The sequence below is a fragment of the Diadema setosum genome, chromosome 22 (genome assembly GCF_964275005.1).
Source record: "Diadema setosum chromosome 22, eeDiaSeto1, whole genome shotgun sequence".
Classification (NCBI taxonomy): Eukaryota; Metazoa; Echinodermata; class Echinoidea; order Diadematoida; family Diadematidae; genus Diadema; species Diadema setosum.
In genome coordinates, this window is record NC_092706.1 from 22,690,056 (window position 1) to 22,804,832 (window position 114,777).

General features: G+C 37.8%; 2 protein-coding genes, 1 non-coding gene and 1 pseudogene across 3 annotated transcripts; 3 read left to right on the forward strand and 1 right to left on the reverse strand.

The window, feature by feature from the left end:
• Positions 1-578: 578 nt before the first annotated feature.
• LOC140245636 (carboxy-terminal domain RNA polymerase II polypeptide A small phosphatase 1-like) lies at positions 579-55,561 on the reverse strand. Its single transcript, XM_072325198.1, has 9 exons — positions 55,413-55,561; positions 33,478-33,599; positions 31,367-31,408; positions 20,880-20,981; positions 14,877-14,933; positions 6,715-6,807; positions 3,382-3,480; positions 2,125-2,211; positions 579-1,309 (listed from the first exon to the last, which is right to left on the reverse strand). The coding sequence occupies exons 1-9, from the start codon at positions 55,486-55,488 to the stop codon at positions 1,172-1,174; spliced, it is 816 nt and encodes a 271-aa protein (XP_072181299.1). The 5' UTR covers positions 55,489-55,561; the 3' UTR covers positions 579-1,171.
• Trnat-ggu (transfer RNA threonine (anticodon GGU)) lies at positions 36,157-36,229 on the forward strand. The gene has a single exon. It is a non-coding gene; the product is annotated as a tRNA-Thr (tRNA).
• Positions 55,562-83,791: 28,230 nt separating the features above from the next.
• LOC140245212 (uncharacterized) lies at positions 83,792-85,874 on the forward strand (annotated as a pseudogene).
• A 2,096-nt stretch (positions 85,875-87,970) lies between these two features.
• Positions 87,971-114,055, forward strand: LOC140245028 (solute carrier family 15 member 1-like). The gene is given in 23 exon segments (XM_072324618.1): positions 87,971-88,194; positions 89,488-89,552; positions 92,697-92,790; positions 94,852-94,993; positions 95,787-95,879; positions 96,393-96,492; positions 96,951-97,119; positions 98,482-98,564; positions 100,603-100,686; positions 101,411-101,545; positions 102,765-102,797; positions 103,505-103,675; positions 104,176-104,292; positions 106,250-106,411; positions 107,459-107,505; positions 108,302-108,433; positions 110,205-110,337; positions 111,494-111,520; positions 111,522-111,600; positions 111,603-111,625; positions 112,520-112,568; positions 112,571-112,626; positions 113,598-114,055. Coding segments are annotated over 23 exon segments (2,292 nt in total). The 5' UTR covers positions 87,971-88,100; the 3' UTR covers positions 113,802-114,055.
• Positions 114,056-114,777: the final 722 nt, after the last annotated feature.

The following is a 114,777-nucleotide window of genomic DNA, read 5'->3' on the forward strand; positions in this document are numbered from 1 at the left end:
TTATGTGCTCTTATAGGTTTAGCTCAAACACACAAACCTGTCACAGCTGTCGACACTCGGGTTTGTCACTTTCATACATTTAGCATGGGTTTTCAAGACAAAAGGTGACCACTGTTCTTGCTGCTAACAGCTCAAAAGGGGCAAACGTGTTATACATCAAAGGCAGGAGACAAATTGCTCACTAATTCTTGCTGAAAAAGATTTGATTTTGAAAAAAAAAAAGACCAAACAAAGAAACTTGATACACACTGGCAGTGATAACACATGTCCAAATGATGAAATTTACTGTCTGCTGCCAATCTGTGAACCCCATAACACATGGCGGTTCTGCTTGTTCACAACATATTGCTCTTAAAAGCAAAGGAGTTTGCGTCATAAGTTTTGTGAGTACCATAGATTAGGTACATGCTGTGCACCCCTTGAAGGTTACTTACTCATCAATTGTGTTGAGTTCCTTGTACCAACACAAATTTGGCAGTTGACTCATTAATCATCTACCTATAACTTCAGAGATTCTCCTCTTGCACTTGAGAGATCTGTGTGGGCAGGAGGCAAATATCAAACATCTTTTTTTTTTTTTTTTTTGTTAAATCAGTTAAATTTGCCAGCTGGATTTAAGGCTTTCTATCTTGAATAAATATATATGAAGAAAGGGAGAGTGAGAGAGAGTTCTCTTCTTCTGATCCTTCGGGAATTTCAAAGAAAAACTTGCTCTGGCCATTTTGTTGTCATGCCGACGAGATGAGGTTGGCGGTCTAGTTCTTCTATTGTTGAAGAGCCTGAACAAAGGGGGCAGGAGGTTGAATGTCTGGTAGAATTCTGGGTCTGGTATATGCGGCTCTGCGGATCAACGGTAAACATATTGTACAACATATCCATAGAAGCACAAAAATATATCTGCATTATATATTTCCCTCTGTGTTTTGTCAATGTATGTATCTGTTCTTTTGCTTCCTATATCTTTTGTCATTCTGCTGTTTTTCACATATTTTTTAAAATCTTTTGGCAGTTCAGTTATTTCTTGGAGAGAAATCGGGTGTCGGTGGCGACGACCTCCGTCTCTGAGAAACTGAAGATTCCGATTGGGCGGATGGATTCCGAAATGAGAGAGCGCCAAGGAAGGAAGGAAGGATGACTTGAGGGGTGAAGCGGCTTCCCCCTTCCCTCTCTCCTAGCGCTTTATGTGATTGTGGTTCTCCTTCTTGAGGATCTTGTAGACGTCTTCCTCCTGGGAGATGCGTTCCAGGAGGGGGAGTACATCCAGGAGCTCGGTGTCGGACATGTCGTCGAACCACGAACTGACTGGGATCTGGGGGATGAGGGGGAAAGGGGTTAATCATTACACACTTTGTGTACACTCTTTGTGTTCATAATTGTTCAATTCATTACATTCCATTTCATTTGTAAGGGTTTTTACCCAAAAATTGGAATTTTGACATACATCTAAACATCAAACAATTGTTTACAGAAATGTGAAAATCTTATGCATACAGAATGAACCTTACATGATAATCAAAGTTCCAGGATACACTTTAAGTCTAAAGAGTATGTCATTTTCCTATAGAAACTGAAATAGTGTGTTGGTGAACCAACAGGAAAGCAGATGCTATGAGGATAGGTCCCAGAAAAGAAGTTGTCACACATACAAATGTACAATGTATATCTAGATGCACACACACATGCACATACACTTCATGCAGTGATACCTTTACCAGCTTCATATAGTACAGAATTTGACTACTACATATCTGCAAACCCTAAAATTCAGTATAAAGAGGACTATTCAAAACTGGGGAAGAAGAATGCAAAAACTACAAGAATCGCCCATTCATTACTATCACCATGCCTTGACAAAAATGAGAACACAAGGTTAAAAAAAAAACCCAAACTTCTTCTTTCTGAGGAAGTAGAAATGTTCCTATTAAAATGGGAACACTTGGCAGGTATGCTACTGCCACCATTTTCTTGAAGCCCGCAACTGACATAAGAGAGGCTCAATTTGATTGCTTGGATTCAACATTCATCAAACTCCCAGATTCACAGAAACAATTCCTCATCTTTCTTTCTTTCTGTTTTTCCACTTGCAAGCTTCTGGATATAAGTGCAGTTAGATGGCACACTCACTGCGTTATCTTGGTGGAAGATGTAAGAAGCGGGAGAATTGTCCACAATGACGATTCGTTCTAGTTTGCGCCCAAGCCGACTGAGATCCTGGGGGAAAAAAAGAGAAGGGAAGTTGAATCATGAAAATTATATGTAAATAAAAACAAACTACCAAACAAATAAGCAAAACCCAAACACATGGAAATAATAAAAAATACCAATCCCCCTTAACTAAAGTGTATCGGTGGTAATTCAAAACTATATTAAAGGCAACGTTAAATAGAGAAAAATCAAACAGTCATAATGGTCAAGTTTTGTAAAAACTGAACTTGACCTACAAGTTTTCCATGTTTCCACAAGATAGTGACATCGGTCACTGAAAACTGTGTGTGCCAAACAATGGAGGCAATGCTGTCAGCCATCTCAAAACTCTTCCATAGACTATTACCCCAGTAATCAACATTTATTTAGAGAAATGAATATTAGTTTTGAAATGGCTGAGATATCCAAAACAAAGAGGTCTTAATAAAAGGTGGGACCCCAACTTTTATTAGGACCACTTTGTTTTACTTTTTTTTTTGAGGGGATATCTCAGCCATTTCAAAAGCACTTTTCATCAAATAGATTCTTAATCACTCTTAGAATAATTGTATGCTCTTTCATAATTCCTATATTTCTCATTATCTTACAAAAATTATCAATCCCCTATCTCAACCAAAACTATACCATTCCATTGATGGGAGATCATCTTACTCTGAGGTTATTACAAATTATATCACTCTTTTGGGGAAAAATGTGAACCTTCTAAAAAATAAAAAAAATAAAAAAAAACTGTTTTAATGTAGGTCCAATTATGTAAAATTTATTGGTTGTTTAACCCACAAAATGGACAAGAAAACAAAATACTTTCAAACATGAACACAATCATACATTTCACCTGATCATGAACATAACCTGCAGGTATTGGATATATCACCGCAATCATCGCTCTTCAGAAAAGTGTGTCCAACCTTCAAACAAGATGTACGCATATTTTGAAAACAGACTCGCCCTTATCTACAACAGCTCATCAGATCTCCCTAACATCAGTATGGCCTGTTTTCTATGAAAGCTTTTCCCAATTTTCCCACAAAATCTTTGGTGCTGCATAGTAATGTGGACAAGGGTGGTCCATTCTCTTCACAGGTGTAAACAACAATAGTACTGCTTCTCATCTTTCAATTGTAAAGTCCATCTGATTGCTCAGGAAGTACAGCTAGGTGGCAGCGTATAGAGTACCTTGATGTAGTTGCCTCTGTGGAACACGCAGGATTCCCGAAAAAGCCGACACCTGAAGACACCCCACTTGTCCAAGAGGTCAGCGACTGGGTCTGCATACTGCATTACAACATATCAAATGGAAAGAAATCAATTACATCACATGGAAGGGGTAGGCCTAAGGGGCTTTGTAAAGAGTCTCAATGCATTGATTTAATACCACTTTGGAAACCTTGAGGTTTTTGGAATTGTCGTTTTCTACTAGTGCGGGGAAGGGGTGGGGGAGCAATGAATTCAGACTTTCACATCGGTCAACACAAATTGATGACCGCTATAGCAGGAAACCTTTCTAGGAAGACTAATTTCTGGATGATATGAAGCAGACCAAGAAACATTAACCCTAAACCTAGCACTTTAAAGCCAACATAAAAATTAGGCTAAAATTTATTTCCACTTTTCTAAAGAGTTTTAAAAAGACTATATTCTGAGCTTTAAAATGATAAATAACTTGTTAAAACTGGACCATCTTAAACCACATTCAAAAAGTGACCGAAATAAGGGAGTTAGAAGGTGCAGTAGCATATTTAGGATTTAAAGATTAGGGTCACTCGGGCCTACTAGGCTAGTTGGCATATGTGTATCTTTCAGTGAAAGCAGCACTTTGCTGCAAACACACAGTTCAGAAGAAGTGCAAAGATCTTGATTTCATTTTGTTTTCAAGCCGCCAAATTTTGACAGTACATGTATGTAGAGAAAAGAATATGCTCTAGATCATGACAAACTTTAAAAATTTGAGTCGGTCAACCGAAATGACTATTCTGATCCATTTCAGAGAATTCTAATCTGTAACATTTTGTGGGTTTTGAGCTGGCCGGTCACAGTTTTGCTGACACGCGATTATCTTCTTCTCCAGCAGGCCTGCACTAATTTTTTTTAATTTGATTTTTGTAATGTACCCAGGTGGGCAACAAATGAAGATAGATGTTGAACCAACCTCCTCTGCCCATGCTAAGGGAGGTTTTTAAAATAAAAAGCTGCCACAACGAAACGCTACAACCCTGCTTCCCTGCTTGCCATGGGGAACATAACGCTAATTGCTGGGCAAGTGATATGAATGTGTACTTGCCTGTCAAATGTATAGACTGCTTTTCCTAGTTGCCCATTCTGGCAGGGAAATAAAGCCCTGTAATAGAGGTACTTGGTAGCTTTCCTTCCAAAATACTATTAAATAGAGTATTAACTGGAGGTATTTATAGTATTTTGCACTTGTCCTGAAAATTGAAGGCTCTAGAAGAGCTGTTTCAATGAGGCCTCATCTTATGGCTGCACTGAAATACTTTGGTAGTGATAGCTACAGTACGACTTCCAGTAGAGGTGCTTCCCGGCTTTCGCTTGTGTGTTATCTTTGCATGGGACTGTTTATATTATCCTCTTCTAGCTAAACATCATAAAAAAGTGAAGGCAGAAATATATAGTACAAGTTGTACTTCAAGGCACAGATCAGCAAAACACTGTTAACAAAAGGGCGATGTCACACAAACCTAGTAATGAACAAACATTTTCACGATTTGTTTACTGTTAATAAAACATGGTGTATTATAGTGGAAAAATCAAATGCAATCACAACATTTAGACCCACATATCTATATCTGTGTTGGTGAGTTTTGTACATGTGATCTTTCGCAAGTCGTCATGATTTTTTTTTTATCCATAAGCTTGTGGCTTAAAAGAATCTGTGTGACCAATCATACTTTTTGTGAATTCCCAAACAACATTCCTATCTAAAATGCAGGACAGTAATATAACTATTATTATTATCATTATTATTATTATCATTTTTTTTTTTTTTTTTTGGTGTGTACTTGTTCTAACAAAGTTGTATAAAATCAGCAAGGTAACTTTCTTGACATCCATAGGTATAAATAACAGGATCATCCTGCTGTGGTTTCCCATCCTGATACCTTGTTTTGTTTATTTACCCAAAGCACAAGTGGGTCTCAACTCCAAAGGGGAATAAAATAGTTCCTACATACACCATAGGTGTGGTACGATGTTCTGTATGTACAACACATAAACACACACATAAAATGTAATATATCTATCCTAGATGGGCTACATACATGGATGTCTGCTCAACAACAGATTTATAACTTCACACTCAACCTTAGAATCATGTTTACTTTTTTTTCGATGGGCACTTTTCTGGGTGTCAAATGATCATGCTGTATGTCAATGCGTGGCATACCTCCTTGTCGCCTCTGAAACACAGCTGTTCAACTGAGTTGCTGACGATTGTCTTATCTCATAATGTACATTACATTGCATCAAATAAAGTGCTTGTTTTCTACTTCGTATATGTTGGACAGTATATCACTGTCTTTAAAACAAAACAGAAACAACACGTGTTACAGTACACCATTTAAAAAAGAATTATGTGGTAACGCATGTCTGTTCATAAAACAGAACTGAATATATCGCACCTTCAGGCATGAAATATTCTTGAAACTAGCCCAAAGAACATTTCCCCACATCAGTATACAGTAATCACAAACTAAAAATGAATGATGACTTTAACACTGTATCATAGAAACTATATGACAAGTGAATGTGTGATCTGATATTTGCATATATATACAGGGTATATTGCATTTATAATTGTGTCATGTATATTTGTGTCTGTGTGTGTGTGTGTGTGTGTGCGGGGGGGGGGGAGGGTGCTTACCTCATAAGTTATGTTCACAATGTTTGTCATCTTTGAAGTTTTATACTTTATGAGTAGCTTGTAGTTTTGAATTACTGTGTATGTCCACACAACATCTAATCATAACAATTTAATTTTCAAGCGTGATTCCCACTTGATTATATTGCAGAACTAGAAGAAATACATGTCACACGTAAAGCTATTTAAATGAAAAATGTGTAAGGATACATAGTAGTGTACAACATGTGTTGGAGGTCGTCCCAGAAACTGAGGGGGAATAGGGTTTACAGATGGGTCATGCTAACTTTTGAGTTTGTTGATTATCGTGTCGAAATGATGCTAAAACATGAGTGGGGACCCCCACAGCTTGTAGATAGATTGTAAACCCTATTCATTAATTACAGATGTCTTATGGTTCTAATCAAAGACTAATCTTTAAGATTGCTAACTTTACACTGCATCTACACAGGGCAGAATTACAACCTAATCATCTAAGATTGTGACTTCAAGCTAATCCGTAAGTTTAGGAATGTTATATTAATGAACAGAACTATAGATATCATGTAGGGCCTATGTTTGTGTGTGGCGGCAGGGAGGTTGCCCGCTCATAAATATCACATAATATTTGTGTTTGTGTGTTGGGGGGAACTCACCTTTGCGAGGCTGGCTGTAAATAACACACACTCGTAGAGCTGTCCAACTCTCTGCAAGAATTCATCCACGTGCGGCCTCTTTAATACATACACCTGGGGAACAAAAACAAAAGACAATGCACAGAACATACACACTTGTAATATCATCCTTATAAATGAAATGTGCGCCCAAAACATGCATTCACTAATGACCCAAATTCTGGGGAAATTCCCAGTCCCTAGCATTTCAACACAGAAATTGAAGCCTCTGATGAAAAGGGCTAATCTACAAATACATGTATACATATACCGTTAATACAATACTCTTCACCACAAAATCTGATTCCATATGTTTGAAATACATGTACATACAAAAACTCTCTACATAGTCTACAAGTCTGGCGTCATCGTACTACTAAATCGTTTCTTCTTCCCCCTCCCAATTTTCTTTTTTTCCCCCTTATTATATTTATAATTAACTATATCCATGTGAACACCTATCTTTTCTTTTCTTTTTTCTTTACCATTACTTTCCAAGAAAAGGGGGGGGGGGGGATACTGAATCATGCTTACCACGACTTTAGGTTTGACCCGATGTCTTTTTAAAATCTAAACGTAGCCTTTGTGCAAGACTCTGTGGCTCATGTTTTACTTTGCTAAGACTTTGCCTAAACATGGGACTCCCTCTTTCCCAAGATCTGTTATTGGAGATGGCTTACAGTATCAGCATAAGTATGATCTATGATCTATTTGCATCACACTGATGCACAGTGCACAGGGCAGTGTGCACAGGGCAGTGCATTAGCTCAGTTGGCGGGCGCATCTGCCTCAAGATCCAAAGGACTATGGTTCAATTCGCGGGTACCACTATAAAGCAAAGAGCAGGGTGTTTAAAACGGTTTAAGTGGTCCTGCCTTACATCCAACTGGACCCCATGGGCTATCCAGCCGTCTTCTCAGATGAAAATAAACAAACAAGCACAAGAAGACTCTACTCCCCCTCATCTACACTTTTCTTCTCAATCTCCCCATCTCTTCTCTCTACAGTCCTTTACAGGACTTCCCACATGGTGTACCACAAACCTCTCCCTATGTTCAAGTATCAGAATAGTCATGGTTAAATTTTATTTGTTTTTGTTTGTGTTTTTTTTTTAGCAAGCAACCTGGGAGTAAAACATTTGTTTTCTCCCATTTTCCTCCCTATGATCTCCTTTTCTTGATATCATGCTAATTTCTCTTTGACCTATGAAAGACCTGGACAGAAAGGCCACCCACTATTAAAGATGACAGCATTACTTCATGGGTGACTGCGACCTTTTTATCTTGAAAAAGTGAAATATCTAAATGCCATAAGGATTTGTACCCAGCATTCAGATTCACTTTCAATGAACATTGCATATTCTCTTGGTTGGATTTTTTACTCAAAAATATTCGAGCGAGCTCGGGCATGGAGAGCCGTTTCCCTGTGCAGCACACCCGAGGCAAAGTTTCCCTCGACAGGCATCTAAACCTCTGTCGCTGAAGATGAGTGCTTCTTCATATTGAGAGGAACTATCACTCTGAACCAAGATGCACAATTGGAGATCCAAAGTAAATCATTCAAAGACCAGGGGCTAGAAATGAGTGAAACTCACTTCCTCATTGTTATAACATTGCTGGATCATAACTGTACGTTGAGTACCCGGTACATGGGTTCAAGATTGAGGGCATGTACAGTGTTTCATACAATGTAATGTAACGTTATCGAATGTAAATAAGAGGAAACGACAAATGCAAAGGAATTTCCTGCCAGTAACATGGCAAGTCAGAGGTCGAAATGAACACTATCCCCGTTGAGTTGACTCACAGCACGGATAGCATTGGGGGGGGGGGGGATGACCACCGACTCATTACTATTCTGACTGTCTAGATTGAAGCGCTCGCATTCTCGGTGAAAGATGAAGGAAGTTACAATGTAGGTGTGACCCCTACTAATGAACCTAACGACAGACTGATCCCTACAGGTGCATTTTTAAGTAGGCTTTAGCATTATGATTCAAATTCCTTGGACATTTTATAGCCCATGAAAACCAACAAGCCACTTCAGGCCTACAGTTACGGGATCTGGCTGTGAGGGAAATGCACATTAAAAGTGCTGCAATCAAAGGCTAAAGGGAAAAATTGGGAACAGCGCCATATCAATATGGGGTATGGGGGATGAGACTAGGGGAGCGCCCGGTGACTAAATGCTACATGTCGCATGATGCATCACAGAGCACTTATCAATTGGCACATCAGCTGCTGGGTCTTCATGATCAGCTGAAAAGCAGGACCTGAGGTTTAAAGGGGAATATCATCTGTTTCAAGCTCGACAACAGCCCCCTCCCCTTCAAACTTCATATCAATCAGTTTAATACACAACAAGAAAACTACGCTGCACACAATTTTAACCCAGAAATTGCTCCTATACACAAAACTTAGAATATTGGTAACACTAAATGCTTACACAAATAATCTAAAATCAATTATACATGTATTTTGCAAAACAAAGCAATATAAGCACTAGCAAATTATAGTTCATAACCAACAACAAGAAAAAAAAAATTTACAGGCAATATCAATTCATGTCATTATGGTTTGTTTCTCATACTCATACTCTATTCTATGGGCAAGTCCAAGCTATTTGATCACACAAGACTGAAAATTCAAAATGAGTCAATCTACATAAACTTGGTATCATTTTAAAGCTAAGAAGTTAAAATACATGAATTTCAAAAAGAAAAAGTAAAAATCCTTCCGCATAACCAGCAATAAATTAATTAATCTGCATAAATTGAAATTTAGAGTAACGCGTGGGACATTCAAAAAATCAGCATTTTAAAATATATCTTTCAATTTTTACAAGTTTTTATGAAAATAAGTATGGTGACCTTAAGTCTGACTTTACCAGAACAAGTTATCATGACTGTGATTTTCAGTTTCTCAACTGATTAAATATGCAAATGAGGGATGGGCAAAAATTAGCATGTCCCACGCGTTACTTTTTTAGGTCATTATTTCTCATTTGCATAAAAGTTAATGATTTAATTGACTTGAAACTTTCAAAAGACCAAATTCACAATGGACCTAATCATATCCAAGAGATAAAAAGTTAGTCTGATAAATCTCATACTTGTAATTTTCAATTAAATTTAGTAACGCGTGGGACATTTTAGTAACGCGTGGGACGATTTGTGTACAAGTCAATGGAAGTGTACTAAATCTTAGTCTTCTATGGGAAATGTGTACATTATTGAGGGATTTTTGTAATTTTCTGAATTCTGACTTGAAATTTGGTGAAAAGTTCCACTTTGGACAAGTAATTCACAAAAGATTATTACTTGCTATTTTCAAGGTCACATTCAAAGTCAAATGTCAAAAAATAAAGGATAACACAGGCATTTCATATTTTTTATTATATCTATTGTTCTGGTGGGTCTAAATCATTCAAATTTGCAAGAATTTATCAGAAATACATCTATTCAGATAATTAGTACCCCATATTAAAGTTTCTCTGAGCAAATGTGCAATTCACATCACAATATTCATAGTGACAAAATGTCCCACTCGTTACTTGTCCCACGCGTTACTATACCTATCTTTCTATACTTGACCTTGAGAGAAAACAGTTTCATGATTTTCTCTGAAAAGTTTTGTTTCAGGTACAGTTATTGTTGTAGAAAAAGATGTTTGTAATGATTTTATAGTATACCAAGTATTTTCACAATAATTGAGATATAAGTAAAAGAAGAAAAAAAGGACAATTTTTGTGGTCCCACGCGTTACTGGAGAATAAATTTGCATAAATTAAATACTGGACGCGTGATTCTCATTATTTCTATTGTTTTGAACGAAGATACCTACTAGCTATCAAAAGCAACCCAAAATATGAAGTTTCAATCTTAACAGTGCAGTATAGGGCTAAATCTTTTTGTGATGTCCCACGCGTTACTGGTGCAAAATAGCTTGGACTTGCCCCTATCTGTTATACCATATTATTTTCAATACACTCTTTTTTGCTGTAAATTTTACAAGAATACATGTTTATGAGCCCCCTTTTTCTGTTAGACTTAAACACATATCCAGAGAAAAGACATTTTGTTGGCTGCACAAGAGGAGCCAAAACATACCAGCACTCATGTTGTGTTGTCTCTAATATTAAACTACTATTCATATCACTGTGCATAGTTTTCTCTATGTGAAGAGCAGTCTTCAGAATATTATCTTACAATGTTTTTTTTGCACAAGTGGACAGCCTATCAATCTATTACTTTCACTTTCTACGACTTCACATAACATTCACACTGACGTGAATCAGCAAAGAACAAAATCACAAGATTTGCTTCGTGATAGATATCATGAAGATTCTTGCCAGTGTTAACATAGAAATCTCACTAAATAGCGTGATCAAACATCACACTCTAAATCTCGAGAAATCTTGCAACTGTTTCCAGCATTATTATGACAATTTGCACTGTGGCGATTGTGTGAACCGTAGAGCTAATAATCTTGGCATTTTTTAGGATATATCTGAAACCCCCTAAAAACAAATTGTGCACAGCTTCATCAGTGACATTTATGTAGATACACACAAAGCCAAAGAATTTTGGCCGGAGCCGATCATTACTGATGAGCGCAGGATTCTACGCACACATCCGCTGACAAGCAGTTACATTCTTACAGGCCTCCACATATGGTTTTCGAATGTACCCCAGTGGGCAGCAAATGAAGATAGAGTTGATCAAGGCAACCTCTTCTCCCCTTGCAACCAAGTCTTTGAGATACCTGAACATGATCAGTAGTGTCCAAGCAGTCACCACAGTTCCAAACCATTGTGGTGCATGGCTATCAATGGCTGATTTCAGAGGAAATACAATGTATGGAACATGTGAATTGCAGTCTATGCTTTTCTAAGAGTGTGGACCTTTCTTTGATACATAGCATTGGGCAAACAAATGGAAAAAAAAATAACACTATGAACAAAACGCCGAAGGGCAAGCATATGAGATGCAAGTCACTGCATCAATGCCAAAAGCCACTGGAGCTCCAAATACTGTATACGCTGTTATTTTCGCATACAGATATTTTTTGCAAATGAGGAGGTCATGGACATTTTCGCGAGATGAATTGACACAGAGGCCTTCATAAGTGCACTATTACCTTTTGAATAGCGTATGGTGACATTTTTGGGTGTTGTTAAATTCACAGTCCAACTGTGATTCGCGGAATTCGCAAAAATTAAACCCTTGCGAAAATATCAGCTTTCTACAGCATTTGAAAAGTGCCATCACTGCTGCAACTTGGCAATGCTGGCACAGACCATTCAATTCAGCAGAAACCAAGACAGCATGCGAACGACAGCTAATGTTCCATGTTCTATCAAGAGCCAGCTTGCACCTTTAAAATGTCACAAATTCCCCCCCCCCCCCCCCCCCATCTAGTTGTTGAGGTGATAAGATACCAATATCAGCAAGGGTATTTTTAGTCAAAATGTGAAGCGTCCATCTTGTGTCCCTTCTCAAGACCTCCACACACTTTCAAATCACCCCTCAGCAGAAAGGTTGTCATTCTGCCAAATCCAGCCTACGGCTGACAAATGGTCATACCAGCTGAATCCTTTTCTCACAGGCACACTCTACATATAGTTACATTCAGACGACAAGCCTTAACCTCGAGGTTAGGAAACCTCGAGGTTAAGCTTGTAGTTAGGGACCGTGTAGACGCACTCGTAGTTAGCTAACCTCGAGGTTAGCTCGATGTTAAGAGCTACGAGATATCTTAGGGTTAGCACTCTAACCACGAGCTGGGGGGGGGGGGGGAAGGGTCCCCACTCGTAGTTAAGCACCGTGTGGACACAAAAATCAACGAACTCAAATGGGCAGGAGTTTAAGCTTCGTCGTGTGGACGCACGTCGAAGTTAGGGGGCAAGAGCCTAAACTCGAGGTTTCCTAACCTCGAGGTTACGGCTTGTCGTCTGAACATAACTATTGTATAAAAGCCCTCTCAAGCCAGAATGGTATCTAACAATTTCCTTTTCAGTGACCATATCAATAAAGATCAGCACCTCCAGAGCCCCAAGATAGTTTCAAGAAAAAGAAAAAAAAACACTTAAATTTATAAAGGATTTTTTTTTCTTCAAAAAAGTGTTAATAAACTTTGCTTTTCTTCAATGCTCACATTAATGAAGGTTTACATCATATGATATAGTAAGAAGGCAAAGGCAATGTAATAATATAATAAATTTGCTGGCTGTTTTTTATTCTTTCAATACTTGACATATTCTCCTTTTGTCATTGTGTTTTTTCCTTTTTTACAAAAGCAACATAACAAACTATATCAGAAGTCTACATCAATTTCACTGAAGGAATATACCTCATTTTTTGAATATCTAGAGCAAAAACTTCTGAGCCTATACATGTAAGAGTTAAGAAAGGCATCAACATCATCACTTCAATGCACATATATGATAATTACACACAAACTCATTTAAGTTAAGAGTATCAGTTTTTATCCCTCATGTTATGAGACATCATGTATTTTGTTATTTGCCATTATATGTTGATTGTTTTGTCTTTGTCTTGTCCTGTTCTTATGTTTTACTTGCTTCGAACACATTGGTAACAGAAATTTAATGAATATTTTTAGGTCAGCCGAAAATAAGGGACGTTTCCTTTCTGGCTGCTGCCTACCACAGCATTTCTTTTTACACTGTTTAACTGATATGTTTGTAAAAGTATTTTGTATTCTAATGTTGATGTATGTGTTTGTTGTTGTTTTTTTTTTCTTCAATATCTTCTTTGCTTTGGTGAAATAAAGAAACTTGAAGATATCACTGTTCATAAGCAGAGTACAAATTTAGATTGCCATTACTCCCCCCCTCCCCCCAATGTCACTGCTCAATTTGCGTGTACTGTCACAGACCAGTTTACAGATTGTAATAGTTCAAACTAGAAATGTCGCTACAGCGACTGGTTATACCCCCGCCAAACAACATTTCATAAGCTTTGGTCAAAAAACTGAGGAAGTAGTTAAATCCGCAAGATCTTTCCTTGATCTTCTGCCATTAATATGCCGTTACCATGGCAACGTACTTTCGGGTACTGTCGAAAAATGCGTCTTGCACATCTACAACCAAAGGCACACATCTGTACCAAGTTTCACGGAAATTGGGCAAAAACTGAGGAAGTAGTTTGCAACACAAAATTTTCCATCATTTTGGCTCATAATATGTGAGCTGTTACCATGGCAACATACTTTTTGTCACTGTCAAAAAATGTGTCATGCTGACCTATATCCTAAGACAAACATTCAATATGAATTCCATGAGAATTAGAAGAACACTGATGAAGCAGTTCTGCCATGAAGCATTTTGCCCTATATTTTACCAATAACATGCCGTTACCATGGCAACGCACTTTTTGCCACTGCGGAAATATGTGTCTTGCACATTAACATATTCAGAACATCTGTACCTAATTTCATAAAAATTGATCAAAAACTGTGGGAGGAGTTCGCGACGCAAGATTTGTACCCATTTTTGCCCATAATATGCCGTTACCATGGCAACGTACTTTTGGGTAAGTACTGTCAAAAAATACGTCTTGCACATCTACAACCCAAGGCAAACATCTGTGCCAAGTTATATGGGAATCGGTTGAAAACTGAGGAAGTAGTTCGCGACGCAAGATTTGCAATGGACCGACCGCCCGACCGACCGCCCGCCCGACCGACCGCCCGACCGTCCGCTGATTCCTATACCCCCTTCAAACTTCGTTTGGCGGGGGTATAATGACCCTTAATTTGAGACCACCATAACAAAGCAGTTGTAAAGCTAGATTTAAATGGATATCACCCACTTTATACGTAATCTAACTTGCTTTGAATATAAAAGAGCTCCCTTGAATGATAATGTTCTATGACTTACAAAATAAAGAAAACATTTAAACACTGTCCGTAACATTGCTTGTTACAGGCCTGTGTCTGGATTTTTTTTTTATCTATTTATTTTTTTTTAACATGACCTTCACCTACTCATGCACAAAATATAAAAGTTCAGTATTACTTGTGTTTCAATTCATCTTAAGTGTATATATATATATATATATATTTTTTCTTTTCTTTTCTTTTTTTTTGGACAACAGGTATATATGATGTTGGGAAACTTACCTCATGAACTGTACCGTCAATTTCTACAGGAACAACAAAATCTGCATTTGAAATTGGCTGCAAAGAGAAGAAAAGATAGAAATGTATGAGACACTATGTACAACATGACTTTGGGTTTCAATGGAATCAATTGTCTACTCCCCCTTGCTAGATCTACCAGTATACAATACAGATCTAAACATTCTGTGGATATTTGGCAGTACGTTTCTTGTTTGCATCCTCACTCAGGCCCATTGTCAACAATCCTTAACATTTTTGTATTTTTGGAAGTAAATTTCAAATGTTCACCTCAAGGGCACTCATACTCAGCAGCATCTGTATGCTTAACATAAACAGCCACTGACATGTCTATTTTTAGGTATGGGTTGCAATGTGATCGTATTCTGGACTGCTTGCTAAATCCTCCACATGAACAAATACACCGTGTATGAGGAGTGTCCACGTATAGCTACTCGTTGAGTATTGATCTTCAAGGTCCAGATCAAACAAGCGCCAGTCATCTTCTTTTGACGACATCTTACGCGGATATTTACTCAATGGCTTGTAGCAAACGTTGCTTCTTTTGCTGGCAAACCGTTGTGGCTTATAAATGGCATGAGCGACAAATATTTACATTGGAAAAGGGTCCCGGTATGTGGCTGTGTGTCTGTTTCAGCATATTACACTGCACTCAAAGGGGACAGCACAAATGCAGAAAACATGTTATTTCCAGCATGACCTCTGAGTGTACACTATTAGATGGATTCACATCAGAATTACTGTATTTAAATACAACAGTACAATGTAATTTGTTGCTATACACCGTTCTCATCGGCGAAATGCCATGATAATAAATCACACATGTCGCTGTTTGCAACCATTCTCATTCACAAACTATTGTGGTATTTTTGGCCCGTAAGTACACCTCTATGAGGTAAGCACTGTGCATGCACATTCTCCTATGGGAAGAAGACATGAAGTATGCCAGGTTATATGAGAAATACACCACTATAAATGGTGGGCGGTATTTTGTGACAAGATTCACACTGAAATCATGTATACGTACAACGCATGAAATTCGAATTATCAACCTAAATACCATGGCGTTTAGCAATGAAGCTGTTACTTTACAGAGTAGTTCACAGTGTATTTACGTTCATATTACAAAATACTGCGTAAAGTTAAGCGGTATTTCACCATCAGTGTGAATGAGCCTATTGAGCATGCCTGCTGTCAACGCTAAAAGTTAAAGTCCACAGCAGTTGACCCTGATAATTAGAGTGGGATCAAATGATTGTAACAGTAGAAGTTTCCTCTAAGAATTGACAGTTGCAGATTTTTTAAGGTTCACCTGCCTGTACTCACAAACTCATGAGACTGGTCTCACTCACATTATGCAAATGAGGTGATGATGTCATCACCTTTATGAGTCTCATAATTATCTGCACACAAATCTTCTCTGAAAATTTCTTTCCCTTTTCTTTTCTTTTAAATGAATTCAATGTAGAATTGTTACAAACTAGTTTTCATGAAGTCTCTGAAAAAGGTGGCAGTTTGAATTTGCCGACCAAACAACCAAAATATGATCGAGACCATATTTCTGTATAAACCAGTGGCAGATTTGTGAGGTGATAGCATGTTGCCCGACCTAATTTGCATACAAAAGACCAACATTTATACTGTGCCATTATAAATAAAACAAAAACAAAAACATACTGATACATTTTATGGTACACTGTACCATTTAAAGTCTTCGTTTTTTGCAAGATCTTGATTAGACCTACTAGGTATACCATTCTGTGAGCTTGTTTTATTTGATTCAGAAAGGCAGTACTCAGCAATGTTTTCAGTTGGAAAAAAATGTGTGAGTGATGTGGTCCTACATGCTATCAATATATCTTGATATTGTACCAAATATTATAAAACTTAGAAAAATATGTGGTTGAATATGACAGTGCAAAACTTTAAAAAGTGAAAAATCTGTGACTTAATCTCCATAAAAAAAAGACATCATTGTTGGAATGAAACAATTATTTCAGAAATATACAGTGACATAATGGGATATGTTCATAGATGATTTAAAGATCTTCTTCACTATTCAGGATAGCCTCTTCAGTGTTGCCACTGTTCTACCAGAGAGCCCTGCCATTATCATTACCCTAGCATTGACGGGTACCCATTTATCCACCTGGGTCAAGAGGGAAGTGGTAGGTAAAGCCATCTTGTCCTTGGATGCAGGCACTCGACGGGGTTTGAATTCGGGACCTCCAATGCCAAGTCTTATCCACTATGCCACAACGCATCATATTTTGAAAGTACAAGCACAATTTTTAAAACGCTGTATGTGTTTGCTTATTAAGAAGTGTTGAAAATTATATCTGATCTGTCAGCACAGTTGGACATGTCTTCAAGACTGGGCTACCTTAATAGCAAAACAGTATCTTTAAACTGGGCACTTTGTGCCGAAGAAATTCAGCCTAGAAACAGGGCATGGCAGCAATTTTGTTTGATGACTGCCTCAAAGTTGCTTTCCCAGCATATTCTACATATCTGACATTTAGAAACCTTTCATGTTTCTCTTTACTGTATGTTTGGGTTTTTTTTTATGCCGAAAGAATGTATGCGTGGAGGAAAAATGATACATTCCTGTTATCTGGTCGGCATGGTAACAAAATACTCTGAAAGGCAGGAGCTGACTGCCAAATGAGGACAGTTTCAGTTTTCTAGTAGAGTTGGGGAAGGAAACACGAAAAACAGAAGTTGATCTGCCCTGAACAGTGCTCCCCACTTTGCTGTGACAGCATCAGCATTTCACGGCTTATAAACTGGTTTACAAAAGGAAAAGGGGGGCGACACTGTTCTTGAAGCAACTGACTGCTGCCTGTCAAACTAAATAAGCAAAACTTAAATAGCGGATCATCTGAAATCTGCATAAAAAGCTTCTGTGCTGTATGAAGGTGAAGCTCCACTGACTGCTTAATTTAACCCAGTTTTAAAACTCTGATTTGAAATATTGTTTCAAAGATTTTTGCAATAGTCTTCTACAGATGTATTTGGTTTTACAAAAAAAAAAAAGGAAGATGACTTCCATCGCAAAAAAAAAAAAAAAAAAAAAAATATATATATACATATATAGTGTGTTTTATCAATATGAAGGCATTCTTGGATCTCAAAACCAAACTAAATGTGTCATAGATTTGCACTATTTAAACATTACCTGAAATAATCACCAACTATTCTTTTTGGTACTCACATTCATACCAAGATACAAGAATAACAACCTGATTTCATTACATTAAACCGATAAAGGACATAATAGAGAAATGACATTATTTGATTCTGTAATTGATGCAGGTTCACTTCTCTATTAATAAACATGAATTAAGTACACAACAATACACACAGACATACAGACGTACAACCTTACACACATTACGTACATTGTACATTCACAGTATGTGTAACTATGCAAACATATGTATATAATTTACTTATAATGACGACGCCCAGGGTCCATGCCTCAACTCGCTATTTGCCTAATTGGATTTGCCTATTCATGCATTTATCAAAGGCTACTGAGATAATTAACCTGCTAGGGGTATACAACATCGTCTGTGATCGATAATTTGAAATGGCTAACAGACGCCGCAAACCACCTGGGACTAGCAATGAAAGAGCCCCAACTGACTGATGTGGAATACACAGTCGGTACCGCTTAACCAGGAGTAAAAATTTCCTGATTTATAGACCGATTCTGTGACGCGCTATGTGTATTTTTGGCATGGGCAGCACCATTACTGTGGTGTATCATCCGACCCCCCCCCCTCCTCTCTCCCCCACCCCTCTAACGCGCACGGAATGAAAAACTAATGCATGGTTGTTTTAGCCAATGGGCGTCTCGTACTGAGCGCGAATGCTTGCTTATTGCGCGAACCTTTGTTGCAAGTGCGCGATAAACATGTTGCCCGTGGGGTGGGGGAGAGGAGGGGGGGTCTGCTATTACACCTCAAAATGAGCTCATGGCTGCGCCCAGTGCCACAAATTGTCTGCTGCCCTCAACAAACCCGAATCGGTCTATATTACAGTGACTGTTTCAATTACAAGATGTCAGAAATTGAGCATTATCTGAATGATACTCAAAGTTCAAGTTGTGAGACTTGTATGCTGTAACAATCACCAAATTACATGTATCACATACTCATGCACACTGTGCTTCGCATACAATCGTAGGGCTTGGCAGGGCTCAGCATGCTGGCTAGACTATGAAACGTGGTGTACAGGGGCTGCAAAACATTTCTGAGGGTGGAGGGGCTGTGAGCCATTCTAAACTATGGGAGAATATCAGAATGTCAGTTCTCTGTGACTAGTTGAAAACTGTGTCCATTGTACGGTACCTTTCATGGTACTTATATTTTCACAAATTTTGCAAGTCGAGTAACATTCATGAATATTCAATAGCAACTCACAAAAATAATGTCTTCCATAAAACATATGCGCTGCATATAATCTCCTCTGTTGGGAAAAACATGGATAATACTTATTTTTCATCCTATCAATAAGGTTCTTGAACACAAATCCAACCACTAACAAAATTATCTTAAAAGTCTGAATTCCTGATAAACATGCCATGTACAGTAGCAGATCTAAATATTCTGGCAGAAATGCAATGCACACAATCCAGTCATTGCCAGGTTTAAATTTTGTTTGTTTTTTTGTTTTGTATTGTTTTGTTCACTGGTGCTCTTATCTAATTACTTCCCGTATAACAGACATGACATTACAGAATGTAAATTGCCGCAACTGATGATGTCATGATTTTTTTCCTGTTCAGACTGAATAATGAGGTCTTCGCACTTTCAGCAGTAGTACTCGTATACAATATACACATTTTCAGCTCGTTCAACAAGGGGGCTGCGTTTCAAACACCTGCATGATATTAGGAGTGCTGTGGCCGTGAATAGATAAATATGATAAAGTCAGGGCAAAAGAGACTTTTTGGAAGCTAACAAATAAGGCGAGGTATGGAATAGTGAGTTACTAGTATTGCAGCTGCCTGCAATCTCTTATCCACCACAATTCAATGTGAATTATCAAGCATGAGCCAAACACACTGAAAATAAAAAATAGGAAAACACATCTAAATTTCAGGAGTATTTTCTACCACATATTTAGATTCTCAGAAACTTTACATTGAATACCAACTATAGTGAAAATCAAAGTGCTGTATCACTCCATCCTTACGTTGTGTAGGCTTTTAAGTTTCCAACTTGTCAAATCTCATAAAATCTATTCACTTTATTTTCATTTTTCATTTCTAATGAGATTAACATACTTGAAATGCACTATTATAAAATGTAAGTTAACTGCACTAAATTCAAGATACAATGACAGATAGACAGTGAGACAACTAAGTGTACTGTACGACAGAAGCCAGCTCTAAAATTTTGACTTGCAGCTGGTTACATGCAATCTAATTGGAAAACTCAACATCTAACCCATCTCAAGTCCTCGGCAAATTTGCTGCACAATTCATCATCTTGTCAGCATTTAATTGACACTTTGCTCTTTTATAAATATTATATGCAGCAAGCTGAATTGATGAAATCTGCATACAGACAAAAAAAAAAATAATACTAATGCTAATTTGAGAAAGATATACTGGTACATTAATTCCTTGTTACTTTAACCTGCTCATTCCTGTCACCAATTTTATGATCTTTTGGTGTATCACACATTTGTATTTAGCGATTTACAAGCCCATGATAATCCTGCACAGATTAAGAAAAGCTATGACAAAATGAGGGCTCAAATAAAAGAAGAATGTTGTATTTTACCTTGTAAAATCCTTGCAAATATTGAAAAAAAAAAATATATATATATAAAACAAATATAGCAAAAATTGGAAAAAACCAGAGATACAAAGCTCTTTTAAGTATACAACAACAAAAAAAAAAAAAAGTTTCTGGGACTTTGACAAGTGAAACAGCACACAGCCACTTGAATTACAACATACAATGTACTCACCTTAAATGAACTATGTACTAACGTCTCGTCTAGGTCGATGACTATACAGCATTTATGTGCGTCCTGCTGCCTCACCTGGGGAAGAAGATATTTATTTGGTTGCTATGGAGATGGAGATAAACAAGAGGGAAGAGAAAATACAGAAGCTCTGTTATGTGAGAAATACACAAATAGAGTGATATGACCATGTACCCACAGATAACAACTTTGAGTACATGGCTTGATACTATAACTCAAGTGGAGCTGGTACCATCACACAATTCTTGATGTGAAGGTTAAAAAAAAAAAAAGATATAGAGGTGCAGCAATCATTTAAATACACTTCTTCAAGGGTACTTGTGATGCAAATGAAAAATAAACAATTATATGCACAGGGGACTTTCCATTCCCCCTCAATGAGGTTTGAAAATGAAAGTATAACATCACAGCAAATCAGGCGCACACATGGGATCTACCAATGTCCATAAAGCTGCATTAATGCTTTAGTACCACATACAGTACTACGAGACTCCTCTCCTATATTCTGGATTGTGCAGACCACCAAAAACAGAAGAAAGCTACAAACCTTTCTAAAGAACATGAAAAATATGAAATACTATAAAAGCTGCTGACACAAAAATGAATATCTGGGATCACAGAATCCTAAAATAAAACCAAAACAAATCAAAAATCTTCCTCCGAGTACATAAAATAGCACACTCAGTTATTTGAGCTTCAGCAAAGTTAATCATCATGCTTTTTTATTTATTCAAACATTATCCATGCACATCATGCAACATGATGTCTTCCAACAATTCCGTTATCATGTAGTGTATATATTGTACTCTGGCAGCCAAAACTGCAATGCACTGCTTGCCTTTGTTCCAAAATATTGTCTAACTGTCAGATATTACTCAAGTAGGCCTAGTGCTGCTCTACTTTTGATCTCATAATATCTACTTCCCACAAGCATCATGAGACATAATTTTTCTTTTATTGTTGAATTCATGTAGGTCTATGTAATTCTTTGTAATTGATGTGAAATATTTTAGTTCCTGATGGCAGTACAGTAATATTTGTTGTGTCTCTATCTCACGGTTCCCTTTCGGATCAGGCCTATGAGATTGGTATGGCACTACCCTGTGTTTGCTTGTTTGTATGTTTGTTTTTTGGTCTTTTTTTCATTTGCTTTTTATTGAATATGTAAATTGATGCTTGAATGAACAAAATAAGATATTGAATGTTTCTTTGTTTGTTTGTTGTTGTTTTTGAATAAAAAAAAAAAACAGAAGTTGATGAGAAAATGAATAAAATAAGATATTGAAATTACAGTTACTCTCAGTGGTTCCCATCACGGGCCATGTACAATGTATTTGAGCTGAGGATCCTGTTTGCTTGGATTGCTCCAAACTTGAATGCCTCTTTGCCCATGAAAGCTAAACCCTTTATGCTGGGCTAGTAAAATATTATGGGCAGAAGGATATCATGTATTGGCCTTTGGTCATTCCTATTCAAGTCTGTTGGCAGTATACAAACACCTAGACATTGTCAGCTTCTATGTCGGACGAAAAAACTTCCTAAGAATTTGGTGATAATTTATTAAAACACATGCATCGTTCACAATATTTGCTTTCTCCTAGCTTTATTGTTCATATCCCTATGAATACCAACACTTACAAGAACATCACAGTGGAAAGAAATTCATTTCTTCATTTTTAAATCAATGTCTCTTGCATTCCCAAAGCCTAGTGGCTATTAACATAATGATGCAGAGCCACCCTCCTGCCCAGAACTGACAGGGTACTAATAATCGGTCCCATTTGGTCTGGTGAGCTGTGTCCCATGCACCAGGGTTGATGGCGTGTAAGTCATCCTGGAAAATCATTTAGGATGCAATCAATACATATTGCTTTGAATAGCCACTTGGACAGGAAGGGAATGCACTGGAAGCTTTCTGAAAGGCAGCAGTATATTAGCGAAGAAGAGGCCAATGAAAACGTAAAGTATACTCACTGCAACTCAGGCTTTTTATAGCCCGAATGCCACAACCAAGGTAAATGCCATAGGTGAATCCACATTCAATCATGTAATGGATACTATCTAACTATTTACTTTTCCATCCAACTATAATTTCCTGTAATGGACTCAGTAGCAAGATAGACTCTTTATTGCCTGCCTTAAAAGATGCATAATGAAATATAACGAATTGCCTAGGTAGTGGAGACAACACAATGCGATACATCATGTACACATGTGCATGTACCAGCACATCTTTATTTCTCCACCCTGCCCCATTCCCACTCCAAGTTTTATTGTTTCTCACCTCTTTGTACCAGTCTTACAGGTAAAATGATGATAAAATTATATCCCCCCTTTATAGCTAGATACCATCAGAAGCCCTTTTTACACTTGTGTTTCTTAACCTCATACTTTCTCTGACCCAGGACTATCGTTAGTCCCGTACCAATTTTTTCAGCTTTTTACACTCGCCAATAAATCCCGTTCTACGCTCTTGTCCTGGGCTAAGGAGAAAACTGACCTTTTTACACTCATATTTCTTAGTCCCGTACTTTCCAAACCACATGAGTTTTCATGAATACGCAGTGCACTGTATAAGTACACGCACGCACCGGCAGCACTTGATTACCTCGTTTCTGATTGGTCAGTGGGGGGTTGGACTTCGTCTCCGTCGCTTAGCCCCAGATTATTTTTTCGTTCTGTTTACACTCGCTTGCTTGGCACCGCAATTGCGGGGTTAGCACCGCACGCGGTGCTAACCCTGCTTTTTTGCAGGGCCAGATAGTACGGGATTAGCGGTGGGGCTAGCTCACTTTGGCAAAAACAAGTGTAAACAGAAAGTGGGCTAAGGAAAGTGCGGTACCAACGGTGGGGCTAAGGCCCCCCCCCCCCCTTAGCCCCACCGTTGGTACGGGACTAAGCAAAAATTTGCAAGTGTAAAAAGCCCTTAAAGCTCCTCATTTAACAACTCCCTCCCCCCCCCCCCCCCCCGCTTTGAACATACACTGAATATCACATCACTTTGAAAGCACTTTGTACTGAAATAGCACTGACTGCATGCCAAGTTCCCAGCTCAAACTTCCTTTCCTGTTTAGTAATAACAAATAACAGAAGAGCTTTGGTTTCAATACAACTGGACACAATGTAGCAGAATTATGAATTCTAAGATGATCCAAATGTTGTCATGAAATGTTGAAATCTGGCAAAATCACATGATATGCAAATTAGATAAGGGGATGTCATTGCCCTGCAACTTTACCATTAGACTGTCATGTGCATATTATATAAATTATATCATCAAATACAATTAACTGTACCTATACTGTAGTTTGCCAACAATTCAGCAACTACAACCCCCTTTAAACAATTAGTAAAACCACTACCATTTCATAAAGATATGATTTCTCCTTCAAATTATTAACAAATTGCTCTTTGACATAAAAGAGCACATACTAATCAGTGCTAGAGTTACAGCCATTATAAGAATCATTTCTTTCGTGTTTTAGTGTATTTTTTTTTATATGCTATGAACCAAACTTGGACCATCTTGTTGATTTTTATTTTATGTTCTCCTAAATGTCATTAAAAGTGCCTATTTGCCATACCCTCCTACCAGTACATCCTAGATGATCGCTTTGATAACATAATGATATCTCCCATGAAGCATTTATGGTCATAATGGAATCCCCATAAAAAGGTCGTTAAAGATTCTGAATTTTTCATGATCAAGAGAAACTATAGCATACTACAAGGCAGAGAAAACACCAACATGAATTATGCATTTTTGTCTCTGCATTCCCATACAGAATGTTCCCATCTCTGACGCAATGGATATCACTTTAAGAACATACTTGTAAGACTGTAAGTTAAAGGCCCATAAGATGTAATATTTACTCAAATGTAGAATATATTATTGGTGTTGGCACTCTACTGTAGTCATGGCATCCCATCGATGGTATTTTCTTACAGCTGTATATTGACAGTTTCAATTTAGTAGCATTTTTAAACATTCTTGTGTAGTTCAGTGGAAACTTGTATGAAATAAACTTTTATGTTTAGATATAAAACTCATGAAATCGATTCATGAGGAGTTGAAATCAAGGATTTTTTTTTTTGTAAGACGACCCCCCCCCCCACACACACACACACATACATTTCTCATACACATTGATTGAGCTTGAAGACAAAAACACACAATATTTTCATGGGGACAGAACAAGATCACCTTCTTGACTTGTGAAAATGAATATCCAGCAATCAAAACCAGATCTTTAAGTCCATTCTTTTAGTTGTTTTGAAATCCTGAATGTATGTTTCATGGAGCATCTACCACTAAGACTTTACTTGTACATAGTTCCATCATGGTGAAATGAGAGGTGGCCCCTGTTAACATTCATGAATTTATAGCTGCCCACAGTTGGCTAATTTTGATATGAACGAAGGGGCTCAGTCTCTCTGCAGGCAGGGCAGCACTGCCAAAGTGATAATTAGTCCTTGACACACTTCCTGTTCCAAGTCTGGAATGCCACTGGAACTTTTTAAAATCACAAGGTACTGGAGGAAACCTGGGATCGGAATCAAACAATCATTCTCCCCCTTAAAAGGCATTATTTACAATTTGAAGATGAAACCCAAAGCCAGCTTTAGTGCTTCAAAATAGTTCCAAAATGTGAGTTAGGGATAGAAACAACTGAAGTAACAATTCGAATCAGTATAATCAATGTTAACTATTTTTAAGTATGCAAAATGTGAAAGATACTTGTAGTTATAATAAAAATGTTTCTAGACTAAATCGTCTGCATTTATGGTCTAGTGGGAAAGATTGATATTTCCTTTGATATACTGTAGCTTTTAGTTATGAATCTTTACTAAGGTAGGATGTTTTGTATTATACAACTGACCTACACATATGCATTAAATGTAATATCTTCAACAACAAAAAATAACCACTGCTCCCAATGGTAAACACTTTACCTTTTAGAACCCAAATCAATGTTTTGCTGGGGGTGAATCTACAGTGTCTCTGACACCACAGTGTGATGGAGACAAAGAACAAACATCCATACAGTATGTTTCTGTATTTTGACGAAGAAATTTATGCAGGTAGTCTGAACTGAAATCTGACACACCCATGCCATCTTGCCACTAAATCTTCATATAGAATTCATAATTAATTAGGAGAGCAACCAAAACAGGACTACTGCAGTACTCCTTAAAAGTATAATCTACATTTTAGCTTTTGAATTAGCCTATGCTCCGAGATGCAAGCCAAACAATCGTACATCATAACTTTTCAAATTCACAGTGGACACGAGGATTCCCCCCCCCCCATACAAAAGAAGGTTGTATCCAATCATCAGTATAAATGTTTACATCCATCCATGGAATACATTGCCCCTGTACGATTTTATTATGCCACTGTACTTGGCTTTCATTTTTGTTTGTTTGTTTGTTTGTTTGTTTGTTTGTTTGTTTTTGAACACCACACTGTCACTTGAGTTTTTCAAGGAGGCAACTAAAACGTCATGTGGAGCATACTAGTATATGACGTATTTCATGGCCCTGGGATACCAGAAGAGTACTGCTTTTGTAGTAGATTCTTCAAGCTTTATGGTCATTTATAGTATAGGGATTTGTAGGTACATTTGTAGTTCACAATAACAAATTGTGTGACAAAGTATTTGTATCCCCCATAATTTCTGCCATGATCTGAGTATTTTAAAAAGAAGTACCTGGTACATTGTATGCTCAATGCAATGCCTTTTCACACAGATTCTCCAGCAACTCTAGTGAAATGTTGAGGTTACATGAATAACCTTTGCTTTTGAGAATGTGTCACTGATTGAAGAGTTGTATCATTGTATACTATCAAGAGGATTCTAGAATTCCTCAGCAGGACCTCAAGCAGAACTCAATAATGTTACTCTTTTATAAATACTATAATGCATGTTTCAGGGATACTGAGGACTGCATTTGAGACATGATGCACCACTAATTACTCCATATAATTAAGTAGTGCAGCTTGGGAGAACCATCAGGAAAGAAACAAGAGACCCGCGGGTCTAGCGCTCACCTGAGTATCGCAAGTTCACCTTTCACGCAGTCACTAATCTAAATTATTCACAGCTCTACCAAAATTTGACCAGGCATTCTCAAGTAGAAGGTGAAAATGTACAATAAGGGCCCAAATTTTTTAAGATTCCTTAATTATTGGGGATTGGGGCCCCCTGGGGCCCTCTGGGTGGGGCATGGTGCCCATTTTCATAAATTGAGATCCTGACCCCCTAGGGATGCTACCTGCCAAGTTTGACGAAAATCCATCATGAGGTTTTCAGGAAGAAGATGAAAATGTACAATTCAGGCCCCCATTTGGACCTTCCCAACCACCCCCCTCCCACCCCTGCCCCCAAGAGGGGCACCCCTGGATCTCCTATGAACAAACTCAAAACTACAGTCATTAATGTACTCACTCATTATATCATCTTAGCTCTATAACTTCTGATTCTAGAAAAGATTTTTAAAGATTCCTTCATTTGGGGGGGGGGGGCCCTGGGGGCCCCCTGGGTGGGGCATGGTACCCATTTTTAAAATTGAGATCCTAACCCCTTAGGGATGCTACCTGCCAAGTTTGGTGAAAATGGGTCATGGGGTTCTAAAGAAGAAGATAAAAATGTACAATTTAGGCCCCATCAGGACCCCTCCTCACCCCCCTCCCCTGGGTCCCAAGGGGGGCACCCCTGATTCTGCCATGAACAAACTTGAAACTACAGTCATCAATGTACTTACTCAAAGTATTAACTTAGCTCCATCACTTCTGGTTCTAGAGAAGAACATTTTTAAAGATTCCTTAATTTTTTTTTTTTTTTTTTTTGGGGGGGGGGGGTTGCCCCCTAGGGGCCCCCTGGGTGGGGAATGGTGCCCATTTTAACAAATTGAGTTCCTAACCCCCTAGGGATGCTACCTGCCAAGTCTGGTGAAAATGGGTCATGGGGTTCTCAAGAAGAAGATGAAAATGTACAATTTAGGCCCCATTAGAACCCCTCCCCACCCCCTCCCCTGGGTCCCAAGGGGGGCACCACTGATCCTGCCATGAACAAACTTGAAACTACAGTCATCAATGTACTAACTCATAGTATTAACTTAGCTCTATCACTTCTGGTTCTAGAGAAGAAGATTTTTACAGATTCCTTAATTTTGGGGGGTTTGGGCCCCCCTGGGGGCCCCCTGGGTGGAGCATGGTGCCCATTTTAACAAATTGAGTTCCTAACCCCCTAGGGATGCTACCTGCCAAGTCTGGTGAAAATGGGTCATGGGGTTCTAAAGAAGAAGATAAAAATGTACAATTTAGGCCCCATTAGGACCCCTCCTCACCCCCCTCCCCTGGGTCCCAAGGGGGGCACCCCTGATTCTGCCATGAACAAACTTGAAACTACATTCATCAATGTACTTACTCAAAGTATTAACTTAGCTCCATCACTTCTGGTTCTAGAGAAGAAGATTTTTACAGATTCCTTAATTTTGGGGGGTTTGGGCCCCCCTGGGGGCCCCCTGGGTGGAGCATGGTGCCCATTTTAACAAATTGAGTTCCTAACCCCCTAGGGATGCTACCTGCCAAGTCTGGTGAAAATGGGTCATGGGGTTCTAAAGAAGAAGATAAAAATGTACAATTTAGGCCCCATTAGGACCCCTCCTCACCCCCCTCCCCTGGGTCCCAAGGGGGGCACCCCTGATTCTGCCATGAACAAACTTGAAACTACATTCATCAATGTACTTACTCAAAGTATTAACTTAGCTCTATCACTTCTGGTTCTAGAGAAGAAGATTTTTACAGATTCCTTAATTTTGGGGGGTTTGGGGCCCCCCTGGGGGCCCCCTGGGTGGGGAATGGTGCCCATTTTAACAAATTGAGTTCCTAACCCCCTAGGGATGCTACCTGCCAAGTCTGGTGAAAATGGGTCATGGGGTTCTCAAGAAGAAGATGAAAATGTACAATTTAGGCCCCATTAGAACCCCTCCCCACCCCCTCCCCTGGGTCCCAAGGGGGGCACCCCTGATCCTGCCATGAACAAACTTGAAACTACAGTCATCAATGTACTAACTCATAGTATTAACTTAGCTCTATCACTTCTGGTTCTAGAGAAGAAGATTTTTACAGATTCCTTAATTTTGGGGGGTTTGGGGCCCCCCTGGGGGCCCCCTGGGTGGAGCATGGTGCCCATTTTAACAAATTGAGTTCCTAACCCCCTAGGGATGCTACCTGCCAAGTTTGATGAAAATCGGTCCTGGGGTTTTCAAGAAGAAGATGAAAATGTAAAAAGTTTACGCACGACGCACGACGCACGACGGACGAAGGGCGATCGCAATACTGTAAAAGTGGATATTTTCGCGCAACTAATTTTTCGCGCTAGGCCGGGTCAGAAGACTTTCGCGTGTTTTTAATTCCGCGGAATCAAGACATCACGCACAGGAACGTATGGCAAGCAAAAATATTCGCGTGTTTTTATTTTCGCGCTAGTTTCTGGTTGCGCGAAATGCGCGAAAATTTCAACACCGCGAAAATTTCCACTTTTACAGTAGCTCACTTGAGCCTTTGGCTCAGGTGAGCTAAAAAAAGTTGCAACACTTATAAAAGTATGAAAAGAGGCATCACAATCATGGATTGTTAAAAAAAAAAAAAGTGGGTAGGACTTTGTCAGCATTGAAAAAAGGTACAATATGCACAAACTTTAGATACTTTGGGACACAAGAATCATTTAAGACTACAAATTTCATGACATTCCAATTCACATTTTAACAGTATTTACTAATATTATTACACTTGTATACTATTGGTTTTCTGCCAAGTTTAGTATCTTTGTTTTTGCTGGTCTACACAATACCAGATGGAAATTTGTGTTCACATTAATAACTAATGAGGAAATTACTTTCTCTTCAAAATACTTAAACATTTGTGTTCCTGATCTTTATCACTTCATTATTGTGACTTCATAAGTGCCAGAGTAATGAAAACATTTTAATGAGATTTCGGGATGCATGCAATGTGAAAAAACAAAACAAAAACACAACATTATGAACATTCTTATCACAGCCAAAGTCAAAACTACTAACAAACACAAAATTGTGCATTTGTAACAAACATGCATGTATTCATTCAGTAGCTTCCAAACTATCAGGTACAAACATACACTGTGAACAGAATGAACATCAAAGTGCAGTATATGTATTATATTTAAAAATAGTAGTAAAATAAATACATACTTGTAGTTTAATGATAGAACAATTGTATTTTAGAAGGAAAAAATGACTTGTTTTTACATAAAGTTCAAAGTACACATACAATGTATCTTGCAAAATCGTGTCCTTTCACTTGGACTCCTTGAACTCCCCCCCCCCCCCCTCCAAAAAAAATCCTCTGTAATGCAAAATGTTTTCAGGATATTTATATGGAAAATTCAGGTAGGTGTATGGAAAATTCTGCATATTTTATCAACAGATGATATTGATATTATTTAACACATTCAGAAGCAATGCAAGTTTGTAGCACCCTTTTAGAGTGAGAAAGCATGCATCTTAACTCATGCACCATTAGGCAATTGTTTTTGGTTCTGCTTTAACTTTTTTTTTTTTGCATAGAGGAATTTATTAATCCCTTATCTTTAGTTTTTTTTTTTTTTTACACTGTGTAGTGGAATTATTATCAGGTTCTTATATCTTTAATATGCTATCAAACAATGACTTACATGCAAAAAGGAAAAATTATTTTCATGAACCATGCAAGCATCATGCATCAGGGAAGTTACCCAAAAGAGCATACTCTCATAGGCCTAATTATTTTCAAATCTTTTGATTTATAGATCACCTCTATCTATCTGCAGTAAACTATTTTTTTCTCACAATCATACCAAGAATCTATCTCAGTACCAGGGCCATACACATGAACACACACACAACACACACCCACACGCACACACACACACACACACACATATCATTGGTACTTCTCCAGAAAATTTCCAAAATATGAATGTGAAAGTTTAGTACTTTAACCAACACTGTGTATAATCCCATAAATCAACTCTTCCAAATTTCTTGTTGGCTGATACATTGACTCATGACAGGTTAATTTTGAACCCAATAATTAATTAACGTCAACTATCAACTTACACAGAATGTTTGCATTTGGACAAGAAACAGACACCTTTGCAGCCAGCTCATGCTCATTCATGCTACAGTACTGTACTTGCCAGACAGCAAATTTCGGTTGCCCAGGTAAACAGGTAAATGGGTTTGTAGCCCGCTGAAAGTTATGATTACACGAAATATCCATGCAGAGGAAGAGACAAATAGCTCAAAGGCATATAGCCGGAAGCACAAGTCTAAACTGTACATCAAAGCTTGCTCTTTCAAGTAACATCCCTGTGCATACTATACACATGTATACCGTACTTTCTAGAAAAAAAAAAAAAAAAGATACTTAACGTGTGACATACCGAGCTAGGCACATTACTGGATACTGGATGGTTCTCAGGCAACTGAATAGACAAAAAACAAAGAAAAATGCACACACAAAGAAGGAAGGGGTGAAAAAAGGGGCTTGCTTCACCAATATCTCACAAAACCTTCGACAAAAGCACTACAATACATGATGTACAGCAATACAACGTGGGATGTACTTTCATTTAAAGCCAATATCAAAGGTGTCTGAACATGAGAAAACATGGGGGTGGGGGTGGGGGAGGTGGGGGTGGTGGCATCATGACACAAAACTGCTACAGAAGCAAAGCAACATAACAAAACACCACTGATTGCACATTTGCACAACAATGTCATACACAATATATTCCTTTTAAAAGTCATAAGATTTATCACAACTTTGTACTACAGTAGCAGAATAACTTTGTATTAATTTGGATTGTACACATACTGTCAAGGGAAAGGAATATGCAATTATTCTCCTTGGTACAAACTACCGGTACAAAATTTCTTTCATAGCACAAAACTTGTGTTGCTATCTAATCAAATTGTTATTGCTTTCACAGTTTAAACACAAAGACTTCCAGTGAACGTTCACAAATAGTTACTGGAGTGTTCAAATGATACCAACTTTTAATACTTGTAATGTACAATGTAATTCAACAGTCATACATGTTTTTCATGTATTAAGAAATGTTGTGTGTACAAAACAGGGCTACTCTGTATTTAGAATGCACAATGCCCGATGTACTTCATAGCGGGTACATGTATTGTATGACACATTACAGGGGATGGATAACAGGGAAGGCAATCGTGGCATTTTGACCCTTAACCTTTTCAATCTGTCAGGTTCTTGTCACCACTCTTTCAACAAGCGCTCCACCTCCCATCCAGACGTATGGCTTTCGCAACAACTTGTACAAATGTACAAAATGTATGCGGTGTCCATTTAACAGATGATGGAAGAGATTTGTTCATGAAATGTGACATTTTGTGATGGAGTGTGTTTGGTGTTTTTGCAGAGTCTCCGACCAACAGGTAGTTTGCAATCTGCTCACCGGTATCAACTGACTATAGATGAAAATCATCTATGTATACTCCCATGATATTACAACAACAAAAAAAGAAAGAAAATGGTCAAATACATATAAAAGCAGACATGATACTGAAAGGTGTGACCCAGTTTAAAGAAATGAAAGCTTTTTATAACATCAAATGCTGGACAATAACTAATGATAATTTGCTGTAAATTAAAAGTGAATTAAAATCAACAATTGTACATGTCCAACATACACAAACCTACATGTGTACATTGGTCTTTGTCTTTCTGCTGCCTATGGTCCTTTGTATTTAAACATGAATTTGTCATTTTGTTTCCATTTTGCAAGTCAAACTATTTAATAATACCTGGCAGCATTAAAGTGCCAGTTTAAGTTTGGTTGCAGTGATTTCATAAGTGTTTGAATTACGACATTTGATGTGTATGTATGGTTTCATTGTATCACAAAACATGACAACCTGAATTAACTCTGACATTCAATGAATTTTTTCTTCTAAGCAGGAATGCATTGTAATATGTATAGACTGGGGCTTCACATTTACCAAGGAGATAATCAACTTTCCGATTTAAATTTGAATTCATTCAATTTAGCATTTTCTAACACATTATCATAAACTTACAATTTGTATCAATCTCAGGAACACTGGCCATCACAAATACATGTAGATAATCTCCAATGTATTGATACAACAGATTTATAGAAAACCTAGGCAAAACTTTTAGGAAGCAACAACAGTGAAGCTACAAACATGTAATATCTGATCAGGCACAGGATTTGATGGCCTATACTAGTAAACTATGCTCCTGTCACGAACATGGCTATGGAAGAAACAGTTCCGAAGTACTGATACATGTACGATGTACATCTCCAGATGCTGTATGGGATGAGAAAGTTTTGCTTGCTTTGACAAGCGATCAGTTGGTCAAGATTGTCCAATAAGTAGGTTCAGATGAATTCAATGGAAAAACAATACATTGTGTACATCAATACGAAAAAGACAGGTATTATTTAGGTTAACATGACATCGAGTGGGTTGAAAGCAAAACTGAGAGGGTTATTAAGCTCACCCTGGGATCAGACTCCGATGTCGTGGGTACGCTTTGGTGTGTGCCATGTCTTGCTGACCCAAAACAGCACAGAAAGGTGTTGAGTAAACTTCTACTCCTCGGCTTCTTTGATGTGCTTTGCCCTGCAATGAGAAATGGGAGCATGCTTAATACAGTAGTATGGAATTATGAAGTGGTGGGCCACGGATTGGCAAAGCATCATAGTAGGTTCCCTATGACCCGAATTCACGAAGGTGGTACAATTGAAACCATGGTTTTAACCATGGACAATTTATATGGAGCGCCAAGTGTCGCATGGCCTATTTCGTTAAGAAATCAGTCATTTCGTCGACAAAATGATAATTTTGTTGACTAAATGTTAATTTTGTGAACAAAATGATCATTTCATCAACAAAATGCTGTCATTCGGGCCTATGTGTTTAACCCATTAGCACTCAACATACATGTATCTTCCACTGCCAAAAGGAACTAAGTGGAGAAAGTAGGTTTCAAACAATTGCATGGGTTTAGAAACAAATTTCAAACAACTGTGAATGCATGAGTTTAGTTTGTCTTTGAGGAGAATAAAATAGCACAGCTGGATTAGACATTTATGATACATTTTGTTGGAATCTAAAAGGCTGTTTATAAACTCACAGGTAAAGTTCTTCTCTGTCTAATTCAATATTAACAATTTATCTAAACACAATGTCCTCTGCCCAGTTGGTTCACCACTGAATTTCACAATTATTGGGTATCCTTAGAATACGGAGACAATAGATCACATACGAAAAAGTTACAAATCGTATTGACCCTTCTCAAAAGAAGAGTTTAAAATTGAAACTTTTGAAGACAAAATCATGGGCACTGAGATGGACAGAGGCAGAACCAGGGCCCCATTTCATAAAAAGCTGATATCAAGATGGCAACTCTTGCTGGAATGACAATTGTCATAGTAACGACAAAAATTCAGCTTCCCGATTGGCTGTTGCTCTTGGAAGTTGCCATTCCAGCATGAGTTGTCATCCTAACATCTTTTATGAAATGGGGCCCACATTTCATCTGGCATCCTTCTGAAGCTAAGGAGTAATATTTAAGAGGGATTCAGATATGCCGCATACTGCATTCATCACTGATCTTTGATCAGCGCTGAGCACGACCAAGCCCCATTTGATATCATATAAACTTCATCTTATTCAAATTCATGAATTTCTTCCGTCGAGATGTTTTCATTGCAACTGATTGACAAATTGCCCTACATCGACGTAAATAAGCACTGAATTGATCAGTGTTTAGTAGTAGCCATGATAAAAAAATCATGGGCGTACATACTCGAGCAGGATTCGAACCTACGACCTCCTGATCACCGGACAGGCGTCATCTCCACTAGACCACCGAGCTTTCGCCCGAAAGCAAGTGTTGGTTCTAATCCTTATAGCATGCAGCGGGTACTGCTTTGTTATTCAAATTCATGAATTTCTTCCGTCGAGATGTTTTCATTGCAACTGATTGACAAATTGCCCTACATCGACGTAAATAAGCACTGAATTGATCAGTGTTTAGTAGTAGCCATGATAAAAAATCATGGGCGTACATACTCGAGCAGGATTCGAACCTACGACCTCCTGATCACCGGACAGGCGTCATCTCCACTAGACCACCGAGCTTTCGCCCGAAAGCAAGTGTTGGTTCTAATCCTTATAGCATGCAGCGGGTACTGCTTTGTTATTCAAATTCATGAATTTCTTCCGTCGAGATGTTTTCATTGCAACTGATTGACAAATTGCCCTACATCGACGTAAATAAGCACTGAATTGATCAGTGTTTAGTAGTAGCCATGATAAAAAATCATGGGCGTACATACTCGAGCAGGATTCGAACCTACGACCTCCTGATCACCGGACAGGCGTCATCTCCACTAGACCACCGAGCTTTCGCCCGAAAGCAAGTGTTGGTTCTAATCCTTATAGCATGCAGCGGGTACTGCTTTGTTATTCAAATTCATGAATTTCTTCCGTCGAGATGTTTTCATTGCAACTGATTGACAAATTGCCCTACATCGACGTAAATAAGCACTGAATTGATCAGTGTTTAGTAGTAGCCATGATAAAAAAATCATGGGCGTACATACTCGAGCAGGATTCGAACCTACGACCTCCTGATCACCGGACAGGCGTCATCTCCACTAGACCACCGAGCTTTCGCCCGAAAGCAAGTGTTGGTTCTAATCCTTATAGCATGCAGCGGGTACTGCTTTGTTATTCAAATTCATGAATTTCTTCCGTCGAGATGTTTTCATTGCAACTGATTGACAAATTGCCCTACATCGACGTAAATAAGCACTGAATTGATCAGTGTTTAGTAGTAGCCATGATAAAAAATCATGGGCGTACATACTCGAGCAGGATTCGAACCTACGACCTCCTGATCACCGGACAGGCGTCATCTCCACTAGACCACCGAGCTTTCGCCCGAAAGCAAGTGTTGGTTCTAATCCTTATAGCATGCAGCGGGTACTGCTTTGTTATTCAAATTCATGAATTTCTTGATCAATTCAGTGCTTATTTACGTCGATGTAGGGCAATTTGTCAATCAGTTGCAATGAAAACATCTCGACGGAAGAAATTCATGAATTTGAATAACAAAGCAGTACCCGCTGCATGCTATAAGGATTAGAACCAACACTTGCTTTCGGGCGAAAGCTCGGTGGTCTAGTGGAGATGACGCCTGTCTGGTGATCAGGAGGTCGTAGGTTCGAATCCTGCTCGAGTATGTACGCCCATGATTTTTTATCATGGCTACTACTAAACACTGATCAATTCAGTGCTTATTTACGTCGATGTAGGGCAATTTGTCAATCAGTTGCAATGAAAACATCTCGACGGAAGAAATTCATGAATTTGAATAACAAAGCAGTACCCGCTGCATGCTATAAGGATTAGAACCAACACTTGCTTTCGGGCGAAAGCTCGGTGGTCTAGTGGAGATGACGCCTGTCCGGTGATCAGGAGGTCGTAGGTTCGAATCCTGCTCGAGTATGTACGCCCATGATTTTTATCATGGCTACTACTAAACACTGATCAATTCAGTGCTTATTTACGTCGATGTAGGGCAATTTGTCAATCAGTTGCAAACTTCATCTTTTCACCCATATCTTATCTTGATGTACACTATTCAAATCACACTACAGTGTAGTATACATTGTAGCTCCCTCTGTAGTTTTAAAATTCCAAGATGCAGTGTTGGACACAGCATACAAAATTGTATCTAGATTGTGACTACAACCTGAAAATTTTCCTTCCACTCTTCATGCAAGTTCACTGGGAAACATAACCGGTGTCTGTTTAGTACCACATAACATGTACAGGTAAAACAAGAGACAGAGAGGAGAGGAAGGCAAGGGGAATAATAATATGGATGCTTATTAGAGAGCCATGGAGAATACAAGGTAATTTTTAGTTTTCTCAACTTTTCCCGTCCAAGAGGACAAAAAAGGCAAGATATAAGATCTCGCTATGAGGTCCGGGAGGAAAAAATTCAGATATGATATCTCGTATTTCCCCTTCTCACCTTTCCACCCTCGAGATCTGCAAGACAAAATCTAATATCTTGCATTCTCAGACCTGAAAAGTTGAGACTGATCTCACAATTTCCCATATAAAACATGTAGGACCCGCCAACGTGTATACACAAGATCTTGCCTTCTCATCCTCTCGCCTTCCCAGACCCTAAAAGATTGGGAAGGCGAGTGTCGGCGCTTTAATATGAGCTTCCATAGGTATGGCCAGGGGATAATTTGGCAAGCCCCGAAAGCTTGTTTTTACCCAAAGTCGCCAGCATCGACCAGCAGTGACAGTGTAATCACGTCAGGGAGCAAGCGGATGGGATAGCTGGATTTAAAAAAAAAAAAGAAAAAAGAAAGCTTTCACACCCATTAGCATTAAGCCCTGTCAAAGTACAACCATTCAAAACATGCACCAGTGCGGGGGTGGTATGCTTCCCAGCTCTGATGTCATGCTTTCCGAGCCTTGATGTCAGAGGGGGCATTTTAATAGCCAAATGAAGGGCAGAAGGTAGGGGGGAGGTGTAGTGAGATGTTGTGACGCAAATCTCGCCACGGCGAAAGTCGCAGCACACGGACTGTGCCAATACATAATGTCGGCAATTACCAAGAGGGTAGTCTTATGCTATAAACTGTGTCCAATTATTCACTGCTCTCATCCATAACATTATGTTCTGCATTCTAATTATTAAAGAAAACTGCCATATTGTACTGTATTCTTATCATAATATTGTTCCGTGTGCGCTGCTGCCATTCACAAGTAAACAATTATTTGGCATCACAGAATGCAAGGAGTGTTCTTAATAGAGAAATTTAAACATGGCACCTTTGTCAAGCACAGAGTGTATCAAGGACATTTTACCCAGATGGCATCAGAGCCACACTGTTTATGACTGACTGCATCACAGCTCTAACAAGGATTTTGTGTTCACCTACAGCATTTGTACATTGTACACTGTATGCTTCACAACATCCAAAGCTGGATTTGTTTCCACTTTATAAAATATTCAAAACTTATTTTGCTCTGAAATTCTTCCACCATATAAAAATTAACAGCAGTTAAGTAACCTGCTCTACATTACCATTTATAAACAAAATTGTGTACTGATTTTAGAAATTTGCAAAAGATCTGGAAGAATATCATAATAAAGGACAGGGGTTAAAGTCATCACTAGTCCCCGTATGCCTTTGGCTACCTTACACTTACAGTGGCTGGTGGTCATGGCAAACTGTAGCAAAAGAGGAAATTACAAAATGTAAAAGAAACGTTCATGCCACTGCATTTAAAAGAACGAATGTGACTTCTGTAAGGCTCAGATATAGCCAGCAGCTGTACATATATGTGGTCAGCTTCCATTTATCATGTATGTACACATCAGATAGCAATACTACACAACCCTCACTGTACAGTACATTGCTTGCCTATTGGCACATACACTGTATGTCTGGAAACCACAATATGTACTTGCCAATGAATAGAGATTATCTAATCCCTCTAATCCCTATTACAACATTATGTCACTATAGCCTTCCTGTTGGATTACAGCACACTGCTACACTTGAATAGGCATGCCATTAAAACTTTTAATACAACTAGGTCAAGTTCGGGGATTACTGAGTGAATACAAAGAAAAAGTTTGCAGGTTTCAAAGCTACTGTACAGGGGAAACTCAATATAACGAGATGGTCTGGACCGAGTCGTTTTCATCGTTATAGCTGATATCGTTATATCGAGTTTCCCCTGTATAAAAATGCCCAGACCTAAAGGGTCTAATAAAAAATGTCACCATAACTGATAGTATTAATAGTACATAATATCCTAATACATTTCAAACTGACCATGCACTTGTTCACACACTATTCCCTTTCAAACCTCAGCGGTGCCAAAGGCATGCACCGACACTGAACCACAATTGCAGAACATTTGGGCCTGCGGTGGAGCTATCAACGAACCCGCAATACGACGACGTACATACGTAAGGACTATGATAACAGCAAGTCACCAACACGTCGACAATGCGTGGCATGTCATCGTATCTCATTCAGAGAGACAGCAAAAGATAGCAAGAGAGAGAGAGAGAGAGAGCGAGAGGGAGATGACGTTTCTTGGCTTGGTGTGACACTTCCGTGGACATGTACCCAGATGGTGGGCAGGGTCAAGTTCTCCTATTATCAGATTATGACAAAAATCTGCTGAGGGGATGCTGTGATGCACTTCAACTGGCTATAAATTAATTTCAGTGCATCCGTTTGCCAAACACGGCCTTTCAATTTCTTTCTATCATTGTTTTCATTGTCTTCTCTACAGTATTATGCATGCCTCTTTTTTTTTCATACATGCCGTTTCCCAGATCTTAAAATCTCTATTCTTCTCAGGGTTGTGCATGTGGATATAAATCCTGATTATTTTTTTTCCCCAATCAGTGTTGGGCAAACTGGTGGATTTCTAAAAAAAAAAATAATAATAGAGAAAAAAGATCATGATTTAAAAAAAAAAAATGAATCCTAAAGTGGAGGAAACTTTCAAATACTTTGCCAGTTAGCATCAAATTTCAGCATTGAATGTTCTCCAAGGCAAGGTCTCATTACAGTGTAATCAACACAGCTTGGGTAATATAAACCGATTGGAACAAAAGTTGATAAGAATATTACAGAATGCCACACACTATATCCCACTGTAAAAAAAACAAACAAAAAAGCTGATGTTGGGGATAGATTTGAAAGAGTAAGAAAAAAAATAGAAGTTATACATAGTATTTGTAAGACAACTGTACATGAATACATGATACCTAGTGCTTGTACAACATGAATATGAGAAGTGTCAGGGGAAGATCTGATTACAAAACACACACACTCTGACAAAACACAGGACATGGAGTCCTGTTGACAGGCCTGTTCTACAAAACACAGACTACAGTGTACATCCCATGCAACGACATTTGCAACACGGACAGGACACACACACACACTGAGTGTACATGTACACACACATATACTGTATACACACAAACACAGACTCAGTGATTCCACTGCTTTTGCATGGTACACCTGCCGATTCCACAGGGACACATTACATGCATCAAAGGCACTACATTGTATTTACCATTTGCAGATGAAACAAAAACCTATTTTTAGTCCTTCACAGTAGTTCTAAAATGTGAGTCAGGGATAGAAACAACCAATGTAAAATTGCTAATCAGCATAATCAATGTTAAGTATTTTTAAATAACGTGAACAATAGTTATAATAAAATTGTTTCTAGATTTAAAACGGTTTGTTGAGAAAAATAGTGATATCTCCTTTTATATTTCAGGCTACATTGCAAAATTTTTGTGTAGGATGTTTTGTGGTGCAACTGACCTATAATGTACATGTATGCATCAAATATTACCAATACTCAAACATACTTAAAATCACAGCCCCCAATAGTAAACAACAGGCCTACCTGTAACAGTGCACAGGAGGAAGAGGTCACCACATGCCAACAACCATATATCTCTCCCTGTCTCTGGCCATCATGTAGTTAATTACATGTGACATGCACTGAAATAAACCAGCCAATATCTTCTTATTTTCAATGGCCCATGGAATCAGATGATAAATATCAGAACGCACTTGAGATTTATATTCAGTGCAGCTCCATTTTTCCCTCTGCATTCAGGTTACTTCCATACATGTATTTTATGCCCTGTATATTTTGCATGTACTACAACTGTACACCCATGATGTCTTTATATGCATTCCCTTTAAAATATCCATGTCATTTTGATACTCATTCCCCAACAATATTTCTTGCTTTATCAAATCATCCATCCATCAAAATTTATTGTCTATAATCATAAATCGCATTACAGTAGCCTGTCTTGTCAAGCATGCAGTACTGGTAAACATGTATCTCATTCACTTCTACAGTGTAATTCCATCTTTTTTTTCTTCTTTTTTTTTCTGGTCTCATGCAGTCTACTTGAATATTTTCACAATGACTCTGGCAAGAACCTTATAATCTGATTTGAATTTCAACATAAGATTTGTAAACAAATGAAATTTCGACCCACAGTTGTACTTCTCTGTGAACAGTCATCTTTCAATCAGTTCCATAGCATATTGCCTATAAATGACATCTACAGCTGTAGGCCTACTGATCTCTAAAAACTAATCACTGTTCCATTTATTGATACAATGTCTCTTATGTTGCTCTCTGTTGATTTTGGAGAGGCTTTACAAAGAACTGCACAAGTTCAGTCATATATACTTGCAATGGTTTGCGTACACAATCTTCCCAAGTGAGGGGGTAGATATTTGTAATGGCATCTAGCATCCTATGACAGCAAAGCAGTTTAATGCAGTCTGCATTCTTTACATGAACTTTATTAATCTGTATGCCTGTGACCTAGAATGCACGTACACTGTAATACATGTGATACAGTTTCAGTACTTTCAATGCTAGAGGAATTAAAACATGCCATTAGATGTCACTATAGCTTCACCATCACAAGCCTCCCACCACCAGTACTCTCCAAACCCACAAAAGAGGGTTCGACTCATATTACCAAGTCCCACATGCATGAATCTATGTCGGCAACCTTTGTCAGACATGATTTTATGCACCCGTTGACCTTAGTATCCTGTATGCTTTAATAATTCCCTGGACATTTGCCGTCTTGCCTCCAGAATATGTAGGCTTTCCACCGACACTGGAGCATGTGTACGGTACTTCAGAAGTGAAGACCGTACACCGGTTCTTTCCAAGGGCACTTTGCGTATGTTGCACAGCGGGTAAAAATAGACATTGCTACTCACAATGCATGTATTTGCATTTATGTCAGAAGTACAATGTAAATATCAAAAGGCAGAGATTTTATGTAACAAAGGGAAATTTATGAATAAGTTTCAATCTGTTGACTTAACACAGTCAACAGAAATTTAAAATGTGGAATATCAACAGTTCAGACTGGCAAAATGTAAACAAAACTTGCTGCAGCCATTCCCCCATCATACATGTTTATGCCCTTAATATTACTGATAACTGCACATTCTTCACAAGATTATGGCATTAAAAGAGAACCTTGTTGTATTCAACATTTTTCTCGCTTCTCTGACAATTGTGGAAGGCAAAATGTGTCTACCCACTGCAAGAAACAATAGCATATTACATTATATACAGTATTACATTGTACATCGCAAGTGCAGACTTCTGTGTTTCTCAAGGCATATCCTTTTTAGTGTGCATGTTTTATAGGGTTGCTTATTAGTTTTTACTCCTGTTTTATGCATGGTAGTCAAAACTATGTATCTATGTTTGCATGACAGTTACATGCTGCAGACACTCACAATAAAAAGGTAATTAAGTTTATATTCCACCTGTTCCACATTAAAGTTGCTGTAGACAGGACTTTGAACCTTTCGGGTATGACAAAGAAAGGAACAGGTACACTTTGTATAATGTACAGTACATCAACTGTACAGTGTAGCAATATCCTTTTGAATTTTTTTTTTTAAATCTCAACGATGACATCTACAGAGTGTTCACTGTGCTTGTCAGAAACATTAAAGGTAAAATATATTTCTCATACTGTATACCTGCAGAAACCATAAATTTTTGCTGTTTAGAAATGGACAGACATTGTACAATATGCATGCAAAATGGTATTAACAATGGTGTAGGCTTAAATAGCATCATAACTGTGCAAAAAAAAAAAAAAATGGAATCACATAGTCTGCACTTTCCAATTTCTGCTCTAGTTCATTCAAAAGCAGTCACTGGGTAATACTCATTCTTCAAGCAAATTTCTAGTAAAAGAAAGTCGAAAATGGCACACTGGGACTCAAACAATATGCAAGAAATGCTGACACATTAATATTCATGACACACTAGCACATCAGAATAATTGTCAGCAATAGGCCTACAGGAATAGTGGCATGTAAAAAAAATAATTAAAAAAAATTGTTAAAGGCTACGACTAAGACTATATGTAACTCAGAAGTCCTTAATTACTCCATAATATGTAGTGCGGTTCAATAGGGAATGAATTCTGCTGGTCATCACTAGCCCAGTAGTGCGAATGTTCTACGTGCATGCAAGCTGACCTACTGTACGTTCTCTTAATGACAATTCCAGGCACGCACCAGATTGTAACGCATACCCTTCCTGACAAATGAGAAACATTCAGACCTTAAAAGACTGTTCAATCTTGTGGCAGAAACAGAAGATTTATCAGAGATATCAACTTGTGCGCACTAGTCCTCTTGACAGCAGGGCTGCAAACCTCAGCACAGCTAACAGCATACTATTGTAGATTATAGACCACATAAAAAAAAATTTAAAAAAATGCACAACATATACAGTATGTTGTATATGTGTGCACTACATACATTTTAGGCTTATATTCTACAGGTACAGATATATTCTGGTTATTCAGCATGCATACGTAATACACATGTTCAATGCAATAATCTACAATGTAAGAACTCAGTTCCAATACTAAACCTTATAATTTTCAAACTTTGAATGATGGGAAACCATATTAAATTGTATGGTAACAAAATACTACAGCTGTATTTGGCAGCCCTCTAAAGAAGGCATTTGACATTTGTACAATTGTACGTATGTATAAGCATACACTGTACAGTATGCACATGTAGTAGTCTACATACACCCGTAGTACACGAAGAAGGTAAGGTGCTACAACCATTGCCTAGGGGGAAAAATACACTTCCAGCCTAAGGTACTTTGTAAAAAGGAGCATGCCCTTGCCTGGTAAAATTGTAAGACTCTTGTATGAGCATTCCCATTTAAGGCATAATTTACTATTTGCAGATGAAACAAAAACCCAGCATGAGTGTTTTAAAATAGTTCTAAAATGTGAGTTAGGGATAGAAACAATGACTGTGAAAATTTGAATTGGTAAACTCAATGTTAAGTATTGTGAAATATTCAAAATGTGAACAATACTTATAATAAAATGTTTCCAGACTAAACCGTCTACAGTTACGGTTTATTGAGAAAAAATACATATATCTCCTTATATTTCAGGCTTTGTTGTAAAAGTTGTGCATGATAGAATGTTTTGTGGTACAACAGACCTATAATTTGTACACATAGGTACGGCCTATGCATTAAATGTGATATCTTGAAAATTGTTTGAATCACTGTTCCCAAAGGTAAACAGGACCTTTAAAGGTCCAGTTTACCTTTGGGAGCAGTGATTTCAAAAATGTTCAAGATATCACATTTGATGCATATGTGCAGGTCTGTTGTATCATAAAACATCCTACCATATGAAATATTTGCAATAAAACCTTAAATATAAGGAGATATCAGGGTTTTTCTCAATAAACCATAACTGTATACGGTTTAGTCTGGAAATATTCTTATTATAACTATTGTTCACATTTTGTGTATTTAACAACACTTAACATCGATTATACGGATTCAAATTTTGACAGTGGTTGTTTCTATCCCTAACTCACATTTTAGAACTATTTTAAAGCACTAATACTATACATTTAATACTGTACTTGTATGGCAGCAGATCATGAAGATACTAAAATGAGGAAGACATCATGAAAGCTATGACCATGTGAATACAGGTAATTTTCTCCATTATATGGCACTATGTTGGCAATACAGCAAAAAAACAAACAAACAAACAAACAAACAAATGAACAAGGCACAACGAAACAAAACAAATGCAAACAAAACAAAATCTTGGCCTTTTCCAGTGCCACGTCTTCATCATTATTCAATACTGTCATCCTATAATATGTAAAAGAGTATCTTTATCCAGGTGTATCTCTATAATCTGCAACAATACCCACACAGAGGAGTACTTGCCTTTTATAAAGTTGGACTTGCTGCACTTTGAGCGTAATCAATGTGACAGGATGAGGTTGGTTTAAAAAAAAAAATCAAATAAAAGGAGAGAAGAAAAGGATGGCACAATTGTGGCTAAAATGTTTGCATACAACCATGCATGTAGACATGTCAGTGAACACGGATGAGTGGTTGGTTTGTGAACATGCACTGTACGTACAAAACTATAGACCGGGCAGACGTCCTGTGTGCCCGGCATCAACACTCTATAGCATGTCAATCAAGTGGCGAGGAATGCAGAGCTGCCACCTAAAACCAACCACTCCTTTGCCTTTACAGGGGGCGTGTCTCTTTAAACTGGTATTGATACCCAGAATGTGGTTTCTGTGGTCCAGGTATCAAGGAGCATTAGGTCCTGGTGGTACACACAGGTGGTCGTAATTTTACATGGTGCTCTGGACAGGTGAGGTTTGTTATGGTTCAAGGAACTTTTTCTCTTCTTCACAACAAAGCCTGGTGATAACTTTAATCATTCCTGCTGGCACCACTGTTTATTAAACAGAATTTAGGAGAAAAAGTGCTCGTAATTCTTTGGGTAAAGTTATATGGACTTCTCTTTTTTGATAAAGGTGATAGAAATGATAAAGGCCCCTATATAAATGATTTAAAACTGGTACCCCGGTAATCATGTTTATTTACAATACACTACTGAGAGTGAGAATTCATGTAAACCAGCCTCAGCAAGCAATCTGTCCAACAAAATACAACCAATAACTATCTGATCCTGCTCCTTTTAATCCCTGGGCCATTAGGCCCCCTATAATCTAATCACACTGACAGCTCTGAAAGGACAAAAAAAAAAAAAATAAAAATAAACAAAAAAATAAAACATTGCGTATTCAGATTGATTGTTTGGTCAATATTGCGTATTTCTATTCGATCTTCTACACATGACTTGATCATGGAAACTAAAAATGTATTTCCTCTTTCTATACTTCATATAAAGCAGTTTGCCTCAAAACAATGCTTACACTGTATTTAAAACGGGTGATCTTTTTTTTTAACATCCCCCCCCCCCCCCCGGTCTAAATATCTCTGATCACAATTACTAGCACAAGGACAAAATATAGTCCACGGCAACAGAGACTTACAATGAGTTCAGCTGTATTTTACATCAAACAAAAAAATGTTTTTTCTTGAACTCCCTCTTTCCATTTCTCTTTCTCTCTCTCCATCTTACACTGCATCTACAGTATGTACATGTACAGCATATCTACCTTGTATTCACACACCCATCGATAAATGTTTGGTATTTTCCCCTTCTCTTAAAGTTCATTATTTAATCAAAATAGCTGAAGCAAATTTTCCTTTAAATACAATAGAGTAAAAATTCCGGGGACCAAATTTATTTCATTCTTTATACAATAGTTTTGTCAAGCAAAAACAAAATTCCGAAATAATAAAAGAAAACTGCTGGTCCACAAGACCTCAATATACAGTCTGTAATGGAAGTCATCTGTACATTTGAATGTGGCATGGTACAATAGCGTTGTACTCGTAGATAGTTGCCAAATTAGTCCTTTTGTATATTATGTACCGGTACATAGGACCTGATTCAGTGTTGTGCCTTCATGCTCATCAAGCACTACCAACTCCATGCACAAGTCCCGTATTTCCTTGAAATACCATTATACGTATCATTTTGCACAATGGACCATCAATTGTATTTTTAATGGAAGAGTCCTTGTGCCATTTGACACTGATGCATTGTGGAAAATTTGAGATCTATACACTTGTAGTGTGTATTGCTCATCACATAGTTGGTATTGTGTGTTATAACATTTTCAGTATATTGAAGACTCCACGGGTATAAGGGCTTTTATTATACAGAATACTGCTGTACAAGCTACATCTGACCCTAAAGGAGTATTCAATATTTTTAAGAACTGGCACATACAATGTACTGTACAATGCAATGTGATACACATTGACACATAAAACCAATCAATTGTAATGAGCAGTATTAAAATTTAACTACAAGTGCTGTATTTTTAAGATTAAATGGTACTTGTTTAATATTGAGTTCAAAGTGAGCAGCATTTATTGATTTATATCCAAGCAGTATAAATTCACATACAAAATGTATAATATTTAACAAATCATAATACATGTATTGACCTACTGTATTAAAGATACAGTGTTGACCAACTATTGTACATGTGTTGTACGTTGTATATGGGCAAACCAAACAAATAGGGCCTACTGCAATAAATCACATGGTGTTAGAACAGCTGTTTCATCAAGGTCCTTCCAGGTAAACTGCATCAACTGCATAACTGATCTGTCCAACAAATTGATTACTCAATCAAGAGATGACATCTATTACCACCCTCACACAATGAAAGAGTGCAAATGCACACTGGGTCATCTGGGGATTACAACAGCTGAGGCACAAAAAGTTGTTTTCAAGCTATCAATTTTTAATATCAGAATGATAATCAGTGCATGATACCTATACTACACTACACAGGATACACATGTAAAGCAAACTATCACTAACCACAGACTTGGAACCAATTGCTGTCTACAAGGAAAGAGAGTGATTATCAAAACCTAGCTTTAGTGCTTCAGAATAGTTCTAAAATGCAAGTTAGTTATAGAAAGTTTTAATACCAAGCTGTAAAAATTCTACTGATCAGTATAATCAATGTTAACTATTGTTAAATAAACAAAATTGTTTCTAGAATAAAGTATCTACAGTTATGGTTTACTGAGAAAAATAGTGATATCTCATAGGCTTTATTGCAAAATCTTTATTTGGTGCAGAGTAGGATGTTTTGTGATGCAACTGAACTACAATATGCATCAAAACTCAAATAATATCTTTTTCAAATCACTGCTCCCAATTAAAGGTACTGTTTACAGTAACTGTCTTTTCTCAAAGCATACGTAACAAAATCTAAAACTACAGCTTGTAGGACCTATGATGTACACTACCCGTACATGTACACTGTATGCTGATGTGCACAAGACAATTTCACTCCCCATATGGACTCTGCGTGAACAGAAATGCCTCATGACGGTAGCAACTTGGTCATTAGCCATTACCTGAGGCACGTGAGGTAAAAAAGGGGGAAATTACAAGATTATGCATAATGCTGTGTCTGCTTAAAGGAGAACACACATACCATCCCCCATAGCCCAAATTAGAATATACAATAAAAAATAAAACAGCGCCTGTTGCTAAAATGAAAGTCACAGTTGTGAAAAGTACCTATAAATCTTGTACAGCTGTATATAAATTACATTAAAAAATACATGACCTATGAAACTGATGACTGCATCATAAGATGAATAAATGATGGAGACCTCCTGTTTACAAAGTGCTTGCAACATTTAATTACACTGTACACCGTGGCTAAATCTACCCCATGTTACTTTCTTTTTGCATCCATAAAATGATCCATTTATATCAATCACATGTATTCCAGCTTTATCTCAAAAGATGCCCGTTTTCTGTTATCCTGCTCTCACAGAGGATACAATATCAGCTTGGCTAGTACAATCAGTGGTAACAAACAGTAAACTTAAAACAGACAGACACACACTACATTTGTGGTCTCTTGCACAGTGTAAACACTACAAAGTATAACTGACCTTTATTTCCTCAGAGCAATTACAGCCTTACATAAAAATGCAGTGCAGTCCAAAGATATTATGAATCCCTGTTTCACTTGGACTTGTGATTACTGGTAGCTTTAAAAAGCTACAAGAAAAAGACTACGGTAAATGACAAATAGCTTTGATATTATAGTCAAGCTGTAATCTTTTTTTTTTTTAAAGCAAAGAAAAGATTTCATATTCCAGCACAAGGATCAAGTACAATGATTTCCAAATGGTATGGTACACCAAGTTCGGGGGCCTGTTTCATAAAACTTGTTATCAGTGACAACTGCCACATTTCTATGACAAATTTGCTCTGAGCTAATCAGGTGCACGGATTTCAGTAGCTTGTCACAACTATGACAACTTGTCACTGATAACAAGTTTTATGAAACGGGGCCCAGGTCTCTGTTTCTGTAACCACACTAGCATTGGAATTATGTATATAAACATGTTGTACAATGTAAAATGTTCTCCCTGATACAAAACTCCATACTGTTCATACTATAACTACAATGTAGACTGCCAGTCTAAATCTGGTACAGGGTGTATAGCATGGTGTCTGTAATTCTAGATTGTACTCTTGTCTTTTCTTCACTGCACACATTACTCTACAGTATCAAAGGGACTGTACAGTACTGGTTGAGGTGGGGATTCATGTTTTTAACATTCCTAAGTGAGATAATAAGAAACCTCTTCTGAAATATGAAAGAGCATGTAATTCTAAGCAGGATTCAACGTTCATTTGATGAAAATTTGTTTTCAAATGGCTGAGATATCAAAAAAAAAGTGATAATAATAAAAGGCGACAGGCCATGCCTTTTATTAGGATCTCTTCGTTTCACCTTGTTTTTGGATATATCTCAGCCATTTCAAAACCGATTTTCATCAAATAAACTTTTGATACCCCTAGAATTGCATGCTCTTTAACATCTCGAGTGGTTTCTGAATATCTCGCAAAACGTTAAAAGCTAAATCCTCTCATCAACCAGAACTGTATACACCCTTTAAAGACAACCAGACATACTTGTACGTACAACAAATACACATGTACAGTTTGTACATTGTATGCACAGTTACCCATATAGTTTGCAATTCTTTTCCTGGCCCTGTGTGGGGTGAGGTAAATACTATTAATGATAGTGACAGAAAGATCTAAGGTGCCCGGCTCCAAAGTCCACCGTTCACATTTTTGTTTGCCAAATAGCAGAGGATCTAATTTTGTGTCGCTGAAGTTTGATATGCATGACTGGGTGTTGCGTTAATGACACTGACAGATTCCATTCACACAGATTTTCCACAGCACAGCTCTAGTGAACCCTTTACACTGTATAATGTACCTTTAAAATGTTGTAGCTTCATCTTTGCTGTGTCCTGTTCAAAGGGAAATTTGAAGGAATTTCTCTCAATGGCATTCAAGTTTGATATTGTGTGTTTATTTGTGACATGTTCCTGCTTTTCAAGCAAAACACCATAGTAAGTTACAATTTATATGTTATCAACCTGAAGAATCTTGTTTTTTTAAGTGCACACAATACAATTTAAAAAAATTCTGGGCATTGTATAATATGAACTTCCTACGATGCTTTACAAACTACAGTTCCGTAGCATCAATTGCAACTTTATAGGCAAACACCCTCTATCAAAGAGCCTGCAGCCTATATACGTATCAATGTGTACGCCACCTAAATTTCAGCTGTGTTTCTGCACAATATCTGTACAGAATGTATGAATGGGCAGTACTACTTTTACTCGGGGAAACTCCTGCCCTGTACATGTGAGGTTGGACAACAATCCATGCACAGTATGAATGGTATTCACATCCTTTTTCATTTCTCGACCTCTCTCCCTTTCTCTATCACTTTCTCTCTCCTTCTACATACACACAATCTCTCTCCCTCTCCCTCTCTTTCCCTCTCTCCCTGTGTGTCTTTTTGCTCTTGTTTTTCGGACAGGAAGATGCAAATTCTTGCTATGATTCATCCAGCCACATCTCGGCAACGCTTTCACTCGTGGGATGACCTCATCATAACCTTGTACCCAAGCCAGACTCCTGTCCACTTGGCGTTCGTTTTCCACCCCAGCTCTGTGGAAGGAAGGGGGTGGCAGGGCAGGGGGAAAGGTTCCATCTTGTACAGTGTACTACATTGTACTACAGGAACTTACACAGGAATGTACACTGTCCTGTAGCAGAAGGGGGGGGGGGGGGGCAGGCTGAGACTCCAAAGGAATTCACTCTAAGAGTGACATCACCTTCATCTACTGTATAGGCCTTGCTCTTGACAGTAGAAATGATATTTACAGTGTGTACAGGTACTCTAATCTTCTTTGTTGACTTTGAAAAAAAAAGAGCACTAGATATTCTTAAGTACTGTATAATCTACCCCAAATATAAAGGGTTGCTATGCATGTACTCATCAAAAAAGCTGAATCAAATCCGTCTAATGGAGCTCAGACCCTATATACAGTACAATGTTGTGTCTTCTGTGCCATGTACAGTGTATTACTACAATGTACAATGTACAACGCTGTATGTATGCATGCAATGCAATTTTTTTAAATCCAACTGAAAAATGACTGATAACGTTGTACACCTACCGGTATTCACATTCTTCAAAGAAAAACTGGCAAATTTCATGCAGATGTATACATTGTAGATTATACGCAATGCCATAAATTTGTGTACACACGTTTCTGTCATTTCAAGTGAGCGGGAAATACGGACATTAAAAGAGAATGAAACCCCTTGCAAAATAATATCTCTTTATTATCAAGTCTATCATGCACCGTTATGCAGAAATTGATTGAAATATAATCTGGTTTTGAACATGACTACAATCTGTAAGATGTCACCATGGCCAAGGGGGTAAAAAGTTAAACAAGACTTTAACATTTGTAAGAGTGTCAAAATGTTTCATACAAGACAATAGGAGCACTTACGTTGTGTACAAATATACTAAAAGTGTACATGTTGTAAATAGGTATAAAAAAAGTCATTACACCATACAGGCATAGGCCTACAGTACACCTACACTTTTGTACATTGGCCTTGGTAATGTGTCATGAAGGCATGTATTTTTGTGTATTTATAATCTCATTATTTCACAAATTATAAAGTGACTACATTAATTAGCACTATTATGGATAGCAGAACAACAGGAATGGACTAAATGGATTTTAAAAGTACATTATTCCACTACAACTCATTGAGGCAATATTTCCAGAATGTAAACACACACACACACACACACACACACACAATGTACAAACACATACAATGTACAAACACTACCTATGTACATTACACATACATTTTTTTTTTTTTTTTGATAATCTTATTTCTATAATTTCACATGAACAAACATTCATCTTGAATGTACAACTGCATACACACACAGGTCTACTTGTACAATAACAAGCACACACATGCAACATGTATTTTAATATTTTACATCGTAGGCCTACAATACTGTACACAAATGCTCGTCTCACAAAGTGATCTCAATCGAGACAAGAAATTAGGCCATGAAGCCTTGGCCCACTGAGGCTAACACAACTTCCTGTTCAGAGGCTGCATTTGAGACTCAGTCACATAGTGAAGAATACAGTAATATGCATCCTACTGTATTGGTGTTGGACATGACTTCAGTGCAATGTCAGTGTGCAGTGGATGTCCACAACACTGTCTTTTTGTCATCAGCATTTATAGGTAACTGGTATTGTCTTGAAGCTGAAAATTTCATGTCTTCATTAACAAAATCTACGAAGAAAAAAAAATGCACACAAATGCAAAACGATATATGTAAAATTAGAGTACATGTTAAGTATGCCAACAAACTTGTATGTACGCTAGATCTACGTGTACAATGTACATGTATAGTCGTATTATTCAATGTAAGCCCAAACATTGTAAGACTAACCACAGGCAGCAGATACCAGCAGCTATTTTTTTTTTTTAGCACCTCTTTAATCTTTTAATGTCAGAAACAGTAATAAGCTTATGAATAGCTGTTGCACAGTTGTTGTTTTTTTTCTTTCTAAAGTCTTCATGTACATGTACAATCTATAGCTTGATTGCCCTGGAGAGCAACACTCACCAAAGCTTACAGAGTACACAGACAATATAAAGGATTTGAAACAGTACCACTAGTCTACTGAAACCCTCTCAGTAAACAGTTAGAAGAATTCCTGATGATTTTTTGACTTACAGTCTGTACAAATGTAAGCATTTTTTTTTAAAGAACCAAAACTGTGCAAAACACAGCATCTGATCGGGATAAATGGACACATAACCTTTTAACCTAGTCCAAGCAGTAAGTACTAGTTTACCACTTTGCCTTTGTACAGAGTAATGAAACTGCGTAATACCAGGGAGGTGGGAAGCCCCACCTCCCTGATAATACACTGTAGCAGGTGTTGGACACTCCGTCAGAATGAAGGCTAGTAAAGACTCAGCTCTGGGTGTTTTGTTTGGTAGTATAAAACAAATAACTTTGACCTGTACATTATTGCCTTAATATGTACATTTTGTACTGTTGATGCCTAATGTCACAACATATTTTTCATACTTGTTGATACTTGTTGATATTTAGATGATATTGTACAAATAATGAAAAGGTGAGAGTGCGTTAGTGGAGATGCAGACACTGGAAGGCATTTATGTGTACAATGGTGAAACAAATGCCTGAGAGTGAGTTGGATCTCCACTATTAAACACCACAAACTTAAACTTGTGCATTATTTGGTTTAGAAAATGGTTCGAAAATTAACAACATTTTTCATGTCCTTTTATCATGGGTGAATACCAGTCAGCTACTTGCTGAACACTGGATGACATCCAGAGGTCATCCACTGCTCACCCTTTCATACACTGTCGGTATGAAAGGTACATGCAGCACGAAAGAGACACCTGGGTGAACAGTGGACAACCAGTGGACGAAAGGTATCTGCACGAAACACTGGACATCTATCGGAACCGGAAATACTAATAAGTGGTCATAAGCGCGCGCTTTGTATCACTTACATACGCTGGGGGGAAGTAAGTGTGCAAGCACAATTCACTGTACAGTATGCATGCATGTAATGTGTATGCAGGTAATGACGATAAAATCAGTGATGACAATACAACTTTTGTACAACCTTTTACAGGGGTGGGTATTAATAATCCGTAATGATAAATAATTAAGTGTGACTTTGACCTTTTAATCTTAAACGCTCTACTCAATATTTTGACTTTAAGGGGATAATAAACTGCTGTAAGAAAGAAATGGTCTAAACAATTTTAAAAGAAATAATTTTACTGTAGCTGCCGTGGTAACATGTGCCGAGCTCAACCAAGCACTCTCCAGACGAGCCTCTCGTTACAATGCATCTTCTCTAGGCTCCGGTATGAAACGGTGCTCTACCCGCGGATCATGTTAATGTAACAAATCACATCCCAGACATTCATAGTGTTTATTGTGCTCGGGTGACGTCCGGAGGAGTTTGGTACAAACAATGAAAGGGATCAATATAGAACAGTACTGAGCCCCTTATTACTAGTGTAGTACTAGACTTCTAACGTTACAGATCTAGACATCTACATGTATAGTAGCCCTACTACATATCGACCACCCTTATTGAAACCGACCGCGTATAATTCGCGCACTGAACACTTAATACGCACTTCTCTGCGCGCAAAGCACATAAAAATGGATTGGCTTTGAATGTAGATGAGGATGGTGTGGGAAAACGCGATAATTCACTGTTCATTAATGGTTTTAATCAAGGACAAAATTTCGAATGAATATTTTCACCGAATCGTAATGACAGCACAATGTAATGTCTATGGAAGTTTCTAAAAGGCTTCTAAAAAGCTTCGTACAACACGGTGTTCAATACAACTCGGTTTGCGTGCATTGTCAATGCAAAATCAGCGGTCGATCCTAAAAACGCGATTTACCGCGGGGAGCTGAAACGAGGCCACGCAAGTTCGTCGGCGATATTTTTGCACTGAAACTTCGAATCGAAAAGGGAACAACGGCATTTGATAGAGCTGGATTTTCTCAATCACGTAAATCAAGTTTTTTACGTAAATTTCAGTGTTAAATATTCTTATCAAGCAAATAAACATTAGGCGGTCGATTAGTAGTAGGTCCAACCCTACATGATGTAGTTTGTGTCTCAGGTAGAGCTAACACGTACACTAACAGTAATACTTACAATGTACATGTAGGTATAGAGCCACAGCCAGACTACACAATATAAGCAGCTAGCACTAGCAATGCATCTACATGTAGCAGCACATGTACAAGCCAGAGTGAACAGCAGCACACAGGAGCAAAAAAGACCTGTGTCAATTTTGTTTCGCACCACCACTGTCAGTGAGAAAAAGGGACGACCTACTACCTGGTTGGATTCTCTAGTTCTGACACAATATGCGATGTTAGTGCATTATTCTCTTTTATATTTTCTGTCGCTCTTAGCTCTATCTGAACGATTAATTGAGGGGATCATATTTATGGTGATTATTGAAATCAAAGGGGTTCAGATGTTCTTCTAACATTACACTGTTGTATAGGCCATCCACATATTTCGCTCCAGCGCTTCCGGATTTTCAAAATCATCCCGCCCGCCCGTTCACTGTTTACTCGAGTTCTCCCTAAAATATTAGCTCAAACAGTCGGGTAATACTAATTGTACGGTCCTCATAATACTAAGCATGTTACATCATTTGTTGATAGCCCTCTTAGATAATAAAAAGTAATACGACATTTACAGGAAACAATCATTTTGGAAGAAACTCGAGCTCAGCCCTTCACGATATGGGTAATCACTGGCGTACGCACGTACGTTCGCGCGGAGAGCGCTGCGTGCGAATCAAGTGGACGTCCCGCAGAAAACATACGACGATCGTTCGAAAATAGCACCAAAAGTTACCTGATTCTGATGTAGGAAAGGTATTTAATTGTTCCTCATCCCGGTTTACTTGAGTGATAATGGAAGTACTTTCCATCTAGCGTGCTTGTCTTTACTTGTTCTCAGAAGATCTTGTCCAAATTCGATGCAATAGTAATCCTTGCATGGGCAGTCACGGCACAGTTTACTACGCTCGTTTCAAAATGGAGGTTTCGGGTCAACATTTTCTATGGGAAAATAATAAGATCAATTTACATGGAGCGGGTTCAGGCAGCAAAAGCCCGGATGTAAATAAACCCTCGGCGAAAATTGGCGGCATTCCAAAGGGCTGGCCCGTGAATTATTGTAGGTGCCGGAGAATGGACACACCAAAATTCTTGCAGGGCATACTGAATTTTACATGGTCAGTCTTGTGCCATTGAAGTTTACGAGGTTGTGCTGGAGGCATACGCGGAAGAGGGAAAACTGAAGAGCATGTGTCATGAAATTAGCTGATCTGGCACACATCGTGTACGCCCAATATTGGCTTTTTGTTAGACGACATACTCATATTCATGCATGATTAACTTTATTTTATTTTGTTTGCGTTTTGGTTTGGTTTTGGGTTGTTCTCTCTTTTCTTCTGGATCCGCGACAACGGCACAGCGTTATCTATATATACGTTCCTAATTTGAGAACACGAAAGCAAAATGTTCATGTCAGCCCAGTCTACAGATCAGTGCTACATATGGAACGGTGCTGAACAGTCTGCAATTCTACACTTACTCACAATATACGGATTGAGCAGATATCCACCCTAATAGCAGCTGCTATTTTGGGATAACCTTGGTATATGAAAGGATGAATTACAGCAAGAATAGCCAGGAGAATGGATTATGTTCTGAGCAAACCGCTGAATGAGGACAATGACACTAAAATAAAATATGTAGCTTGAACTGTATTTGGATTTTTATATAGACCTACTACTGTCTTCATGATAACAATTAGAGACAACTATAAGGCCCTACCATATCGATCCTATATGAAACGGTATCACCACATAACATATGTGTCAAAAAAAAAAAAGAGAACAATTAATTCATATGTAGTCAGAACAATCAAGAAGTCATTCTTGGTCGGACAGCAATTACTTTTTTTAAAAGGTCAAATGGATTTTGAACTGTTTTGTTTTTGTTTTTGTTTTGGGTTTTGTTTTGTTTTTTGTTCTTTGTTTTGATTTTTGTTCTTGTTTGTTTTGTTTTGGGGTTTTGTTTTGTTTTTGTTTTGTTTTGTTTGTTTGTTTGTTTTTTGGTGTGTGTGTGTGTGTGTGTGTGTGTGTGTGTGTGTGATTTTTCATTCATCATGAGACATATAGTATATGCTGGCAATAAGGAGCGGAGGCCTTGCATTTTCAGAGAGTGAAATTCAACGATCTGGTGCACATGATAGGTAGGGTGGCCTTCATTTTGAAGTTTGTCAGAATGTGAGACGATGTGTTGGTTTACTTAGACCCACAGAGTTGTAAGTTGCAAAAAAAAAAGAACATAAACAAAACTAAATTCTACTTTTCTGTGATCAAAATTATTCGAAAATCTACCAGCAGGCCTAGACTATTCTTATACTTGCGCAGAGACCTAGAAATAACAGGGGGAGATTGTGGGAGGGGAAATCCCCCTGCCCTCCACATGAGGGAGCTTTTGCATCTTTAGAAATGAATTTCGACGATCTGGTGTACACTTTTGGTGAAATTGTTGGAAAGTTTTCAATTTAAGAAGTAAGACGATAGGTTCTTAATTTGCCAATATTGCAAAGAAACCCCAAACAAGCTAAATTTTGAAAGTTGTTATTGTTTTGTGACTTTCTCATTTACTGCTTCAACTATTTGAAAATCTATGAATAAACTCGGTCACTCACGACGTATAAATTTTGAATCTGTATGAAATTCTGCGTAGTGTCTCCTTCTGTAGAATATTTTGAAAATATTGTGCCAGGTGTATACCATGTACTAGTATAATAATAATTATGGCTGTACAGTTCGTTAGGTTCGTTAATTCGACTACGAAATAAGGTTAGCAATTCCAAAGGTTTGTTAAGCCTGAAATGAAAAGGTTTGAAATTCCTAAGGTTCGTTGGGAAGAATGTACTTAGTATTTGATTTCTTTTTTTTAATGAGGCGAAAAGTCGCGTATTGGATGCGACCGTACGAAGCAGCGCGCATTGTCAGAATTGCTTTGTGATGTCACAGTAGTGTTGTTACATTTCACAATATTATGACCGTACGAAGGGAGTGCGGGATGTCAGAATTGCTTTGTGATGTCATAATTGCTCTGCGGTTATAACATTATTTTTTTTCAAAAAGTGCCCATACGAAGCAAGACGCGACGTCAGATTTTGTTTTGTTTTTGTTTTTTTGTTTTTTTTTTGGTGATGTCACAATCATCTATGCGACATCATTTCAAAAAATTAAGTGCAGTACCCCATGTATTTGGAAAGGAGAAATGTCATAAACGGTGACGTCATTTTCCAAATCGTATACTCGGTACCATGCACGGAGTGTCAAATAGGCCAACCCTTTTGAAACAGTCGAAAATAAATCACTTGAAGATCTCTCAACCAATCACTATTCATAGAAGATTTCTAAGTATTTTATCCAAAATAATTTATGATATAGTATGCTAAAACATCATACTGCACTGATCGCGCTACTGCTCCTCCTACAGGAGTAGTAATAAGAGGCTGCCTGTTATGTACTAGCAGCATGCAGTAATGGGATGTATATACGTACCTTATAATATTTTTATCGTCATCATGACTTTTTTTTTTTTAAATAAATGAAGTACTAGTATGCGTCATGCGCTTTGAGGCAGGCTTCTGTTCTTATTTGTTAATTGAACCTTATTTCGTTTTCCGAAGAATATACAATCCATCGAAATTACGGACCTTATTTCATTTTCGGATTGACGAATCTTCGGAATAACTCTTATATACGTATTTTATTTTGACTTTGCTTGAAACAATAAGTATTCTTGAGAATATAGTTTTGAGTATAATTTAAGATTTCTTCTTCTTGCTGCAATTTCAATTTAAAATCAATTAATTGCTACAAACACGATCAACTGTGATTGATTACAAACACAAATTTTCAAAATAGGATCATAATTCCTTCATGTCCATTAAATACATTAATCATCCATATAAACCAAAAGCACTTTATCCTACTTTTCATTCCAGTTGTCATAGTCAAAGTTGTCTGTCCTTGCCTTATAGTTTCATTCCTATTACTTCTTCCTTCTTTGTTTCTTCAGGGGCGGCGCAGCCGCGGGGGCCGCGGGGGCTCGGGCCCCCACACTTTTTGTGCTCCATACAAAGGAATACATAAGGTGTCATCACTTTGGGCCCCCACACTTTTTTTTAACCCGGAAGTACGTAAGTGGCAGTAAGGTTAAGTGTTTTCTCTGAAGACCTTTTTTTTTTTTTTTTATAACACCCGGAAATGGGAGGGGGGAGAATGAGCTGAGGACCTTTTTTTGCTTGTTAGCTCATGAAACCCGGAAGTGGGCCCCCACACTTTTGAAAACACTGCGCCGGCCCTGTTCTTTACTATTTATCCATCATCAATTTCTTTGATTATATGCAATCAGGTTTTTTTTTTTTTTTTTTTTTTTTTTTTTGCATTTATGCAGACAGGAGTTCGAGAAGCTATTTCTATATTTTCTATTGTGAATAATTTAAACAGTCACAAAGTTCAGTGGATGCACCTTTCAAAGAGATCATCATTCGCACGAATTCAATCTTGACAAGTGTGAATGAATAATATAGTATAATACTCACCCATCCGCAGAAGTAATGAAGAGGATAGTCTAATTCTTTTTTTTTTTAAATGACAGAAGCAACACGTCCTTTTCCTTTGGCGGATCGGTATGTGCCACCATCAATGCGTGACCTCTGAACTCATTAAATTCCACAGTCTCAATTAATTTAGTCACATTGGCATGAGACTGAAAGAGTTAACGATCTTAAAGTGACAGGAAGTGCACTCTGATCACAGGTGAAATGTGAGAGACGTGGAATTCCAGCGAGGCGAGATGAAAATAATTAATTTTGCAAGATTGCCTGGGAGCCGAAGTGTTTCCTTTTTGGTTAACCTCAGAAGCACGTATAAACATGATGTGTAGATATCAGGAAGTGATATACACCATAGAATATTCATTTCATAATTATTGCTTTTAATTAAATTCTACATTAAGAATAGACGTTGGCAAACATGATGAATGATAAAGGCTCACCATATCATCTTTGAACATGACTTTATAGCATTTTAAAGTTTTCTGATCCGTCTCAATGTAGACATACACTTTACAAGCTTTAGATTTGAGAAAAATGGACGCAAATGTTGAATAAAAATGTGAATTGAGTGAATGCAGCAATATCGGTATCGCAAAATTTGAGGAAATTCGGAAATTAGGCCTACTCAGATAAAAGTAGCCTAACCATTAGGTCCTCATTCCTGCTAGAAACATGACAGTTGCAATATGAACGAAGTCTATGATTAGCAAGTGTGCACCAACCTCCCGCGGTACCCCGCGGTGCATCTTTGAGTGGCCACTGATGTCTGACTACATCAGTGTGAGTCCACGGCCCACTGACAGACATGAGGTATGAAACTTTCTTACTTCCCTGGTCCCTGGTCACCGCACTCTCCTCGATGGAAGAGCTCAGATCCGTCGTTGAGGGCGTTTATCTTAATTCCTCTCTGTCGAGATAAATACTCTACAATCTGCATCAGAACACTTTTTCCCACCAGCAGGAATCTTTAAAAACGGCAGCATTAGTGCTTCAAAATAGTTTTAAAATGTGAGTTAGGGATAGAAACAACCAATGAATGTAAAATTTGAACCAGTATAATCGATGTTAAGTATTGTTAAATGTACAAAATGTGATCAATAGTTATAATAAAAATGTTTCTAGATAAACCGTCTACAGATATATGGTTTAATGAGAAAAATGGTGATATCTCCTTATATTTTAGGCTTCATTGCAAAAATTTCATATGGTAGGATGTTTTGTGATACAACTAACCTACACATATGCATCAAAAGTGATATCTTGAACATTTTTAAAACACTGCTCCCAAAGGTAAACTGGACCTTTAATATACAAATAAATTTCCACAATTACTTTAAATGTGTTGAAAATCAGAACAAAACGGTTATAAAAAAAAGATAGTTGAAGTGCAAATCAAATAGTTATGATAAGAATAGCTGAAAATATCTCACAAATTTGATATCATCTCCGTGATCAGGTAATGACGCGGAATCAAACAAAGTGAATATAATAACTTTGCGGAGTCTATAAAAACAGAACGACACATTAGACCCTCCCTGCCCTTATGACTGTATTCCTGCTCTGAAGCCAATTAACCAATTCCCTTTTATCTGCCTTTCTTCCCAAGTAAGCTCCTTAATACTTCCCTAAATCCAGACATCCACCCGCCCAAAAGCGCATGCCTAATCTCCCACTCATCATTATTTTTATGCATCCATAATATTATTTTATACACATGTAAACCTCGTTTTCCTGTGATCTTTATTGATTTCATTAAAATCATACTTAAATTAACAACGTACCCATTCTCGGTACAGAATAGAAAAACAAACTCACAAAATATGTACTGTTTAAAACAAAATTGATATCATTTTCCAGTATTTACTGCAGTAATATCTCCCATAAACATCGACAATAAATCAATAATATTAGAGTCAAACCAACTCATTAATACACACACACACATCACATCACACACGTCATACACTTGAAAGGCTAAAATCTCATTCAAAATCAAATAGGGAACACATTCCAGTCGCAGTTGTATTACGTGAACTATTTGTAACTTGGATTTAGATTAATGGCGTGAAAGCGAAGCAACTTTGCATATTAGGTATGTTATGACATTCAAAATATCATCGATGTACAGTCTTTACATGAATTTTACACCTCAGCACAGACAAATGAAAAGTTTTGCCCAGATTCGACAGACAAAAATAACAACAAAGAATTGATTTATACCTGACATGAATATCTTGAAATCAATAGTCTATTCATGAGGACGGCGAATGTCTCAGTATTAACTTTTTGTTTATATGTATAGTTATATAGACCTCACATAACATTTGACAGTGAAATAACCAGTCCTGTGCCTAAAAATAATACTTAGTAGACTATTCCCTCCACCGATCGCTTTTCCACACAAACACTGAAATAAAGTAGGGAAAATTTATGCTGAATCAGAGATATTCGTTTTTGTTAAAAACAATAAACTAACAGTGGTTGATAAGGTAGAATACCTATAAAGTGCATTCTTTGATTCCATTTGAGAACATAACACAGTGCACTTTAATTTAAATTGGAGAATATTTGGGCTTATCATGTTTGTTTCGGCGCCATATTAACAAAACACGTTCAACTATTGATGGATTAAATTAAAGTGTCTATTAAGGGTCCTGGAGTCGTTTTAAAGAAGATGAACTTGGATTACAAATTATGTTACGAAGTGATGAAACAATTTGATTAACTTGATATAGACAACATTATGTTCTGATGCCATATGCCATCTTCTTGTGTATATTCCAAAATCTTTTTGATATTTTTGAACACATGTCTCTAAAAAGAATGATTAACTGGTTTGACTTTTTTTTTTTCACTGAATGATCATTGTGTCAAAAGATAGGTTGTCGAAAAAGCGACGACAGAGATACGAATAAATGGTAATAAGTCAATTTTCTTTCTGAAGAGTTTAATGCCTATGAAATCGATTGGATTCTTTTATAGTACTTATTACCTTCAGGAACCGTAAAAAAATGAATATATCAACATAAATAAGAGCTCCGCGCACACACACACACACACACACGTCACACACACATAAATGAAGGAGTATTACTACAAAATGCGGTCAATATGAGGAAATTAATTTGTGCATGCAAACGAATCAGCGTTTTGTAAAGACAGAGAAAACATTTTATTGACAATGTGTGATGATGATGATCAAGATTGCTACACTTAACGCGTTGAGAATTAACAGCGGTTTCTCTTTTCTCTCACAAAGTGGGGAGGAGATCTCTTTGATTTAAAATTAGTAGGACGCCATCTCTCGGTGTCTGCTCCAAGCTAGTGGCAGATGCTGATGATAAACAAACAAAAGAAATCGGGAAAGTGTGTGTGTTTACGTGTGTGTAGGCCTATGGTGTGACAGCTATCGTGTGTGTGACAGACGCGTGCGGTTTATGGTACTCTTGAGCTCTACCGGTAAAGGGGCGGAGGCAGCATCATCAGTAAAAACTTTTGAATGAAAATTGCCCCTTTTCAATACATCCATGTGACGTTCGTCTAACTTAACGTCCAAAAACGGAATTCCTTTGACCATTTGGCCGAAGAGAAAAGTATTGTCAGTCTGTTGCAATCGCCGAAAAGTTTGCCATATGTTCAGGACAACAGTTTAACAGCAGGCAGCTGGATCCACTGACCAGGCACTGCGAGTCAAGCCGCGGGGAACTAGCCGGGGTCGTCACCGCTCAGACGGTAGTCGCTTGTCGGAAGAAGTCGCAGCACGTATGTTCGTGTTTGGTGATACTGACGGTCTAGTGGGAATCATCGAATTATTCGCAACCTAGATGACAATATCGTATTTGTCCTCTTCACAGCTTCCATGCTGACAAGTAATAGAGTGTACTAGAACTAAAACTTACCTTTTGTTAGCCGTATAGCCTTAGATCCCAGGGCCAGGCCAGGGCAAGGCATAAACTGTGGTGGAATGTCAGTTTAGTGAGCTGAGAGAAATGATGAATGATATGCCGACCCAGAGTTCGAATATCACTGACGCAAGCAGTGAAAGAGGTGAGTATAACTCTTTTTTTTTCTCTCTCTCTCTGATTGTATTCTAGAACGCTTTTAACTTCTAGAGTGATCGAACAGTTCCCTTACTTCAAATTATAAACCTAACGTTAGATATAGAATCATAGTAAGTAGAGAGTTGATAGTATCACCGGACGTTTTTTTTTTTTTTTTTTTTTTTTTTTGGCTCTGAATTCCGTACAGTACTCAGAAGATGAATTTTCAGCCAAAAACAGCACAAGTTATTCACAAAGTCCTGAAAATTAGAAATTCGGCAAAATTATGAAAATTATTCACTCCAATTTTAACAGACTTCAAATATACCCCTCTCTAAAAAGTTGTCTTTTTGCGCGGTGTAAAATCGCATTATAATTCCGGACACAATTTTCGTAATGAAATGATTGACGTCTTTCACACCTTGTCCTTGCACTAGAATTACAATTCATCCCACGAATCACTGTACACATTCTTACCAAGTGAACGACAAAGAAAAAATTGGCAAATGAGGCTCAAATTTTGTATTTTACAGTAAAATTTCCATCTTGAACATTTAGAACAGTTCACGCAATAAAAAATCGACAACTTCTATTTTATGTGCTTTGTCTATGGGAGCACAGATGACGAGTTGCGGGCCCCTTCCTTAGCGCACAACTAATTCATCGTTTGCATTTGACGACGATAGCTGCAAATTTCCAGTATCATTCAGTGAACTTGTGGTTCTATTGGAATCTCCAGTATTTTTCCTGTACGTAAGTTGGATTTCATAGAATTTCAGTGACGAAATGTGATTCAAACATGCATAAATATTAACTATGATGAGGTGCAGGTCACTGGACTATAAATCTGAGGTAAAATGTGAATTTCGTCGCGTTTTTACATTTTTATGGCGGGTTTTTGCAATTTCGGTCCACACTACGTTCTGTGAGGCTAATCTACATGATATGTATGAAGTCTCGCGCGTATTGATTGTCATTAGTACACAAAAATGTGCGTGTCCGGAATTACCATGCTGTCCGGTAATACCATACTTGTATGTAATGGAGACAATACTGTTGCAGTTTAGGTTAAGTTCTACCCCAGACACTTGGAAGGCTAGACTAGTTCAGTCTATACAATGTAGTTATAGACATAGGGACAACGATAACACACTCATAAGTATATATACAATTGTATATGTTGACTTAACCGCACCGGTAACCCCAACACGTACCGAGATACTAGTTACAGCGCCCCGCGCCGGGGTTAATGTTGACTGAAAGATTGGTCTGTAGCCAGGGATATGTTCCATGGAGACTGCATCTGGCTTCACGGAATCCCAGTGTAAAAGTAAAAAAAAAAAAAAGATGATGAAAACCTCCTTTTGACAGACAGATTTTTCTGTCTATCTCATGTGGAAATCATGTACAAGACAGATGTGCAAATGAAGATGAAAACAAATGAAAGAGAGAGTGAGAGAGAGAGAGAGAGAAGGAGAAAAAGGCTTCAGGAAATGGAATATATGAGAAGGACAAGAAGAGAAATTAAAACAAGCAGTGCAGTAATTTACAATCAATTTCATAAATAAACAGCAGGGTAGTATTGTCTGCCATGTAGCCAGTTCGCCCTGCTGTCATCGAAAGTTTAGCCTCTACTGTATATTGCCCACAGTAAAGTCAGGGCTTGCAACTTTTACACGGTATGAGATTCACAGAATTTTCCCAGTTAAAGAGGGTATCTCACTGAGTGGCGAATGTTTGCGAGCGTAGTGAATTCTAGGGAATTTTAGGTTTCGTCAGGGTTTGTTAACAGTTGGAATCAAATTTGTAAACAATTGCAATCAAATTCGCAAACATTTTTCATTGTCATAAACAGTTTTTCTTGTCGCAGAGAAATTTTGAACATGTTCAGAATTTCATATTTTAAATAGAAATGTGGCAGTTACTGTAAAAGTACTGATAACAAGTTTTATGAAACAGGACCCTGGTGTTACCTTCAGGTTGAATTACATTGTACACAATCTTCTGTGCTCATTGAATCTGATACTTTTATGTGTACTTTTTTTTTTGGTGTGTGTGTGTGTGTGTGTGTATGTGTGTGTGCATCTAGGTTTAGAGAAGACTACCTTCTTTTCTGTTGATGTTTTGTTGGTTTTTAAGAGTAAATTCATTATGAAGATTGGAAATGTATAGATATTTGATGCTATTCACCATTCTGTTCCATCATGCAAGTAGACACCTTCGATCTTTGCCAGCATATACACTGTATCTAGACAAATAAAAAAGGAAAACAGACAAGCAAGCATTCCTACAGGCAAACCAGCAGACAGAGTTTGTAAACATAACCTTCTATGCAGAGGTAAAAGACAAAAAACAAAAATAGCAACAGTGTTACATTCACTGCAAGCAATTCCATTATTTTCAAGGAGTAGGTGTAGGGTGTCGCTATTGATGCTTTTTTTCCTCTGCTAATTTTGCATGATAAAGAGCAAAAACAAAACTAAAGAAAACAAAAGGTGCATACAATGTGGAATATGAGTTGATGTGCACAGAATGTTCCTTTCAGCCACATAAGTGTGTAGCATATTTTACAAAGAGAACAATGACACAATCATTGCGACTCCATTCTTTATTGCTCTTCAGCAAGTACACAGGGTTTACACCTTTATGCAATTGGCAGTTTGTTGTAAGGGTGCTTTATACAGCATAAGCATTGTTGAAAATGTTCAAGGCCAAGTTCTACTGTGAGGTATTAGTGCATGCATACTTGAAGATCTGGTGATTGTTTTAATGAAGGCCAAAATGGCGAGCTATTCCGATCGGAAAATAAGCCAAAAAAATCTTGGACTTATTTGCAGAATAGCCAGCTAATTTGCAAAATAGCGCGCTAATCTTAACGTGTCTTCATCAGCTCGAGCTTAAACTTCGGCACTGCATGCGTTGCACACAACGCAGGAACGTATGTTACGGTCTAAAAGTGTAACTCAGTCTTAAAGTGTAACTCGATGCCTAGTTGTAGGCTTCTGAAAAAGTGTCTCGCGTGTAGAAGCTCACATGTGGATACGTTTTGGATACGTTTATTTTGGGCCAGTTCTTTCTGTCGTCTGCTCACTCACAACTCACTTGATTATATTTGCCATGCATGGTTTTAAAATAGAACAAGTAACATTCATTCTGCATCGCTTAATATTTCAACTTGTCATAAATGAATAATAATGATTATAATAATAAACTCTTGTCATTATGTATGAAGTGTGCTTATTTTTCAAGAGGCATTATAGAAGAAGAGGTGAATGACAGATGGGGAGATGAGGGAGTAAATGGCACTGAAATGGGGATGGAATGACAGGTATTCGTGAAAAACATCACAACTCCATCATACTAGAAACCTTCATTTAAGAAGTGAAAATTGCCATCTTTTCATAATTTGGTTTTGTACCTAATCTACATGTATACCTTGATGTATGTGAGTGTTAGTGTGTTGTTGATGCGTGATAGCAGGTAGCAGGATATTTTGATGTGGATTATTATTGACCAATTCGCCTATAAAGTGGTAGCATTTAAACGTCTTGTAAAATTCTTACAATGAATTTGATGAAACAGAAAAGGCATGCACACAAGTATATAAGGGATACTGTATATCTCCTCCCACACGAAGGTGATTTTACATTTTCAAACCTGAAATTCAGCGATCTGGCGCAAACTTTTGGTGCAATACTTGGATTTTTTTCTAGCTCTCCCCCCCCCCCCCCAAAAAAAAATAACGATGGAAATAATAGCTTGTTTTTTTGTTTGTTTTTTTTTTTTCAGGGAAGTGTTAATAGCAAAATCACGGCATTTAGCTCTTAATCCGCGCGTGCATTATCTGTATGTATGTACAAAGTCTAATGAGGTAGAGGGGGAGGGTGTGGGAGGGGGATGCCCCCTCCTGCTCGACGGAGCTTTTGCGTTTTTAAAATTGAAATAAAGCAATCTGAAGCACACTTTTTGTGGGAAATTGGCAAATTGTCCTTCCCCAAAGTACACTAAGTCTATAAAGGGGACCAATCAATGGGAGGGTGGCAAGATACCCCTCCCATATTCGAGGGAGCTTTTTTTTTCCATTTTTAGAACTGAAATTCAACAATCTGATGCACTCTTCTGTTGGAATAGATCTATCTGGAAATTTGTCAATCAGAGAAGTGTAAGTCTGTGGAAGGAAACATGGCAGGATGACGTGGGAGGGGATAAAGCCCCTTTTCCCTCCTACATGAGGGAGATTCTGTATTTTCTGATTGCAGTTAAACATTTTGGTGCACACATTTTGTGGTATATACTGTATACGCCGAATATTTCGTGAGGTTTTAATTTTCGTGAATTTTGCGAGTCAGGTGCTATTCGCGAAATTAAAGACACACGAAAATATTGACTCTGATCTTGATGTGAATGTGACGTATGCATGCACACTTCTCCGTTCAGTTCAGGACTTCACGATCGCAAATTTAACCACTCGTGAAATCATCAGGAGTTCCCGATTCGCGAAAATTTAGACTTGCGAAATGTACATTGTATGGCGTATACAGTATTTGGAAAACTCATAAGTGTAGCCATAGTCTACTTGTATGCACAGGGCGGGGGGGGGGGGGGGGGGGGGCAAGCAGGGAGAAAGCTTGGGAGAGTGCTATCCCCACCCTTCCCGTACGAGGGAGCTTTTGCCTTTTTAAAGTTGAAATTGAGATATCTCGTATATGTATATTTGATGGAAATTTGGGAATATTTGGGAAATTATAAAAAAAGAATTGATCTTTGGAACTGAGATAGGAAAGGGTTGATAAAAAGGGGATGCTCCCTTGTACATGAGGGAACTATGGATTTTTCGGAATGTAAGTGACAAGTCTTGTGCACTCAGAATTATTCAGAATCTTGAGGGGGGCGACTAACCGACCTAACCGACCACCTAATGGGTTTTGCTAATTATGAAGAACCGTATTTCACATTTCCTCCCAGACTAATGAAGATGTTCCATAGAAGAGAGAAGCTTAAATTGCTATTCAATGTTATCAGTGATTGATCTATCAACATACAAAAGGATTTCATGTATATTATTTTTTATCATAATATCATGTGGACAGTCCAAACATATGTACACATGTAGACTGTGTTTCATTTGCTTGCCAAAAATCACGGTAGGGCCTACAGTTGAACATATGCAGTGCTGACTCTAATACAGATCATTTACTGGTATATCTCATGAAATTTCTTTGCTGAGTGTAAACACATTTGTTTGGCATGACATTTCTTTGCAGTGCTTACAATTCCATGTGGCCACTCTGGGCAGGTGGTCATTATAGACTGGTGGTCACTAGAGCAGGTTTGGCTGTACAGTGTACTTTCCCTCTCAGAATTTCCCCCAACAAAGTTTGTGTGACACCACAAATTCACAAAAATACACTTGTAGCACCATCTGTATTGCTCTGCAAAATAACTTATTTAAGGGAGCATGAATTTTTCTATCCAAACCCATTATCTTTTTAATTAGCCTGGATATAGTGTGATGATGTGCCCACACGCTGATGGGAGTATGGTTTGAATTGAATACAGGACATACAATGTATGCCGCATAAATTTACACATTGTATTAAAGGGATGGTACAGTATTGGTGGAGAAGAGAATTGGGCTTTTAACTTTTTGCGAGATACCAAGAAAACACTTTAAATGATAATACAGAGTACAGAGCATTCCATTTTAAGAGGAATTCAAAGTTTATTTGATGAAAATCAGGTTTGGAATGGCTGAAACAAGTATCCAAAAACAAAGTAAAACAAAGCGATCGTAATGAAGTGTGGGTCCCACACTTTATTAGAATCGCTCTTTTTTGGATATCTCAGCCATTTGAAAACCAATTTTTATCAAATAAACATTGAATTCCTCATAGAATTACATGCTTTTTCATATTTCATAAGAGGTTTCTCATTATCTCACCAAAAAATGTTAGAAACCTGAAATTAGGTCTCAATCAAAACTGTACGATCCCTTTAACATGCATACATGTACTTGGCAGGAACACAACAGCTATGATTGTATGATTCACATTGAATCAAAATCTACACTAATGATAGCTCATAGATCCATATTGTGTCATTTGGAGCAGCATGACACTGCCTCAACTTATTGCTTTATTTCTGACATGATTTATTATGATATGCCAATGGAACACCATGTATATGATCATGGGAGCCCTTAATGGATCAGTATAAGCCTCATTTGGTGCTGTTGATATTGCACTCTAATCATAATTTGGGGCTTTGGACGTTGTACATCATTATTTGTTCCTCGACTTTCAGGTGGTGTATATTGGATCACCACAAAATATGAGCTTGCCCATTTTATATTGGGAGGAATATTACAACCCTGCAATCTTAATCATCTTTTGTCCATCAATAGATTGCAGAGATCAAAAGTCCATCCCACGATGGAGTCGACCTTTATGTGTCATTATATAACGCCTGAAGAGATTCTTGTCATTTGATTGGTTGTTTGACATTGATCATTTCAGCCCATTTTACTATGACATCATCATCCGTGTAGTTGTGGCTCCATTTACCGTGCTATTTTGGATCCATATGATTTGCTCTATTGCACGCTTGCTGTGTAGAGCTCAACAACCTATGCGTGTACACGTACAACGCTTGCGTTTGTGTACATGGACAGCGCGCTAGCGTAAAGCGCTCAGTGAGCACTCTCGCGATCTCAGATTCTCTCTTGTTTCTAAATTACGGTTATACTGAAACATCAAATGACAAGGATTTATTTTAGGCGTTATATAAAACAAATGATAAATGTTTTTCATTCGTGCAATGGACAGAATATTTCATTCGGTGAAAGATGAAATGTTTGATCCATTCAACAAGGCTGCACCTCATTGAATGGATCATTTCATCTTTCACCTCATGAAATATTCTGTCCATTGCTCTCAAACATTCACATACAATGTATTCACATATAATACAATGTACATTCACATAAACATTGTATAATTTCAATGTGTGACCTCTCCCCTAAGAGAGAGGAAGATATGGAATTTTAAGATTTTGCTTGGTTTCGTAGAGTTTATTGTGGAGAGGCTCAATACTTGTATCTTTCACGGAAGGCAGAGATCTAACAACCACTTTATTACAACATATCCTTGGTCCATTTTATACTACATGTACAGTACTGTGTTAAGCTGTAATACATGTAGTTTTGCGAGGGTTTAATTTTCGTGAATTTTGTGAATCACGGACTGTGAATTTAACAACACACGAAAATGTCACCATACGCTGTAGTGCGCTTATGAAGGCCTCAGTGTCAATTTGTGAAAACGACATCTTGTGAAAATGTCTGTGACCTCCTCATTCATGAAAATATCTGTACATTATGCGAAAATAACACTGTATACAGTATAAACCTATGTAGACCCCGTTTTCACAGCATGTTGTAATGGCTTCAGATTCATTCCATTTTTGTTGTACACTGAATCTACTGTAAAGTGAGATAATTTCACGGCATGAAATTTTCATGAAAAGTCACCGACATTTAAAGGGATGGTACAGTATTGGTGGAGATGAGAGTTGGGCTTTTAACATTTTGCGAGATACCAAGAAAACACTTATGATATAGTACAGAGCATACCATTTTAAGAGGAATTCGAAGTTTATTTGATGAAAATCTGGTTTGGAATGACTGAAACATCCAAAAACAAGGTAAAACAAAGCGATTGTAATAAAGTGTGGGTCCCACACTTTATTAGAATCGCTCTTTTTTGGATATCTCAGTCATTTCAAAACCAATTTTCATCAAATAAATGTTGAATTCCTCAGAATTACATGTTCTTTCATATTTCATAAGAGGTTTCTCATTATCTCACCAAAAAATGTTAGAAACCTGAAATTAGGTTTCAACCAAAACTATACGATCCCTTTAATGCATTTGTTAGACAAAAACTTCCATGTGCATTTTAATATTGCTAATCGTGGCTCATGGGAAAATTTGTGTAATAAAATGCATTCAAACATTCCTTGTTGTACAGTATGTATTTTCCAGGAATTCTTCATTCGTGTAATTCCTCATATAATACCTTGTGGTCACATGATATTCACCTACATGTACATTAATATTGCTTATTGTTTAAACCGTATTTTTGATGCACATCTTTTTAAATAATATTTATTCACTTCCATTTTAATGAAATACAAAAAGTATCAATTCACTTTTAGTATTACTGTACAAACATACAGGAGAAAAACTTCTTTTTTCAAGAATGCATTACACACGCACACACACACACACACACACACACACACAAACAAATTGCTTCCAAGAAATGCTCACACAAGACTTTTTCAACTTCATTTTGCCTACTCACGGTAGCAATGAAATAAAAAATCTTTGAGCAAAAATACAATTTCAATACATTCACAATAAAGTTGATTGTTACAAATCCCCCTATAAAAAAAAAAACGGATTCTGTCTCAGAATTTACTGCTGAAAATCAAAAGTCCTGTTAGAGGTGTGTCATGAAATAATGGATCTGTTTTTCCAACCCAGTTTTGAGCTGTAAAGACTAAAGTTCCTCCCCCCCCCATGATATCAGAGTGATATGTTGTTAGTTACTTTCCAACCAGATTTTGCTTTTCTTTGTTTTGAAAGAAAAAACAAACAAACAAACAAACATGTTAGGTTTGTTCTCACTAGGAAATTTTTTGATGTATGAGTTTGCCATTTATTCAGGTTGCAATAAAAAATTCTGATGTGGTTATACTCAAAATCCCTCAAGGTATGTTTTACATGAAACATACAAAAAGAGAATTTCACAAAATTTCATTAAAAAACTAGACATTCTGTCAACACAATGAAACATGGATATTATTCCCCCTGTCCTCTGAAAGAGGGGAGTCAAGTGCTATTGTTTCATAATGCTGAAAAATGAACATAATATGCTGAATTCTTTATACTTCAATCTGTATACTGTTGCTCTCGTGTGGCATCATGAATTTTGTTTGTAGACTTATCTTCCATTGATGATGGCACATGGATTTCAAAGAATAGGTAGTGTGGGGATACCATGGAGTAAGAAACCTGGCCTGGCTTGGACTACATTGTATTCGAGCATCCTGATACAAATTTTGTAGAACTTTATCACTGATCTCTGATGTGTACATGTTGTGATAAGCCACTTCGTAATTAGCTCACGTCATACTTGCCAACTAGTAAGATTTTATCAGATTCAGTAAGATTTTTACGTTAAAAATAGCAAAATCAGATTTTTCTGTCAGAGAAATCAGATTTTTGAAAAATATTTAGATATACCTTTCATGTACACGTATTTTCTGAAGATTTGACCGAAAGTAAGATTTTTAACTTCAGTTTGCATATAAAATAAGATTTTTGCAATCCACGAGTAAGATATTTCATCTTGAAATGTTGGCAGGTATGTCACATACACATTTGTATGAATGACCTTTCTGTTTTCTCAGTTGGTTTTTGATAGGCATTTCACTCGTTTTCAAAGTGACATAATGCACAAGCTTGCCCGACGTAACAATCTATGGAATTCATATTCAAACAAAGAATGAACTTGCGTTTTTATAGACCAGGTGACCAGAATGGCCAATTGACATTTTCACGAGGCATCCACTTCATTGTTTTGTATTAAATTAATTCACAACATTTTCTGTTGATATTGCCAAATACCAGGCTTTAATACTGTCAGGTGGATGTGCTGGCAAGCACCATCTAGGCCTATATCAATCTATAAAGGATACATGAATAATCATCACATCACAGATGCTTATCTCAGTGAAGTAACAAACCAAAATGCCTGTTGGTACAAATGACCTTTTTCTGCTCATGCGCAAAGTGGAATTACGAACTGGTCTATTGTACAAACACAGCCACAAAAACTAGAGTCAACCGTTACCAATGAGCGTATCTAACCTATTGATGCACGAGTTCCACTGATTGGTGCTATTCGTGGTTTTCGGATGTACCCCGGTCGATGTGAATAAATCAGGCCACCCATGTATCCCCACGCTGCCATCAAACATTGAAAAATTTGTAACTTTTGAATGGATTGTCTGATCATAATACTTTCTAGAACCGTCACTGTATGATGTGTACTTTGCAGTATTTTTGCAGTCACTGAATTCACATTATTTGGGATAAATCTCCCCTTTATGGTAGCCTTTGTGCCGTAAGGTGTGAAGAGATTTGAAGTGCGACTCTGCTGAGTTGAAAACATCAGATTTATTTGTTTTTTTTTCTACCCTTCACTAAATTCAGAGAACCAAATACTACACACGTTTGTATAGTCATTGAAACAAAGCTACAATTTGTAACTCGGAAAAGAAGTTTAACTGGTATGCATACATCAAAATCTGTGCAAATATTTAGTGTTCACTCAATGACCAGATTAGGTGCATTCACATTGAAATTTGTACTCCATGGTATTAAATACGAAGTTTTTTTTTTTTTTTTCAAAACTATTCTCATGATTCGCTGATTCGCAGAATACCAAGAAATAGATACCGTGGTATTTAATTTGGTACTGTTCTCAGGGGTGGATCCAGGAATTTCGTAAAGAGGGGGCACCTTTACAAAATTAAAGGGGGAGAGCAAGCACCCCACCCTCAATTTTTTTTCTTTTTATTTCTTTTGTTTTAACAAAAATAAGGGGGGGGGGCGTGCGCACGGTGCACCCGTGCCTGGATTTGCCACTGGTTCTCATTCACAAAATACTGTGGTGATTCTGGCCCAAAACTACACCTCTCCAAGGGAAGCACTGCACATATAAAGCAATATCTCTTTCATGCGTGCACATAGTAGACGGGGAAGTATATGGTCAGGTTGAATGAGAAACGCACCACTGTCTGAAGGGTGATACAGTACATGTACAGTGTATTTTGTGAGAGGATTCACACTCAAATGCCACGTGTGTAATTTGTGCGAACTTTGAACTATCACCCTAAATACCATACATTTTTCACGACGTGTATGTGTTCTTATTGCTATATACTGCTCAAAATACCGCGGTATATCGCCGTACGTGTGAATGGCCCTACTGATGTTCTGACAGATTTTTCAACAGAGCCAGCACCTCTTTCATTTCAGCCAAAGTTGCTGGTCGGCTCTCCTTGATGTTTCTTTTTTATGCCGTATGTTTCATGAAGTGTGAAGGTGTTATCTTATCCTCTAAAGAATGATTGATGTTTCACAGTGGATGCTGATTTTTAGTATGAAAAAAGAAAGATTGTAGTGCATCAAGGAAGATGCCTCTTTTTCCGAGCAGAATAAAAAAATGTCTGTGTATGCAATGTACATGTATAAAACATGAGTTATTTTGGGCAAAGTATTTAAAAGGCACTGATAGTATCACTGTACAGGAACATGATCATTGCCATTAAAAAAAATGTAGATGCACACCACACAGGCATAATACAGGACTTTCTGCTTTATTCTCTAATATGCCCAGCGATTTTGCGATTTAGCTTCTTCATCTTGATATTCCTCCATACTTTTTTAGTTCAAGAAAACTGAGGCTGCAATTTTGACCAATATTGCACTTATTGTAATGCAAGTGTGATTCTTATTCTCTGTACTATTAACATGTGACAGATTTCCATTCATTTTGTAGATTGATTAAAACAGTCAGATTCACCTTATGTGTAAATATTGAAATTCTTTTTTCTTATTTTATGGAAATTCTCACAGCTATTGTAAGCTATTGAAGCAGTGCAAAGTGTCTTGTCAAAAAGAACATCAATCATAAGTCAAAAAGAACACATAAATATTTAGAATGTGAGTATTTTTTTAGATATCATTATGTTTAACACACAGAGAAACTCTTCTATAGAATTATTGATTCGTAAGTGAAGTTCCCTGAAATTTAGGCAGAATAAAGTGCACCAATAGCCTGGAAATCAAATTTGTGTGCAGCTAGAATCACAAAACACAGCCATAATTCACCTGTGATAGCCCCTGAAAGTATACATATATTTCGATAAATCAGATCATCTCTCTATAAGAATTTGGTACTTGTGCCCAACATGTTTAAGTTCTGCTCAGTGCCGGTACTGATGTGTGCACATTCTAGCTATCCATATGTATTATTTATAGGTTTTACAAATTGAGATTCCATATGCATATATATATATATATATATATATATATATATATATATATATATATATTCCATATTCCATATGCTCCATTTAAATATCACTATCATTCAAGACATATATAAATTTGGAACAATATTTCGATAGCATGATAGTTCGCTTGAAGGAATCGGGTGCTCGACTGCTCTATTTCAAGTCATTTTTGTTTTTGTATACTCTGTAGAATTTACATTTAAACCCCAATAAATAAAAACAGGAGTGAACAAAAATTCTAATATTTTACAGAGGACATGTCTCAAGTTTATTCTACAAATATAGTAAACATAATATTTGGGGTATTGGTACACTTTTAGAAATTCATTGTGCACCTTTGCTCCCGTTTCTTCAGTTCATGTAGGTTGAATAGAATGAATGAAGATGTTTTTAAAGACAAAGTCTGTAAATAGCAAAAAGCTGAGTAAAGTCAAGCAAATACTGAAATTGATAAATCATGTCTGATCATCATGTTTTGTGTTGTGTTAAGGTTACGGACTGTGAATTGCTCCTACCCAAAGTCAAGCTACAGTATTTGACTGTACAAATTGCAGATTCCTGTGTCAGCATCACAGAGAAAGACTGTGTGTTAACAGGAGGACTGCAGTGGATATCAGTTTTTTTGTGTGTATCTTACCATGTTTTGATAACTGACATGTAAAACTCATACATATCATGCACAATTTTTCACTTGCAATATCCATTGGTAAAATATATGGAGTTGTTGATTATTCATCACTTCTTATTTCTAAAATACCCTCAAACAAGGTAAATTTAGAACAAAATCTCTAACTAGCATACTGATACAGGGCTCAAAATTAGCGATGATACAGCGTAACTAAAAATTGATGTTGGACCACCAGATTTCCAAAAAGGTTATTTTTTTGTATGCGTACATTGTATTTTATGCAAAGTTTGAATCACCACCCTAAATACACCGTACCATGATATTTTGTGACACATAATTTGCGGGATATTAAAATTGTGTTCAAATTTAGAAATGCTGCGGGAGATACCACAATATTTTTAATATTCCAGGATTCCACCGTCAGTACGAGTTATGTCGTATAATGTACCCGTAATGAGATATTTTGGCCCAAAGCGTAGATTGCTCTTTGCTGACTGCGTATGTGTTGGAGCATGTGTGTGTACTGTATGTGTGTGTCTGTGTGTGTGTGCCTGCATGAGTAAATGGGAAAATACAGGCAATATGATATGTTTGAAATTCAGTGAGTTCTCAGTGAAGTGGGGAGATACTATCTGGACATTACGTATGCTAAGCCATACCTTCTTCAGCCTACACTCTTAGAAAAAAAGGTTCTTTTGAGCACCATTAAATGGTTCTCAGCACTGTCACAATAGCGACACCCTTTTAGGTGCTCGTGAGAACCTTTTTGAAATGGTGCTTGTCGGCACCTTTTGCAAAAGGTGCCCATTAGAACCTTTTTCCCGATGAAATGGTGCTCGTAAGTACCATTTAAAAGGTGCCCATGGGCACCTTTTTGACTAAAGATGGGCACCTTTTTGACTCTTTTCAAAAGGTGCTCATGGGAACCATTTCATTGGAAAAGGTTCTAATGGGCACCAATGTTAAATGGTGCTGACAGGCACCATTTAAAAAAGGTTCTCACAGGCTCCAAAAAAGGTGTCGCTATTGTGACAGTGCTGAGAACCATTTAATGGTGCTCAAAAGAACCTTTTTCTTTTTTCTTAGAATGTAGTATATGAATTGATGTCTGTGTATTTTTGGTGTGTTTCACATGCAGTGCTGGTAAGATGCTTCACTGGGACCATTCTTAAAGGTACATTACCTATCTGCATTGAAAATGTGCATCACAAACTCATTTGAAATGAAATGAATTCATCTGAATTTCATCTCATCAGTCAAACATACGTTCAAAACATGTATATTAGCGATACATTAGCATGTCATACATTATCATTGACACTGGAAAAAAAAGAGCAAGGATAACACACCCATGCACACACAGTTTCACAAGCATGAATACATGTACATGACATTCACCAATATTTTTTTCATGAAACATTACTCAATAATTGAAAACCATAGAAATTTGCTCTTTCACGAATTCGCAGAAATGTATTTATTTACCATAACTTTTACAATCTAAAGGTGAGGTTTGTATTTGTCATGTTATAATTTGTCAAATATTCTTAACAAAATATTTTCATTTGTTCACTAATTCTTTTTCCACAATATTTGTCATTTGTGTACCGAGCAGTTCTTGAAACACCATCACACATCTCTGTACAGATGATATGAAATAGCAAGAGGTGAATCAGGCTTTTGAAATACATAACAAAATTTCTAATTCTCTGTGAAATAATTCCTGCATGAATGAGATACAGTAATTGTGTCAGTCTTAAGATAGGCAGAAGTCAAGTACATTACTTAAGTAGTATGAGGAACTTTTTCCACATGTTTGCTAGTTTGTTCGGCGTTGGCTTTTTTTTTTTCTTTTAAAGCATACTTGTCCTAAAAGCAACTATAAAGGGCAGGAAAACAATTCCATTAAACAGGACCTTTGGTATTGTCACAGAAAACATACATTATATTGCTGGTATGATACTTGGGATACACTAGGATAAGCTTTACACTTCTTCACTTTACATTCATAACGTCGAGTACTTGAATTAACTTATCTTTGTTTATATACGAGTGACCTTTTTTGTTGTTGTTCTGCAATTTGAAAGCACCATAGACACATCTATACAACTGCAAATACACGAAGAGTATCAATTCAGGTTAATCATGACTTCTGACAATTTACAGCATGTCCTACGAAAACACACAAACACACACACACACCCAAAAAGAAGAAAAGAACACATTGTTTATAATGTGAAGGATAATAAGAATCCCAAGGGGAAAAGAGCTAGGATACCACAACCACACAGTTTCACAAGCATGAATGAACAAAATTCCTCAACCATGATTGAAAATATGTAACATTTGGAATCAATAAAAATTTACACGTTTTTTAAAAGCAGAGCAACAAATTCATTAGAGTAAACTATATATGATGCAGGCCTAAAGCTGAGGTTTGAATTTGCTGTCCTATAACCTGCCTATGACAATAATATGTTGTTAGCATTTGTCATTTTGTTCACCAAATCTGCCAACAGTCTTCTATACACCACCACCACATACATGTACATTTTGTGTGTCTGCAAAAGCAATATAAACTGGTGACAAGAGGTGCATCAGTGCTTTGAAATAAATTACATAATCTTCAATTCTCTACACAATACGTAATTCCTGCGTGGGTATAAATGCAATAAGTTTTACCAGTCTACGTGCAAACTTTAAAAGTGTGAAGAAATCGACCACACAATGACTGGAGAAGTATAAAGAACATTTTCCGTTTGTGCTTTTAAAGTTTAGAACTATGAATGACTCCACTTCTCACATTGGCATCTGGTCTGATCTCATTACGTCTACCCCCCCCCCCCCCATACAGTTGATTCAAAGCTGTTAAATGCAAATTATAGTGAAACATTATCACTGGTACATTGTAAGTTGCAAATGAAGAGTTTGTTTGCAAAAACCGATAAGTCCATAGTTGCCAAATGGAGATATTTGCGATTAAAGGTCAAGAAAAATAAAGAGAATAATAAAAAAAATCTTTGCTTCTTTTGACCATAACTTTAAAAATGTACTTTTATATGTAGTGACCAATGTATCATTTAAAAGGTATTATTTTGTACTTTATGACAGAGACCGTACTTCAAAATCTTCAAAAATGAACTTATCGGTTTTTGCGAACAAACTCTTCAAATACTGTATTGGGATCATAACAAAACATATGTGACCCTCCATCACACAAACCAACAAAAAGTCGCATGATATGAATATTTGGTTGACGGCAGATTCTGAAAGAGCAGCTATAAAATACACTATAAGTCAATGCAAACGGACTTACCTACCCTATCTACATATTTCCCAAAGGTTTTCTCTGGCAGCATCAGTGTTTTTTCTTTGACTCAGCTCATTCTTGGCTAGCGTAGGTTTCTGGTCGATGCTGTCAACGGGTTATCGGGCTAAAATTGTCGTTCAGATCGATGTATTCTTTTGGTCACCCAGATCATTCTTGACTAGACCAGGGTTCTGTTTGATGCTGTCAACAGGCTATCACGGGCTGTCATTCTGATCGATGTAATAGCCACACAGCTCATTCTCGACTAGCCCTGGCCCGGGTTCTGGCTGATGTTGTAAATGGGCTATCCCGGGCTCTTATTCTGATCGATGAATTCTTGTGGCCGCCCAGCTCATACTTGGCTAGTGTTAAGCCTATGGTTCTGGCCGATGTTGTCAACGGTCTGTCACAGGCTGTCTCTCTGATCAATGTAGAGTCTACCTTTTTCCCTAACCGCACCAGCGACCCAAACACGTACGTTCTGCTTCATCGTCCCGGCCGGAGTTTCTTGTTCCCTGGTTTCTGTGCATGTTGGTGTGTCCACGTCCCTGACATATGAATTGAAAGAAACAATAGACCTACACCGCATTAATAAAACAAAGTCATGCTATAATTCGATAAACAGAACACGGCATTATATGACGTGACTCCTTACTTAGAACAAGCCTGAAAACATACTGAAGAGATTTTGACCTAACAGTTAGGCCTACTCTGGGCTGTAGACAGACCTCTATTGGCTCTAACGTTAACAATGACAGTTATAACTTATCGAACAAAAGTTATTGCATGTAGAACGTTACCGACCGGTATTAGACGTCTATAGACCTTACCCCGGGGCGCTCCTTGTACACAGTTATCTTTGCGTTCGGCGTTCGGGCTGTGTTTCGGAGTTAGCAGACTCTATTTTAACAGGCATAAACGTTACATGCAGGCCTACCTAGCTAAGTAACTTAGCCCGGCCCAGTCGCTGTAAAAACGTGACAGCCATGCTCCGGCCCCGCACGGCGTCTGTTCGGGCTAGCCCATGGGCCATTGCTATGCTAAATGTCTAATTGTAAAGTGTTAGGCCTAACATGTTATTGTTAGATCTGGATCTACTGTACCTGGAAAGCATTACACAAGATAACAGCTTCGATCAAATTAGATCTAACATTAACGTTAGGATCTAGCTAACCGTTAAAGGCTAATCACTGACTGAAAACGAAAACTGAGTGATGAATCTAACTTGATTTTGTACCAACGACTGTCATCTAAAAATGAGATAAAACCACATTAAAACTAAAAATCTTACCTATTCTGCTAAATTGTGATGACTGCCATGGCGAAAATGAAATTGACAGTGACACGTTTCCAGTCCACTTCAGACAAAATTAATGTCTAACGTTACCGGGTGCCGTTCGTTTGATGGGTGTGATACTGGTGATGCATAGACCTAATGTACGTGTAAGTGTCTACGTACTATAGCCGTCTGCTGCTGCTTATCAGCTATATGCATGCATATTGCATTGGCACTCTCCTGCCGCTGTTATGTGGTGGTGATAGGTTTGCATAGGCAAGGCGCAGGCAGGCAGCACAGGGCTAAATATAGCCGCGGCGCGTGCCGCGGCGGTTACATAGTCCTACAGTGCAGTACTAGTATGTGTACGTTTACGCGTACGCATATCTGATCGAGCGCTAAAATTGGATCGTGGCAGCTGTCAGTTGGCACGCAGCCAAGAGAAGTCATTAGTCTACGATAAAAAACAATATGTACCTTTTTATTATCACAGCAGTAGAAACACATACAATATGTTTGTACCAATACCACAGTTATGGTTTAAACTTATATCTGGCATTCGAATAGACAGCAAGGGGAAAAATGAAAGTGGACCTAAAGATATTGTTTGACCTGCAAGAGTACCGCAAATAACACTCGGGGTCTGGGTCGCATACTAGCAAATGGTGACGAACGGAACCATTTCGATTGGGAACCATTTATAGGTGCTCATCGGAACCATTTTGCGAGAACCATCTGACAAGAACCATTTTGGAGCCGACGAGAACCATTTGAGAACCTTTTTTTCTTAGAGTGTACCTCCCATGGGGGGGGGGGGGGTAGCAACATCTCCTGGTGCAAAAGTCAAGGAAGGGTTTTTTTTTTTTTCTTGTTGTTCTTTTTTTTTTTTTTAGTTTTCAGTCAATTCTTATATCACTTGTAAGCTTGCAAAGAGAACATGTCCCAGCCACGTCATGTGGTAGATTAATTTTGCTGCTAACCAAGTGTGACAGCCAGCGATCTGGGAATACGGGCACTCATGCAGTCGACAACTTTGGAGCTTCTAGCCTTATTTCAAGCCTTGAACCTGTATATTTTTTGCTTTACGCTCTTATAGTAGTTATATACAACATATTTGTATCAGATCTCTCCCATGCTGTAGAGTGTATAGAATTGTCTTACTTTTGTACACACTACATTTAACATTAATTGAAAATTTTGTAGAATGGAAATTTTCACAGATTTTAGGGGCTATTAAAATCCTTTTTACAATACTCTTTCAGTACATAGTCTTTGCACCACATTTCCAATACTAACAGAATGTTCATATTTATATCTTTAAAAAAAATATTGGATTACATGTAATCCCTAGTATTTGTTTTGCTCTTATATAAGTCAGTTTTGAGATGTGCTCTTTTGTTAAGAATATGAACATTTAATTACCAAACTCAATGAAGAATTCACCAAATCTGACATATGTAGTAATAAGACACTTTTTTATTGTTAGGTTTTGCATGTTTTCAGATTACAGTGATATTGTACACAACCAAATATGCAAATAAGGTATGACGATGTCATCACGTCATGACCCTTAAATGGGATTATTCACCATATGTCGAGATTTCACTGAAAAAGAATCATACTTTCGGATAATTTCCATAACAAAAAAAAAAAAACAGTGGACTCCCGTTATAAAGAAGTCCTTTGGACCGGCAGTTTTCTTTCGTGCGGATAACATTCGGCCCTAATTTTTACTTCGCTATAACCGGAATTTCGTTATAACCATGTTCGTTATAACGAGAATGCACTGTATGTTCGATCCCATTTATGCCTGTCGAGGTCAGTGTTGCTAATCCAACGCAATTGACTGGTACAAAAATAATCAGACATGAAGGATGCTTTAGAAGCAAATCTTTTACCTTTATCTATATTTTTTTTTCAAAGGGAAATTTAGTTCTGTATAAGCTGTTATTTTTGCAAGGGTTTGATTTTCATGAATTTTGTGAATCACTGTTGGGTAGCGACTTTAACAACACACGAAAATGTCCCTCTGCGCTAGGCTATCATTCAACTTACAATAACCTCAGTGTCAATGCATGAAAACAACATCTCGCGACAATGTCCACAACCTTTTCATTCACAAAAATATGTGCACGAAAATAACAGCTTCTACAGTATTAAAGATTTGAAATATTATTTAGTATATTTACTGTATATACTGTAGTAGTCATGCCAGTGGGAGATTTGTGAAGTCAATTTGATATCATTACTTCATGAAATGTACATACAGTGAATGTAGTCGTTAAGATTTACTGCAAATGACAAGATGCAAAACTGTAAAATCCCATAACTTTCCTAATTTTTCTTAAATTTTAGTTCACTTAATAGTGCCACTGTATTCGTTTGATTTTAATACTCTATAGATTTGTTGAAGCTACTTGTAACTTCTTAAAGGGAAGATAAACCCCAAGAACAATGTGGATTGAGTGAAAGCAGCAACATTAGTAGAACACATCAGTGAAAGTTTGAAGAAAATCGGACAATCGATGCAAAAGTTATGAATTTTCAAAGTTTTGGTGTTGGAACCGCTGGATGAGGAGACTACTAGAGGTTATGACGTATGAGTGGACTACAATATCAAGAAAATATAAAGAAAATACTGCAAAAATCCATTTTTCATGAAAATTACAAATTCCATCAACTTGATATTGACATATGTTAAGGGTAGCAATTATTCCCCCTGCTTTCTGAAAGCGGTTGGTCCACTGCTCTTTCATAATTCTAGAAAAGTGAATTTTTGTTGAATATCCTTTATATTTTCTTTGTATTGTTGTCCACTCATACGTCATATCCTCTAGTAGTCTCCTCATCCAGCGGTTCCAACACCAAAACTTTAAAAATTCATAACTTTTGCATCGATTGTCCGATTTTTCTCAAACTTTCACTGATGTGTTCTACTAATGTTGCTGCTTTCACTCAATCCACATTGTTCTTTGGGTTTACCTTCCCTTTAATGTGAAGTGCACAATGCACTTTCAGTACAGCATTATTGAAAGCCCATGCCTTACATTTATGTGGTCTGGGGGCTAGACTAGATTTGGGGAAAAAAAAATTTCCCCACTTGCACTGTGGGATTAGCGACTCGTGAATGCGTAATAAAGCTGAATTCCAGACTATTCATGAATCTTTAAAATGATGGTCAGTGAAGTTGCAGTCAGTGACAAATACCAGAAACTTTCACCGACCTCCTTCCTCATGGAGCCAGAACATTCAAATGTCAGGATTTACATCTAGCCCATTTCACACAATCGGTTCGTTCACTGGTGCCCCATTCATACTGCTAAAAAAAAATGCATCAAAATATAACTGTTGTAAGACTAATAGAGAATATAAATCAAGAGGTTTTGCTGTGTCTCTACCCTCCTCTGTCAGCTATAGTTTCAAACAAAACACAATATGAAATGCAGAAGAAAATGTAAACCATATGCAGGGCTCGACACTAACTTTATTTTTCGGTGGCCCGTTGGGGCCACCAAAATCATCAATTTCAAATTTTTGGTGGCCCGAGAGAAAAATTTGGTGGCCCGAAAAAAAAATTTGATAAAAGTCCGTTTTTTTTAAAAATAAGTCGCACACTCACTGCATGCATTTATGCATTTCCGGCGCAAAAAGTTACGAATTTATTGACACACTTTTCAAAAAAATTTGGTGGCCCGAGGTGGGCCACCAAATTTGCCCTTTTCTGAAATTTGGTGGCCCGACTTTCATTTTTGGTGGCCCCGGGCCACCGGGCCACCGTTAGTGTCGAGCCCTGCCATATGTGACATTTATCTTTTGATCTACATGTACAATGTAACTTGAAAAATTAGTCACACATGTATTGGTCAGTGGTGGATGAGGGGGGAGGGGTGCAACTGGCACGGCCCCTTTTATCATGGGAGCCTTTTTTGTTTTTTGTTTTCTTTTTTTTGCTTGTCAGCTGATTAAACCCGGAAGTGGCACCATAGATATTTTTTCCGCCCCCCCCCCCCCCTTTACGGAATTCCTGGATCTGGATACTGTTGGTACTTCATTTTTCTACGAATAAATAATATTATTTTCTGGTCAGTTTTTTCTGTTTGCTTATGTTACTGTTGATACTTGTCAAAATTGTTTAAGTATGCTCAGAGCCGTGTGTAATAATTTCAAAATGATCAGTAAGGAAAAAACCTGAATTATAATATGAGTTTTAAAAAAGTGCATTAAAGTAGCTTGCCGCTGAGGCTAGTGCCAAGGCTGTATATCATTATACAAAAATAAAAATAAAAAACACAAAACTTGTGTTGTTGTGACAAAAAGAGCCAGAGATTATATACTATGTGATCACATGGAAACTGCTCAAGGACAAAAGAGACCCAACACTAATTTTTCATAGGAAATTCTTGAAATCGTTGTTATGTGTAAATAAATTTACACCAGATTGTATGGTATATGCAGAAACCGGGAGAACACGACTGGCTAGTACTGTTAAATATCGTATGGTTAGCTTCTGGCTGAGGATCATAAAGGGTTTTTCTGCTAAATATTCATTCAGGTTTTATATACACTCCAAAGATTAATAAGTCAACAGGACACGACCGTTGTATTTAAGTGGATATCTCATATTGAAGAAATTTTAAACAATGCTGGTCTTGGTGTTGTATGGCTAAGAAAAGGGGAAGGATTTAGTAATAACTGGATATTAAGCACCTTGAAGCTGAGATTAAGTGAAATGTCTAAACAGGATTTGATGGCAAATGTTTGGTCAAATAGAGTATGTTTAAATTATAGGATTTTTAAGACGAATAGTCTCGTTGAAAGGTATTTAGTCCAGTTGAGTAAGAGGGATAGAATTTCATTGAGTCATTTTAGATGTAGGTCAAATCAGTTGCCAGTTAATAATAGAAGATTTGTACAGTCATTTGATGAAAGGGATGTTCAATGCCCTTGTTGTGATAGACATGAAACCGGTGATGAATTTCACTATGTTTTCGTTTGCCCCTTCTTTGAAAAGGAAAGAAAGTTATATTTAAGCAATCATTATGTGGTTAAACGTCCTTGCTCATTACACATGTCCAGATTATTTTCATGCTCGCATTTAGGACAGCTTAAAAGATTAGTATTATTTGTGAGGCTGATCATGTCATATTTTGCAAGTTTGCAGAAGCCTGAACAAGTTTAGTGTACTGTAGTCAAGAAAGAAAATATTGAAACTCGTAGTGGTAGAAAAATTAAGCATCCAGTGATACTCAATCTCTAGTACATATTTTGTTGTTGTATGTCACGATTGTTTGGTCGTATGGTTCATACGATTAGTTAACCTTGCTTGCCAATTTGTATATCACTGTATATATGTTTAGTAGGTATAGACTATTTTATATGTACATCATTGTAATATATCACAAACATGTATTCTTTTTATATTGTAATGACCATATCTTGTATTTATGTGTTGTACTCTCATACCCCGAAATGGGGTCGGAAGAGTCGAATAAAATCTAAAAATCTAACACTATTCAGTTAGCTGCAATACATTGTTTTAGTTTGATCATGAGTTGCTCTTTCACAATTGTTGTCCCCGCTGAACGAGTTCGAGCAGGGGACTATGAAACGGGCTCCGTACGTGTGTGTGTCTATGTGTCCGTCCGTCCGTCCGTTGTCTGTCTGTCCGTCTGTGTGTGCGCCCGTGTGTGATCAAAATGTTCAATTTGCTACTTCTCTGTCATTTATGAGCCGATTTTGATTTTGTTTGCTTTATATGATAGCACTACATGGGAGCTTTGAAACTTCTACACAGAATTTCAGTTGTGACCTTTGACCTTGACCTTTGACCTATATTGTACATTTTGCTTCAAAATGCTACTCCTTCGCCATTTCTAACCCGATTTCGATTCCATTTGCTTTATGTGATGGCACTAGGTGAGGGCTTCAAAACTTATACACAGAATTTTGACCTTTGACTTCTTTGACCTTTGACCTTGATTTTTGACCTATATTGTACATTGGCTACAAAATGCTACTCCTTCGCCATTTCTAACCCGATTTCGATTCCGTTTGCTTTATGTGATGGCATTAGGTGAGGGCTTCAAAACTTCTACACAGAATTTTGACCTTTGATTTCTTTGACCTTTGACCTTTATTTTTGACCTGTAGTGTACATTTTGCTACAAAATGCTACTCCTTCGCCATTTCTAACCCGATTTCAATTCCGTTTGCTTTATGTGATGGCACTAGGTGAGGGCTTCAGAACTTCTACACAGAATTTTGATCTTTGACCTTTGACCTTGATTTTTGACCTATATTGTACATTTGCTACAAAATGCTACTTCCGGCGGGGACATATATTACGCACCGCGTAATTTCTACTTTTCCTTGTTTTTAAAGGCAACATGATGACAATAATGATCTGCCAGAGTGAGGCAGGTACAATAATGTACTCATGCACAGCACATGCACTGACGGTCTGGCATATATACCACTGTGATATGTTCTGGTCCATTGAGCAATGCAGTCTTTTGACAGTTTTATGTGATTTTAGGTGGCTTGTATACGTTAAATACACTATATACAGGGTACATGCTTATTTGGTCGTCTATATGTGCAGTAAGAATTCAGTGCATAAGAGATCCATGTAACATATTGTATTATTCATTGTGCACATTGCCATGCTGAATGTTGAATTTGATATGCTGCTTTTGCTTGGTGGAACAGGCAATCATGAAAATCATTGTTTTATTAATCAACCATGCGATTCATTATGACGTGACAATGCTAACGTACTTTACCCTATTCTGTTCTTTTGCATACGTTACACTCCATGACAGGGCTCAGCATAGCATCGTAGCCCCTCCAGTTCACCTCAACCTTGTACCTTCCCGCATTTCCATGACAATATCTGCTTTCACCGCTCTATCATATTAAAGCCAGTAGGCCTATTGTATATCCAAAAGAGAAAGCTCTTCTCCCATCCTCATAAAAAAAAATCCACTAATCATATAAACAGTGCTTGTAACATACATTGTGGCTACCTCTTTAATAAATTCATCTAGAAATCTAGTCTATCAAAATCACTTCACTCAGTGATCTTAGGGTAGAATGCTGAAATACTGTAAACAGAGTTTGTGATGATAGATCTTCTGTTTACCTTTAATCATCCTCATTTCTAGAACAATACCATTCAGATTTTACTGAAATTGTGCTCTGCCATCTCACTATCCTCAGAATCCAGATGTTAAATGAGGGGACCACATGGTCCTTGTTCAGTATCTCTTTAGGGGTTAAAGTACTTTCATGTTTCATCTTTCTGTCAAGTATGGTGAAATGTTTTGACGGTTACATGTAGCTGAATGAATTTGAGCTCTGCTGGTAGAGGGAAAGTTGTAAGGCTCATTATTGATATATATAATACTGCGCAAAGCGGGAAGAGCGGCGGACTGCAGAGGGGGGAAAAGGGTCTAGCCTCTGATTGGCTGGAGTGAGCTGACGGATGACGGACCTGGCCGAAGAAAGCGAGCTGGTTCCTTTCATCATGGAAGAAAATAGCGCCCCCAATAGTGGTGGCAAACCTACCCCAACCCAAGGTATTAACAGTGAGATGTTTGTTGATTTGGGATATTCTTCACAGATCTGAAGTGTTTAGTGCTGAGTGAAAATCTAACCTCCCTCCTCATCACTTTCACCCTCTTTTTATTTTTTATTTTTTTGCAAATTGAAAGCTTTTGTTTGACAGTTACATGGTCTACTAGTACTGCAACTACTTCTGCTGCTGCTTCTACTATACATCTATTATTTCCACTTCGATCTACTGCTATGTCACTTATTTTGATACCACTACTGTATTCTACTTCTATTCCTACTGCTATTGCTAGCTGCTACATACTGCTGCTATTACTAGTACCACTACTACTACCACCACTACTACTGCTACTACTACTACTACTACCACCACTACTACCACCACTACTGCTGCTACTACTACTACTACTACTACTGCTACTACTACTGCTACTACTACTACTACTACCACTACTACTACTGCTACTACTACTAGTACTACCACCACTACTACCACCACTACTGCTACTACTGCTACTACTACTAACTACTACTACGACGACCACCACGTAAACGATGACTACTGCTGCTACTACTACTACTACTACTACTACTTCTATTACATAACTACTATTGCTGCATCTGCTACTGTATGACTACAACAACTACTACTACTACTACTTCTACTTCTGCTACCACCACTGCTACTACTACTTCTACAACTGCTACTACTACTACTATTAGTACTACTACTACTACTGCCACTATATGTTCTGGTACAAGTGATATTTCCACTATGATTACTGTGATGTGTCCTTATAGCTGTGATAAAGTCATTTTAGTTTTATAGTATTCTAAAACAATTTCTTCTTCTGCTACTCTTACTAAGGTTGTCACTCCTTCAGCAATGGTAATGCATGCTTGTTGTACACTTTGCTTCGTCTGCTTCTGGTATTTAATGCCATTTTGTCTGATCTATGAAAAAATCTCTTTAAAAAAGAATAAGGACACCATCACCTATAAAGCATGCTAGTAAAATCAGTGCTACGCATAAAGTGCATTAATATTTCTTTGTGAATTCATTTACCGTGGGCCCAAAGTAACACCATGAAACCAAACCTGAAGACAGACACAAAAAGAGCTGATGTACGTGCTTCATATGTGATGTAAAGCTTCATATGAATTTAATTCTAATAGAGTTCATAGAGTATTACAGTGCTCATGATGATAATTTTCCATGATCAAATTCATGTATTCAATTCAGAATTCTTTTGTCAAGAGTTTTTCCTCCCATCATCTGTGCCTGATTGATGTTGCAGATACGTCGCTGATAGGCAAACAGCCCGACAAGAAGATCAGCGGCAAAGGATGGGGGCGTGTGGGGGTAAGTCGTGAGTCCCTCATTAGGTCATAATCAGGACTAATTTCATATTGAAGAAGGATGCGTGTGCATGAGTTTTGTCGGAAGAGCTCGCCAAATGGGTAAATGCAATTACGTGATTTGAACATATTTCACTACGGTGCTGCCGCGATTTGAACATGTTTCAATACGGTGCTGCTATTAGTGGCGAAATGTAGGTCGGTGCAAAACATCAAGACGACAAAACAACCTGCCTTTTTTATATCATTTATCAAGCTTACTTGAATTGGTTGTTGGTAATGACACATGAGAAATCAGAGCAGCGTAACAGCAATTGATTGAAGAAAATGGGCAAATATATAGAAAAGTTTCACAGTTTAGATGTCAGTCGGTCATGCCATTTTCAAGATAATTATTCTAACTGTCATCAGTTTCATTGAATTCTTCTTTTTTCTCCTTAAAGGTCCTGTTTTCCGTTGGGAGCAGTGATTTAAAAAATGTTCAAGATATCACATTTCATGCATACATATGTATGTGTAGGTCTGTTGTACCACAAAACATCCTACCATATACTCAGTAACATTTTTGCAATAAAGCCTAAAATATAAGGAGATATCAGTATTTTTCTCAATAAACTGTGGACGGTTTAGTCTGGAAACATTTTTGTATAACTATTGTTCACATTTTGTATATATTTAACAATACTTGATATTGATTTTGCTGATTCAAATTTTGACAGTGGTTGTTTCTATCCCTGACTCACATTTTAGAACTATTTCAAAGCACTACTGCTGATTTTGTTTCATCTGCAAATTGTAACTAATGCCTGTAACCTTTGTGCTGCATTCAGCAATTTAATTGCTTGCACATTCAAACACTTTCTTTGTCAATTGTCTCAGAAATCAGGTAACTACCGTACGAGCTGAAATTTTCGCGGTGGTTTTATTTTCGCGAATTTCACGAATCGCCTTTGAAGCGCGAAAATAACAACACGCGAAAATAACAACGCACAAATAAGTAAGTACAGTTAGACCCTCGCAACTGTAAAATTAACAACACGCGAAAATGTCCTCCAAGTAGCAATTCGCGAAAATATCTGTACGCGAAAATTTCAGCTCGTACAGTTATTGGGCCTTCAGGCTGGACTGAGGCACAGTGCTACACAATAATATACAAATAGTGAATGGTCACGAGTGCAATGGTACGAGATTTCGCACGAGGTGAGAGATAGCTAGAGGCGCTCTTTTAGTGCGCCTCATCTTTCACCGAGTGCGAAATCTCGTTCCATTGCACGAGTAAAGAACATACACTATTTGTTTTATACAACACCTCAAACGTCAACGGATTTGGTACTCACAGATTCTTGAATTTAGCACAGAAATGGCAACCATTTTCCGTGAAAGACGAATGAGTAGCCTCACTGTGTATGTACATGTTAACGTGTATGTACGTATGCGAAACGAAGTTGTTTACAAGAAATGAGTGACAAAAGTACGCGCTTGTAAGCGCGCTTGTAGTTGTTGAGTGCATGCGGCACATGTTTGTTTATTGTGACATCAGAGCGCATGCACTAGAACATTTTGATCGAACCAAAATTGCACGCTGAGACAGCCAGAGCGTGTAATAGAACCTTTCACTAAATGTCACGTGACGGGCAATCGACCAATCGGATAGCTACATTCTACATAGGTGTTGTATAATGAGCTTTCTAACTTCTACAGCTAGGTCAAGTTTGTATGGATAACCTATTGCTAATGAAAAAGTTTTGCAAGTAAGGCATAGTGCCTGGGCAAGGGTTAAGAGAGTGTGCATACTATGTACATTGTACTAAAAAAATTCTTAGTTGTCATTTTTCTTTTCTTTTTCTGTTCGTTTGGGGTATATTTCTTGGAAAGGGGAAAACAGATCAAACTGAATAAATAGGCACGGTTTGTAGATTGGGCCAGAAGAACAGCTGTCATAAATCTGAGGATTTTTTGATGTTTACACCTTGTACAAATGTCTATCAGTCTGTATCTCTTTCCATTTGCTGCGAATCCTATTCTTAACCCTTTATTTGCCGTGGTATAACCCCCTGGGCCCTGTGTGCCACATTATTATTCTGAGATACCAACGTTGTCATGCTTTGGGAAGACATTCTGTTTTTCTAATCCATATATTAAACTTTTATAGATTTCTGTTAAGCTGGACCTGTAGTAAGCAAAGTTGTAGAGAAAATGCCAAGCTCTGCTTTGATGTACAATGTAGATTGTATGACTGATCTGTTAATTGCTTTTCTTTCAAATGACCAGGAACTACATTATTGTATAAAAAATGCATGAGTTTTGCATACAAATAATGACAGAAACTTAGAATTTACACACAAATTCAGTAGGGAACACTGCTTGCTAGTCAATCAGCAAATAAAATGCAAACTATATGTGAGAGGAGGGAAACGCTTTCATTGTACTGTGGCCTTTTGCGATGTATTGATCGGTTTGGGCAGGTTTGGGTGGGTTTGTGCATTTGAGCAGAATTTGTGAAGTTGGCACGCCGTCGACCGAGTCGGGCGTGCGAATGTGGCACATAAAGAGTTAATATTTAGTACTGGTTCTTACTCATGATCAGAATTCCTATCTAGATTCAAATGGATGATTACCAAAATTTGGTCCATATTTCGTCTCACTCAACTCCACAAAACAACCACTGGCTGCTCATAACATGTGACCTGCCATATTACAATAAAAAACAATGGTTCGATGGCTGGCATTTATAGTGACACAATGAGTTACATGTATATACACATGTGATGATAATTCATAGTTTTGTGCTCCATTCATTTGGTCAATGCATTTAATGAGCTCTGTGATTTCCTTTCCCTCCCTAACTTGATGTTCTTGTTGTTTTTTTTCTTCCCCTCTTATGTATAACTCTCTATCTGTCCATCTGTGTCTGTTGTTCTTTCTGCATGTTTTTCTGTCTGTTCTTGTTTACGTCTGTGTATTTGTCTGTTTCTTTGGCTATCTCTCTGCATGTCTGTCTGCCTGGCTGTCTTTTTCTTTATGATTTGTTTTTCTGTCTATCTCTCCATCTGTCTGTATATGTCTATTTGTCCGTCCGTCTGTCTGTCTGTTGGTGTGTCTGTCTGTTTGTGTGTCTGTCTGTTTATTTGTCTGTCTCCTGTTCCAGAAATTCATGACAGGCAGGTCTGGGTTCCCCAAGAGTGTCTTTTTCATCGTTGGCACAGAGTTCTGCGAGAGGTTTTCATACTATGGCATGAAAGGTTTGTGAACTGTCACGCCATTCCTTTTTAGATGTACTTTGTGGTAGAAGAACAACAAAAACGATATCAGTAATGATTACAATGTTGATCACTGATGGTTACTGATGATTGTGAAGATGACAATGATGATAGAAGTTCTTATAGTAATGAGGATGATGATAATTGTAATGATACTGCTACTACTACTACTTCTACTAACTACTACTTCTACTACTACTACTCCTGCTACTACAACTACTACTGCTGCTGCTGCTGCTACTACCACCACTACTACTACTTCTACTACTACTACTACTACTACTACTACTACTACTACTACTACTACTACTACTACTACTACTAGTACTACTACTACTACTACTACTAGTACTACTACTACTACTACTACTACTACCAATGCTACTACTACTACTACCAATACTACTACTACTACTACTTCTATTACTGTTGTCAATAATGGTAATAGATAATGACCACATTGTTTAGTAAAAGCTAAGGATGATGGTGTTAATGAAATGATGTTTGGGGGAAATGATTGAACAAGTTTGTTTTCTCTAATCAAGTATAATGAGAAAGAAATGCCAGATACACAGATAGCTATATTTACATATCCCAAGGTGTATTTGTATTCCAAATGTCAAACATGTTTGCTTTGTAAAGTATTATCCGTATTGTATCAAGATTGTATTTGTTTAAACAGGATTGCTGTGTCTGACTTGATGTCTGGCAATAACAATTTTTTTTTTTTTTTTGATTGGGGGGGGGTAAATTTTACATGACATCAAAAGCATCACAAGTGACATATTTCCATGATGTAGCACAGAAAAAGTTAAGAGAAGAATCTAGGTGATGTCAGTGATTTGATAATCTTGACCACCTAGGATTTAAAGGCACCACTTTTAACATTAACATCGTTTCCTGTTTGCTAGCAAAGCCTCTGATATTATGTTAATATAGAGCTATGAAAAAAAATAGGCTAGGAAATAAATGCTTATTGCTTTAAATACAACAGAGTGAAACTATGAGAGTGGGCAGATTTCCAATACAAATCACTTCATTTTTCTCACAGACAGTGGCATATGAATCAACAATGCAGTATAGTTTACGAGCATGGTAGTATTCAAGCTGATTGACAAATTGCCTTACATGGACATAGATAAGCACTGAATTGCTCAGTTTGTCTTTTGTCATGGCTGCTACTACAACACTGATCAATTCAGTGCTTATACAGTACGTTGTAGGTCAATTTGTCAATAGTTGCAATAAAAACAACTCGACGCTAGAATTTCATCAATTTGAACATGCTGGTATTGGTTTGTAAATCTTGTGATTGTAATGGCATATATTATATTCTCTCAAAGTATTTGTATTCTAAAGTGTTTATCCATGTTTTTGAACATCATGATGCAGTTCAGTCGGCAAAGTTGGACAAGCGCTTCTGAAATAGAGCCACGACAAATGAATTAGAGGGAGCATCTGAAAATCCATACCCCTTTTATGTTGCACTCAACTTTAGCTCACTTCTGAAGCAATTAATGTAGCTTTAGCTCAAGATAAGTCATTTTATACTGTAATTCTTGACCACTCGAGTTTCATGCAAGACCAGAGTTAAACTTGGTAAAGTTATCACCCCTCCCCTCAGCTGTGCTTTCCACAAGTGCTTTTTTCAAACAACAACAACAACAACAACAAAATCAGTGTACTGTACTTATTCAAATTCATGAAATTCTTCTATTAAGATGTTTTCATTGCAACTGATTGACAAACTGCCATACATCTACGTAAATAATTATAATTTGTCAATCAGTTGCAATATACTTATGTTCATGGGTTACTAAATTTAGCTTGAGTTAAAATGGAGATACCATTTATACTGACATTAGCTTGGGCCTGGAGCTGACCTGTTCTACCAGTGGGCTAGCTTTAGCTAGGGCTATTACATGTCTTTTGACCCTGTATACTGAGAGTCATTTTGATTCAGGTCCGGTCCTGAAGCGAGATAACTCCCAGTGTATATGGGGTGCTGATGAAGTCAGCTGTTTGCTTTGCTCCACTCCCCAGCTATCCTGGTGCTCTACTTCACCAACATCCTTCTCCTTGGCGACAACACGGCGACAGCCATCTACCACTCCTTCAACATGCTCTGCTACTTCTCCCCCATCTTTGGAGCCATGATAGCGGACGGATGGCTCGGGAAATACAGGTAGGTTTTAAAGTTTTAAGAAAGTTTTCAAGCATATTTTACTTGAAAGGTATTCTGGAATTAATCAGTATCATTCCGAATTAATGAGAGGATAGCATGATAGGGATGTATTTGTGAAAATGGCATCTTGTGTATTGTATCTTATATTTTGTTTGTGTATATGTATGTGGGTGTCCATGCATGTGCTGACTTTTTTTTGTTGGTTATAGTTTATAGAAAGAAGAGACATAACGCTGTATTTACTTTCCCTGGGTTAGTTTTAAATAAGGCCTATTGCCTTCTTATTAACCCCTTCAATTGATAACTCTGGTTGTTTGCTTGCTTGTTTGTTTGTTTTGTCACATTTTCTTGGTAGATTTGTCATACTATTGTCACATTTTCATGTATGATAATGTATTCATGTTTTATTAAGTGAAAATAAAGGAATGAACGAGGTAACAGAAAAATGCATTATGTACTGACTCTGCGCAATTAAGAGCTATACATGTCCTGTTCATAAAGCATGCTGTCATTTTTTTTTTCCAGGTAAAAGAGTTAAAAAATGCTGACCTATTGGTAAAATAATGATGCAATTATCCATGGCTGATTAAAGAAGATTGCTTGGTTTCTGTTTTTGTTTTAAAATCTGATACTATAAATAGGTGGTTGAGCGATCATAGTTATTATTATCTTATTTTTATAGTCATTGCCACCAGGCAGACACTTGTCAGCAGCCTTAGTATCCATGACGATGACTTCACAGTTTTTATATCTTATTATCACTGTCTACCTCATCCTGCTTCCACTGCTCCAGGACCATTGTGTACATCGCCCAGATCTACATGATTGGCAATGCCGTGATGTGTTTCACCGCCTTACCTCCCCAGACTACGGGATCACCGGAATTGTAAGTGGATGACATTCAAACTTCTTTGTATTCTTTTGTTTAAACACTTTGGTGCTCTCTGTAAGATCAAATTACACATTGACGACTTCATACCTCATGAAATGCCACTTTCGAGAAATTAGAAGATGGATTTCTGGTATGTACGAGTGTACTCTGTTCACTTGAATAACAGAACATTTTGGCCTCCAAATCCCTCGGAATAGTATGAGTACTTAAAAGAGTTTTTAGTGCTTAACCTTGTATCAGTGAACGAGTGAGCATGAGTTAATAAATATTCTTTGTACATCCTTCAAATTCTGCCATGTTTACACACGTGAGTGTGTGTGCAGTCTATGCACATACACACCAATAGTGTTGGACTAACATTACAGCAGCACAAATCAAGGATAGGTGCCGCGTGTGTGCTATCTATGCACATACACAACAATAGTGTTGGACTAACAGTACAGCAGCACAAATCTTCAAGTTGTGTGGTTCTTTTTGTAATAACGCTATTCACTTCCTTCTCTGCAGATATGGCCCAATGATAGGTCTTATCCTAATAGGTCTTGGAACCGGTGGTATTAAGCCCTGTGTGTCAGCCTTTGGAGGCGACCAGTTTAATGCTGATCAGGTACTGCTTGTTTTTTTTTTTGTTTTCTGTTTGTTTTGTTTTACATTCAAATCACAACTATCTAGGACATCAATCATACACCTGCAGCATATGCTCATATTTTCATCAGTGAATGATAATCTTTCAGTTCTACATTTTTTTTTTTTTTTTTGGGGGGGGGGGGGGAGTAGTGTCACTTCTGGGGTCAACCCCTACCCCACCCCCACCCCCTCCATTCTGCCAGCCCTGTGATAATTGTGCTGTAATATTACATGACATTGTACTTTTTTTTTTGCTCCTTTGTTGTGATGTGCTCAAAGTTTGTTTGATTCTGTGCAACAATGTAATTTTATTTTGTGTTGATTTTAGAAGCAGAATAGATGTAAAACGAACAAATGAGCAGTAAATCTGAAAGACTTTGCATCCAAATTAAATGAGATGAATGAAGACACCTTACTTTGAAACTTTTCCGCATCCAGGAACGAGACATCCAGAGATTCTTCTCCATCTTCTACTTCTCCATCAACTGCGGAAGCCTCCTGTCCACCTTTCTCACGCCCATCCTCCGTCACGATGTCCAGTGCTTCGGCAACGACTGCTACACCCTGGCATTTGGGGTCCCCGCAGCTCTAATGGCCGTGGCGATAAGTGAGTTTTGAGAACAGACTAATATCGGTCTTTGTGTGCTAGGCATTATGGGAAGGAGGCGGAGGGTTCTTGACCTTTCCTTTCTTCTTTTATTCTCACTCATAATTAAACTCCTCTGTGCCTTTGTTCTTATGATGACCTAAATGTGTTTTAAAGTGTTTGCCATTTTTGTTTGTATTCATCTTGCCATTTTCATTTTATTCATTTGTCTCTGTTTATGTTTCCTTTTAATGAGTGGATGAATTAAAAACCTCCGCGTGCAGTATGTGCCAGCATTTTTCTCAGATTTTGATTAAGAAATAAAGAGTTTTTTATAGTGTGCCATCTGAAACCAGCATTGCATTCCTTCAGGTTATGTTTCCTAGTGATTAATGTTTCTTGTATGAAGTTGATGTTGTTTGGAGATTTCAACAAAATGCTTACGGGTGACTGTATCTTTATGTAATCCAAACAGACTGAGCTATAGTACATGAGCGTCTCTCTTTTGTCTCTATTAAAGAAAACATAAACATGCACATTAAAAGACACTGGTTTATTGCAGGGCTCCACACTAACTTTATTTTTTGGTGGCCCGATGGGGCCACCAAAATCATCAATTTCAAAATTTTGGTGGCCTGAGAGAAAAATTTGGTGGCCCCCCCCCAAAAAAAACAATGAAAAACATTGATAAAAGTCCTTTTTTTTTAATGAGTCGCACACTCACTGCATACATTTATGCATTTCCGGCGCAAAAAGTTACGAATTTATTGACATACTTTTCAAAAAATTTTGGTGGCCCGAGGCGGGCCACCAAATTTGCCCTTTTCTGAAATTTGGTGGCCCGACTTTCATTTTTGGTGGCCCCGGGCCACCGGGCCACCGTTAGTGTCGAGCCCTGTTTATTGAAGGTAATCGATGGCTTCCCAAGGCGACATTACCCTAATAGAATGAAGATTCTATTCATAACATCATCTGTCAATCACTGGAAAATACTCGTATGATTAACTTAAGACAATGTAATGCAACTGGAATATCCTTGCAATGTCTTTTGCTAATCATACTAATGACAGTGGAAACATGTAGCTTATGTTCAGTTTAGAGAAAGGTGCATTCTTACTTTTAATTAGCAATGATTGACGGATAATGTCATTGAAAGCATCTTTGTATGGATGCCTATTTTTGTAAGAGTATCCAAGTTATCTGACTAAATATAGTAAAAAAATGCAGGTTATAAAGATATATATTAATTTTGCCACATAAGTGGTGTCCAGGTAATCATTAATCAATACAAGTCAACAAACATTTGCAGTGCATCATTCCTTTACTGCTATGGTAGCAAATAGAAATTGATTTAGAATATTATTTCCTTGTCTATTTCTGCAGTCATATTCATTATTGGCCGCAACTCCTACAGGAACAATCCTCCGACAGGCAACGTGGTCGGGGAAGTGATCAAGGCTACAGCTGTATGCAAATCTATTTCTTTTTTTCAATATCAGTTTAAAGGGTGTGTACAGTTCTGGTGGAGGTGAGGATTTAGCTTTTAACGTTTTGCGAGATATTCAGAAACCACTCTATGAGATGTCAAAGAGCATGCAGTTCTAAGGAGTATCAAAAGTTTATTCGATGAAAATCGGTTTTGAAATGGCTGAGATATCCAAAAACAAGGTGAAACAAAGAGATCCTAATAAAGTTGTGGCATGTCGCCTTTTATTATTAGCACTTTTTTTGATATCTCAGCCATTTGAAAACCAATTTTCATCGAATAAACGTTGAATCCTTCTTAAAATTACATGCTCTTTCATATTTCATAAGAGGCTTTTCATTATGTCACCTAGGAATGTTCAAAACATGAATCCCCACCTCAACCAGTACTGTACAGTCCCTTTAAGTATTTAAATTCAGTTCAGTTTAATTCAATTTGATTTTACTGTCCATTTCTCTAAATTTTGTTTTGCCTGCATGCATGCATAGAACACATTAGTACATACAACTTGTACATTACGTACAATGCATGCATGCTAGACACAGGTATAATTTATGAACATTGCAGATAGATTGTGGTGTACATACATTGTAGGAATACAAGGGATATGACATCAGTATCAATATCAATGTTAGAAATATGTGACATTAGTGATATAAAAATATTGTTCTGCACATGATATCACTCTTATTTGTTTTGTATGTGGGATTGAATTGACTTCACTTGGTTTCTACATCCTTCTCAGAGTGCTACAAATGAATGAGATGTTCTACATGTATGTGAATATAAAATGAAAAAAATCATAAAAATGGGTAAAATATGGTGTTTCTTGTATCAGCACAAAGAGATCATCTGCCTTACTTAAAGGGACTGTACAGTACTGGTTGAGGTGGGGATTCGTGTTTTGAACATTCCTTTGTGAGATAATGAGAAACCTCTTATGAAATATGAAAGAGCATGTAATTTTAAGAAGGATTCAACATTTATTTGATGAAAATTGGTTTTCAAATGGCTGAGATATCAAAAAAAGTGATAACAACAAAAGGCGACAGGCCACGCCTTTTATTAGGATCTCTTTGTTTCACCTTGTTTTTGGATAGCTCAGCCATTTCATAACTGATTTTCATCAAATAAACTTTTGATACCCCTTAGAATTGCATGCTCTTTGACATCTCAGAGTGGTTTTTGAATATCTCGCAAAACGTTAAAAGCTAAATACTCACCTCGACCAGAACTGTACACACCCTTTAATAGTGCATGTGAGCTGATATCATTCCTTTGATTTGCCCTAGTGTCGTCATCAAAATTTTCTTCCCAAAATGATTGAATTACTGACATATTAATGCACACAGTTAAATGAAGAGTGCCATGCTGGCCACATGTACAGTATGTAGTACACATTGTGGACACATACAGGTACATAACCTGAGGTGATTTCATTCATATTTTCAGTAGATACTTATGCAGGATGAGTTACTCCTTTTTGTGTGTGTGTAATTTGTCTAATTTTCCTCTAATTTTTCATCTTTTAAGCCTTGGTCACAACCCACCATGTGTGCTTTTAGTCTGTACGTTTTTAGCGGAGACCACGGCATTCACGTTTCTCTGAAAACATGGGGAGGGAGTGACAAGAGCAGGGAGGGAGTACGTCAACTGTTGCGGTACTTGGTATGAATCGGGAGCCTGAACGCAGCGAAAGTTCCTAAGTGTCCTAAAAGTGCTACGGCGTGTCTGCCTGCTCTAAAATCCATACTGAGGCAGTACTTATTACGTACAAATCCCCAAATTTTGCCCACGTTTTTGCAAGTAGACAGCACGCACTTGCAAGTACGGCAGATTGTGACCGAGGCTTATTTAACTTATTTCAATATCCCCTGTGATGACAAGAGTGTAAAGATTTTGTCCCATTACTTTGAATTAGCAAAACGTTTTTTTGAGGATATTCTGATATGAAATTTTGTTTTCTGTGCACTTTTCTTGGTAATCATTGTTCTCTTTGCCATTATTTTTGTCAACAGTATGCAGTAAAAAATCGTTTCCAGCAGCGAAAAAGCGGGGAGGAGAGAAATCACTGGATGGACTGGGCTTCCGACAAGTACGATGTAAGACTCGGGAGCAATCTGTGATTTCCTCTTACCTGTGGCAGAATTTACATCATTTGTACTGTATCTTCTCATCGAGTACTTATGTTCTATTGGATGGCAATTAATGGGATACCAGGGAATATTACACAATTTAGGGCCCATATTGCACGAATAAAAAAATGAGTGCAAATAAGGGCCTTAACGAGTGCAATATTCCCTGGTATTCCATGAATCAAAGCCATCCAATGTGATTATTGGCATCTACCTGGTTAATCTCTTGAACCTTTGGAGTGATTAAAAAAAAAAAATCAATGACAGATTTTTTTTGGAGTTTCATATATTTTATGCCACAGTGGTGACAGTAACAGCGACTATGGTATCAATAAGAAGAAATCCTAAATGTTTGTTTGTTGCTTGATCTGTTATGTTTGATAGCTATGCATGTAAAGTAGTTACTACCATTGCAGTTCATCTTGTAGTGTAAGCAAAGAAGTCAAGTGATTTTAGCCAATAGCATACTTGTGCAAGTACTATGTAATGTTCCTTCTTTTTGTTTTGCTATTTTAACCCATTGAGGATGGACTGATTTTGCTACAACAGGCATTTCCCATTGACACCTGCCCGAGTATACTCAAGACTCGTCCTCAAGGGGTTAATTTGTGAATAATTGAAATAAGAATGCAGCAACAGAAATAAAAATAGATAATTGCTGTTTTTATGTCATCACTGTCTCACTTTATAGAGCGGGTTGATTGAAGACATCAAGACCCTCTACCACGTCCTGTTCATCTACCTCCCGCTGCCGTTCTTCTGGGCACTCTTTGACCAGCAGGGATCTAGATGGACACTACAGGCGGAACATATGGACGGGAGACTAGTCAGTTCAATTGTAACCCCATCGCCGCACACCCCATATCATTCTCTCCCCCGCTGATTTTTGCCCACTGATATGTGCAAGAAATTTTTAACAAGCTGTCTAACAAGAAAAACTACTAAATTCTGTGTTTCGATGCCATGAAAAAGACAGTAGCAGTAAAGTGTCAAAGTGACTTGAATGAAGTATCAGTCCATGTTCATTTGTGTTTTTCTTCTTTCTTGCAGAAGAATTCACTTTTCAAATAAGATCCAAATGACAACTCAGGGTTGAAACTCAGAATTTTCATGATATTGTTATTGATTCAAATTACTGTAAGCTTTAACAACATTGATGTGTGTCTGTCAACAAGCAACAAGCTCCAAAACTGATCAGAGACCCATTTTATCAAAAGATGAAATCGATTATAAATTTCCTTACCACACAGGCTGCCATAGACTTATGATAGAAGTTAACTATGCAATCACTTATAACTCTTTATGAAATAGGGCCATGGTCTGATTTATATGCCCTATATGAGTGATATTTTTGTGCATTTTAATGGCCTTCATGTATTGACCTTTTCCCAAGGGTTTATACACGTTAAAATGTCTGTGTATGGATTGAATCACCCCCTTTTACTTTTACACATTTCATTCATGTAAATTTTAATCCACTTAAAAAAAGGAAAAAAAAAAAAAACCTGAACAATGAATATCTCTGTAAATGTCTGATTTTGAAAAATCCTTTCATCAATGTCCGTGATATCATAAACAAAACAATACCATAGTCAAAAGAGGAAAGAAGTGTCTAAAAACTTTGTAAACATACATCATGTATCATTTTTGTTTTATTTGACATTGAACATGATGATTAGACAGCTAGGATATTGATGAATACTGTAAGACCCAAAATGTTTGTGCCCATTTTAATTTCATGAATTTTGCGAGAGCAAAGATTCGCAAATTAAAATGCATGAGAAAAATCATTTCTACACTATGTGCATATGCATTGATGCCAGTTGCTATTTGAAAAAATTTCATGCTGCCAAAAGGGCCGTGAGCTTGAAGTACCAAAACTTTCATGCCACGAAAATATCTTGTTTTACAGAACTTACTCTGCATATACCTATGTTTTGAAATTTCATGTTTCATACCTAATGTTCATTGCCTTTAATTATGTATTTATGTTTTCTTCTTATCATATATATATATATATATTTTTTATTTGTACCATATTACAGGGATCATGGCAAATCAAGCCAGACCAAATGCAGGTAAGAAAACTTATCATATTCAATATGTTTACAATGTATACAAAACTACAACAAGCGGCACACACTACATTCTGTTGTAAGTCTTTAGAATTAGTTTCTGTAGATTATTCTGTCAATTGCAGTCATAAATGAATTACAAATGATATCAAACATGTCCATGAATTTGACCATAGATCAGTTACCCTTGTGAATAGTTTAATGGCTTTTTGTAGCCGTAAAAGATATCTGACAGAACTATGGTGCATCTCAATTAGATTTTCAACTAAAGTAAAAGTAGAGTTTATACTTGAAAGCTTTGTCCAATAAAGATCAAATAAGCTAAACAGATCGTAATCAAATGCTTGGTGCATTGTTAGCACTTGAATCATACTCATATATTTTTATGTTTTCATTGCTGCTTTTGTCAGGTTGTAACTGATATTTTTAAGTTATTTGGTAAACAACTTGCTGACATTGGCTACCACTTACATTGTATTAGTTCATTCAAGTCACCCTTCATACAGGCCTTATGTTGTTGTCTTTTTACATTAGGTACTTTTTCTCCTCTTTTAAGTAGGTACAGTATTGTGTACATAGGGCTTTCAGCTCTGCCAATGCTATTTGTTATGAAAAATGAAATTGAAGAAAAAACAGCTTTATTCTCTTTTTCCAGTACATACCTGATATCTGAAGTACTCATTTTATTTTCATACCCTTTTCACTCACAGGCTTTGAATCCAGTTTTTATTCTGCTATTCATCCCTCTGTTTGAGGGAGGCATCTACCCCCTCCTGGACAAATGCGGTGTGCCAAAGCGCCCTCTACAGAGAATGGCTGCAGGGATGGCTCTGGCCATGCTGGCATTTGTGTGCGCTGGCTTCTTGCAACTCAAGATTGAGGTACATTTAACTACAGTGTATGTGACTGCCACTGCTAACTATTTTGCTGGATATACAACTGTATCATGGAAAAAAAAGTAAACAAAAAATCAAATATGCTGTTTTTACCTAACAGTTCTAGTTTACATTTCTATTTAATTAGAATGCAGGTTTCTATGTCAGATTATTCATAATGGGCCCCACTCACAAGTTCTGCTTCTTGAGTACTCGTATCCATTTTCTTCATGCTCATTCAGTACTGCATGTGACTACATGTATGTCTGGTTTTCAATAAAATTGACATTGAAAAATGAAAAAAAAGATCATATCAAAAACTTAAAATGCCACTTTTTGACCCAAAATTCATCCACTCGGTTCTAGAGAAATTCAACTTTTTTGTGAGTTTTGTGATGCATGGTGATCTACCTACAGTGATTTCTAGTCTTGTACACCCCTCTGTTCAATCTTTATTCCTTCTCCATCTTCCATCCTTCTTCCTTCTGTCCATCACTGACCTGCAGGCGACAGAAATTAGCCTCCCGGGAGACGAGCAAGCCATAGTGAATGTCATTAACGCGTCGCCCTGCCCAGTAGATGTCCAGAGCAAATTCTACACTGGCCAGCTGGACATAGCAGAGGTGAGAATTGTCTGAAATCCGTACACATTTCAGTCTTGTTGTATTGTGCAGTTTTTCTGTATAAGCTCTGTATTTGTGATGGAGTTAGGACCAGTTGGTAAATGCAAAGGATTTAGAGGACTTTTTTAAGTACAGCGCTTGCCAATAGTTGTCGGCACAAGATGCAGAGAGAGTCGATGGAAGTGGACAGCGATATTAGATCTATTTTTAGCTCATCCTTCTGACAAATTTGACATTTGTCATTTCTTGTCCATGATAGTCTTCCATCATGCTGTCTGTCCAAACTTTGATAATAACTTTGTGCCTTTTTTTGGGGGGGGGGGGGCTGGATTGTGATTGTTGTTTGTTGATCTGAACAGGATGGGTGTTGTTGAAGAAATGTGCAATCCAGTACTCACACATGATGTTAGTTCATTCAGATTTTTGTTTTTTGTTACTTTTATTTCAGTTTGGATTTGAGGCATATTAAGGCTTGATTTTTTTAATGAAATCTGTACAATCTGGTCCCCTTTATTTCACTCAGTGTATTTATAGTATGAGAGCTGTGCTGTAAGGCACTGGACATGTACACACCATACAGCAAGTGTAATTTTTCCAGAATCAGAACTTCCAAGACAATTTTGTGAATGGTCAAATTCATGATTGTGGAGTATAGCAATTGATCAAGAAATCGATATCATTCACTCATTTTTAAAGGCAAGTCCACCTTCATACAGTGCACTCCCGTCATAACGAAATGCTCGGGACCGGCAGTTTTCTTTCCTTATAACGAAATTTCGTTATAACCGAACAATACAATATATAACGAAAACAAGGAAACCATGCATATATATCATATTCTGTTTGCTGAATCCTTAGCATACACTGGAAAGCTATGTAAAATGTGCCTTGGGATTATTGTATTACTATATTAAACGCTCCCTTCAGAAACTGTGCGTGACACAAGGAGCGAACACGTAGTGATGTGAAGCATTCGCCCATGCAGAGACGCTGTAAATGCTTGTTCCGCTACGTATTTTCGAAAGCAATTCGCATTTCGTTATGACGGAGCACATTTCTCTTGTTTTTCTTTGTCTGTGGCGCTCGGCAAAGACTTCGTTATAACGGAAATTTCGCTATAACCGTGTTCGTTGTAAGCGAATTTTGTACCATAGACTTTAATGGTGATAATTTTGGGACCAGAAGTTTTACTTCGTTATAACGAAATTTCGTTATAACCGTGTTCGTTGTAACGGGAGTACACTGTATACATAAGGATTGAGAGAATGCAGCAATATTATTATAACACATCAGTGAAAATTTGAGGAAAATCGGACAATGCGTTCAAAAGTTATGAATTTTTAAAGTATCTACGCAGTCACTGCTGGATAAGAAGACTACTACAGTGTATGATGTCACATGCGTACAACGATATAAGGAATTGCAACTGATTGACAGATTGCCCTACATCGACGTATATAAGGAATATAAAAAGAGAATTTCACAAAACTTTACTTTTTGAATAAAGTGCAAATTTCTTCGACTTGCTACTGACGTATGTTAAGGGTAATATTATTCCCCCTACCTTCTGAAAGAGAGAAGTTGAGTGTTCTTTTGTTATGCGAGAAAAATGGAAATATGTTGAATTTTCTTTATTCTTTCTTTATAACGTTGTACACATGTGACATCACAAGCTATAGTAGTCTTTTCATCCAGCCGTGACTGAGCAGAAACTTCAAAAATTCATAACTTTTGAATGGATTGTCCGATTTTCCTCAAACTCTCAATGATGTGTTCTACTAATATTGCTGCATTCACTCAACCCGCATGTCTATTAAGGTGAACTTGTCCTTTAAGAAGAAGTGAGTACATCCATTCACACAGTAGGTGTACTGAAATCTATGAAAATAAAAACACCGTGCAATATATGCCATCTACAGTATTTTGTTTTTATGATGTATGCTTTGATTTTCTGCAGAGCACAAAGGGGAAAACATTTGCTGTAGGAACATATGAAATGAACTTCCAGCCTGGTTGCCAGGGGCTCACACCAGCACTGCCATTTTCTGCAAACCTTGACAAAAGAGGAGAAGAAACGGTTATTGTCTACAGCCAGTCAAACCAGCTCGAAGCTATACAGGTATTACAAACTTCACTCAGATTCTAGCTATGTGATCAGACAATTTTCTTTCTTTTCTTTCTCTTTTTACCTCTCTCAGACTGACCAATGACTTTAGCTGTATGCTTGATAATCTGCGATGAAAACTGGTTGTATAAGTTGTGTCGGCTCTCTTCATGAAAGTGCTTAGATTTGTGTTTACAAGCATTGGAAAGTACAGATGTAAGTACTTAAAGTAAGCTTACTATGCTAGATAATCTGTGATAAGAATTAGCTGTATACATGTCGGCTGTCTTCGTAGTAGCGCTTATTTGTAATTTCAAGGGATCAAAAGTAAATACATTCACTTGTGTGGGTTACTAAGATTGTGGAGGGACTAACCTAGGTGCATTGTATTTCACTAAATTAATTCTGCTGGTAAAAATGGAACATCATACTAATGACAAATGTTTTAGATCGGAATGCACATATTGCATGATTGTATGTGAAATGATGGCCACTGATTTGTCTTCTTTTTTTTTTTCCATCAGACGGATTGCTGGAAAAAAAAAAACTTTTTAAATAGTACAGTATGTTTCACACCGGGGTGTGTGGTGTAATGGGTGGAGGTGATTTACAATACATGCCTGTCAATTGCAGAACAAGATGCTCCTGGAAATCCCCTTCCATGCTCCCCCCCCCCCCCCCCCCCCCCCCTCCTCTGCAAAATTTCTAAATCTTCACCAGCCCAAAACAAATGCCATTGTGTGATCAATGTGGAGGATGTTTCTGGACCCCGTTTCATGAAAGGTGTTAGGATAGCAACTCTTGCCAGAATAGCCATTTCCCATAGTGACAGCCATTCAGGAAGCTGGATTCTTGTCATTATCATGATAATTGCTATTCTAGCAAGAGTTACCAACATAGCAACTTTTTGTGAAATGGAGCCCAGTGTTTTGCTCTAAAACAAAATACTGCAGGATTGACCCACATAGTGTAGCTAATGAATGCCGTGTAGTGATCTTTAGCCTGGTGATGTCTTCGAGGCTGTACAACAGTACATGGGTATTGTCTTTCAATCTGTTTCAGGTCAAGGGTCATTTAGAGAAGCCGGAAAGAGGTCTAGGAACCGTCAGGTAAGCAGATTCTTGTTAGACTTCTTTAAATATTATGTACACAATGCATCTAATTTTCTTATTAAGATATGAAATTTGAACACAGATTTTGAGAATATAGGAACTATTTGAACAGACAAAGTTTACCATCAGTCTTTTGTTCCACCATATGAATATTTCCTCACTGAACATGGAAGTAGAACAGTGAGAATAACCATTCTGCATTCTCAGTTATTTTCTGTCATGTTTCATTCATGACACACAGCACTGAGGTACAGTAAATGTAGAATATATTGCTCCTTTCAAATGATAGTTTGTGAATTTTGTAGCATTACTGTCAAACTGATATACACTGTATGCATATAAATCATTCTTTTTAAAAAAAAAAAAATCAGACTGAATTATTTGAATTGTATTTTGGATTTTCAGGTCCTTCAAGAGTACTCAGAGTTACCCTGTTGAAACAAGGAAATGAAATAAAGTAAATGAATGAATGAATCACTTAAGTAGATCTGTTAATGAAGGTAAAAATGAATGAAAAAAGCATGAATTGATTACTGTAAAAGTGGACATTTTCATTTGAGTAAATATTTGCGCTTGACCGGGTAGGATGAATTCCATATGTTTTAGATCTCGCAGAGTCAACATATAGAATAGTATTATATTCAACAAGCAGTGAATTTATGTGCTTTTATTTTTGTGCTAGATTTATGTCACTTAAAATGTAGAAAAAATTTCATAGAATGAAAATTTCTACCTTCACAGGATTTAAAACTGTTATCAATATTTCCCTTCTGATTTTTTTTTTTCCCTCCAGCCTTGGTTACTTCATTGCTGATGATTCTCTGCCCACTAATCTGACAGTGTCTCTCGAGAATTCTGCTCGGAGTTACAAGCTGGGTGCCCTCATCTTTAATGTCAGCAGTCCAATTGATGTGGAGCCAGAGCTGTAAGTGGTGCCCATGGAGACCAAGCATCATCATGTGCTTGATGTTTTAGAGAAACAGGAGATGGGAGAGGAGGAAGGGGAGGTGGGAGAGATAGGCGTGGTCAGACTGGCAAACGATCGAGGAAACATCGTGAAGTCTTCGCGATCTTTTGTCGCGCAGTCACACTGGCAGCCAAACTTGGATCAAGAAGTTTGGGTCATTGGTATGCGTGCGCAAGAAAGAAGAAAGAGCGTGCCATCTAATGGCTAGTGATTGTGATGTAACAATGCACATCTGTGCATGACAATGGCCTCGCACTTTGGAGACACCACCCGCAAACAGATCAAGAAGTTTGACGGGGTAAGGGAAATATCCCTAGTCGGAGTGGGAAGTTTTGCAAGAAGTTTTGCGAGAAGTTTCATGGGAAGTTTGCGATCACACTGGCAAAACTTTGAGATCTTAAAGATTGCGAACTTAATCTTCTCGATCTTTTGCCAGTCTGACTGCGCCTGGGTGAGGGGTTCAGGGATGGATGGACATGGAGGGGGGGGGGGGGAGAGGAGGTCATGAATAGGAGGAGGTGAAGAGGGGAAGTGAGGGAGGAGTTAATGAATGGGAGAAAGAGGAGGATAGGGAGTGAGAGGGAGAGAGAGATGAGAGGAATTTGGAGGGAAGGGGCGAGGGAGGGGGTGATGAATTGGAAATGGGGTGTAAGGGAGGGGAGAGGCAAGGGAGAGGAGGAGGCTAAGTGGGAGAGATACAAGTGTAGGAGGAGGATGAGGAGTTCAGGGATTGGCAGAGGAGAGGAATGGGGAGAGGGCAGTGAAAGGAAGTGAGAGAGGAGGTCAGATATGGAGGGCGGTGGAGAAGGAGGTGAGGGGGAGATGATGTAACGGAGGAGGGAGTGACAGAGAGGAGGGGCGAGGGGCAAGGGAGAGTAGAAATCATTGATGTCGGACAGAGAGAGATGAAGGGAAAGGGGTGAAAGGGAAGGGAGGATGTGGGGGTGATTGATGGGAGGAGAAGATGACAGAGAGGGAGGAGGAAGAAGGTCAGGTAGGAGTAGAGGGGGGGGGGGGGGGAAGGCCAAAGAGAATGGAGAATGGGAGGAGGAGGTACAGTATTGAGGGGCAGAGGTGGAGCAGGTGAGGGAGGGGATGTTGAAAGGGAGGAAGGGTGAAGGGGGGAGGTGAGAGAGAAATGGGGTGAAGGGGAAGAGATAAGGAGGGGGAGATGGGGCAATGAATAAGAGAATAAGAAGGATGTTAGGGGAGGAGGTGGGAGAGAGAGAGGAGGAGGAGATGGGGAAAGAGAAGGGGGGTACGGTAGAGGGTTTGTTCAAGTGTATGCTAATGTGATATGTACCCATACCTGTTTTACTCACATGTTTTCACTTAATGTCCCGTTTCTAAAATGAACCTAAAGAAATGATGTCACTTGCATCAATTTGCTGATTGGATTTGCAATGATTTACCAAAGTGACAGCTCTTTTAGGATTGTTTTGCCAACTAACCAGTGAAAGCATGATCTTTATATCTTATAGTCCACAGTAGTGGGAACTGCCCATTACCTCATTCAATTTGCATATTTAGTTATGACTGATATTCTTGTCTTGTGACACTTAGGATTAAATCTTGAATTACTCAACTTCTGTGTTTTGTCTTCTGTTTGAATTTGCTCTTTGCTTTTTACTCAACATAACATGATGTCGGGTTTTTCCTTCAGTGATGTGCATCTAACATTTCCATTAAAAGTACCACTTGTCTTGTGGCATCCCCCCCCCCCCTGCAGATACGACATCTATGCTCTTCAAGTTGCAGATGGAGTCAATGGCACCAAAGAACACCTCGGCAAAGTTGATGTCTGGAGTGGGGGAATCTACCGCCTGTTCTTGCAGCCAGCAAATATGACTCACCAGGACGAGGTTTGTTACTTTCCGTTTGTGTGCAGAGAAAATTGTAGTTTAATGATTTCCATTGTGCACTGTTGTGATCACCTAACATTTACAACGCACTCACTTTGCTCTCTGGAAAGTATCCCTCGAATTAAGCACCCCTGGGAAGCACCCTTGGAAAGTGCCCCTGGGAAACACCCCAGGGCATTTCCAATTGAAATGAAGAAATGACGAAATGAAGAAAATTTATCCTCACAAGAAAAGAACCCCCCCCCCCCCCCCCAAAAAAAAAAAAAAAAAAAAAAAAAAAAAAAAAAAAAATCTTGGAAAATGTACTAGGTCTTCACTAAGCACCCCCGTTAAGTGATCTTGGAAGCACCCTTGGGAGGTACCCCTGGGAAGTGCCACTGGGAAGCCCCCCCCCCCCCCCAATTCTCACAATAAAGGAAAACAAACAGACATTTTCTTTGAAAATGAACTGAAGAGTTTGTTTGCAAAAACCGATAAGTCCATTTTGAAGTATGGTCTCTGTCATAAAGTACAAAATAACACCTTTTAAATGATATATTGGTCACTACATATAAAGGTACATTTTGACATGGTCAAAAGAAGCAAAAATTTTCTTATTATTCTCTTTATTTTTCTTGACCTTTAATCGCAAATATCTCCATTTGACAATTTTGGACTTATCGGTTTTTGCGATCAAACTCTTCAACTACACTTCCTCATCAAGCACCCTGTGAAATACCCCTGGGAGCACCCTTGGAAGCACCACTGGTGAGCACCCCTCAGAAAGTGCGCCTAGAAGCACCCTAGGGGCACTTCACCCTAGGGGCACTTCCCAGTGAATGAAGAAATGATGAAATGAAGAAAAGTGATTCTCACAATCAAAGAAAACAAACAAAAAAATTTTCTTGGAAAATGTACTAGGTCTTCCTCACCAAGCGCCTCTATAAAGTGCCCTGGGAAGCAACCCTTGGAAGTACGTACCCCAGTGAAGTACCCCTGGGAAGTGCCTCCGGGAAGCACCCCAGGGGCACTTCCAAGTGATGTGAAGAAATAATTAAATGAAGAAAAGTGATTTTCACCATAAAAGAAAACAAACTGAAAGAGATTTTCTGGAAAATGTACTCGGTCTTCCTCACCAAGATGGTGGATGTTGCACTCTCTCCTCTCCATGTTACAGGTTCTCCTTGCTGTGCATGTGGAGGTGGGAACCAAACAGCGTGTCCATGATGCTACAGATTCCCCAGTACATGATCATCACCTGTGGAGAGATTCTCTTCTCCATCACTGTCTGGAGTTCTCATACTCACAGGTAACTAGTTGATACTTGATGCTTGATGAGGTAATCCCTCTTGTAGCTCCAAGAAGCTAGACTGGGATGGGGTCTAGGGCAATACCCCTGGACAATTACAGTCTACTCAGACCCTGACCCTAACCCTAATCCTAATCCTGAACGTAATCTCCAACCTAAAACCTAACCCTAACCCTGACCATAATTCGTACTCTGACCTTATTACTAACCACTATTTGGCCGGGGGTAATTATCCTTGAGTGGTAATTGCCCTGATACGTTGGGATGAATTACACATGTATTTTTTGAAAGGTGTTATGGTGACAGTGTCTAGCGCACTCTATTGTTGTGAAAAATATTCACAACAATAGATGCGCTGTGCGAGTAAGATCTGGATGCATCTTCTTGGAAAAGATCCAGTACACAGCTGCAAGTTTTAACAAGTGAACTCTCATAGTAGTTCTTCAGTCTTTAAGTGATTCAAGTGAAATCTGGCACACATACACTGTACTGAGCTCGATGAGAAGTTATGCCAGCACATTTTTCAACAGTAGAGAAAAGCATGTTGCCGAGGTACAGCACATTATGGCCTCAAAATCAGGTAAAAGGGTTTTCGATTGAACTATACACTAGTGTATGATTCAAACAAAATATGGCACACATGCTAACCTCGATGTGAAGTTGTGCAAGACACATTTTTCAATAGTAGTGGAAAGTACATGGAAAGGGCATTGCCATGGTAACAGCACAGTAGGGACTTCTAAAATAAGTTAGGAAGCTTGCAGATGAAACTACTTCTCCAGTTTTAAAGTGATTCAAATAAAACTGGCACACATGCTGGGCCCTGTGTGAAGTTGTTCGTGACACATTTTTCAACAGTAGCAGAATGATGCTGGTTTCTCGTTCCTAAACCAGGCTCCGGTCAGCATGAAATCCTGCGTCCAGGCGGCCTGGCTATTGACCGTTGCTTTGGCAACCTCATCGTGGTCATCGTGGCAGAGGCACAGTTTATTGGAAGTCAGGTGAGTCGATTCTCTTACTGTGCTTCCTCCCACTGTTCAACACATATAGTGTCTTATTTATTTTAAATAGTGTATATTTGCAAATTTGGCATACCAGCATAATAAATCGGAAATGACAGTGTAAAAAACAGGTGAACTCGTAAGTACTAATTGTAACCCCCCCCCCCCCCCCAAAAAAAAAAAAAAAAAAAAAAGGGGGACAGAGACTAGTTGGCTTATGTGCAGTTTTGGAATATGACAAATCTATATTATCCTTAAAATACAGGAGTTATGGGATTATCACCAATATTTCCATCTAATTCATGTGAAGCATTTCAGTTTAAATGGAGATTGTAATGAATATCACATTTTTTGTATTTGAGGTTTTTCTTGACATTTTCTGAAGAAATGAATACTGTAAAAGTGGAAATTTTTCATGCATTTTGTGCATCCAAAAGCAAGTGCGAAATAAAAACACGCTAATATTTTTGCATGCCATAATGTTTGTGGAGTCAATGTTTTAATTCTGTGGAATTAAAAACACACGAAACTCATCTTACCCAGCTGAGTGTGAAAAATTACTCTCGCAAAAATATCACTTTTACAGTATAACTGTTACCTTTTTCCTCCTTTGGTTTTTTGTGTGTGTCCGATAATAAGAATCTTTTGAAGGAATTGAAAAAAAACACCTTCCACATGGAAGTTGCTAGTTAATGATTGTTATGATCAGGGATGTTAATGTATGGCAAACTTACTAATTACTAGTCATTAGTCTTTACTTTTGCCCAACCTAAGTAAACTTTGTAGTAGTACTAATAGTACTGGATGTTCAATATGAAACAAGAATACTTAGTGATGTGTGTAAAGAAAATAAAGTGAGTTATGGATGTCTTTACAGTAGTTTTATTTTAGTCAGTCTCACACTTGTAATGCCAGGTATCTTTAATTATGCAGACAGATTTATGTCTTTCCTGTTCCCATTTTGTATGCAGGCGATAGAATTCTTCGTGTTTGCTGGCCTGATGGCGGTGGTCATCGTTATATTTTCAATCATGGCGTGGTGCTATGTGTACGTCACACCGCAATCCCCCGACGTCCCGATGAGCGACAATGCTGGCCTCATTTCAAACGACGATTTCGAGGACGCGGCCCTGCCGTCGGGGAGCTACCAAAGTTTAGAGGATTCACAAAAATAATGACTAGCCTATCTGGCTGCATGTGATAAGTGCTAGGTTACAATGTTCAGTGTTTTTCATTGAATAATGCCAATTGGATGTTGCGAATTTATATCTGTAATCATGTCAGTAAATGTGCCTGTTTAGGTGTGTTAAGCCCTTATGGGCTAGAAGACATTCTTCGCGTCTTTAGGTGTTGAAAGGAACTCAGCTCATTGTTTGTTTGTTTGTTTGTTTTCCACTAAAAGTGACCGTTACCCTGATCCATATTTGATGCTCCCTTTGCAGAATGAATCATTTTTAACCAAGGGTAAATTAAAGATGCCCATAGCGTGTTTCTAGGATAGATAAAATCTCCAAAATCTTTCTGACAGTAGACAGACAGTATTCTTTTGCCTGTGTGGTAGCATTGGCGTGAGATGTCCGTGATTGTCAGTGTTCTGATAACATGTATGGGAGTTATCCTGCAAATGTATTGTGCCAAACAAGTGTGCTTTGTGGTGGCATGCCTGTCTTGCTTTAATCAGCTGTTGGCAGGTCAGGCAAGCCATGCGGAAACAAACAAGCAAAAATAAGTGTAGAAAAGAAATCAGAGAATATGAGACGCTGTTGCCAAATGCATGAAGTATATAAGTTGGATGGTCGTAGATTAACCCATTGAGGACAGGCTGATTTTGCTACAAAACGCATTTCCCATAGACACTTGCCCGAGTATGCTCGGGACTCGTCCTCAATGGATTAAAACTTTGCTTTTTCAGTGAAGTTTGGAGAAACCTCCAGTCAGCTCTTGTGATGTGCATTAATGCTGTGTATTGAAGATGAGTGTGACTGAGGTGTGATAGATTATGAACCAAACACTATATTACTAAAAGTTCTCCCTTGCCAACACAGTATACTTATTTTGTGATATGGTGTCAATTTTGGATTGTTGTATGTTTACAGAACTGTTTTAATGAAATCAGTTTTCCGTACAGTTATACAACCGTAGACCTTCATT

Bases quoted from the DNA above. Each gene is read 5' to 3' on its own strand.
- LOC140245636 (XM_072325198.1), bottom strand. From the start codon at position 55,488: ATGGAAAGTACTTCCATTATCACTCAAGTAAACCGGGATGAGGAACAA. The intron at 6,808-14,876 runs GTAAGTTTCCCA...TTTGTTCCCCAG, and splicing joins TTGACGGTACAGTTCATGAG to GTGTATGTATTAAAGAGGCC. The intron at 3,481-6,714 runs GTGAGTTCCCCC...GTTGTAATGCAG, and splicing joins TTACAGCCAGCCTCGCAAAG to TATGCAGACCCAGTCGCTGA.